General features: G+C 50.0%; 1 protein-coding gene across 7 annotated transcripts; it reads right to left on the reverse strand.

The window, feature by feature from the left end:
* Positions 1–3,118: 3,118 nt before the first annotated feature.
* LPIN1 (lipin 1) lies at positions 3,119–73,600 on the reverse strand. Of its 7 annotated transcripts, none has more exons than XM_034659886.1 (21): positions 73,506–73,600; positions 56,800–57,000; positions 55,784–55,879; positions 52,513–52,820; positions 50,422–50,547; positions 47,813–47,920; positions 44,367–44,496; positions 42,816–43,128; positions 41,673–41,766; positions 40,835–41,025; positions 38,694–38,787; positions 37,675–37,744; positions 34,397–34,489; positions 31,281–31,360; positions 25,613–25,739; positions 24,345–24,493; positions 23,791–23,877; positions 15,032–15,184; positions 9,594–9,708; positions 8,720–8,823; positions 3,119–5,708 (listed from the first exon to the last, which is right to left on the reverse strand). In XM_034659886.1, exons 2-21 carry the CDS (start codon positions 56,989–56,991, stop codon positions 5,549–5,551), a joined length of 2,790 nt encoding a protein of 929 aa, XP_034515777.1. In that variant the 5' UTR covers positions 56,992–57,000; positions 73,506–73,600; the 3' UTR covers positions 3,119–5,548. The 7 variants fall into 7 exon arrangements, with proteins under 7 accessions (XP_034515777.1, XP_034515775.1, XP_019658815.2 ...); XM_034659884.1 differs by having other exon boundaries at positions 42,735–43,128; XM_019803256.2 differs by lacking the exon at positions 73,506–73,600 and adding an exon at positions 73,111–73,361 and having other exon boundaries at positions 42,735–43,128.
* Between the last annotated feature and the right edge of the window lie 55,464 nt (positions 73,601–129,064).

The following is a 129,064-nucleotide window of genomic DNA, read 5'->3' on the forward strand; positions in this document are numbered from 1 at the left end:
TACGGTGCAGCAGCAGCCCCTGGGGACAGGACGTGGGCCCCTGCTGTGCCATCTGGAACCTGAGCTTGCATCAGAATCCCGGGGAGGACATACTAGCCCGGGGCGTGGGACCTGCGCCCCTAGTCTGGGCAGGGGATCTGGGGTTGGGCCCAAGAACCTGCATTTCTTTTTTTTTTTTCTTTATTTGTCAGAGATAGAGACAGCCAGTGAGAGCAGGAACACAAGCAGGGGGAGTGGGAGAGGAAGAAGCAGGTTCCTAGCGGAGGAGCCTGATGTGGGGCTCTATCCCATAACACCGGGATCACGCCCTGAGCCGAAGGCAGGCGCTTAACCGCTGTGCCACCCAGGCGCCCCAGAACCTGCATTTCTAAGGAGCCTCTGGTGCAGGAGCTGCAGGCTCTGGCCCCACGGATATAAGCGGTTCTTCGACCTCCACAACAATCACCCACAAACGGCTCCCTCCTCCTAGCCGGTTAGTGATGTCTGGCCTTGGGCCGTGCCAACCGGAGGCACTTTGGCGCCCAAACAGTCCCCGTAGGGCATTCCTCCCCCTCCCCACCAGCCCTCAACACACCTGGCTGGTCTCCAAGACAAGCACTACGGGGAGGGGCCTTTGTCAAGCCCGGATAAGGTTTTTAAAGGCTGTGCCTCCAAACCAGAATGGATTGTGCCCCCAGGTGGCCATTTGGGGCCTGCTGGCTTCCAGGGCCCACTTTGATTGGGTCATATTCAGATCTCCTTTGGGCACCAAGCCTCCCCAGCCCAGCAGGGATGCCCTGCTGCTTTGGGCTGCAACAGGAGAGAGAAAAGGGGGTCAGAAGCAGGAGGAAGGCGCGAAGGGCATTTTGAGCACTTCTGTTTGGTGCAAAGACGGATGTCCTCCCACCACCCCCAGGCCTATGGAAGCAGGGCAGTCCCACTCCCACCCAGCCCCCGCCCCAGCCAGCCCCCGTCTGAGTCTGAAGACAAAGTACAGACGTACAAAGGGAGGAAGAGGGATGAGTGATGGGTGATATGACACAGCTCTCCTGAACAGCTGGTTAGAACAGCACTCCCGCTACAACCAGGAAATCCAGAATCCAAAGGAGTTTGGCTTTTCATTTTAATGAGGCCTGCTTAACTTTCCTCAACGACTCTGACTATGTCCCAGGGCTGCACCGGAGCCCCACGCCATTCCCTTTTACAGGAAAGGGCACCCTGGGGCCCAAAGCCGGTGGGCACTGGCCCCACTGTCCATGTTCCCCGGGCTCCAGTGAAACTGGCCGGTGAGTCTGGAGACCATTTCGAAGACCAAGATAGAAAGTATTTTAAATATTCAGGTGATTACAGCTGAGACATTGGGGGAAATTCAAGCTGCCGCACTCGCTTTCCCGCACACGTGAGGCTACCTACAGCACCGAATGGAAACAGCATAGCTTAGCAGCACCACTGAGAGGAGAGTGGCCGAGGGTGGGAGCAGGGGGGGGGATCCCCGGGCCAGAGACTCCGGTTCATGCTGATTTTTACTTTACGGATAAAAGAGCCTACAATCTGAAATCAGAGGTGGAATAAATCTGTGAGGTTCAGCTGCGTGAGGGGGCTTGTTTTGTTTTCAAGATACAGAAGCATTAACTCTGAGACGCCCAGATGGCCTGCTCGGCTCTGGCTTCGGGAGCAGCTCAGCCTGGGGCCCCGGATAGCCGTCTTTCATGCATTTAGGGACCCATACTCTTACACACTTATCCCAAAACACTTCGGCTGATGCGGGTAAATCAACAGGACGTCTCGGGCATGCCAGCGATGCGCAAAATCAATAGGAATTATAACCGCTCTCAAGTCATCTGGGCGAACTAGCCAAGGGTTTTGACTGATTCATTCAAAATGTAAAGTGAGTGGGGTGCCTGGGTGGCTCCGTTTGTTAAGCATTCAATTCTTGATTTCCGCTCAGGTAATGGTGTCCTGGGGGGTGAGATCAAGTCCCGCCTCGGGCTCTGTGCTCAGCACAGCCTGCTTGTCCCTCTCTCCCTGCCCCTCCCCCTGCTCTCTTAAACACATAACATTTAAAAGAGAGAGAGAGAGAGAGGGACCCAGCCAGGTGCCCCCCTGACGAAGGAAGGTACTCTCTGCGATGATCGCCTGGGGCCGCAGGTGAGTGTGGAACCCCTAATTGCACCTCTGCAGCTAATACCGCACTGTGTGTTAACCGGAATTCAAATAGAAACTGAAGAAAAATGAGTCAGGAGAATGAGACTCTATGCCATGGAGGAGAGTCCAAAAATTGAGGACAGGGAATGTGAGGTAAGGGAAGCTGCACAGTATACTTTTATTTTCTGTGCATTATTACAGTGTTTGGACATCTTAAAACCCTTTCTGCTGGGGGAGAGATGGGCTAGCCACTTCCAGGGGCAGCCCCTGGAACATGCCAACCGACCCATCCGGACCCAGCCCTCCTCCAGCTGGTCTGTGCGCCCAGAAGGCAACATTCCTCTGCCTTAAACAGCCCAGGGCTGGGCACTGGACCGCCAGGGACCACCCCTCCAGCTTGGAGGCTGCAGAAATAATTCAAGCTGGACACCCTGCCCTGCCCTGCCCCTCCTTTGGAAACCCCAGGAAAGGCTCTGGCCTAGGCTCTCCCCTCCTCTGGCCACTTCTGCTTCCTGACCACCCTGGTGCTTCCCCACCGGCACTGCAAGGCATGACGTGCCTCCCCTGTCAAGGACCTGAGTGCAATGAACTTAGGTTCCTGAGCCTCTCCTGTGTCTCCTCTTGTGGCTGCACCTGACTATCTCACTCGAGAACACAGACCAGAGCCTGCTTGTGTGACACAGCGATCGTGGGCCAAGCCCTGGAGGAACCTGCACGTACCACTTACCTGAGCCCACTCTGCTCTCGAGTCATTTCCACCAGAAGGACGGGCCGGGACACAGCCCCCCTTGCCACCCCCTCCCCCCTCCCCTGTGCTTATGGAGAGTCAGTACTGCACCAAAGGCGTCAGGAAAGACTGGCTCTTTTATTCCAAATATTGAACGGTTCGTAGTCTTAAGGATTTTTTTTGAGTAGAGCATAAAAAATGCTTGGTATCACGCACTAGAAAGCAACGTAATAACTTCCCAAAAAACTTTAAAATTCACACACCTGATTTCCAGAGAAATCGCTTGTCCATCTCCTTTATTACAATGTTTTCTAGCTTTGCAGCCAGCACGACACCGTGGGGCATACAGTGATTGGGGTCATTGCGCCGGCATATACAAGTACAGATCAAGAATTGTAAATAAAATAGAAAGTGGTGATCTCAACCTAAACGCGAAAAGGGGAATTTCCCTTTGAAGGTGTAATCATTTTCCATGTACCAGGTCTGTCTACCTTCCCTCACCACATGGGACGATCATGTGATGACGTCACGCGGAAGGACTCGTTTCCACAGGGCAACTGTGAAACGTGGGGTCCGACACAGCACGCCAGCGCACGACCGCAGGGTCACTGGGTAACGGGTGTGTAAATACGGATAAACCAGCTGATAGATGCACGAGGGCAGCCACACAGCCACGTACAAATCTCATTCTCAGAAGCCTCCAGGCAGGTGTGAATGTTACAGCCCCTCCAGGGGTCACACTCTGGACATGACACACTTCCGAGCGTGTCCCTTCTGGAAGGCATGCTCTGTTTCGGACGGCAGCGGTGTGGAGGTGTGTAAGGGACCTCAAAATCAGGAGTGAGGGTTGCAAGCTCTCCCACGTCCACACGGAGAGTGACTGCAGCTGGCTGTCCCGAGGAAGGGGACGCGGGATGCCACGACGTGGGACACACTACCCCTCCTCAAAGCCGGATCCTCCCCAGTGCAGGGGACATACTAACTAGGTCAGCCTCAGCAGGCACGTGACCTCATGCTTAGTTCACAGCACTTCAAGTTCACCCCGAAATACCCTCACGACAGAATTAACATAGCCACTAAAGGTCACTAATGAACACTCAGCAGTTAAGGCAGAACTATTTTTAATTATTTTGAATGCCTCCAAAAGGGAGTCTGCGCATGCGCGTTCCAAGTCTAGGCAAGTCTGTGATCGACAACACACAACACGCGCGCGTTTGCCTTTCTCTGCAGGGCCAGGCGGACCGCGGGGTAAAGGCAGCCCTTGCTGACACAGCCCACCAGCCACGATGAAGGCAACACCTCTGGATTTTCTTTCACAGAAAGAGTAAAATTTCATTCAACTCTTGCAGGTTCTGACTCTAACAATGCGATTTAAATAGGAAAGCGTTGCAATCATTGGAGTAAAACACTCTTTAAAAAAATAATACTTCAAAAAGTAAAGCAAAATCTTTTACCAAAATAATTCTTTCACTTTTCAAATTGTTCTCTCCAGAAGCCAGTTTTATAAACAAGTAAAGGAATCATCATCTTCTGCCGACTTAAAGAATGTCACTCGAATTATTACTTATCCACTTGCCCTTAATTCGAGCAGGAAAAGCGAAGGAAAATAAAAAGTATTACCCATAAGCTCCAAAAGAAGGTCAGTGTTGTGGGATATACAGAATAAGGCTCTTTGGATAGTCTCACATCTCTACCGTTTTAATGTATCAATGACAGTTGTAATAGAAAGAGTAGGGCTAAAATGCTCACAACAATAACCCAATCAGAGCAAAGTAAGAAATAAGAGCATCTACAAAGAACGTAACGTCTTGAAGCGATTTTCGTAAAACCACCTAGTTTCTTTCGAGAGCTCCCAACAGAAATCGACACCATCACCACGTGGCGCGAGCTCTGTTCGAATCCACGTTTAGAGCACCGCCCGGCTGGAGAAGGGAGCTGGCGGAGTGTCGAGCTCGTTCCAAATACTGCCTAGTGATGCCTCCTATAATCTGAATTTAAGGCATTGCGAAGTTAGAGAGCGCCGGACGAAGCACATTCTAAATAAAATGCCTGCCACAGATGCATTAAGGCATAAACAGTCCAGCCTTGGCCATAAAAATGGGGGGAAATATGCCAACTATATAGGTTATCTTTACTCAGAGGAATTAAATTATTTCTGGCCTAACCATCAGACCCGTCGGCAAATACTGCAGGAAGACACCGCAGGCCGAGCCAGCACGGTGAGGGGAGAGACCCCGCGGAGCAGGTGGCGGGACCCTCAGCCTTCCCGCCGCACACAGAACAGGTGGCACCCATGGCCACAGAGGGAAAAGGGCCCCTCCTCTACCACAGTCCCGCGCGTCCGGCGTGCCTCAACGGAACGGTCACCGGCGGGGCCCCCCTGGTGGCCAGCTCTGCCCAGGAACCGGTGAGGACCCACGAGAGTGGCGGGGCAGGGCAGCGTGGCGACGGGCTTGAAGCCGCCACCGGGGATGGCTTCCGCTCTGAATGCACCTGACGCCTCGCCTTCGTGTTTCACTCGGAAATGTCAACCCCCGGGGGCACGGGGAAGGGACAGAAACGCCCCTCAGATTTCTCTGCTCTTAAGCAAATGACCGCACATCGGGCTCCTGAGCTCCTGCTCTGTGGCTCCCAGAACCTATCCTTTAATCGGGGGTGCCGGCCTTCACATGACGTCAGCGGGTTGCTCGCAACGGTTTACGCTGAGGCGGAATGAACATCCTGGTTTTCAAAAGGTGGCGGCGGCTCTCTCCAGAAGGTGAAATTACTGAACGTGTCTGAGCAGGGGAAGTCCGAAGAATGGCTTCTCTTCAGCAATGGGAAAACGTGGTCAACCACTTCGCAGAGTCTCACGTACCTGGAGGGAGAATGGACAACGTCATTGCCTCAGAGGGACCCCCAGGCAAGCGGGACACCCGCCAGGTCCCCTGTGCTGTCCGTGGAAGCGAGGAGAGATCCACGACCCCGGGGAACAGACTACCCTGCTTAACACGGTGGCAGCTGTTCTCGAATAATTCCTTCCTAATTAACAAGAAATCAACACGCGTGCAAGTAGGAGTCAGAGAAGGCCCCACGGGCGAGGTGGGTGGAATCTGACTTGGCAGGAAAGACAGAAGAAGGGGGACAAGCACGAGTTGGGGGACGGGAGGAAATCCGCACGGCAGTGGACAGCTGCCTGCCTTGGAGCTCCTGTCCGAGCCCGGGGGGGGGGGGCGCGGAGAACCACAGAGAAAGTTGTGTTTGGGGCACCAGAGACTGCTCCGCTGTGCAAGGAAATGACCCTGGGCCTTGGCTAAGGAGACACAGACTCGACCTGCAGCTCTGCCATTTACTGGCTGAGTGACCTTGGGCAAACGGCTTCATCCCCTCTAAGCCACAATCTCCTCAACTGTAAAGGAAAGGAAAAGAAAACTGCCCCCGTGTCCACATGAGAGTTAAATAAAAGAACGTATGCGGCAATAAAATAACGCATATTTGGTGCTCAGTGAATTTATTCAACATCCATCATTAACATTAGCCCTCGCTGATTGTTAGCCTCAGGGAAGGAGCCCTAGCTGGCACGAGGGACAAGAGACCTGGGATCCACTCCCACACCAAGGTTGCTGTGTAACCTTGGGCAAGTGTCTTGCCCTCTCTGGGCCTCAGGCCCTTCATCTTTATGGAATATGGGGTTGGACTAGACGAGTGTTTCTCAACGTTCCCCGCAATATTCTCTCCCTCCATTTTCTGCGTATTCCCAAGAAGACGTCGCATCTTTGTCTCTTTGGCCCATACTACAAAAAGAAAGTTGCTGTATTGAACATGCATTTTCAGACCTCCGGGCGCCTCCAACCAGAAATTCTGACAAGCCCAGGCCTCTCCACACGTCCCCAGAGGCCCCCTGACAGTCATGGGGTCCCTCTCCAGTTCCAATTTGCTAAAAACCAAAAAGCGCTTTCGAAACAAACTCCAGGAATTAGCATGTTCTGAGGCACCAAATACCTTATTAACTAAGGATGAGAGTGTGTATTTAATAAAGGACCCCTGAAGAGCTTATGAGGAACATCGTGCTTGCACAGAATGAGGAAAATCTCCCCTAATAAGCAAGAATTACGTCTTTCCTGGGGATTAAAACAAATTTTTAAAATACCTCCTGGCTTGAAGACCTATTTGTTTGAGTTCTGTGGCTCTGGGAGGCACCCCACCCGGTGGGGAGCCGCTCAGAGCGTGTCATCAGGGTGTGTGGCAGGCACCCGATCCAAACTGCCGCGTGCCCTGGGTGCTGGCCTGGCCCCCTCTGCATCCCTCTCACACACAGGCCCTTGGGAGCAAACAGAGTTCCCACACAGACGGTCACAAACCACGGCAGTGAGCGCTGACACCCCCCGTCCCCGCAGGCCGCTATCCATCTGATTTCTCAGACACAGTGTCCTGGATCTGAAATGACCGTCCCAAGTTTGGCGCCAGACACAGCATGTGCTCCCCGGGGGACGGAGGGGCACTGCCCCCCAGGAGGGGCCTCGTGTCCTGGCGTGGCACGAGATGACAAGGCGCCAAGTTCCTCCCACACGGAGATCCAGCCCAGGCCAAGGCGCCTGAACCCCAGAGTCTCAGCAGATGGGATAAGCCCACAGGCCTCCAGGGTAAACCCTCAAGGGGGCTGGGACCCCTCCTGCCACGTCCCTTGTGACAGACCTGCCGCGGGGCTGCTGCCATTTCGGGGCAGTGTCTCATCAGTTCGGGTGCTTTCTGAACCTAAAAGGAGATCTCTTAGACCTTCTCCAGCCCAGGGGACCCTTTCACATGGGAGACAGGGGCACCCGATGCTGCGGGGCCACTCCGAACGTGGCCGGGGTAAACCTCATTCTGTGCCTGCTGTGCCCGGCGCTGCCCTGGCTTCGGAAGGACGGAGGAGGCTCTTGGCTCCATCCTCCTCTCCCCCCGCGTATCTTGAGAACTGCTTAGGAACACGCAGGCCCCAGCACTCCCTCCCGCCTACAACTGCCCCCCATTTAGGCTAAAGCAAGCTTGAACGGGCATAAGGATCATCTCGGAAGTGACAATGTGCTCTAGGAGGAACCTAAACCTCTCATCTGCCTAAAACCACTAGGGGTGCCTGCGGAGCCGCTGGAACCAAACCCCCAGTTCAACTCCTGCCCGTGAGGCGGGCTCCTGCAGTCCCCCCAGGGTCACTCGGGGCCAGACGGCGCAGCCTCTTAATCAGGCACGGCAGGGGGACAGCCGTGTGCCTGGTGCCACCCGGTGGGCAACGCTCACCAACCCAAGGCCTGAGGAAACGTTCTCCACCCTCCCAAGTTAGGAACCCGGACAGAAGCACACCGAAGTCCAGGGAGACTCCACAGCCAGCCAGGCTGCCTCCTTTCAGACAGGAGCCCGGCTCAGCCCCCTGCCCCAGGGCGACTCGGCTTCCACCACAAGCACGAGAAGAATTCTTACGACTTCTGGTGAGAGCGGCGCCGCAGGTCAGTGTGTGAAGACACACACAAGTTTCTCGTCCGTAAATACAGCTTCACATGATTATTTCAATTTGGTTACATTTCCAATTTGCACGCTAGACTTTCAGTCCTCACTTGGCAAATCTAAACCACTGGTTTTGAAATGTGTTCAATTCCACTCAGGAGCAGACCCTAACCACCAGTTTAAACTGTTGACCCAGAGGGGGCCTGATTTAATGCAGATTGTCCAAAAATTAAGTTTTGGACAAAATACCAAGAGTTAAACTATATTTCCTTTGCAGGAATTAAAGATGGAAATAAAGGCAACAAAGGACAAAAAGGCAGAGTGTAAACCATAAACCATCATATTCCAAGACCAAGACTCTAACCATGTAAGGTCACAGCCGTCCCACAGAATGTGCACGATACTCACGAGGAGATGTTGGTCTTTGCGTGTTCCTGCACAAGTTCTCCTTTGGGATTGACAGTAAATATTCTGTTCAAAGACACTCCTACTTGCTTATACGAATACACATCCTGTGTTTGGGAAAATATAAATTAGGGGGGAAAAAAGAGCATTATAAACACAAATATGGGATATTTCAGATTTGATGCAGATTTATAAAATTTTCACTAACCAGAACTCTATTTCCAAGTAGTGTAGAGAAGAAAGTATCTCTGGACGTGAAATTATTAAATCAGTTTCCCTCTCGGGGCCACTGTGCGCTCATTCGTTCAAGAGCTGAGCTAATGAGTAAGCAACCTACCACATCCCCCTGCAATTCTTACGTCCCTTAAGGCTATTCTCTGACCCATTTTCTCAGGCATGAGTTTCAAAAGGGGAATTCTCTTACTGGGAAGTTAGTATCCAACTATGTTATCCAGAATGCTAAACTCTCCTGCGAATTTGGGCAGGACACATAAAACCTCAAAGCGCCACTTTTACCACATGCAATAATGCTCTGAAAACTTGCGATGCCAAATTTCCCCATGCTGTTAAGGCCTGGCCTTGTGGTTCCCTTCCGGTAGAAAGGGTCTAATCCTATTCTAGGTACTTGTTCTACTAAATTAGCAAGTGGTTTGGAATTTGAAGTTTCTAGTCCCACATTTCAAGCTTCAGACTGAAACCCACTAGCCAATCTTTAAAGAAAACTAGAGGTCATGAGATAATTAGACAATCTCCTTACAGCTATTTCTAGCGGGATGGGAAGCTGGCTCCCCACGGAGTCAAGACCCACCTCTCAGAGGACACCTATCAGAGAAGGCGGTAATTTCAAGAGCTCTTATCTACCCGATCTAGTACTTACAGCCGGTCGGTTTCCAAAAGCAGCATAAAAAGGTTCTGTATTTGGAAAAAACAGGTTTTTGATGTCGGTCAAACACTGGACTTTAAACTTCTCCGGCTTCTTCTCAATCACTTCTCTGTTAAAACAAATAAATAAATAATGGATCAGCTTGAGATGAGAAGCTTCATTAGCATCAAACTATTTTTAAATTCACAGAGGGTGAATCCGTACTTTCAAGTCTCCCCACAAACAAAATGCTAAGGACAAGTGATTTTACTAAAGACCTCCACCAGTCATCCAAGGAACAAAGAATTCCAGATGCAGAAGAGAGAACATTTCCAAACTCGTTTTATGAGGCTAACATAGCCTCAAAAACAAAACTGAAAAGAAGAAAAGCATGAGCAAAGTGTGGGCCAATCTCCTTCATGAATGTCAGGGCAAACATCCTAAATAAATATGCATATGCAAACTGACAGCAGCAAAGCACAAAAATTTTATTCCAGGAATGCAAGAGTAGTTCAATCTGTAAACTAATGAATATAGTCTACGCATTAATAGATTAAAGGAGGAGAAAACATACCATATTCATAGACACAGACAGGGCGTTTGATACAATTCAGAGCCCAAGCAAGATGAAAAATCTTAAACCTGGAATAGCAGGGAATACTCCAAACCCACGGCAAACGTCCCGTTAACGGTGAAAAAACAGGTGGCACTACCACCATTTCAACCCAACACTGCGCGGCAGGTCCTCGCGGGCACGGTGACGGAAGGAAAACATAGTTACGAGGATTGGAAAGGAAAGAAAGGAAACTGTCACTACTCACAAAAAAAAAAAAAATTAAAAAAAAGAGAATCTGCAGATGAATTATCATCATTAATAAGAGATCAATAAGATTGTTGGCTATAAAATCAGTATACAAAAAAACTAATGTATAAAAATCAATTGCACTTTCATGCATCAGAAGAAACAAACAGGTAAAAATGTAATTCTGTAAATAGAAATCAAACATTTTAAATGTCTAGGAATAAGCCTAATAGAAGATTGCCAGACTTTTATGGATAAAATTATAAACTTTATTGAACTATATTAGGGAAGACCTAAATGAAAAAGTACAAGTGAACTAGAAGACTCAAAATTACAAGGAGATACTGACTCTCCTTAAACTGATGTACAGGTTCACTGCAATTTCAACCTCTCGACACGATTTTGTCTGTGTGTTTTTATAAAACTTGATCGTCAAAAATACACAGAACAGCAAAGGCCAGAAACCAAGTCACACATTTATGGACACTCGATTTATGAGCACAATGACAACTCAAAGCAGGAGGAAATGGGCCATCGTTTCAGTAAATGATGCTGGGACAACTGAACATCCCTAGAAGGGAAACAAAAGAAAGAAGGAAAAGGGCCTCCTGCACTCGACAGGCAACAATCAGTTCCTAGTGGATCACACACCAAACGTGAAAGGCAGCACCTTCGGATAAAATAGAGGAGCCTCATTTCATGCCCACAGCCAGGGAAGCCCTTTTTAATACACAAATCGCATGAACTACAGAGGAAATGATATGTTCAAGCACATGAAATGAAGAATTTATGTTCATCACAAACCATAAACTGGGGAAGGCTCTTTGCAACGCTCATAAGAAAGGCTATGGATATAGAATCCATCACGCGCACAAATCAAAAAGAAAATTGGGAAAACACTTGAGCAGGCACTCCACAGAAGATGAAGCCCAAATGGCCCAAAAACGTACGAAGAGAGGCATTTCACACCCACCAGACTAGCAAAAATATAAATGGCTGGGGCGCCTGGGTGGCACAGCGGTTAAGCGTCTGCCTTCGGCTCAGGGCGTGATCCCGGCGTNGGCTGACGACGTGCTGTCAAGAGAGCAGAGCAAGGGGAGCGCTTGTATGCCACTGTTGGAGCCTAAATTGGTTCAACGACTTTGGAAAACGGTTCAGAATGACCTAACAATGCTGAATATGTGTGTCCTCTATGGCCAGCAATGACGAGCCTACGTGTGTACCTTGGAGCAACTCGTGCCCATGCAGACACACAAGAAACACAAGAAACACTGCTTTTAATGGTAAAACACTGGAAACGACCCAAGTATCCATCAGTAGTAGGGTGGATAAGCTGCAGTCATCCTACAACAGGAGACCACACGGAAGTAAGAGCAACGAGTCAGTTCTGCTCAACAGTCATGGGAACATAATGTTGAGCAAGAAAAGCAAGCTGCAGAAGGACATGGGAGACGTTCACCTATCGTCCACACAGGTGCACAATTAAGCATGTTGGTCAGGATCTCAGATATATGCGATAGAACTGTCCCGAAGAGCAGGGAAAGATTAACCCAAGATTCAGGGAGAGTGGCTACCGTCACTACTCAGTGGGGAGGGATGGGAGGGACCAGGGCTTCAAATGGAACGATCTGACCTTTTGCTTTAACTGGATGGTGGGTACCCTGGTGTTCACTATTTGATTATCATTTATACCTCGCATGTATTTTACAAACTCAAAGTATAATTCAGATGATGATGGTGGTGGTGGTGGTGGTGGTAGACTATCAGCCTCAGTGTCATAAGACACCAGGGCTGGTCCTGGCTCTGCACTAACTTCCGTGGCCTCCAGAACCTTCGCTAAACTTAACCAGAAGGGTTTTACGTTCTGTATCTCAGGACGCATGGGTATGATTATGAGTCTCAAACTTCAGTCCATTCAGGGGAAAGCATCCAAATTCAGCTTCCTGCTTCTATTTCAATCTCTCTCTCTCAAACACACACACACGCTCAAGCACACGCCCTGGGCACGAGTGTGTGAGTGTGGCAGGTGGGGAGGAGGGTGTCTGCGTGCACAGACACCAGGAAAGCAGTGCCAGTGAGGAAGCACCCCACGGCCCCATGCCGCCAGGGCTGGGCTCCCCGCGGGCAGTGAGGTACGCCAGGAGGGAGCAGTGAGGACCTCTGCCAGATCGGCCCCTTGGCACAGCCTAGGTCTTCGGTGACCTGCATGTACAAACATTCCCTGTCCTGACTCACCCTTGAGGTAATTCTACTCCAGCAAACAACGAAGCATCATTGATCCGAGTCTCAGAGCAGCTCGGAAAACCCCAAAGGGAGAACGTGGGTCCTGGTGAAACGGCGTCCTCCTTCCCAGAGCTAGAGGCCAGCCTCTGTTGTTGCCAAACTCCAGAACTGCACACCTGCCAGAATACCCAGTGCTGGGACTTGGCAGAGGCAAGCTGCCTGTCATCAGTGAGACGCCCCCCCCAACTGCCACAAGACCGAGCCACACGTATTAGGAACGGGCGCCACACCACAGGGGCTTTGTCACCACGATCTGAAGAGCCCTGCCTCCACAGCAGAAGAGGGCAGGGAACGAAGACTCAAAGCCAGCGTCCACTTTAAAAGGAGAAGCTCCTGAGCCAAAAGGTGAGGTGTGGGAAACAGATGGCCTCAACTTCTCTCAGACATGTTTCCTAGAACCATAGCATTTCGGGCTGAAGGGGGACACCTGAGATCATCTAACCCAGGCCTCGCATTCGGCAGCTGAGGACGCAGACTCAGCAGACAGACGCTCCAGCTCGTCACACCACCAGCCAGTCGCCAGGCAGCATCGGAGCCTGGGGCTCCCCGTCCCCACCTGCCGACTGTGCTCCGCCCACTGGGTTCATTCGCCTTCACTCCAGGCGAGACCCAGGCAGTATCCTCAGAAGTGCCCCCAGTGAGAGCGTCTTGCTAGGGAAGGTCATTCTGGCTCGTGGCAGACGTGCCCGTCAATTCTAGAAGCTCTGCAGGACGACAGCTGACACACAGACGGCTCCGGCTAGAATGTGGTGCTGGAAGGACCAGGCTGTTGGCCAAGGCTGTCAGGAGCCCCTCCAGCTGCTGAGAGGGAACACACACTGGGAGGCGTCCTTGTTTGGTTTAATAATTCCTCACTGTCCAAGATCGGTCACTTCTGATAGATCTTGGAGAGTGGTATTTCAATGAGAAAAAAGTGAAAAAGCTCGCCTTAAACGTGTATTTAGTGGTAGGAGATCAAAGTAATAATGTCTACGTTTTGTCTCACCCTGCAAATCCTCAGTACTTGATACGTGATAATGAGTAGCTTGCTACAAACTGTCGACATATGTCAGGGACCCCATTTCATTAACGTCTGGATTGGGAGGCCAGCTCTCAAAACTTAAAAAACACTATGGCATCCAGAGGTTTGCCTGAATTTCCTCCCCAGAATGTGCAAGTTTCAGTGTGAGATCTTTTACTACAAGAAAAAAATTATAAATCACACAAAACAAAGCTGCGACGGAAAAGGTATCCGCAGAGCTGAAGAAAAATACCCAGGAGGAAACAACATGGCGCTTTGGGCTCATCTGGATTTTTTTGTTGTCTGCACAGTGAGCGGCAGCAAGCAGCTAAGCTGGTCCTCAAACTGAGGCAGAATCCTGCCAGAGCCTCTCGCTGGGTCTTAAAGACAGAATTGCATGATACTTAGGAACCAGCCTTTGGCAGAACCAACACCCTGTTATAACCACACTAGATGATGCTTTGAGAGCAGCCTGAAAAACTGCCCTGGGTCTCAAGGTGCAGAGAAGCCCCGTCTTCTCCTCTCCCACCCCAGGCGTCCAGACTAAGTTTGGCGTGACTTCTCTGGATGTGGCTGTGATGGTGAAAGGAGGAGGGGAAGCGGACATCGGCCAGTGATAGCAGAGGACCAGTAAACCAAACCACGGGGGAACCTGGGGGGCTCAGTCGGTGAAGTGTCTGCCTTCGGGTCAGGTCGTGATCTCGAGGTCCTGGAATCGAGCCCTCTGTCGGGTTCCCTGCTCAGCAGGGAGTCTGCTTCTCCGTCTCCCTCTCCCCTCCACTCCTGCTATCACTCTCTCAAATAAATAAATGAAATCTTTAAAAACAACAACGACAAAACACGTGACCAGAACTCCCAGAAAGGACAACTTTCCTGGGAGACAAGGGCCAGGTAAGTGGTGGTGGCGGGTGGAGGGGCCGCTTGACCCAGCCCAGCTCCCTGATTAGATGGAAAGCAAGTTGATTCTCAGAGTCATTAGGACTCAGCCCGGCCACACCAGCAGGGGCAGCCGCCCTCAAAGGGAGAATAGCAGGTGCACAGGCTTGAAGCAGAGAACACTGTTCTGGAAAAACGAGGACAGGTCAGTGTGACTGAGTTTCAAAAACTGCAAAGAAGGGCAGGGGGAAGTCAGGAAGAGTCACGTGAGCCGAGCTAGTGAATCCGGACTTGATCCTGGGAGCCAGGATGAGCTAATGAATGGTGTGGCCGGGGTGATGGAGCCAGACCTGCTTTTTAGGGTGAACTTTCCGGTGCCCACGGTGGGGCAGGAATAGGGGTTGCAGCAGAGCAGTGGACAGACTCCTCTCACCAACACTTCCCGGGAAGAGGAGGGGGGCCTGGACTGGCCCACAGCTCCAGTGGCCATACCTGTGCAAGGCCGAAAAGAGACTGCTTGGGCTCAGCAGCAGGGGCCCCTGAGGCAGCACCGTGCCCCTCTCGTTGACCCAGTGCAGGTAGCCCCTCGTCATGTCCGCCATCCCGATGGCCCGCGCAGAACAGTAGAGAAACTTGTAGCCGTTTCTGAAAGAGAGACAAAGCATTCGCGTGTCATGGCATCACACCACGGGAAGGTTTTGCATTCACAAGCCCTAACCTGAATGTTTCACCCAGAACGGCACTGCTGCAAGCATCCCTCCCCAGCAGAAGGCTGCATTCTAGAAAATACTCCTTTGCATTGACAATGAAGCCTGAATGCGTTTCACTGTCCCTTACTAAGCACTTTCACTTCCCTCACTTGGTTTAATCCTCATGGGAACTTCGTTCGATAGGTATTTCCCTCCTCTTTACTGCTAGGGAAACTGAGGCTCTGTGCCAACTGGCCAACTTACCTGTACCCACGCCGCTCCCTGCACAGGGCCCCACCACCTGCCAGGTCACAGACCTCACGGCAGGACCGAGCCCACCCCCTTACACACGCCATCAGAGTCTCCACCGGGCTGGATAATTCCTGTAAGCACATAAATACATACTCCACCCTCTCTCATCTCACCTAAAAATAACCACTGCCACCAAAGGTCTTCCCTCTCCCCAGACCAAATCCCATCCCCCCGTACCCTTGTCAGCAAAACTCCTTCAAAGGGCTATGTATCTGCATTGGCTGCACATCTCGCCCCATCGACCCGCTCCAAGCAGACTTGTTCCCTGGCCTGCTGGCCCCGTAGGTCCCTGCGATGCCACAGTTCTCGTGTGACAGACTTCCGGGCAGCACCCCTTCCTCTGGACACCTCCGTCCCTCGGCTTCCCACACAAGTCCCCTGGCTCTGTCTCTACCCAGGCTCTACATGCACAATCCTGGGGTCCAGGGGCTCTGTCCTCCTCAGCACCTAGGTCCCTAGGGGATCGCACCCACTCCCTGAAGGCTCTAAATGCCACATCCGAACCAAAGCGATGTACAATACTGGTGATGTTGTGATACAATACAGATATATGTGGTCTTCACCCCCGGATCCCAGCATAGAGCTTCTAAGCCCTCGGAATTTCCTGAGTGACAGGTCATTTATTATTTGAAACAAGCCCCTCCCTCCAACCTGAGTTTATGCTAATGAAGCAGTCCTTGGAGGGGGCTCGTTGCTATAGGAACCAACCATGCAACCAGAGGGTTAGAAGTTTCAAACCCATGACCACCCCCAGACACACAAATACTGGGAAAGGGGCTGGAGATGGAACCCAAACACCAATGGCCAATGATTTAATCGATCATGCCTACATAACGAACCTCCACAAAAATCCTAAATAATGGGGTTCAAGGTTCAGAGAGGTAGGTGAACGCATCCACGTGCTGGGACACACCCCAACCCCATGGAGTGAGACCCTTTCAGATCTTGCCAATGGGCTGTTCATTTGTATCCTTTAGAATAAACTGGAGTGTTTGCCTAAGTTCCATGAGCCATTACAGCACATTATTAAACCTGACAAGGGGTGGGGGGGACCCCTGATTTGAAGCCAAGTGGGGCAAAAGTGGGGGTAAGCCAGGGACCTCCTACTTGCGGCTGGCGTCTGAAGTGGGAGCTGTCTTGTGGGCCTGAGCCCCGAACCTGTAGGCTCTACCCTACCTCTGGGTAGTTGGGGTCAGACCTGAATTGAATTGTTAAGACACCCAGTTGGTCTCTATAGGGAATTCTGGAATTGCTCCATGTGACAGCCCCATGCTTTGGGTGTCAGTACTATCGGGAATGAAAAACAGATCACAGGATTATTCTTCTGTTAAACACGACTTTCCTACTTTATTAGGATTACATTTCACTTTTTTAAACCGTTGAAATCTTAGTGTCCAAAATGAGATGTGCTATTAATATAAAATACATACCATGTTTCAAAGGCTTACTATAAAAACAGAATAGATCTATCCCATTAATAAATTCTCTATGGATTACCTGTTTAAATGGTAATAGTCTCCATATATTGGAGTAAATAAAATACACTCAACATTTTTAAACACCATCTATACATGGCTGTCTCCTGAATTTATACTTCCAGTCCAGGCCCCTCTCTTAAGCTCCAGGCCAACACATGCAGCTGCAAACCCCCCATTACTCATGGGGAACAGAACAGAACCCCCCACGTGATGCACCCACAGCTAAACACGCACAGGCGCTCCTGCCGCGACCTCCCCACTCAGCAGGGGGCACTCTCGTTGGCCAGGTGTGAGGACAAACCTCAGGACCACCTGGGTTTCTACTTCTCCTCACAACCCCGCCTCCCCAGCCCCATCGCATCAGCAGGTCCCCTCATTCCACCCCAACAAGGACCCAAACCACCCCCCAAGTCCCCTGTCACCACCACAGCCCTCGTCCACACCTCCGGGGCAGGGCCTCCTGCCTCTCCTCCCACGGCTGCCTGAATCAACTCCGGGCCCCCCACACCAAGTCTGCGCACAGAAAGAAGACTCAGAACCCACTCACATCATGCTCAAAACCCTCCAGAACCTTCTTAGGTCCCTCGGGTATACTCCAAATTCTCTGCCATGACCTACAAGGCAGGCAAGACCTGGTCCCCGCCCCTCTCTCCAACCCCATCTGCTCCCTCACTCCCTCTTACCAGCAGGTGCTCCTGCCAGTCCTGTGAGGCACCATGCTCATTCCTGCGCCGGGCACCCACACACGCTGTTCCGCCTGCCTGAAACACTGTTCCCCACACCTCAGGCTCACTCCCTCCCTCCCCTCACCTAGGTCTCTGCTCAGACATCACCTCCCCAGAGGACCCTTCCCTTGCCCCTCTATTAAATATAACACACCCTCTCTTACCCTCCCTCCAGGCACTAAACCCTTGCGGCACTTTATTTTTCCTACGGGCACTCATCACTAATAGGAGAGGATAGTTCCTTGTTTGACTGTATCTCTCATGATTCCATAAGTCCCCCGAAGGCAGGGACTTTGTCTCATTCCTGGCTGTAACCCCAGGGCCAAAAACAGTGCTCGGCAAGTCACTGACACTTAGTAAATATTTGCTGCAAGAGCGAATACAAACTACCCACTTCCAACCCGGCTTACTGGTCCACCACGGATATCTGATGCTGGTCAAGGAACCCGTCTCTACGCTTGCTTAATGAATACGTTCTTCAAAACTAGGAAACGGGAAAGTTTTAAGACAAAGAGAATCCAGAAATGCCTGCTTGTTTGAAATACAGGGATGTATCTGAAAATCAAGCAACCTTTTTAATTAAACATCTTTGTATTTTAGCTGTCTAATTAATGTAATCTTTAAAAAAAAAAAAACCCACTATTTCTGTTTATAGCTCTTCACATCAAAGTTCCTAAAAGCTGCCACCTGCAGGGGCTTGAGATGCTAATTTTATTCAAAACTTGATTTTCAAATACATTTCATGGTCTGATCAGGCCACTGCCTGGTTCTCACCATGCAAGCACTATGCTTCAAAGGCCGTTATTAACCTTGGCTGGAAAATCGGCTTGAAGACATCCTCGGTGGGGCAATGCTTGTTGGTGGCAGAACCTTCGCCCCCATAAAAACCATCTGTGATCCCATCAAATGCTCAAGTGGCACCAAGTCACCAGAGCTGACTGTCAAGGGAGCCGCTCGGGGGTAAGACCCCTCACTCAGAAGGGCAGGATCTGCTCCTCCCGTCAACGCACCCCCGGGGGACACTCCCATCCTGGGCCCGGGCTGGCCTCAGGACACACGTGGGGCTGGCCCAGCCCTGTCCTTCGGGAATAGAATACAGGGGGAAACCTACCCTCGACAGCAAAGGTGGAATGCAACACACACGGACCACGTCTACCCCTCCCGCATCTCAGCAACTGCAACAGGGCTTGGGGAAATACCAGAGCCAAAAAGAAAGAACATTCCATGTCCAGGCTTTGCGCTAACAGTTTCTCCATCTGTCCCAGCCTCTGTATCTCTCTTAAAACAGTTGGCCCAGGCCGATATTAAAAGAGCTTGGAAAGATTATCTTTGGGGCTATTTGCCAAGATAAGCTTCTAGGCTAAAGTTTCTCCACTACTGACACGTTGGTCTGGATAAGTAATTGTTGGGGGGCAGGGCGGAAGCCCTGTAATGCCGCACTGTGGGACATCTAGCAGCATCCCTGGCCTCCACCTGCTAGGTGTCCGTGACACGCACCAGACAGGACAACCAGAAACGTCTCCAGGCATTGCCACAGGCCCCTGGAGGCTAAAGTCGCCCTCAGTTGGGAGCACTATTGTAGAATAAAGGACCTCTGTTGCCCCATTTGCAGGCCTAGGGGAAGGATAATCGCCTGCTCCCTTAAAGATGGAAGGCTCTATGCTAAACTCAGACTTGTGCTCAGCCCGGCCTCCAAGGTCCCCTGCCTGGAGCCTCCCTTTTGTGCGCACCATGCACCAGCTTGGTTCTCCACCCCACTTCCCGTGACAAGCGTGCTTCTCTTGAAACCCTGCTCACCCAACAAGGCTCAGCTCGAGGGCCTCCTTCTCGTTGAAACCATCTTGGATTCCTCAACCCTCCGATCAGAATTAAATTCTCCCTCACGTCCGTATGAGAAATCTGCATCTCACTGCCCGCCCCCTTCGTTGCCTCATTACAGGGGTGCTATCTGCTTCTACAGGACCCCGAGCTCCCTGACAGAGGGGCTCCCACAGCCCGTACAGCACTCACAACAGCCCCAGGTACGCGGCTGGTTTGCGATCAGGGTCTGCTCAATCCTGGGGCTCTCGCGGAGGCCTGGCCTGGAAAAGCTCGCCACGCTATGGCCCACAGCCTGGTGACCACACGCCCACAACCCGCCGCACCGCGCTTCTGGCCTGGCAGGACCTCAGGGATCACCTGGCCTAATTTTCCCGTCTTAGAGATGAGGAGTGGGGGACGAGGTCTGTGCATCCAGGGTGAGCTAAGGGCTGTCACCTTCAGAACCCAGGCCCTCTGACCCCTCAGCCCTACGGGTGGCAGTAATGAGCACAGTCACCTAAGAGGACCTCAGGTGGAGGAGAGAGCAAGCACTGTGGGCAGGAGAGAACAGATCCTACTGAGTCGGCCAATGAGGATTTCCGTTCTCAGCATTCTGGCCTCACACGGCACCCTCCTCAGGCCACAGACGGACTCATCTTCCCAGCACTTGTCATCGCTACATGGTCGTGCACACATCGGTTTTTAGTTACACCAATATAAAAATATGCATCAATCAAGGTGCAAAATCAGAGCAATTTTGTCCAGATTTAGCCCCCAAAGACCCACTGGCTCAATGATCTGGCTATTTTAGGAAACAGTCCTTTACTTTCCTCGTACTTATTGACCATACTCGAATGTGGGGGGGGGGGGGTTCATGTCTTCCAGTTGTATTTGCTATGGTTGGTTTTTGTTTTTTCTAAGAGAGTGCAGGTGAGGAGGTGGGGAGGGGCAGGGGGAGAGAGAATCTCAGGCAGGCTCCACGCTCAGCACGGAGCCCAACGCAGCGCTCGATCTCACAACCCTGAGATCATGACCTGAGCCGAAACCAAGAGTCTGACGTCTAACCGACTGAGCCATCCAGGCACTCCATCCCTTCTTTTTAATCAATAACCAAGCAAGCTATTTTCTACCCTCTCGATGAACAAGGTGACAATCAGCCCTACAGATAATTTCTCACAGCTGACTGTATTCAAACAAGTAATTACATTTGGCAAAAAATAAATAAGTTGCCCTCATTCTCTGCTGTTTTCAGGCAAGAGGCTATCTGCAGGACTGGTCTTTCCATTAGATAAGCACTGCAGGGCCAATTTAAGTGCAGCCTAAATTCAGAAAAAAGCAGAGTGAGGACAGACTGATCGGTCCCCAAATCCTGAAGTAAACGGCATCACGTTCCTAGTACTCCAGCACGCTAAACCTCTCTCTACCTAGGCCTAGGCCTGTGGGCAATCACAGGAGGACATCAAAAGAATGACCTGGACTCGTGACAAGAAGAGGGAGCCCCCACCATGACGAGTCCTGAGTCCCTACCTGTCCCGCAGCGGCCGCCCAGGGCCCTGGAGGAGGAAGCACATGGACTGCTGCCAGGATGGGGGGTTCCCTCGAACCCACAGCCCCAGGAGCGTCACAGCGAGCCCCACCTGCGCTACCACTCCAACGAGCCAGGCCGAGCCCCTGCGTGTCCACAAAGAGGCCCGGGGGTTGCCAACTCTGGCCTGGGAAGGCATCGTGAGGACTATGGCATCTGCACTGGACATCACAAGCCGAACAACGTGGAGGCAAAAATCAGGGGTAGAGGCATGTCAGGCAGAAGCCATCGTCTCAGCGTAGATGGGAAGATGGAAAACGAAGTGTGGAGGGTACAATGCAGCCTGGGTTAGAGCAAGAAGGTCTGGGGAGAAACTCAGAAATAAGGGCAGGGAAAGGAGCCCGCAGCTCCGCCTGGAGGCGCTCAGCACAGGGCCCCGAAGACCACGGCCGAACCGTGTTTGTGCCGATTGCTCTAGAAGCTCTGAACATCCCTGGCCCGTCTGGTGCAGAAAACTCAGCGCTGGACACACACCGAACTCAGTGAATGAATAAACATCAAGCTCCTTCCTTTCAACCAAACTGAAAACACGGGAAGTAGTCAGCACTCGTCACGGACCCTCACCGACAAACCTCTCTCCCTACGCCCGTTAACCAAAGTCAAGAACGCTCAGATGTTCTCCGGTAAGCTACCCTACTTTACTTCCCAAAGAGATAACTTTTCTGGGGAAAAAAAAAAAAAATGCAACCGTGCCCTTTTTTTTTAAACGTACAGTAAGAAAAGGAGATTTATGTTCTAAAGCCCAAAATGATTCAGGCTGTGAGCGTCTCGGTATCCTGACTCATGAGGGCTTCTTCCAACTAAAAATAGATGCAATTTTCAGTGTCGTCCAAGTCCAGGCAGCTCCTCAGTGGATTCACCCTTCTCGACAAGAGGTCAGCCGCGGCGAGGCCGGCGGGGAAGGGACCGGCACACACACCATCTACCAGACCGCGGACGGGGCGTGCTTTTGCAGAGGGCAATCTGGCCCATCGATCAGCCCTTCAAATGCACTCATCCTCAGACCATCAATTCTGCTTCCGGGAATCCACTTTGCAGCAGTCCCTCCCTGCATGCGTGGGCCTTCTTCATTTATTTATAGGCTCATCATACATAATAAACACTCATGTAAGTGCTTAGTTCATCAGTCTTGGAAACAGAGAAACCAGGAAACTCCCTCCTCCACGCATCACAGAGGATGAGCTAAATACAGCACGGTTTATCCACATTATACGACGCGTGCCACACTGGAGAATAAGGTAAATCTCACATGTAATGAAGCAGAAAGACATATTACTAAATAATGTAGGCATGTGCGTGCATGTTGGGGGGCGTGGGGAGAGTGGAAATGGATTTTAAGTACATCGAGACAGAACCAAACCAAACCCAGGGCATCTGGGGGATGGATTAGCTTGGCGGCAGGACCGAGAGGAAGAAGACACAACCTTCCTACTCTCAAATTCCTCTCATTTTCCTTATTTCTCTTCATTTTTTAAAGACACACGTACTACTTTTGTACTTTTTTGAAAAGGAAATCTGGAAACGTAAGGTCAAACCGATGAGCGGGGCATCGAAGAGATCAGAAGCTCTCAGTCCCACCAGGATATGAGGCCCCATCCCAGCCACCCCGCCCCCACTGCCGTGTGAGGTCCAGGAGGCCAGACGCCGTGTCTACTTCTTGACATCCCAAGCTCCTGTCACTGGGCCGAGCACACAGCAGGCACTCAATAAATGCTGGGTAAGTGAATGAATGAGGGGCAGAAAAGTATGCTTCCTTCATCAGTGCTCACAGAGTACGGGCATAGCTCTGTGTGCCCAGCCCCCAGCCCCCACCTACATGGGTCAGAGGTGAGCCCATCAGCTTGGGAATCATGGGCCCGGTTTTCTGGCCTGACATCCACTGACTACGTAATTCCTCACCTTCCTCAGCCAGGGAAAGGTGGGGCTGCCCTGCGTTGGCCTAAGGCACCTTCCAGCCCAAGTGCCTGGAGAACAGAAAGCGCTGGAGGGAGAGGTTTCACGGATGAGGAGACTCTAGTCCACAGAAAGACGGAGAACGTGACGAGCCGCTGTGAGGAGGGAGACACCCCAGTGGGCCCCGACCCCGGAGACAGACCAGAGCGCACGCAACGGCCGTGGGGCCGAAGGTGCCCTGCCTCCTGTGAGCAGCTATGGGAACGTGGACCGACCGCTCCCGAGGGAACTAATGGCAGTAATTCTTACAGTAATGTTGAAAAGCTGGTGAGTAAAGGGACACGTGCCCAGCACGGGACAGCAGGTGAAGGTCTCCTCTCCCACCTGGGCGTACCAGGTGCGGCCCCAGAGCAGGCGCCGTCCTGCGCGGTGGCCACGCCGCGGAGCCCCCCCTCCGGGCCGGCAGGTATCAGAGGACCGTTAGCCCACCTCCCTGAGGAGAGAGTCCTCAGTATGGACTCAATCTCCGTCCTCCCCTGATGCCGCCACCCTTCTCCGGCCAACGATTTGGGAGCCTCCTATCACTTCCTCTCTCGTCTTTCGGCACTGAATTCACACTTGGGTGTTGGCGGGATAGCACTCACCGTGTCCTCAGAACCCTCCACAACCCACTGACCCGCCCGCCGAGGCGCACCCCTCTTTGCAAGTCACATTCAAGGTCACGGTTTCGCAAGTGTGCGGGAGATGGGGGCAGGTGCCCAGTACTTACTGGCTCACTTTATGGTACAGCTTAGCGATGCCCTGGTGGGTCCAATCCTTGCCCAGGGTGGGCAGAATGTGGCCAAGAGTATCTGACCTAAATAAAGATAGAAATGAGAGAAATATGATAGAAAGGGCATGACAACAGGGGAGAAAGCCCACTCCGATTCACTGCGGCAGAAACACCTCATAAGATATGCCAACAAGACCCACGACCTACTTGCTGGAGAGAAAGCCCGAACCCAGAGTAATCAGAGGACAATGCTCACGGAGGGATATGTAAACACACGAAAGGGCACCTTCTCATTGATCACGCATCAAGTTCGTGACTTGTTAAATCAAAGCGAAAGGCCATTTGGAAAGGGTTCCTGGGAAGCATCCACATGAGCAGCGCCGAGGAAACCAGCACCACGCCCCAACTATGGCTGTTTAGGGCAAGGATCGAAGGTTCCATGGCTGCACAAGCCCCACAGCCCCACAGAGAACAGAGACGCTGGCTCCAGGCCTCGGGGGGGCCCCACAGGAAGGTGAACCCGCCCACGCCCCCAAGGCGGCCAGACTGACCTGGTGATGGTCCCGTCGATGTCTGAGATGATGACTTTGTCGTCCCAGTTCCACAGATAGATGGTGCCCTCGCAACGACACGTGCCTTGGTACTGCGTGGTCACGCTGAACGCCACGTCGTTGGGGCCATTCTTCAACTTCAAGCTTTTCTGAAAAACATGAGCCGTGCGTGCCCTTGAGGGGAAGGCCCAGACAGAGGGCTGTTTGGATTCCACTCCATGAGATGCTAGATTAGGATTATTTTTTAAACTCACTGCCCTAGGCCGCTGTGTAATTCTGCCTACAGATGAGGCTGGTTCTTTCCAGGATTTGGGCCACTGGAACCCAGCTGTCCCCACAGGCCCCCCTGCAAGGCGAGCTCACCCGCTTCCTGCAGGGCTGAATGATAGGCTGGAAGGCTTGCCGCAGCCATTCCACCTTCAGCATAGGACACGCTTACTACTCCATGAATAAATACGAAGGGCCACGACGGGGGAAACAAAGCCAAGTGTGGAAACATGTTTCCCGGAATAACCGCGGACCCAAGGAATTCACAGCAGATTCGGAAGCAAAATTACCTTTTGGCAGTTTGGCATCTCGTTGCTGGGACCCTATCATGCATGCCGGCTGGCTGCCTGACTCCAGGTCCCCCCAGCGTCGCTGGCCTGAGCCACATGCCACACAGCTGCACAGAGGCTGCAGGGGCACACTGGTGGCGTTAAGTGGGGGTCTGGGCCTGACCTGTTCCCATGAAACACCATCACAGCTCAGCCTGGCCCCCCACTCATTCTTAGGATAAAAGCAAAACAGGGAGGATACTTGCTCACTGACTGTTCATGGGAAACAAGGTCCAGGGAAAGAAGGCTATGACTAAAACTGGTGGTACACCCCCACAGAAGAGGACACTGTGACCATGATGGCCCCTGCCACCTGAAAGTCTCTAACCCCATCGCAAGTGCTTAATTTCCCCCAATGTAGGAGATGCACTTGAGTTAACAAGCATCTCTCTAAAACCGGAAAGAGCCTGGGAGATTCAGGTCTCTCGGTCATTTACATCTAAGGATGAATTAGCTTCCTCAGGCTGCCCTCCTCCAACACTTGAAAAAAGGAGGCTCCAAGGCTACGTCAGGGAAGACAAAGGGGAAGCAAGACTGTGGGGCCGGCCTGGCCAGGGGCTGAGGTTGGGGCATTGAGCGGGAGGGGCACCCAGACCACCAGGCCGCGGAGTCTGGGTGGCCGCGCCTGGGCCGGCACCCGCGAACACGGTGAGGGAAGGACGGGACACGCACCAGCTGCTCTGAAGTGAGCCGGAGGGTCTTCCTGTAGCTGACACTGGACAACAGGGGGAGGTGGCCTGCACTTGATGGCTTGGCCGCTGCGCGCTCTTCATCACTGGAGGATGATTCATGCTTTATTCTGGAACACACAGTGATGTAATCACCAATTAGGAAATGCATCTGGGTAGCCATTAAAAATGCATTAGGCCGGAATCAATGACAGAGTCAATCGGGTCTCTCCCGAGTACTGTCTCTCGGGTGGTCATTTACCATATGCCATTACATTTATCAATGAACGCTCACTAACTCCCATTCATACGCCTCCTGCATTATTCATCGGGGCTGCCGTTCCTCATTCACTTCCCTATTTACTAGCTAATCATCACTCTATTTTAAACCAAGACGCTCCTTCTTCCTGATAAACAGGGTTAAGCTCCCTTCTGCCCGAGGAGATGCTCGCAAACATTCTCTTCTCCTCCGGGTCTAAGGCTGCAGGCCAAGAAGGAGAAGCCCGAATTTCTACACACCCCACTATCGGTTCCGTGTTTATACCTCTCCAAACACACCTCTCCGAATAACTAGGAAACCGCAGGACTCCCGGACAGGTGAAGACAAGGAACACATCAGTCCCACCCCGGAAGCCCTGAGCAGGCTGTTCCACCAGCAAGGGCCACACACATCATCTGCCTGTGCGGAACCCACGGGGCCAATGCTCCCAACTCTTCCAGACTTCTCTGTTTGGTGCAGGGCTGGGGGTTGCAGGTGGGAAACAGGCTCGTTTTCTTTAAACAGCCCTTATAAAGCCTATCAAGAATTTGTTGTTCCCTCGAATAGATTCCTGCTGTAGCATAACCCCCAACCCAGCGGGATTAGCCCTGCTTCCTGGCACCATTACCTTCAAAAATGTCTTACCAACATACAAAGCTAGTGTTTGTTAAGGCTGAGTGGGAAGGGCTGAGTGGCCCCAAGCAGGCACGCCCCACCCTCGGGTGCACACCTCTCTGCAAAGCCTCCTGCTGGGTCCATCATTTTATGCAAGACTGACATGCCTGGGAGCTGCAGCTTATCTTTTGATCCCAGTGAGCTCTGACCTCTCAATGCTCAAGTCCCCTTGTCCTCTGGCCTCCCGTTCTCCCCCACCTCCCTTCCCCCTCCCGTGCAGCCTTTCTCACCCCCATGTGTTCATTCCAGAGCAGTCCCTACAATCCAGGACCGTCCCAAACTAGGGAGACATGCGGGAGAACACCGTGACACAGCACCCACTTCTCTGCTATTTCTAAGAGGAGACGAGGCTCTTTCCACATCTAGAATGAGGGGCCCTTCCCCAAGCACCTGCTGCCCCGGCCCCACAAGGGGGAGCCTGCGGGCTGCGGGCTGGCAGACTGGAGCTCTTTCACCTGATGCTCGTTGCACTGTGCCAGCCGCCATCCATACGGCAGATAGACCGGCCCCTGCTCTCCCCAGGCTCTTAGTCTGAAGCGTCACCACACAGCAGGGTAAGTGCTCTGATGGGAAAGCAGACGTGGCCATCACCAGGACACAGTGACGGCGGCGAATAAGCCGTGGGGACAGGTCACTGTGGCCACGAAGGACAGAGCGTGACGGCTAGCATCCTGCCTGGTACATGGCAGGGCTGGGCTACGTGTGCATGAATCTAACCCATGACACTGTGTGCGGTTTCTAGGCAGAGTGAAGATGGCACAGGGGCTAGAACCCGAGAAGCCCAGGCTGGAAACCCACGGGAATCAGCCTGTTACCCTCACAGACTGCTTCTCCTTTCAGCCCTGGTTTCCTTCTCTCAAAACATAGAGGAACCAACAGCATCGCCCCCACCAACACACTCAGGACACAGGCTGATAAGAGACAGAAAGAACCGGACTGGGAAACATGAGCCCCACTCACGGAAGGCCTCATGACCGGAGAATTCCTCTCGGGGCCTTCGGCTCATCTGGACAATGACATGGTCCAAAGCAACAGCCCTTTCTGGTTCCATCCCCCGCCCCCGGCTCCTGTGAACAATGCTGGTTCTTCTGAACCTACAACCCACAGATTTCCAGTCAAGGAAGACACAGGCCTGGAGCCAAGCCGGCCGGACACGTGGGAACCCAGGTGGGAACCCAGAGAGAGACCAGGCTGCGGGCCTCTCAGTGAATCAGAAAACAGTTCTGCTCCAACCAACCAGTTTGGAGGGAAATGAGATCCACATGTGAACCAAAGCTCTCATGACACCAGATTGACGTGTGCCTCTGCTCGGAGGGGGGGAAGGAAGGCAGAATCGCTCGCTGTTCGTTTCCATCTGCTGCTTTAAAGGAAGAAAAAAACCACCACCAACTCCGTGCACATGCCATGTTTGAGGGAAAACAGACACAAACACTGCATCGGGAGCCGTACAGTTGGCTGCTGGTAGAGCCGGCTTAGGGCAGGGGTGCGGCATCTGGGGTCTCTGCCACCCCACACGGAACAATGGGCCCCCTGCCCGAGTGCCGGCCCCCACGCTTGCCAGGGCTCATGAGCTGGTGTCCGCTTTACGATGCCGGCAGGAAGCAACCAGCAAAACAAAAGGGCTCATCTCGCTTGAAAGTCTGTGTTCAGAGTAGCTGTGAACAAGATCTAACTTAGCACTTGTCACAGGGCACATTTTTCAAATAGTATTTTAATGATTTGTGTGGTGACAAGCGTTTTGCTCAATTAGGAGACTTCAGGGACCGCTCTGTCAATCAAGCCTGTCAATTAGGAGAGCACGCCAACGCCTTCTCTCGCCAACGCCTTCTCTCCCTCGGCTACACGGATCCAATTGGGAGGCTCAGCGTCTAAGACACCAGTAAAAATTAGCAGATCTCCATTTCTCCAAAGAACTCGACGTTAATATCTTTCGAAATCTCAATTCCTTCTCACAAGAGTCAATGCTTCGTTTTTCAGGTTTAATTAAGAAAGTGTAGTGTGACGAACTCAGAACGGTGAATAGTCTTGGATGATCTCTAGCTAAGAGGGAACAGCATCTGTGCCAACATTCGAAGAGGATCCTATCAGATAGTAAGAAATCCGCAATGCTTCAAAGGAACCTCGCCAGCTGATGCCGCAGCTTGGGAGGAGCCGCCCTGGGGTCTTGCTGCTCGTCCCACCCCAACCCTACCCCAGGGCCCCCCAGCGACCTCCCTAGTCCTCCACGCAGCTGCTGGCAGGGGGAGAGCAACAGGCCACACTGTCAGCAGTTGTCACGTTCTATGCTTTTTTTAAGATTGATTTATTTATTCTAGAAAGAGAGAGAGCGTGCACACAGGGGGAGGGCCAGAAGGAGAGGGAGAGAGAGACTCTCAAGCAGACTTCCCACTGAGCTCAGAGCCCAATGTGGGAAACTCGATCCCAGGACCCTGAGATCATGACCTGAGCTGAAATCAAGAGTCGGCTGCTGAACCGACTGAGCCAGGCAGGCGCCCCACCCCTTCTTTTTAATCAATAACCAAGCAAGCTATTTTCTACCCTCTCGATGAACAAGGTGACAATCAGCCCTACAGATAATTTCTCACAGCTGACTGTTATTCAAACAAGTAATCACATTTGGCAAAAAATAAGTAAGTTGCCCTCATTCTCTGCTGTTTTCAGGCAAGAGGCTATCTGCAGGACTGGTTTTTCCATTAGATAAATACCGCAGGGCCTAAAATTTAAGTGCAGCCTAAATTCAGAAAAAAGCAGAGTGAGGACAGACTGATCGGTCCCCAAATCCTGAAGTAAACGGCATCACGTTCCTAGTACTCCAGCACGCTAAACCTCTCTCTACCTAGGCCTAGGCCTGTGGGCAATCACAGGAGGACATCAAAAGAATGACCTGGACTCGTGACAAGAAGAGGGAGCCCCCACCATGACGAGTCCTGAGTCCCTACCTGTTCCGCAGCAGCCGCCCAGGGCCCTGGAGGAGGAAGCACATGGACTGCTGCCAGGATGGGGGGTTCCCTCGAACCCACAGCCCCAGGAGCGTCACAGCGAGCCCCACCTGCGCTACCACTCCAACGAGCCAGGCCGAGCCCCTGGGTGTCCACAAAGAGCTCGGTAAGGAGGTAAGAGCTGCCCGGGGGTTGCCAACTCTGGCCTGGGAAGGCATCGTGAGGACTATGGCATCTGCACTGGACATCACAAGCCGAACAACGTGCCTCCCCGACTGCTCTGGACATGAATATCACATCTGTTCCTCTGCTTGGATATGGAAACCAGTTTCCCCAAAGCCAGGATTCTCAACCAGGTCCTCCTGACCCCCAAGTCTGCTGTTTTTGGCCTGCTGCTGCCCACTCGTGGGCGTGAACGACGACCCCACTGAAAGTCTGCTGGCTCCTAGCCGGGCTGCTGTGCACATCCCCTCACAGGACAGCACACCCTCAGACTCGGTTCCATCTAGAACACACCTGCCTTCTCCCTCCTGAGCTCACTCAAAGTCATACTCAACATGCCAGGTTGGGAGGGTACCGGAAAATCATGCTTGCGAGCCCTTTCCCAGGGAACGAGCCAGAGACGGAGGGCAGAAAACTGAAAAGTCAACTCCGCTTCCCTCTCCAGTGTAGATGGGCAGAGGGACAGGTGGGAAGCAGCAGGGCCAGGGGGGCCCCCCATGGGAAACAGCAAGGGCGCCCCCAGGAATATTCCAGCCGAGAGCTGGCAAGGCGAGGCCTCTTAGAGTCATCTTCAAAAGGTCTTGCACATTCTTCTCCTCACAGAACAATGACGAAATCAGATTTCTTCCTACTTCTACCTACATGGGTTTCTATTTCCACAGTGGATTCTAGAAATAAAAAGGCTGACGACGCAGAACTATGGCCAGGAGGCTGAGGACGTGCGATCTAAGCCTGCCTCTCCTACGAATCAACAGTGTGTTGGGAAAAACTCGCCGATTCAGTAATAGCCCAACAACACTTGTGAAGAGCCTGCTACATGTCAGGCACTGGTGTAGCCTCTACGATACAGATAGGATTAAGACACGCATCTTGCCTTCCGTCAGTCTGTTAGTATTTTCTGCCTGTCAAATAAGACAGGCCATCCCGGCTGGCTTCAGCACAGGGATACTCCAGCGGAGAGGGGATATGTATGGATAAGGTGATAGGTACTGATATAAGACACAGAATATACACCATCGGCCTCATAACTGGTGCGTGATGGCTTCGCCCTCAGGCCCGAGGTACCCTCAACCCCATACAAACAGACTACCCTGAGGACAAAACATGAATAGGATCCATCCATTGCCAAGTTAATATGAATCCTTATCAACACTTAGAGAAGTATCCACATAAGCCCCAGTAAGTATTTAAACCACAGAGAAAGGGAATTTCCTTCGGAAAGAAACTTATCTCCACGCTGCTGCTAACGCTCCTTTTGCCATCGCCATCATCGCCATCATCACTACTGTTGTATTCTGTACGTCCGGGGCCATCCCACACCAAGACCCTGAGACGCGCACAAGCTGTGTGACCTCACTGAAGCCTCAGGTTTACTTTGCCAGGGAGAGACCTCAGGGGGCAGCTGCCTCCATTCGATCAGGGGGAACCATGTGAGGGAAATGGCTCCAGGTCGTTGAGTAAATACAGAGCCAGATCTGTCTGTACATTCAGTGAACCCCATCAGCACCTGGCAGGCACGTGCCATGCCCTGGGATGCAGAAAGGGGCTGCCACAGCCCACGGAGACGCGCGCCGTACCTGGTGGCCATGCTAAGCGCTGACGGCTGCTCCCCAGTGCTATGGCTCTTCCCAGCCAAGCCCTGCTCTGGCTTACTTTCCTGGAACAGAGGACAAGACAGAGTCATGGGGGTACAAAGAAAAGCACCTGCACGACACTGCCGGGGTTCCACGACGGGCTCCCGTAAGCCCCGGGCAGGGCCCCAAATGCCGTCCCCAACATTACACACCCCAGGCACATCAGGTCCCAGTTATTCCTTTCCTTGAAAGCGTTCAATTAAGCTGAGAAAATTTTTTTGACAGAAATGAGTCTGTTTTCCATAAGTGTTAGTGGCACCAAACCAAACTTTCATAATCGCTGGAGCTTATACAAATGCTCTAGAAAGAGCTGCCTGGACACCCGAGTATTTTCAAAATATTTTCTTATAATTGGTGATGGAAATGCTTGAAAATATTTTCACACCATATTTAGCTTGGGAAAACATGGATGCCTTCTTTCTCAACACCACACACTCTTAATAGAAAATGTTCCTTCGAGGTACCGGAAAGAGCTCTGGTACTCTACGAGATCCGGGCTCAGTTCTGCTTCTCTTGTTTGACAAGCTTGGGCAAGTCCTGGAAACTTCCAGAGCCTTGTCTCCTCTCCGGTAAAAGGGGGGTGACAACACCCATCTGCTAACGCTGCTGTGAGGACCACAGGGATGCTATGCGTGCACACACACACACACACACACACACACACAAACACACAGCCCGGCCCACAGCAGGCTGGGAGGAGAAGACAAGGACAAAGGATGTACAATTAAATCTCATTATTTGGGATCATTTGGCCGGGAGGTAGGTTAATGTTTTCAATGATAATAAAGAAAATGAGCAAAATAGGTTAATACATCAGCGTGACCATCTTAACACAGGATGAGCACAAACTATTTCCAAATATTCTTTAGCTTTTTATAAGCACACAAATAATTGATGTGACAATATACCCAGTAATTTTTAATCTATTTACTGAGGTAACTTAGCCACCACTATCAATAATTCTTTATTAGATTAATTCAAAAATATGTATCTATCTGAAATAAATGTATTTCAGTTTTTTTAAGAAATATTTAATTTTATAACTGTTCCTTCATGCTGGCATTCCCCTTAATTCAACCTGGTGACAACGTGAACACTCTACAATAAAGAGGCCTTTGAAATAGGAAATAGCCCTCTACCTAAGTTCTAGAACATTCTACTCTCTAGTAAGGGAACTAGAAAGGCCCTTTATGTTTTACATCACCTAAAGGAAAGCATATGTTTGCTCTAACTTGTCTATACCTCTTGAAGATAATGGGATAATCAATAAAACTCAGGTATGCTAAGAAAACGTCAAAGAACAATTTTATCTTGATAAAACCCTTCCACCAGACTTTTTCCCTTTGAACTCATAGAATAAATACATTGAGCTCACTGGCGTTTCTATTAGTATTATAATAACCTACTTGACTGCTGTCCTTGGGGTTTCTTTACACTATATTCCAAAAGTAATCAGCATTCCCTCAAATATTTGCCAAACCCCTCTTCTGTGTCCAATATGGGCACCATGGATATCCAGGGATCAGAGCTAGACATGGTCTCCACCTTCCTGGGCTTAGGATGTGGAGGAAAAAGAGATGTTAATCAAACAGTCACGCTACTATGTGTAAGATTACAAACCCTGACAAAATGTATTTAGGCAAAGTCCACAGGTGGGACTATGAGAACAGAGAATGGCAGCCCAGACTAATCTGCTGAGAAAGGGTCTTTTGAGACACTAGTTAATTAAGTGAAGGGGATGGTGAAGGGATCCTAGGAACACCAGGCAGAGGAAACAGCATATGCAAAAGTCCTGGGGTAGAGTGCACGTTCAGCCAGTGAAGCTAAAACAGGGAGGGCAGGGGCAAAAAGGCAAAAAGGGCTAAATAGGGAGGCAGGGGCTAGGATACACAAACACGGTGAACCATGTTGAGGATATTGGTCTTAATTATGAGAGCCCTGGGAACCCAAAAGCTTTTAAGGAAGGAATAACACAAATTGGACCAGTATCCTACATCGACCAATGCAACTACATTATAGAGGCTGAAGAAGAAAGGGCAAGAAGAGACCAGACGACCACAGGAAGCAATCCTGGGACAGATGGTGTTAGCCATATAGGGGGAGTGGAACTGGAGAGCAATGGATCATCTGAGAAATATTTAAGATGGTAAATTGACAGGACGTGATGATGAATTGAATGTGGGAAATGAGGGATAAGGAAGGGTCTAGCCCGTGGAGGGACGCTGGCACCATTTTCTGACCATGGTAATACGAAGGAAGACTTCACAAGAAAACCTTGAGTTCGATCTTAGAAATGACCCAGTCTGAAGTGTCTTGAAGCATTCACATGGAGATGTCCACAGTGCTGGCTACTTGATAAATGGACAGGAAATACGAAAGAATGTCTGGTTTGGAAGTCAAACATGGGTGTGAGTGGGGTTGCCTAGGGAAAGGTAGGCAGTCCAAGCAGAAAAGAAGACCCTACCTAGGACAACGGTCAATGACTCCCTTGTGGGGGCGGAGCCAGAGTGGGGCCAGCCTCAGGAGGAAGAATGCCAGGCAGACACAGGGGCATGGAAGTCAAGCAAGAAAGTGCTTCAAGAAATAGGTGGAGAGACTGAAAGAGATCTGGAAAAAAGTATAGGCATTTATAGAAATGGACACCAAGGTCACGTATATTTAGACACAGCATTTAAGTGAAAGGACTGATGAGAATTAGTCTACCACTCTAAGGATTACCTCATTACGATTATACTCACAAGGGAGCAAGAAGATACTCGAAATAGAAAATTAAACTATCAGATTGAATCCCTTCTTTGGACACATGAAGAAATTCCAGAGGAGCAGTGACTTGGCCACAGGCTCCCAGCCAGGTAACAGGGTCGAGACGTGAACCCACGTCTCCCCCTCCTCTGTACCTTCCCCACATTCTGGGATGCCTTTCCCTGCTTCGTGGCAGTGCTGGCTTGTGAAACCTCGGTATTATGGCTTATGCTTATTTCTCTGACACACAAGCATGAAAACAAAACCCCCAAATTGGATGAGCTAAGTAGAAACACCCTTTTGTTTTCCATGCTTACCTCTTTGATTGTGGTATTTCTTCCTCTCCATGAAAACCACCATCTTCCTCCCTTTCTGGGCATCTTATCCCTCATGATAGATTCCACAGTGGCCTGTTTTAAATGGATGGTAACATAAATAATGGAACCAAAAAAAGATTAACTTAGCACATCCAAACCGAAAGAGACACACATGCAAATTAAAGTAAGATCAAAAAAAAAAAAAATCAGAGAAAACACAACATACTATTTGTGGACTAAAAATTTTCGAGAAGCAAAATCTAATGGCGTCCAAAATCACATGAAGATAACTTAAGCATGAAGACTTAAGAAGATGTTAAAGGAATAAACAAACAACAAATAAAATATAACACGACAACAACAGAAAAAGAAAGCATTGAAGATCATTAGTGATTAGTTAAGACCAGAGGTTTTCAAATTAAAGTGATTTACTGGTTAAGCTACTGTTACTCTCAGTATGATAATTATAAAATAAAGAATGAAATGATTAACATGGAGTACAGGGTAAAACGGTTTTAAACAAAGAATAAAATGCACAGAATCTCTTTAGTAAATGTAAATTGCCAAATTGGGACAAACTGAACCGTAGTAGATGCATTTGGGTTAAAACCTTAAGTATTAAAAAGAAAACTCATACTGTCTCCCTAAAGAAATAAAAGTTTAATGAGAGAAGATTAAATATTAATTAATAATTTTCTAAGTATTGCCAAAGAAGAAAATATCTATCTTGAGGTGAATTCCAGCACCAGGTAAACAGTATCCTCTCTCCCTTCCTTGGTTCACAGAATTATCAGGGAACGGACACCCTCACCAGTAACAAAAGAACAATTTACATCTTTCGACCAAACAGTCTTCAGGTTAAGTGAGAGATAAAACATTCACATTTTTCGCCTGTGGTGTGCTTGTTTTTATCATTTAAAAGTCCCTACCCAATACAAAAGAAACTGAATACACGGAAAAGCAAACCACAAGGACCCTATTCACAAAGAGAAAAATACGTTCAGATGTCGATTCCCCTATTCTTCCTAAATTCATCCAGAAATGTAACAAAACCCCAATTAAAGAAAGAAATGAACAAGATTATTTCCATACCGAGACAAAGCGATTCTAAAGTTCATTTATAAAACAAATAAAAATAGCCAAGAAAACTCACAGAAGAGTATTAAGTAGGTACAAGCCTTACTAGATATTAAAACATACTGAAAAGCTATCGTAATTAAAACAATGCACGCTGGTACATGAGTAAACATATACATGGAACAGAAGACAGAGTCCAGAAATGAATCTAAATTCATAAAGAAATATCATACATGCTGTAGCTATAACTGCCTACTGGAGGGGGAAAGAGTGACGTAAACAAAAGGTGCTGAGATAATTAGGTAGATGTGCCAGACCCAGTTACTTGCCTGCCTGGGCACATCATCCCCTTTCTTTCTTGCCAACACATCGAAACTCTGTTCAAGAATCAGGTGCAATACGTTCTGACCTCCCTTGGTCTATGCCATTCATGTTCATTGCACTGTTTTGCCAGCAACTGGTTTGCAGGTGGTCATGTGGCCAGTGAAATGTGAGAAGTCTGTCTCTATCCTTCCTATTTGGAGTGTGGCTGTTTGAGAGGATGACGTGGGCGACAGTCACCTTGATCATAAAGGGAAAGCCAAGACAATGACGGAGAAGCTAACCCTGAAACTACCAACCTCGACGATTCTTACTGTGTCAGGTAATAAACCCCTATTATCCAAGCTACTTGTCGCCACTGTGGTTCCTACAAAGCATCATGATTCAATAACCAGCCGGCAAAGAACTGATTTGGTTCCTGATCCCTCACTCACTCACAAAATAAAATCTAGACGGATCAGAGATTTAAGGAAGTGCTAGGGGAGGATGCCTGGGTGGCTCAGGTGGTGAAGCATCCAACTCTTAATCTCAGCTCAGGTCTTGATCTCAGGGTTATGAGTTCAAGTCCTGCACTGGGCTCCACACTGGACGTGGAACTTATATAAAAAAAGAAAAAAAAAGTACTAGGGGAAAAGCTGACATATTTTCACAAGTTTCGGAAACAGGGAAGCAGGGCCATTCTCAATGTGATATAAGACCCAACAGCCTTAAAGGAGGGACAAATTCAACATATAAAATGAATTCTACATTAATAAACACCATAAGCAACATCAAAGACGGCTTGTAAAAAGATTTAGGAAACATATCACAAAGCCTCAGCTTAGGAGCCACGCGCACGTCTTTTGTGAGCTAAACCCCTTTAGGTTAAAGGATATTTCTATTGCATTGGTCTTTTTTCTTACTGATTTGTAAGAGCTGAGAAATGTAACCTAAAAATTTATTCTGGGCCATGGATACCATGAGGAACAGGGAACCCGGCAGGGACAAAAAAAACCAGGGAGGAAAACGTGACGTCGGATAAAGTACCACCACGAATGAGGTCACAATCTCCAAACCCCAAGCGCTACCCGCATGGTACGTGCACAGCCACGCGCACGCACCCGCACGTGCACGCACCCACGAGGGAGGGAGCGTGGACCCGACAAAGTCAGCAGACTTTCAAGAACCTCGGATATCACAACCATCTGCTCTGCTACAACATCGAAACTGCACGAAGCTCTCACTAAGCAGACAAGGGAGACAAGGTAAGACGTTGTCTTTGCAGCAAAAATAACGTATAATCTAGTAGGAAGATAGAAGGTTGAAACACTGAACAATTCCAGGCCGAGTGTCCGGGGAGTCCTCAGTGGAGCATGGCAGCATGGGGGGCTACAGCGGCCCACCTGCCCTCTAACTGTGCCTCTTCCCGCGACCACCACCTGCCCTCTCATGCAGCTAGAAGCTGCCAGGCCCTGCACTCTCCCCTCCTTGGCCAGCAGGCCCAGGGCTTGCTTCCCTGCTGACGTCCGTCGTGCTGTCTCCCTGCACCTACACTGCCACCTGCTCCAGCCCTTCTCTCTCGTCCCCTCATCACCCTTGGGCTCTGACATCCGGGCCTCACCCCACTCTGCCCCCACCTATGTCCCTGGCACAGCAAGTGTCGGGAAAAGAACCCCGGAGGAGGCAGGACAGTCTGGAGCTCCCACGATTGGGAGATTTCACCCTGATAAGCAGGAGGGGAAAGGACATTCAGGCTACAAGAGAGGCAGATCCCAAACCCCTGACCTGTACAATCATGAACCTCAAAAGAGTGGTTCTGAAATAAAAGTTAAATTCCAACGGCCCAATGAGTCTACCCGTGATATTTAGGGCCACCCCTTCTGCCTCATGTTCAAGCTCACCTTTGGCAAAGGTTTCTGGAAGGCCTGCATTGCCAGGAGCAGAGGCGCTGCTGTCGTCCAGTTATAGTATCTGACGTGAAAAAATGAAACAGATGTCAAAAGACCAAGGCTCGGACTGAAAAATCTTTCTAATGTCACGAGAAACAGTCAAGGAAAGCTCTGGAACCCCAGCTGGGTCCTTAATGAGCCCTAGACTTTTGCCAACACCCCGGTCCTCCCCCATTTGCCCCTCACTGGCAGGGGCCCCTCGTCCTGCCGACCCCCCAGCAGCCGCTCTCGGGGCCGAGCAGAGACCGGTGGTGGCAGTGGGAGACCCCCGCCGCCGGCTAGAGGTGAGCCCGAGCTCCGTGGCGCATTAGGCCACTGATGTGCGGATGGCATTTCTTGCCACACGTCATGGCAAAGGCAATTAGGTAGCCCACATTCATACCTACACACCCTTGCCTTCCTCTCGGGGAGAGAAGTTTGCTGACAGTCTACAGAAACACCTGCACAGCCCCTGACCTCGGACACTGAAGCTTTCATGGGGCAGATGTGTGGTCTATTCCGTGAATGCCCAGGGACTCTGTCCGTTATAAAGTCTAGTACGGGGGTGCCGGGGTGGTGCAGTCGGTTAAGTGTCAACTCTTGGCTTCAGCTCAGGTTGTGATCTCAGGGTTGTGAGATCGAGCCCCACGTCGCTCTGTGCTCAGCAGGGAGTCTGCTTGAGATCCTCTCTCTCCCCCTCTCCCTCAGCCCCTCCCTGCTCATGCTCGCTCACTCTCTAAAATAAATAAATGAATCTTTGAAAGAAAATCTAGTACAGATGAATATTAAAACCCACAAGATTGACGGTTACACCAACCTATGAACTATGTAACAACACAGTCTTTTACCAAGAGTGAAGAGATGATCGTAAATTTTAACCAAGACGTCGTTTTACATATTTCTCAGGTCTACTGTCTGGGTCTCTGCTTTTGAAAAACTGAGATGCAAACAGTGCCGTGAGACAGACAAAATGACTTCCAAGAGGAACCTACTTATTCCCGATCTTCACCACAAGATTGGGGTCATCGATGAGAGCCGGGTTGTCCACAAACTGTTGATAGGACACGGCTTGTTCCAGAAATGCATCTGCAAAAGCAATCATAGGGAATAAGGAGAAAATAGAAGGAAAATTTTGTTCAAAAAAATAGGCTTATGTTTCGCTCATTCGCAAGTGTTTTCTGAGAGCCTACGCACGCCAGATGTATAGACAATCCTTCAAACGTATTTGTAAAGGGGCTTGAGTTAGTGTGGGGGCAGCGTCTGCGCAGAAACGAAGGGCAGCTGGGGGCAGTCCAAGGACGTGGGGCAAGCGTGTGTCCAGGCAGCTAAGCAGGGAGCAGGTGCGTGGAAAATGCAGTTTCCCTATGCACCTATGGAAGCAGGTGACTGGTAAACACGCTCAGAAACCAGGCCACCCAGTTTCAGTCACATGTACTGGTGTGAGCTGGTGCTGAGCAAGTCCTTAATCTCCCCGAGCCTCGGGTCCCTCCCATGGGGATTAAGAACCATGCCTGCTTCCTCGGTGGCTGTGAGGCTGAGAAGCACGATGCCCTGCCTAACGTGAGGGCTCACTCGATGTTAGTGGGCGAGGTGCTGGTCACTGTCACGTATAGAAGTGCGAAGACACAGTGAGGCCTGGCAGGAAGGCCACAAGGTCAGGAGGCCCTGGGCCTTAGCCCTGACTCTAGCTTCTGTGACGAGCTCTGGCCTAAGGCTCTGGCCTCCACTCGACGTCCTCCATTCAGCTGGCCCCGTCTGGAGCCTTGATGAGGGTTCTGACCACCTCTCTGGCCCTAATTTGTCCCCACTCCTTCCCTAGGGGGGGTCCTCTATACCCTGAACGGAACAAAGACCCAGCAGACCCTGGACACTGGGAGTCACCCCTGTCCAGTGGAAAAAGACCCCTTGGTCAGCATGCCGGCCCAGACTGGCCATGACACGTGCCTTTGGAATCCTAATTCATGCCATAGATACTCTCCTCGGGGGCTCCTGGCCATGGGAATCTGGCCTCGTCTGTGTGGACCCCCGTGAGAGGACACTCGGTGCAAGCGTACCGGAGAGGGGTGCCATCGGACACCAGCCCCCTCACACCTCTTCCCGGCCCACAGAGTGTGCTCGCTCCTCGAGGCCCCAGAGCGGCTGGCACTAGACATCAGAGGGGAGGGGGGCTTACAGAGACCTCCTGTGATGGGCTAAACCAGCTGCCTCACATTAAGCCACACATTTCAATTCAGCACCAGGGTGACGGGTTAGCTGGTTCAGGTTCCAGAACAAGGCGCCCCGGCCTCTGTGTGAGAAGAACATCACAGAACCCCCGCGGGGACTTCGGGACAGAGACAGGAATTGAGGACCGCAGCTCAGGACAGGAAGGGGAGAGGGTGGCTCCTAAGTGGTGAGGGGATGAAGTACACAGCCTCACCCCTTCCCGGCAAGAAAAACAGACCGGGGGGGGGGGTGCGTGATGAAAAAGAGAGAACAGTGGAGGTGGGAGGAATGGTAAAGGGACACTAAAGGGACATTCAGGGCCACTAAGGCCACTCAAAGAATTCATCAGTTGGTGATGGCTGATGCACCCACTGGGGGGTCTTGGGGCCACCTCCCCATGTAGCTGTCATGCAACACTGGGAAACCATCGTTCTGAATTCGACAGACAATATGAATTAATTCGCCACCCATGCCAAGCATATGAACAGCTTCAGATCCAGCCGGCAAGCACCTCTGAGCGTGCTCAAACTCAGATGCCCCCACCAAGACCCCACCGCCGTTCTGCACCCTTCCAGTGCCCTGTGTCTCCATGACACCGACACTCCCATGGGGCTGCACACTCCCGGGGCGCGCACAAGGCAAGGAGACACACAACGGCAAGTGGCCCCAAAGCCGTGTGTGAACAACAGAACCCTCAGGTCAGCCAACTGCAAGCCAGCAGCATTTGGGCCATGAGCTGCAATAAGTCGTTTGTGCTCTCGTGAACCCAGCCAAGGGAAAGGCCACATGTGACAAGCAGCAGAGAAGTCCGAGCTTCCGGACGTTCTGGCCGCTGGCCACGAGAGGGCGCTCAAGGCTCGAAGACCGGCTCCAGGGCCAGGCTGGTTGGGGGGGGGGGGGAAAAAAAAGGTGGGGGGGGGGGGGGTACCTTTGGTTATCTCCCGGTTATCACTGAGGCCCCCGCACAGGGAGATGGCGATGGACGGCAGGTCCCTCAGGCTGTCCGAGGTGCTCTCCACGCCGCTGTCGATGCCAGAGCTGCCCACGGACTGCGGGGACTGGTTGGCTGACCGGGCTCCGTTGTCGCTGGTGTGTTTGGCGAGCCCTGAAGGATCTCCACTGGGAGGAGGAAGAGGGGAGATGTTCTGACATCACAGACGGCAAACTCGCCCACCACATGCTAGCCCTCAGAGTAGCAAAGGAGGTCATCTCAGGACAGTGACAAAGACAAGTGAAATCAACTACCTTGGGAGAGAAACAATTATTTTAGCCTATTGTCCTCCTTGTGTCGCCTTCTAGGCCGATGTGCAATGAACAGCAGAGAAAGCACGCTGTCCTGAGGCCACAGATCTCTGCTACCACCTCCCCGAGGAGCCAGCCCTCCCTGCAAATCACAAAACTGAGCAGGGGTCCCCGAAGGCCGCGGGAGAATCTCTCCTGGGGCGGGAGAGGGCTGGGCAGCTGCCCCCTCTCGGCCACTGATCGGGTTGTGGACCACTGCCCCCCCCCACCCCACGACACGACCACGGTGTCACCATGGGAGCCAGCCTCAGGCTGCATTCCTGTCCAGAAGGTGGGAAGCCGGCCACACAGAGATACCCACACACGTGACTCCAGAGAAAGTCCATTATTTCCTGGTAGCTTCTCACAGTAAAATCCGGGCCTCCCTTTTCTTACTCACTTTCCAATCAAATATACGGGGGGAAGAAACCAGACTCGCACAGATTAACACAGAAAATGATACGAGGAATAAAAAGAAATTTTACTTTTTGGGAAAATACAGGGCTGCCACTTCAGGATCCATATCTGTGAGGTCATCCAAGTAGACGCCGTCAGCACCAAGATGTCTGCTTCGTTTGTCTGAAAGAGCAAATGGGTCAAGTCAGAACCCTGGTCTTCCATGGACTTCTGAGTAGCTCTGGAAAGCATTTAAGAATATGCAAATTTGCTCAAAAACGTCCCCACTGGCCCACGAATACAGGAGCTGGGAGTCAGCTCCGTAGCATGACTCCGGAGGCAGGCTCACCAAGTCTACGTTCAACCCAACCCTGCCACTGCCAAGAGTGTGCCCCTGACCGAGTTACGTGACCTTGCTGAGCTCCATCCCCCTCTGTAAAGTGCCTCACATATGTACTGAACACTCAATCTATTGAAGCAACTGCCACCATCGTCCTCGAACGATGGAAGCTTTCATTATGCACTTCCTGGCATCCATATTCCCAGGCCCAGGGAGCCTACACGGTGCGTCGGCGGTCACTGCGCACCATGACCGCGGACTTCCTGTTTCCTTCTGCCAGAGAATTACGTCACTGGTTCATACAAATCCAGAAAACTGCACCACACCACACGGTTAACAGGGCAGGCTTGACATTAACCCTCCTGACGTGCAACCAGGCGTGTATTAAACCAGCAGTTACGGAGCAACGACGATTCTGAGCATGGAGGAAACAAAGGCAAACCAGACCAAAACGTTCTGGATCTCACAGGGCACACATATTCTAGTAGGGGCATTCCCGGCAAAAAATATATAAACAAGTGATCCCCTGAAATAGGGTTACACAGCACACAGAAATTAAAACCCGGCAATGTGCTAGACAGAAACTCAGGGCAGGGGGCGAGGAGACCAGGATTAGCTCAGCAGTCAACTTCCTCCAGAGCCCCAAGTGGGTGAAAAAGACTTCATCCCTCTGGATCCTAGCACCCCGCTCTAGAAAGTGAGGGGGCTCAGGACACCACCCCAAGGTTCCTTCAGGCTGAGTTTCTATAACAAAATTTTGATAACATCTTCAGCAGAAAGCTGTCCTGGTCCAGATTCCCCCTTGACATACTTGGGACTTCCGAGGGAAAGATCGGGAACGTGCAGAGCACCACATCTGCGCAGAAGGAGCTGCGACATGCCGGCCTCCCACCTTTTTTCCTGGAAGGAGAGTCCGTCTTGCTTGCTGTCGGGGCTACACTGGCAGAGAGGGGTTTGGGTTCTTCGATCGTAGGTAAAGGCGGGGCTGCCGCCCCCAAGGCCTCGACATCTTCTTCGTTCACAAACTGCATCTCCGTGGGAGGCTTGCCCGGCTCTGGAACAGACAGCACGGGAGGCCTGGCCAGGGTTGGCGACTGGTCACTGAACGCATCTGAAGATTCACTCTGAATGGTCTGAAAGTGCATCTTATCACAGATTTTTCTACTGTTTAACGGGCTGCAGTCTTTCATCTTGTGTGGAGATGACTATGTCAAAGGGGCAGAGAGACAGACAGAATGGTCAGAGCGTGGGCAAAGAGGAAAGAGGAGCTAACCGAAGAAAAACAACGCACCCATTTCCAATCTGCACAACAGTCCGCCCCTTTTGCAGAGAGAGTTAAGCCTCGGGAGTCACCTGGTGACTTCCATTCTGCCAAGACTCTACAGAGCACAAGACCAGTTCCAAAGCAAACGAACTTTCACCTAAAACATCAACCGCCAAATAGAACGAAGTGGGATTGGTAAAGGCCAACAAACAGGAGGAGCTCAAGTACTCAGTGTCCTTCCACAGAACGGGAAGTACATTCACAGGATGGGTAGCTCGCAGCAACAACAATAAGGCAGGAGGGCGTTTACCCTTCTGGGGGGTCAGTCTGAGCAGTAACTGCAAAGGGTGGGGCTTCCGAGAGCTGATGAAGCCCTGCTTCTCTCTGGGTTCAAGTCCACGGACACATTCACGGTGTGAAAATGTCCTGCTCTGTGCACTTGTGATCTGGGCATTTCTCTGTACACATGTTATGTGTCAATAAAGTTAACCCCCAAAACTCCGGGAGTAAGTGGTTGGTTCACGTGAGTGGGAAATTAGCATTTCTGATTCTACTTGTCCAAGGAATGTCCAGTTACAGAAAAGATTTATCCCAACAAAAACCAAAATGCGATTTATGGGTTGGAGGGGAGAGGGAGGGTATTCGTTTCTGTATCCGATCTCACAGCTTCCAGTACAATGAGCACAGAGTTACGGCACGTCTGTGGTTGGAAGCGTTTTGCCAGAAGAAGTGACGGGTTAGCACTTTCATGCCATTTCTCCAGCAACAAATGCCGTGAGTTTGTACAGACGGCTGGCTGGGTCAGCACTATAGCTTGTGGGCAGAGGAATCAGCGTTTTCCATGAAAGCGAAATATAACCCAGAAAAGGAAAAGAATCCACAGCCCTACCTCAACAGGGCTTGCCTCCAAAGGGTCGCGCATCTGGATTCGTAATAGGAATGCTTTCAGTGTTCACTCATTCATTCATTCATATTACGAATATTTACTGGGGATACAAGAAGTGGTAGCATCTTCTAGAGGTTTTACAATATTAAAAAGAATTTTATAGTAATATATTCAGATTCCTTTAACAGATTGGAGTATGAAACAAAATGTCCTGAAAGAAAAGACTGCGCCCGCTTCATGTTTTTGGAAACTATCTTCGATATACGGCAGAATTGAGGGGGGAAAACACTTACCTTCGCAGCTTGTGGCAATTCTCCCCAAAGCCAGAGCATTTCTAGGTTATTTTTCTGCGTCGTCCTATCGGTGGCCTTACTGACCAACTCTGAATCGCTTTTAGGTGTTGAAGGTCGAGAACCTGAGGGACTGAAGAAAAACACAAATCCACGATTAAACTGGGAAAAGAAACTTTTTTAGATGTTTTTTGGTCCACAATTCTATGGTTCAAACAGCCCAGAAAATGCACACAAGCTTCATGACATTCCCATCTGTGGCCACCAGGGGTCCACAGCACACACAGCCACGTGGAAGGAGCTCCCGGTTTGGGTAACCCATCCCAACCCTCCCCCAAATTCCAAGTAAAGATGAGAAGAGGCATTTAGAAAGGAAAATTGAGGAAAGGAGAGATGAAAATAGAAAGAGGGAAAAAAAGTTTGTTCTCATCTCAAAACCACCCATCTTTCCCCCATTTCACCACCCTGAGCTCCCCTCTCCTGCATTCTCAACTTCCAAACCTAGTCTGTCAGCTCTCAGTTGCAAAGGGGGTCCTGCCTATCTCAGACACACACACATTATATTCAATTTTTAAAATATTTATGAATCTGCACTGGCTTCAAAAACAGGGAAACTGCATCACGTGCCAATTTTGCCACAAGTTCCAGATGCCAAGAATAAACTCAAACTCGCTAACATGGCAGGAGCCTCTGTGTTGAGATTTCATTAAATACTCCATCTTCCAGGAATACTTCAAAGATCCACCTGTTGGCTAAGGCTTGTTCTGTAACAACCTATCACAAGGCTTAATTCTCAGGCCAGCTTTTTAGTGGTTGTAACTTGTTTCTCGTCTCCACATCTTCTTCCATATTTCTACTCTTTAGACCTGAACGAAGTCTTCCCTCTGTCCAGCCAGAGTGACCGGCCAAGAGTAATCAACTTATCTACAAACTTCTCACAGCATCCTAAACAACGTCTGGATGAGCAAATATATCCATTTAATCACTTCGTGATTTATTCTCCCTCGTCACTTCTCCTGGAGTAAGACGACGGTGTGACATGAAGAGGGAGACAAAGCCACCATGTTTTCCTTTTGCACCGTTTTCCACAGACCTCGCACTCTCCTGAGTCCCCGCTCACCGTCCTGCTTGGCCTCACAGACTGAGTTAGATTTCAACTCCAGCTGAATACAGTTTCCTGTCAGGACAAGGAGCAGCCCTACATGAAACCTAACATACCAAACCAACAGGGACCCTTAATGGCTAAATTAGTCCCAGATCTCTTCAGCTGAGCCATTTGGACCAAAGAGACTGCTCTCTCTCTCTCCTCCATTTCACACCGAGGTGCTCAGAGGCTGGTTCGTCACCCATGGTGCCCACTGCCCACCAAACCATCCACGTGGTACGTGGCTACAGTGCAGCCCTCACGCTGTATTTCAGGAGGACCCCGAGACAGTGCATCGTGGCAGTGTGTACAATGGGACACTCTCCCAACACACACACACACACACACACACACACAGCCTCTTCCACCCTATGGGAAGTGGTCCCACAGGAGGAAGACTGCGAGCCCCATACATCTAGGTGGTTAAGTGTTCATCACCTCCCAACCTCTCTTGCTCCCTCTAGTCCTGTAATTATGCTTTTCTCCAAAGGGTCACTGCTTTTCTGGCACTGCTGTGTCCACAATTATATATTCGATATCAGTGAAATGTGCAAGGGCGGGGGCTGTTGTGGCCTCCAGTGTGCCTACAACCGTGACCTGAATCCATTTTTTCTCCAGAGTCCTCACAGAAAAAGTCCACTGCAATTGGCTTCCTACCCTCAACAGCATTGCACCCAAATCTCAAATCACTGGTTTAAGAAGCTCCTGCTATATTTTACCACATAAAATACAATTTCTATTTTGTGGAACGATGAATTGTCTTACCCCCCGCCCCCCCACACGAAAGTCAGTAAAGCCCTTCAGACAGAGCTTGCTCTGGAGTAGGGGGTCAGCAAACTTTGCCTGTGAAAGGCAGAGATCGAGTACGTCCAGCTTTGCAGGTTATGCGATCTCTGTCAGAAGTGCACAGTTCTGCCACGGGAGCACAAGGGCAGCCACAGACGATACGTGAACAAACTGGCTGTAGTCCCATAAAACCACGAGAACAGATGGGGGGCTGCGGTTGGCCCACTGACTGCAGTTAGCCAACCCTTGCTCTAGGAGAAGGCAGATGCTCAACACAGGTCTCCCGTGGCCCCAACGCCAGATCTCCTGCTATTCCGCTCCTTTGAGAAACACCACAAGCCCTAGGTTTCCACAGACGTATTCAGGTTTGCACACTCACTCATAGAGAAACGAGCCCCGTGTGGAAGTCCTGAGCTAGGAGTCCCACCTCTCAGGCCCGACACGCCACTGTGATAAATGGCGGCACATGGGCAAGACCAGCCTGTGTCCAAAGGATCCTGTACGCAAATACACGCACACGTTCTGCGGAATTCGGACAGACAGAAGGTGAGTCGGGGAAAAGATTCCCGGTGCTGGGTGGGATTCCTGAGAAAGATGGTGGTTCCAAAGTCTCCCATTACCAAACATTAGACTTTTAAGGTCAAGGGTTGTTCAAAAAAGTAAGCTTACAAGGTCCGTGATTGGTTTTCGTAAATAATGCATTTATCAACCACATAATAGTTTTCAGGATTTTGCCAGTCCCACTTAGGCAAGTTTACACAGCTTAGTTCACCTCCTTTCAAAACGGCCCTTCCCCTGTGCCTGTAACCCCCAAATGAAGTACACCCTGAGACTTGGCTCTTTAATCAAAAAGAAAAGCAGTTTCCCGTGTAGAACTCAATCAGAGCCTCATTGTTAAAGTTTACAAATCATGTAGCTCGGAGTGTAGGTAACACGGAGGGAATGGAGGCAGGAACCTCCGACCACGGCATCGGAGGAAAATACAAACCCATGGTCCTAACCCCTAAGATGCACCCTGCACTACGCTGCAAAACTCCATGCCCGAAATGCCGTGGAAATAGGATTCCATTATTCAGATGGTCTAAGAAGCTATTTAAAGAGTTATAACTCCCCTTATACGAAAGATCTTATAAACTTATTTGTTGAACAACCCTAGACACAAAGCAAAGATCATATTACCAATTTTTATTTCATTATTCTGTTTTGCAAAGCACTCCACAAACTTAGGAAGGACTCTATGCTTGGCCATAATTTCCAGGGAATCAAATTTAGTTATGGAAAAAAATCTAATTATCTACAAATGCTTAAAATCAAAGGAAAATAATCATCTCTATGTATTTTCTTCAGAAGTTATTTGGTTAGTCGAGTAGATTTGTAAGAGTTAGATCGAAGGTTTCACTTATACGGTCTCTATGTGTTTTCTGTACAAGTAATTTGGTCAATGGTACACAGACTTGTAAGAGTTAGATCACGATTTTTATTATCGAAGACATCCAAGTGGGGAAAAGAGCCCCTCTACCTTTCCGAAGTATGGAAGTGGGAAGACTGTGGAGGGCAAGAGCTAGAAAGGCCTCCCTCGGCCGCAACTGCCAGGCGGGCAGCAGTCCTTTGGCAATCTATCGGGCTACTGGAAACCACGTGATACACATTAAAAGAAAGAAAAATCAAAGGTCAATTAAATTAAACTTCATATAAATTCTTTGACTACTCTGCCTAATAACATTCGTAAGAAAATGAACGTACTTAGACATCTGATAACAGCAGAACACTCTGTTGAAATCACTCAGAAATCAACATGAGTTTTTTGAACCACAAGAACAGGAAACTGCCAAAAACTCATTTCACTTTCTATTTCATCCATATGGCTATCGAAGATTGTTGTTCTCTGGTCAGAATTTAGTGCTTAATCAAACTACATTCTCTAAAGAGCGGATCGTTTCTGCTGCCAGTTGTCTCTTTAAAGAAAATACATAATTCCAAGTATGGAAATGTATCTATTTATCCTAATTTGTCATTGCATCTGACAACAGTCAGACCCACAAGATCTGACACGGTCGCTGTTCTGGATTCATACAGCAAAACATGAAAGACAGGGGAACATATCCAGGGTTGTGTTTTGTATTTTTTTTTTAAAGATTTTATTTATTTATTTGACAGAGACAGCCAGCGAGAGAGGGAACACAGGCAGGGGGAGTGGGAGAGGAAGAAGCAGGCTCCCAGTGGAGGAGCCTGATGTGGGGCTCGATCCCAGAACGCCAGGATCAGGCACCCCCAGGGTTGTGTTTTAAACATTTATTTGAAACTCTTAAAATTAATGTAGAGTGTTTGAATAGATTTTTCAACCTAATAGTGGTTTCTAACCATCCCCACGTAATTTTCTTCCTAAAGTACCGTCTTTTTCTCACCTTAGGGTGCCTTTCAAAAGACCTAAGGGAGAGGCTGTGGGAGGTTCCAGAAAGGCCTAATATCTGCACTGTCTACGTATAACGTGTCCACCAGCGGCACGTGGCTATCGAGCACATGAAGTGTGACACGTCCAAACCGAGGAGGTCCTTACATGTGACATACACAATGATCTCAAACACTTAGTATGAAAACAAGAACGTGCACTATCTCATTAAGAACTTCGTGAAAACGACTTGATGATATTTTGGATATGCTGGGTCAAAGGAACTCGCTCATCAAAGTTAGCTTTCTCAGTTTTGCTTTTTACCCTCTAAGGATGGCTGCTAGAAGACTGTAAATGTCCTAGGGGGCTAGCATCCTGTTTCTATTACACGGGGCAGGTCTGCAGACAGGCCTCCATGAGGACAGCTCCCAGGCCCCCAGCCCCACCCGGCAGACTAACACTGGCTGTCCTGGTCCCGGCTGGAACCAGGCACGGGGCCTATCTAGTTCTCTCAGACTCCAGTGCACACTGCTCACTGTGCTGTCCCATTGGCGAGATCACTCTGGTGACACTGGAAGGAGGAGTGGTGTTGGGAGGACTCTGGCTTTAGGCGGGGAGCCCTTGCAGCAGGGTTCCCACACTTCCCCTGCAAACAAGTACAGCTAAAACATGAGGAACAAGAATGATCCAAGGTTGGGGAGCCTGGGTGGCTCAGTCGGTGAAGCGTCTGCCTTCGGCTCAGGCCATGATCCCGGGGTCCTGGGATCAAGCCCCACATCGGGCTCCTCGCTCAGCAGGGAGCCTGCTTCTCACTCTGCCTGCTGCTCCCCCTGCTGGTGCTCTCTCACTTGCACTCTCTCTCTCAAATAAATGAATAAAAAAAACTTAAAAAAAAAAAAAAGAAGAAGAAGAATCCAAGGTGTCCCTGTCACTAAGATCGGTGTTTCTCAACCTCTTCACTGTTAGCGCACCCCTGGACAGGTGAGGCTTCCCCGCCGCCATGGTCCTCCCTCTACTGTGAAACTTTCACACCACAGATGGGCTCTGGATCTGCTTATGTGTGAGGCCCCGTGGAGGCCACAAACCTTGATAATATCTAAGAATTCTTTGCTGCCCAAGAACCAATTTTTGTCCCAAAAGGGGTGATACCATCCCTGCTGAGAACACTCAGTTTTCCCCTCCCCAGTTCTTCTAAGAAGTGCTCCAAAGGGCTCACATATTCTCAGAAGTCTCACTGACTAAAAGTTTCTGGGGTCTTCAGGACGCCAATCCGCACACTGAGCAGGTCTGGTTCTCCCAAGTTAATACCCGATTCTAGGGCAATGTCAGAGTTCTTTTCAGGGAAATAAATATTCCTGAATTCAGCAGAAGGGGTTAAGCATGGGGAGAAGGCGTCATTCTAACAGCCCAGAACCACCTTGGGGCTCCCGAGGGAATGGCTGTGTTCCCGAATCGTGCTTGAATGTCAAGAAAGGTTCCGCCACCTATTTTCTCCTGCTGACAATTAGCACTGAGCAACTGGAGTGGTTTTTCTTTCAAGGTCACCTGCGAGAAGCTAGATTTGCAGTTTGATTACGGTATCAGAAGTTTATGGTCTGCACATGTCCTTTTTCAATCCTGATCTGTACCGCCTCCTCTAAACTGCATTTTTTTCCCTTTTTACTTATATTTTGTTAGACGCGCTTCCTGTAACTGACTTTAAATGCTTCAGACCGGGGTGGGCGAACAGACACACTTACCTAGCGCTGGGTGACCACTCTCTATCAGAATTAGGGTACGATGCTGACTGAGGGTAAGTCATGATGGGGGAAGGGCTTTCCTTAGAAACATCTTCTTGGAATGCGGGTATATCACTAGGAAGAGTTCTGGAGGAAAAAAAGAAAAGACTAAAGTCAAAGAATTATTAGTGATAGATTCACAGTAAAGGCAAGTTTCCCTTTTATCTTGATTATGTCTAAGTTCTTTGTAGATGAACGTGGCCTCTTTCTGACCCTACCCTGGCATATTCCAGGCAGTGGAGAGGGAAAACGTGAGACACAGACACACATAAACGTGTTCATGCTTTGGCTGGATTATACACGTAAAATGACTGTACTCAAACACCTGGACTGAGGGACGTGCACGCTGCAGCCCTAAGATGGGGCCCAGGAGGCTGAAAAAGTCTTGCTATGCGCGGGCGGGGCTGCGAAGTATCTGAATGACCAGACACAGATAATGCTTCCTCTGGCAGAATAAACAAAGGATATAAACCAAATGAATCTTATAATGACAAAACGACTGCAGATGTGCCTTGTTTCAGGTAGAATGCATTCATTAGAACAATAAGATGCACTCTTTCAGTCAGACAGAGGCCATCTGTCCGTACTTTGGACGTTCCCTGTAATATCCCTCACTAAGTTCTGGAATTAAAAGCCATGCAGGGATGGCATCTATAATAAGCCCGACCACCCGTTCTGGAGCCTACAGCAGATCAGAGGCTATAGTTAGGAAAAGTGACATTGCCAATTTGCCTGTATTTTTAGCCGGCGGGGGGAGGGGTCCTATTTTGAATAATGAAGCAGACGGTTACTCCTGATGTTCCTTATCCCTTGTTTATGGTTTGTTTTTTTTTTTTAAGATTTTTTATTTATTTATTCAACAGAGATAGAGACAGCCAACGAGAGAGGGAACACAAGCAGGGGGAGTGGGACAAGAAGCAGGCTCATAGCAGAGGAGCCCGATGTGGGGCTCGATCCCATAACTCCAGGATCACGCCCTGAGCCGGAGGCAGACGCTTAACTGCTGTGCCACCCAGGCGCCCCATCCCTTGTTTATGTTAACAAGATACAAAAATAATTACCAAAAATTATACTGAATTTTAGGAGCGCCTGGGTGGCTCAGTCGGTTAAGCTCCTGACTCTTGATTTCACCTCACAGCCTGATCTCAGGGCTGTGGGATCGAGACCCGTGTTGGGCTCTGCGCTCGTCAGGGAGTCTGCTCGAGATTCTCTCTCTCTTCCTCTGCCCCTCCACCTCCCCCCCTCCAAAAATACACTGAATTACATAAAGATCTGAAATACCAAGTATACTTTATACAGGAGTTTTGTCTTTCAAAACGCCATTTTCACTAAAATAGTAATAACGCAGAAACTGAATTTCACCACCCTGTTAAAAGCAAAGGAAAGTTGAGCAAGACGAGCACGAAACCTCGGGCCCAGTCAACACTGCAAAGGAAAAGTCTGCTTGGAGAGAAAACTGGTCACATTCCACATGTACTTGTAACCTGAAGGCTGTCACAGATCAGTCCCCAGCCACACATCAGCCCGATGGCCGGGTCTACAGTCGGGGCCCAAATAAGAGCAAGCAGGCCCTGAAACAACGGTTTTGTGCGTGAAGAAGTAGTTTGCTCACTTCTCTGTCCCTTGGTTCCGTCCTGGATGCTGAAGCGACCAGACGAGGAGGTCGGGTCTACCACCTGCCGTGTAAGGTAAGCTCCCTCACATCGTTACGCTCCTTGAGGCTGGGTCCATGTTCTAAAACTCAGTGTAAAATGCTTTCACGTAAGAATAAGGAATACTGGGGTGCCTGGGGGGCTCAGCCGGTTAAGCGTCTGCCTTCGGCTCAGGTCCCACGTCAGGCTCCCTGCTCAGCAGGGAGTCTGCTTCTCCCTCTCTCTCTCCCTCTGCCCCTCCCCCCTGCTCCTGCTCGCTCGCTCTAATAAATAAATAAAATCTTTAAAAAAAAAATAAAAGAAGAAGGAATACTGGGGGGAAAAACGAGTTTGTAAGAATCATCTCAAAGAATGAACACGCCCGACCCCGACACAGATCCCGCCTTTCACGCGCATTTACCTACTGCCGTCCAGCGGGTCGGCCTGGTCGTCCGAGCTCATCTCGATGGGAAACATGTCCTCATCCTCAGATGTGTTCGTGTTGTCATCTCTTTTCAAGGTGTCCAGCTGGGACTTTCTCCTCCTTTTCCTTCTCTTCTTCACTAAAGAGCTGCTGGAAGAGGCCTCACTGGGAGGTAAGGCCTGGGCTGACGCGTTGGGGTCCAGGTTTCTGATCCTGTCTACAGAGCTCCTTTTCAGCTGGCACTCCATGCGTGAGGCTCCCTCCGACAGGATAGGGGAGGTGGCCAGGTACATGGGGATCACTTCCTAAAGGACAGAAAAGAGTTTTCAAAGAGTCTCGCTAATTTGGGTTTAAGGAGCAGGGCGGTGCCAAAGGCCAGCTGGTGTTCCTTTAAGGAGCACGAGTGCCCCTGGGGAGAGCCACGCGGGGCGGGGGGCACTGACGATCACAGCCACCGCAGGCTGGAGGCCTAGTACCGACCATGAAGTCAACAGTACATTCAGTGCCATTTTCTACTGAATCTTCCATTTTCATAATGGTAACAAAGCAAGGCAATGAGTGATTTCAGGCCACCCAAAGTCAACTGTGTTTGAAATATCCAAAGTAAAGAGGGAAAATACGAGCTTTGAGTCATCACATTACCTGGGACTGGACTCAGTTTTGCATTTCAGTGTGTGCGGGTGGGTGAGTGTGGGCGGGTATGGGTGTGTAGGTGTGAGGATGGTGAGTGTGTGTGGTGGGGTGTGTGTATGTGTGCGTGCGTGCATGTGTTTGCATGTAAAAGAGAATGTGTATGCATTTTTAAATGTGCACTGAATTAAGATGATAGTAATTAAAAACAAAAACACAGCTCACAGCCCCCCAATATTTGCCTGCCTACACCAGAGCCCATCCAGGTATATGGCTGTTGATTAATTAGATACCAACTCTCTTCTTAAAAACAAAAGAAAAAAATACATGGCCTGTCCATTTAAGTTGTTTAATAATGATTTACCAGTTTTTTAAAAACTGTAACAATCATTTTATTAATGACTTATTATGAGACACTGAGTAACAAGAAGTAAAGGACATACACAAAGGAGAAGAGAGAAACAGAAGCCCGCTGCTGACCCTCCACAGTGGATTTGAGAACACCCAAGGTGCTGCAGGTATATAAAGAATGTCTGAGAGACCAAGCCTTAGGCTGGGAGGTGAGAGGTCATCTCACCCAGTGGCTCAACGGGCCAAACGAAGAAGAAAAGCCAACAGTGCTGACATGGGGTTAAGAGCAAAGAAGGGTCCACAGACTGGATAGGGAAGGGGCAGACCTCCACAAGCGGAGGGGGACTGCATCCTGGGGCAATCTGGGGTAGCCAGGGGCATGCGTAAGGGGCAGGACATACTCTGGTCTCCGAAGCCCCGTCCTGCCACCAGGCACCCTTAAGGCCAGCAGAGCAGGCCCGAGATCCTGCAGCTTCCACGGAAGCCTCACCGAAGATGCTCTCCAACTCTGAAAGCGTAAAATCTGTCCACAGCTAAGGGACAACAGAAATTTAAAAGGCAAGTATCCGTTTGAGATGGAAAGAATTAATAATTGCAAGTGAATGATTCTCAGAGCCTTCCCTTTGAATAGGGAAGTAATTACAGAAGGGGTAATTACAGAAGATGGGGGCACAAAGATGTTATGTCACACCTTTGGGGAGACCAAAAAGAAGACAAGCCTGGGACAGTTTTATTCTGAAACTGAAACTATGGGCGTTCATTTTCAGCCTGGAGCTATTCAGAGCTGTTCCCTTTGAATCACGCCATCTTCCCGTAAAGGAGCTAGTCTAAGTGGATTTTCTTGAGGAATCACAACACAGGGTCCCTTCCACGTGGCTTTCTCAAAGAAGGAAAGAGTAAAAAAGTGGTTTATCTTAGAAGAAAACATAGGAGTGAATCTTCATGACCCTGGATTTGGCAAAGGATTCTTAGATATGACGCCAAAAGCAGAAGCCACAAAAGAAAAGAAAAAAAAGCAGATAAACTAGACTTCATCAAAGCGTAAAAAGTTCTGTGCTTCAAAGGACACCATCAAGAACGTGACAAGACATACATAACAAATCAATAATAAAAAGACAAAAACCCAATTACAAAAAGGTCTGAATAGACATTTCTCCGAAGAACAAATACAAACGGCCAGCCAGCCCATGAAAAGACGCTCCACACCGTCAGTCAGCAGGGAGGTCTGCGGGCAAGTGTCGTTGAGGATGTGGGCCAATCAGAAGCTCACGCACCACTGGAGGGACCATCAAACAGAGCGGCCGCTCTGGACGACAGTCCGCCAGTTCCTCCAACACTGAACACAGCCACCACGGGACGCAGCCGTTCTATTCCGGGGTATGCAGCCCAGAGAAATAACAGCAGATGTCCACACGATATCTCGCACGGGACTGCTCACAGCGGCGTGATTCGTAACAGCCAAAAAGGCAGACACAACCCAGATGTCCATGAACCCACGGAAGGGTAAACAAATGTGGTGGGCGGATACAACGGGCGACAACAATCAGCCTTGCACAGGAGTGAAGTCCTGAGCCCGGCTCCTGTGTGGGTGAGCCCTGACGACATCAGAAGTCAAAGCAGCCAGGCCTAAATGACAACACACTTAGGACTACATTTGTGTGAAAGTTCAGAATAGGGAAATCTAGAGAAACGGAAAGTAAAAGAATGGCTACTGAGGGCGCAGGAAGGTGACGGGGTGGGGGCCTGGGGATAGGTAAGTGACAGCTGAAAGACACAGGGTTTCTTTTTGGGGTGATGAAAAGTGTCCTAAAATCGACGTGGTAACATATCTCAAAACCACTGAATTGTATACTTGAAACAGAGAAATTGTATGGTACACAAACTGTATCTTAATAGAACTGTTAAAAGTTTTTTAAATAATGAAAAATCAAAGTGATTTGGTCACTCACTACCCAAAATTCAAACATGGAGCCCTCTGAGATTCGACACGCTGGTATAACCCGTGTGCTCTGGGCAACAGCTCAGATGTGATTCGGTTCCTGTCTCCCTGGAAACAGTGAGCGCGCGGAAGCAGGCCAGGGCTGCTGAGTCTTGGACACGGCACGCCCCCACCCTGTCGGGCTCACAGATCCCTAGTTCAGGTCAACAGCCATGCTGCTCTGCTGGATGGTCTATACCACCCGGCTCCAGCAGTACTTCTCTGCACAAACTTCCGCTGGGTCCTCTAGATAAGCGTTGCTCAAAATTCAAAACTAGGAAGTCACAGTGGCCACCCAGCCTTCCTTACCTGATCGTTATCAGTCTCTTGAACAAAAAATGCTTCTCCGTTATCTCCCAATTTCATGTGCAAATCCACGGATTCCCCGTTGATTTCTATGTCAACCTGAAGGAAAAACAGACTTCGCTAAAACAGGAAACCTCACGGGGGAGGCCATGTCTTTACACAGGCATCCTTTAATCACACGCATCCCAAAATGATCGCACAATTCCACATCTCAATCAACCAACCCATCAGAAATGGTGTCTATTTGCCCCCACCCCCGACCCCGCGCCCAGGAACGCTTGCGATCGCCCAGCCAGCAGAGCGCTGCAGAAATAGCTCTACAGAACTGAAGCAGCCAGGTCAGAAGAACGCGGGTCACCCCCCACCCCGGCTCCTTTCGTCTGTAGAGACTCAGCCTGCATCCAGCTGCCATGTTGTGCGGCCACCCGGGCCACACGGAGAGCCCAGGTGTAGGTGTCCTGGCCGACAGCCTCAGCTGAGAGCCCGGCCAGGAGCCCCGGCCACGTGAGTGAGCGTATCTTTACAGTGGGTCTTCCAGCTGAGCCTCCAGACGGCAGAGGCAGAGAAAAACTAGCCCTGCTGCACTTGGCCTGAATTTGTGACTCACACCACCCACGAGCTTAATAAGTAGTTGATTTCTGCCCCTATATTTTGGAATAATTTAACACAATTTGAGTTAGTACTTGTCAGTTCAGTGGCCAGCCCTTTCCAGCGTGAAGCCACAGCTACAGAGGTCTAAAATTCTGTCTAAAGCCAGAAACACGAGGGGCACCTGGGTGGCTCCGTCGGTGAAGCGTCTGCCTTTGGCTCAGGTCATGATCTCAGGGTCCTGGGATCAAGCCCCACATCAGGCTCCCTGCTCAGTGGGGAGCCTGCTTCTCCCTCTCCTATGCTCCCCCTCAACTCATGTTCACTTGCTCGCTCTCTCTCAAATAAATAAAATCTTCAAAGACAGAAATACGATGATTTTCTCTAAAGAGAGAACCTGCACCCCAGGTCGCCGGGTCCTATGCTCTTACCACTTTCTCTCGGGAACGCAGGACCCCCATCTTCCCAAAGCGCACGTGGAAAGGGGAGCATTGGAGGCTCCCGTTGGGCTGGCGGACAACGATGATATCGATGCATCCGGACAGGGTGGCAGGATTCAGCCCCTTGTAGAGTTCCTTCACGGTGACAAACACCTGGCCCGCCAACTGCCCCACGTAATTCATGGTTTGAGTCTAGAAAACAGAGACAGACCCGCGACCAGTTAATTCAGAGGTCATCTCTCTGAAGCCAGTCCAGATGAAGCCAGTCCACCATGCCAAATAGAGAAGGTATTCAAGAACATCAGTTGAAAAAAAAAAAATGACTATTATTACTTGAGAAGGAAAAAAACTGACTTTTATTTTGAACAATTTCCATCCTGGTCTCGGTCTCCCTAATCAGATTCTGCCCCACGGCGGCTCCAGGGGAAACGTGGGCTCCGCTTCGGTGTGTCTGCCCAGCTAATCAACTGAAGACCACGCAGCAAACATCCGGTGTCTACTCTACGCACACAGCCTGGCGCTGGCGACACCGAAATAAAAAGACCAAGTCCCTATCCCCTGAAGGGACTCAAAGGCTCACGAAGGAACTGAAATGTATGTCAGTGGTGCTCCGTCTGGTTTAAGTCAACAGAAGGGGCCACAGCTGGGGGAGGCGGGGAGGAGGGCAGACGCCAGCAGGGACAGGTGCACAAGAGCCCGGCAGGAGGGACTGGGCCCGCCACAGAGAAGATGCAGGTAAGGATGGAGAGTTCAAGCCACGCTGGGAGGTCCGGACATTTCTCAGTGGCAACGTGAAGCCACTGCAGACTCGGGAACAAGAAAATGATGATTTGATCCAGGATTTCAAAAAAGCATCATTGTAAAAATGTACAGGCTGGCAAGAAAGAGACAGAAGGCCGGAACACTAAGCGGTGGCTGTTGATGATGCCAGCCTGAAACGAGGCAGTAAAGAGGAAATGGAGGTGAAGGGACGGTTGGAGAGATGCTTGGGGCCAGAGGACCCACAGTGAGCGGGCGCCATGCTCTGGCCCTCTTTCCACAGCTCTGGCTCCCACAACCGCCTTGGTGCCCGTCCTCACCTGCCTGACTGCCCACCTCAGCAGAGACCACCCGCCGGTTCCACGGTCTGACCGGGTCATGTGTCCTGATGGGACTTAGACACCTCAGACTGGCCCACGGCCCACAAGGGCCAACCCTGCAGCCCTCCTCCGCCACTCGCTCCTCCTTGCCCTGCCTCACTGGGCCTCCTGCCCTCGGAGGTGCCCGTCCTCAGAGGTGTCTGCCCTCACTCAGGGTACCTGCCTCTGGGTGCAGCTCGCTTGGGGTTCCCTTCTTGCCAGCCCTCAGGTCCCTTCTTCCCCAGCTTAGCTGCACTCACGCGCTGGCCCAGTCGAAGCTGCTCCCCTCTCCTCTCTGTGCACTTAACACCAGTGGCCTCCAGAGGACACCACCTGAGCATGAAAGGTCTGCACGTTGTGACTTCCAATTGCTGGGTCCCAAGACCTCACCTTCTCTCCCAACCATCACCCCTGATTCTTCAAGGCGACTACCTACCCTACATGGGGGTGTGAGGGACCATGTTGACCCCAGCCACCTCGGGCCCCTGACGATGATCCAGCGACCACCACCTTGCGTATGCACACCTGTCCCTGACCCGTCTGCACAGTTTGGTTCTGTGAACTTTCTCGCTCGGCTGGCTCTCTATTTTGCCGTGTGGTTTTCCTGTCACTTGGCGAAGCCAGATTGTCTTTGAGGTCAAGTATCAAGCCTTATCTTTGCAAGTTAAAAACCAAAAACTACCTTTCATAAGCCTCACCTCAACCCCTATGACATAAGCAGAGTGATATTAGCACCCCTGCTTTACAAATAAGGAAACTGAGGCTCACAGGTGATTGGTCAAGAGCCCTGCACGCAGTGGGCAAACACAAACCGCTGATTCAAGGCTGAGTTAGAAGAGGCCAGAGCCCTAAAAGCAATGATAAAGCCTAGAAACAACACAAGAAAGCCCTCAGTGGCTCATTTTACAATTTTAAATGATGCCCTGTGGACTAATGTACCCGACTCCCTGAGACGAGGGACGAGCAGAACCTCCGTGGACACAAGCAGAGATGCGCGCAGGCCAGCCGCCCGTAGACGGAGTCAGCGCCAGGCGGTCCAGCTCCCACTGCTAACGCAAGTCACATGGATGCAAAAACAGAAAATCACGCAATTTCTAAGTCTGTGTGGTCGTGCAAGCTAACTAACTTCATGCAAAACGGCAGGGGAGACAGTTCCTGAAGAGAGGAACAATGCAAAAAAGGATTCTTTGGAACGCTGATACTTATTTTTTTGTTGTTGTGGGGTTTTTTTTAGTAAGCTTTGTGCCCAATGTGAGGCTTGAACTCACAACCCCAAGATCAAGCGTGGCACGCTCTACTGTCTGAGCCAGCCAAGTACCAGGAACCCTGATACTTCTTATAGGGAATCATTTTACAAAAAAAAAAACAAAAAAACAAAAAAAAAAACCCATCACATCAATGTTCGATGTAGATTTTAACCTACGGTGCTTACCAAGAGGGGTAAACCTCCAATTCAGCAGCTACGCACAAGTGGTATGAACAATGTTTTTGTACGATTGCTTCCACATGACCTCGTGCTCCAGTGATTTTCTACAACAACGCTGTAGGTTCGAGGCCGTTCAGACCAGTGAACTAAGGACAAGCAAAAAGTGCAATGAAGCAAACGCCCTAGGTACAGGCCTGGGTTCCACGGCCGCCCTCCTGACTTCACGGCCCTCAGTTGTGGGCCACGCTGGTCCCTGAGTGACAGGTGACCGTCTCCTGCAGCGAGGCTCGAACCCCCGCCCGTGCCCCTGCGTGCCCCTGCGGCTGCTCATGCAGTCCTGGAGGCCTCGCTGGCCAACCTATTGTAGTCACAACAAAGAGAAAGCTTGTAACTGGATGGTGTGACTGCATGTCTGCATCCCAGCCCCTTATCTGTAAGACAAGGACGTCGGCCCGGATGACCCACAAGATCCAATTCCAGCTCCGACTGCCCCAGGATGAAGCCTGAAAGGGCATCTTTAATAATTCACGCTGAACGGTGCTCTGCTCTCTTGTCCTCACAACAGAGCATCCCTCCCCCGTCAGTGAACCAATTCAAGGTTACTGAGCAGAATCTGAAGATTTCGGAGGTGGCAGGACCCGGGGTTGTTATTCCAACAGCCTCATTTGAAAGAAATAAGGCCAGAAATGGGAAGGGACGGGCAGCACTCCCCACCTCGCAGAGATGGAGCCGGACTCTGCCTTCCCAATTCCTGGTCCTGGGATCTTCCTCTGTGCGCACCACGGGATCGGCCTGGGATAGGTTTTCCAGCACAAATAATTGGAAGTTGCTTTGATTATCTTTAGCTTCCCTCTACTGAACAACTTATTTGCAAATCTGAATACGCCTCCTCTTGGAAGCAGGGCATCTGTTCCATAATTCTTAACAAATGATGACAGGGTCATGGCCCCACCTGGCAATACACTCCCGGGAACTCTCAACACGGACAGGGGCTGCTTTAACTGACCGCTGAGCATTTTTTTACAAAGGAGACCACCTGGACGGCTACTCCCTCAAGCACAGGGAGAAGCGAGGGTTGGCAAGGCTGGGAAAAAACTGGAGCACATGTGCACTGTTGGTAGGAATGCAAAATGGTGCAGCGCTATGTATGGAACGGTACGGAACACATCTCCTCCGAAAATCAAAAATAGAATTACCATATGACCCAGCCATTCCACTTCTAAATATATGCCCAAGAAAACCGAAAGCAGGGTCTCAAAGAGATATTTGCACACCCATGCTCACAGAAGCGTTCTCGCAATGGCTAAAAGGTGGAAACCACCCAAGTGTCCATCGATGGATGAATAGATAAATAAAATGTCATACATACACACAATGGGCTACAAGTCAGCCTTAAAAAGGAAGGAAATTCTGATATATGTTATATATACGACATGGATAAACCCAGAGGACATCATGCTAAGTGAAATGGGCCAGTCACAAAAGGACAAATACCGTACGTAGGATTCTCCTTCTATGAAGTACCTAGAGCTCAGAAAGCCCTAGGAACTGGAAGTAGAACGGAGATTACCAGGGACTGCGGGAGGAAGGGAGGGGTTAATGGGTTAGAGCTTCACTTGGGGAGAGGACAAAAGCTGGAGCTGGATGGTGGTGATGGTGGCACAAGCCGTGAACGTGCTTACACGAAGTGGACTGAAATATACACTTAGAGATGATGAAGATAGTAACCATTTATGTCACATGTACTTTACCATCATTGCAAACGGGCTGAGGGAGAATGCTGTACTGACCCGAACTCATTTCAGGAAGGCTACTACCGTTAGCTTGGGCCCAGGAGGCATGGGACAGGCCTTTGGGGGAGGGGGGTGCCCAGTTCAGCCCTGCATCTGCTTGGCTGAGGGGTACAGGCAAGTCGGGGGCAAGCATGGCTCTTCATCTCCGCTCTTCCAGGATGTTTTCTAAAGAAGTGCTGGGCAAATACTGGAAGAATACAAGACTAGACCAGCTGGATGCCAGCTCCCAATTTCACGTGCTCTCTTCTGTTTGAAGGGAAAGGCTCAAGGAAGAAGCTAATCGGATTTACCTAAAGATAAGCCAGACAAACCAGCCTGAGCTGCATGAACCTCCCTGCACCTGCCCGTTAATCTCACGACTGCCCTCGTCTCCCAGGGTTCACCAAGTCACAGGATCCAGCAGGGAGGGGAACACGTGAAGAAGAAAGCATCTTAATTACCTGCAGCGTAACCACAGTACAACCCATAAAGAACAAAACAAAATGCTTCCGTACCCGGTTACACAGCTCGGACGTCCCAGCTCTGCATTCACCCCATACCAAATTACTCTTCAATCTGTTGACTGCAATCGCAACATCTGGCACGAAATGGCTCCTTCCCCTGATGGGGTTTCATTTATCACATGAAACAGGATTCCACAACCTATTCCAGATGTTTTTCAAGGAGAGATAAGCTAACCCTCACAAACACCCTCTGCCTGGCCAAACTAGAGCTCTCTACACTGTGGTGTGGATTTTCAGAGCAATTCTGAGGTTAAGAAACATGTAAATAGATATTTATTTATTGAATATGGTATATTGTAATTATTTATATGTTAGTAATTATTATAATTATTATATAGTATATAATTTATATATCATTATATAATTATATATTACATATTATTTATTGTTTATTGTATTTATTATATGATATATATGATATATTATATTATGATTAATATTAGTATTATGTTACATTATGTCATATATTATAAATATTACACAATATGTGTTATACATTTAATGTTGAATATTATTGATATTTATTAAATATGATTAAGGATATTATAATTATTGTATATAATAATATTACACCATATATACAACATTAATGTATTATATAACACACATAGTAATACAACATATGGTATAATATATGATTATAATTATTAATTAACATGGACTATAAATGTTTTTATATTATAATTAATATTATTAGAATTAATACATAGTCATATGTAGGTTTTTTTAACATGGCATCGTCTAACGTTCCGGAAGATATTTTGAGGCTGATTTTCTGAGGCCATCACATCTCATGGGAATGCCATCTTTTCAGACAGTGCTCCCTGAGTTAGAAACCACTACAGCACTTACCTTAGAGACAGACAAAATACTGAGGAACATAAAAATCCAAAAGCATATGTCCACCTGGGATTCTGCTTACGACATTGATAATAAACAGTGTGTTCGACGTGAATTGCATCGACTATTAAATATGAGGATTCGAATGACTTTAGGCTAAGGCTCTTAACCATCAATTCAGAAATTGCTCGTTCTACTCATTTGATATGCGAGTGGTTAAAAGTGATTTTAATTCCCTTTCCAGTTCTCTCAACTAGAATGTTATCAAAGGCATGTTATCTTGGAAATAACAGTCTCTCCACCTTAATTTTGTGGGTTTGCTCCTGGGAAATGAAATCTGGAAGGCAACCTCTAAACATGGGCTTCTCCTCTCCCCTTCTCGGAGAAGGCCGACAGATCAGGACTCCGGCCTTAGCCAACCGGACGCCAAGCTGCCTCAGTGAATACAAGCCTCGGAAGCACCGCCTTAAACCTCGCCCTGCTTCTCTTTAACAACGGAGTGTCCTGCAGGAGTTCCACAGGCCCTCCTTAAACTGCACTGCACACTGTCTCCTCCACGTCCTCACCTGGCTGTCCCAGATACCTCATCCATAAACACAGCCAAAACAACTCCTGGTTTTGAGAACTGAACCTCCTCCCCGGCCCTCCAGCTCAGTGAATGACCCGACTTCCCATCCAGGGCAGGGGGTGAATGTGGGCCGCCATTTTGTCAGGCGGCTGGACAGACCCCATTGGCCAAGCTGGTCTGTTCCACTGGAGGACAGGGAGGAGGCTGGCTCGTCTCTGGACACCTAGCCCCCCACGAGGTGCCTGGCCCATCCGAGGGGCCCAGGAAATGTTTGCAGTCATACATGGCCATATTTCTTTACTCCTCAGGCCGTACTGGACAACCTTCTTGAACATTTGCCAGGAGCCAAATTTTCTTTTATTTTATTTTTGCAATGAAACTAGGTACCTCTGGGATGATTTATTTGAATTAAATCTATATACCGGTGGTCTTTATTGGTTTGGAACACTTTTCCACTGGTACAATGGAAACAGAGGATGCAGGGTCAAAGCTGCCACTGTCCTGCGTTCCAAACGTATGCCGCAGAGTCAGGGACTGGAGCTCGGAGCCGGGACCTCTGGGGACCACTGCGGGGAGCCGGGATGGAGCAGTAGGCGGCGGGAGGGCTGAGGCAGCTCCACTTCTCCAGGACACAGACAGACAGGTGCTCCAGGCAGTCGTGGCCACACAGGCGCACACAATCCTCTAATGTTTTAATGAGCAATGGCTTGGCAGGTCATCACGTAAAAAGAAATGAGGAGCCGAGAGAGCTAGGAAAAACCACCTCATGACCCCTGAGTTCAAGCAGAAGCTAACCTCTGCTTCCTCTCTGAAAGGACATCCAAAATGAAACAGAATTCCAGGCTCTTGGAGGAAACAAACCTACTGCCTGTACAAGGTTAACTTTTTGTCCCTTGACACAGCCCCAGGGCCGAGCCTGGTTTTCATGAGGCTCTTGGGGGGGCTGCAGGTGCGGCCCAGCTGCGCAAGCCTCTTCCCTGACACCAGGGCTGGGAACCTCGGGGTAAAGAATGGAGGCGAGGAGGACAAAATGATGGTGAAGGGAAAGACTCCAGCGGGCTGGGCACCACAACGGCTGTCCACCACCAACTCTGGAGAGAAAGGAATACTCTAAAGTCATCAGACCAGCGCCGTGTTTACGCTCCAAGCCCTTGACATGTCACTAAGTGACTCCCAGGAACGGGGCCATGCAAACCTCCACGCGACATTAGTACGGCACTTCACACGGCACAGCAAACCTTCGCGTGCGTGAGCTCATGTGCTAAAAATCAAAGCAAATCCGTGCAGCACTCAACACCAACATTACTGCCCCCTCTCCGATGAGGAACCCGGGGTGCCAGGTCTGTGTGATGTTCAGAGTAGCATGACCACTAGCAGAGTGAGGGCAGGAGCCCAGGCTGAACCCCAAGACTCCCCTGTTCTCCCCTGCATAGTGCCGCCTCCCCCATCTCGGGGCATGACACTGGTATGAATGGGTGACGCACAGGGGACCTTCCAGAGTCGGCAGGGAAAGCACAGACCAAGCTTCTACGGAGAGCTGACTCATTAGAGGGAGTGAGCTCACCATTGATGGTGGTCTCATCAAAGCGTCTAAACCACCCTCTGGCAAAAAGGTTGTGGTGGGAATTCAAGAACTCGGTGGTACTCTAACCTCATGATTCTATGACCTGGCCATTGCAACATCATGAAATCTTGCTTCATCCCAAGCAAGAAACCAAGGGTTGGGGGGGGGGGGGCTGGGGAGGTAAGGGGTTTGTTTGTGGGTTTTGCCCCATCACAGAAACAGTCCAGATGTGCACACCACAAGGTGCAGACCCCACCCTGGAAGCAGCTCGGCAACTCCGGGAATGAGGGGGGGGGCAAGTGCTATGATTTAAAAACTAGAAGAAACTAAGAATGGCTATCGTTCCCTCCCAGGAACGGAAGTCTCAAGAAGACAACGTCCCAAACGAAATTCGCTATAGACACAGTTTAAGTAACAGGATCATAAGGTTTTTCTTGCCCAAAACCAGGCCATGAAACGCAAAGGATAAGAGTCTGAAAAACAGAAACTGCACAAAACGTGGGGTCAGACGGTCAGGATGCGACCCTCCTCCTGCAAAAGGAGCTAGCTCCGTGCATGGGACCGAGGCGTGAACAGCACCACTCCGACGGGACCTACCCAGCTGTCGTCGTGAGCGGGAGACACAACACGATGGCCTAGGAAACGTCTCTGCCCTTGGGAAGCTGGGGGCAAACGCTACCAGCGTCCCTACCTCCCGGAGTAAGTGACTAGACCACTCAGACTCAGGGCCCTCAATGTGGTACTTTCACAAGTACTCACCCCCCTTCAGTACCCCACCGCAGGATCCCCGGGAGGTAAATTCGAAACCTCAAGGACTAAAAGGTCAAAACAGCCTCCTTTATGTCGGGAGACGTTTCTGGCACTTTCATCCTCAGAATGATTCATCATTTCCTGGAACCAGCCTGCCTCTCGTCCAGTGCCCGCACGCACGCCGGGCAAACACGCTTTCTGCTCCCTCGACCCTCACGGCAGATGCTTAGGGAACACCTGTGGATCCGGGTTTATGGTACATCCAGGGAGCTCCTTGACTGGAAAACCAACCCCACACCAGCCTGGGGTGAGGCTTCCGGCTTCGGGTCCTGTTAGCAGCAGCAGGAACGCACCTGGGTACACAGCAAGCTGCTCTCAAGGGCCAGCAGACACGGACCAATTTAACTGTCGGGGCCCAGCCTGCCAGCTGCTTTGGTTAAAGGAGCGCATCTGAGAGGCTTCTAAACATCCAGGGTTTTCCGGCTACACTAGGCAAAGATGATCCAGCAGTGAACCAACTGCCCATTTTCACCCCACACAGGACACTGCCCGGGTGGTGACAATAACAGAGTTTAAACTATCTAATTGTTTACCATAATGATGCAAAGGATAGAATTTTCCCATCTTGCAGAGAAGGAAACCGAGCTTTAGAGTTGATGTAACTTGCTCGGGGTCCCGGTGCAGGGAAGGGACAGAACAGCGTTGGAATCCAGGCTAAGTCTATATCCAATACTATGACAATCCTGCAACCCTCCCGTGTGACTTGACGGTCCAATCTGTGTACAGGGAAGCACACACGGACTTCAAATTCCATACGCAGGGAAGTGTAATGCACAGGAAGTGCAAATAGATTCACTTCTCCAGTGATGAGGCCAACGTGACCCAAGAGGCACATTTGTGTCGATTTCTTTCTTTTTTCTAAGCTAGTGTCTGGTTTGGAATTGGGTCAGCTTGCTCCGGAGACAGGCCTGCGCGTGCCAGTCGGTCCCGGAGCGGCCGGCCAGCCTCCCCTTGGCCATCTCCAGGTGGCACACAGGTAAAGCAGGAACCCTGAAAGGGGCTCACTCCTTCGCAGTTGAAGAAGAGAAAGGGCAGAGATTTTGCTAGTAAAGTCTGAATACTCGGGGATAAAACCTTCTATCTTAATTGGTTCAGTTATCAACGACTGAATATCTAGGTCCGTTTATAACTTTCCCAAAAACTGAAGAATTTGCCTTGGAGAATGAGTACCCCATCACTAAAAGTATTTAAACCATTCGGCTTTGAGTCAGGACTGTTCTTCCTCAAGAATACAATAAAGGCTGCCTCCCTGGGGTTCTCCCCACAGGTCCTTGAAGGCCCAGGAGGTCTCATTCTGTATTCTTCTGGTTGTCCTGAGGCCAAGGAGGACAGCAAAGTGACTGCCCCTGGCACCCTGACATGCTAGGAATGCGCTGTCAGCACCCCAGCGGGGCCTCAGAGAGACGAAGGGGGTGGCCTCCACTCACCACCTCCCGCTGTTCTCCTCTGAGCACATTCTGGGTCTCCACGTCTACATCACGTCTACATCACGCTGCTCCTGGGGCTGGCCAAGGTCACACTCACCTGGGAGGTTATGAGGTAAGGGCTGGTATTCAGCCAAAGCATTGAAACAAACAAACAAACAAACAAAAAGACAATTTCTAAGAAATCCCCAAAATGGCCTAATGACTAAGATGACTTGCAAGACAATGAAGTTGGTTTATAAGTAGGTATCTTCCTCTTGTGATTTATATTAACAGCGAAGAAATCTTTTTTCAGAGCACTGGGAGTTGACTTCTCAACTGGTAGGAGTGATCAATTACACATAAATGACAAAAAAGAAGTATGACATGGTTGCAGCACGAGGCAGAGGAAAGAATGCCCACCTGAGAGTCTAAATACCTATGTTTCCTCCCTGGTCTGCCACGCAGGAGGGCACACTTCCTTCCCTCCCTGCCGGTTCTGGACTGAGGAAGCCCACCGGCTGCCCCGGCTGCCCCGAGTAGCTCCACAGCCCTCACCGTGGAGGAATCGGGGACTTCGCTGGCTGGCCAACACACTCCAGGAAACACTCCCTTCCAAAATAAGAAAATTGACTAGAAAAGCCTGAGATGCTTCTAGAAAGCTCTCAAGTCAGACCAATGCTTCCTGCAGAAGTGATGGAGCAGAAAAATCAGCTGGCAGAGCATTCCCCCCACCAAAGCCCTTCCTGAATTAAGCAGCCAGAGAACACAGAGCTCATCACAGCTCAACTTCAGGACCAGGGGAAGGGGCGAGCCAGCTCCAGGAGGATCCCACATGAAGAAGGGTGTGGAGGGGTGGGAAGTGTGCAGAGTGTGTCCCAGGGGAGGGGGCTGTTACCTAGCTGTTGCCTACCATGCAGGACAAAAAGCAAAGGCCTGGGGAGTTTCTCCTCCTTCAAGCCCCCCCCCCAACCACGGGCAGGAGCGCCCCACACTGGAGCTTATCTGTAGGATTCCCAGCACACTGCGGACACACGAAAGCATCAGTTAGCCCAATCTTGTGTGGTTCCAGAAGCGTAGCACTAGGAACGCATTGTCAAGATGAGGGAATGGAGGTCTCATAACTTCTTGCCTCGTTATTACAGCAGAAAAATCAGCTTTTCACCCAAAATCGACAGACTCTCTCTGGACTTCCCAACTTGCCAAGAAACTCTGCTTTCTTGGAAGTTCTGCCAAAATTCAAAACCCCGGCTACAGCATTCATGACCCTGCAGTTCTTGCTACCACCACCCACCTCCAGAATACTGAAGTCAGTTTAAGACGGCCTCACACTCACCCAACAGAAAAAAATGGGTAAAACACAGAGTTCACAGAGAGAGGAGTCCATTTGGTCAGTGATACGTGAGAAGATACTCAACCCCACTCATAATTTAAGATACACAAAAGAGGCCTCTCAGATGGTCTAAACTCAGAGCATCGTGTAAAAACCGCCGGGTTGGTGACGGCAGGAGAAATCAAGTCATCACCCATTGCTAGTGGGTAATAAACGGGGTGAGCACTGGGACACACTCATTTTTGGCATGTACTTCCCCGGCAACCCTACTGCTGTTAAGATCCATGTACAAAACCATAATCATGCATTGACTGTAATAGGGAAAATTAGAAATAATTTAAATATCTATAGGACTCTGGCTAAATAAACCATGTAACAGAGTATCATAAGCCTGCTCAAAAAAAAAAAAAAAAACAGGGAGAGGTAATCCCACAAATACTAAATTCACTAAAGTATATATTGAGTGAAAGGGCTCAAAAATATTAATAAAATGAATCCATTTTTTAAAGAATTACATTTATACGTATTCTAAGATGCACCAAAAAAAAAAAAAAAATTCAAGACTGATTTACATAGCAAACAAGGTCCACAGGCTGAGCCCTAGGGGCCAGGTCTGGGAAACAAGACCTTTGCTTTCACCATGACTATGTCCACAGTGTTGGTTCTGGCTTTTGTTTTTTACATGCATATGTATTACTTGGACAGTAACTTTTAATGACCTGAGAGAACTGGGTGAGGGATGGAGAACTCTGGCCCACTCAGTGTCGGGGTCTCCGGTCAATGACATTGCTGGGACAAGAGGGGGTGACAGGGGGGTTCCTGCTTTGGTCAGAAAGGTCAGAGGGTGACCACTCAGCTCCTTCAGCGCCGGGATTTTGCAATGCTTGGATCTTATAATCCCATGTGATGAGTGTTCCCGGGTCCCTGCCAAGGAGCACAAAAGGCCTGGACAGTAGGGGACAGAGACATCCACACTACAGGACGGCCAACGCACTGGGCCAAACCACTCCAAGTTTAGACCCCGATCCCCTGGCTCTTCACTACTTAACTCACTAAATGAGCACAAGGCTTGCATCCTCTCTCTACACACCTGCAGGCGCCCTCTGTCCATGTTTGTGTCTTGGTCAAAAAGAATGTCCTGCTTCTGTGACTTCCACTTCCGTATGACCCCCACCCACCCCACCCCAGCAATTCACGAAGGGTTAGCTATCACCTGATGTTCGAGAGTGCTGCCTACAGCTCAGGGGATCAGAATGCAGACGCTCCTGGAGGCAGGTGGTTGGCGTTCAGATTCCAGCTCTGCCACCCACTAACCTGTGACAACGAGCCAATTACTAACCTGAGCCTCAGTTTCATATCTGTAAAACGGGATGAACACGGTCCGCCTCACAGGATTGCTGGTGCAGGCAAAGTATGTTTCAAAGTACGTGCATCAAATGCAAGCCACGTGCTAATTCTGGGGTCACAAATGGCTCCCGGACTCTGAATGAAGGCTCTTGCCTTAACTATTTAAATTGCACTCTCCCAAAAAGACAGGGGCCAGGAATATCGTAGGTTAAAATTGATGCAGAAATATTAGAAGCGTATGTTTCTATTACCATAGGATGATAATACATTTGTCCAAAAATCTGAATCCAGAGGCAGCCCCAAGATTGGGCAGCATTCTGCGATTATGCAGAATGCACCAGCAGGAATTTCTTTTGCGAAAGTCGTTGCCAAGAAGAACGTCTTGTTGGGAGGCTGTGCCCTGTTATCCCATGACCTCTGTTGCTTGTATCTTGTCTTTTGTAAACCAAAGGGTATGCCTAGTGAGGCCCGTGAATGCAGAGAAAGATTTTGCCAAAAAGAGAAAGTACATGCATCCAAGGAGACAGAGGGACCTCTGGGAACAAGGCACACAGGTAAACGTGCTCGCGGCGTCCCAGGAGCGGCTACAAACAGGTGTGTCTCCATCACAGGGTCTGTAGTCAGCTTCGGGAGCAACGCAGGGCACATCGCACTAAGGACCAAACAGACAGCTGACACAGAGCCATGACTGTTCTAACTGCCTGCAGCTTTCTTCTGGAAAGCCTCAGCATTCAGTACCAGCAAAAAATTCTAAATTGTTGAAAGAATCACACAAGGGGTCAAGGGGTTAAAGATGTGACCGTGATCACCAGCCTGAAAAGCTCCCTGCTCCTTTCCAACCTGAGCCCTGTCCATTCCCTTCCTCCCGACCTCTCAAGCTGGGCCGTGGACATGGCCCAGCCACCCTGAGCCACACCCCAGCAGGCAGCGGCTGCTGTGGGCCAGGAAGACGCCAGAGCCTGTGGTTGTGCAGCCACTCCCACACCCCCATGCACTCCTCCTCACACACCCACCCTCCTTCCCTCCACCGGAGCAAGCAGTCTCACACACACACACACACCACGACTAAAACACGTTTCACAGAACAATAGCCGATATCTACTTTTCTCTTCTATTTCACTTTTTAAAAATGTCTGTGGACCAGCTAAACTGATTTCATGACCAGGTCGTCACAAACTGCACTGTGACAAATACTGACCTATGCCTGGACCCAGAGCTCTGTGAGCAGCTAAACCCTCCCTCAGGATACCCCAGCCCAGCCCTGGCCACTTACTTCTTACTTCTCAGTTTGTTGAATACACGGGGGGGCACAGGGAAGTGGGGGGGACACAAGAGGAGGGGGGCAGGCGCAAGTCTTCAGGACACTGAGGGTGCCTTCAGGGCCCTGGTGTCCCCCTGAGCCGGACCTCCTGCCAGGTGCAAAAGCAGGTATTAAGCCCCTCACTCACAGCTGAGAAAGTTCCCATTTCAGAAAAGGCCAGCCGACAGCGCTTGGAGAGTCTTCCATCAATGAAGAATTAAGTTGGGCCTGGGCCTTGCCCAACTTTTATTCATAAATTCTATTCCAAGTTTAAGCGAATGGGCTTACCCCATAATTAACTAAGCCAGAATTCAATAAAACGTAAAATGTGACGTCCCCCTTCCCAGGGAGCTCACCCCAGTGCTGACAGCGTGCCATCCATCTGTCTTGACCTCCTGTATCCCCCCTCAGTACCTCCACAGCTCCGAACTCGTTCGCCCCAACCCCCAGTCACACTGAGGGAACTGACGTGCAAACAGGTCAAGGCACTAGCCTCAGTGTCCCAACTGGGTAGTCTCGGTGTTTCTCAAAAATGCTCCAAAAGCCGCTCCAATTGGTGCAACCCCCCCACCCCAGGCCTGGTCCACCAGGCCTCCCCCTGCAAGAAGCCGTCGGCAGCCCTCACCCACACCCATCTGAACACCTGCCCTGATCAGTCTGTCTTGTGCACCCTGAACCCAGAAGAGACAGGATCCAGGAGGACCAACTCACAACAGGAGCGCGGCGGTGGGGAGGGGGAGTCCCTCGGTGATGATTTGCAGCCCAGGGGCCGGCATTGGTCAGAGCTGTCTCCACCCTACAAACAGCCCTCCTCACTGGTACCCTGTGTTCTTCTCCAAAATAACAACCTCCACAGTGAGTCGCTGACCCTGTGTTCTGTCCCAGGGACTCCTGTGCATCTCAGTTAATTTTTACAGTAATCTCCTGAATACATATGATTGTCTCCACATGTCACAGATGAAGGAACCAAGGCTCAGAGAATTTAAGTCTTTCGCCCAAGTCACACAGCGGTTAAGCGGCCAGTGTAACTACAAAGCACTAGCCTCAGCACCCCGCAGGCCCCTGTAGCCTCCTTGAACTATCTCCTGCCCTCCCTTCCCTCTGGTCCAGAGCTCTGAGTGCGGCTCACTGGGCAAGGGCTGGGCCCACAGACCTCCCTCTGGCCAGGCCGGGCGAGCCCAGCCATCCTCACCCCAACCGGGGAGGACTCTCCCCAGCCATTCCCGAGGCCCCCCCAGGACGCAGAGATCCTTCAGCCCCTCCCATGAGCCCTCAAGCTCTGTCCCGCACAGCTAGACTCAGCAGGTAGGTTTGTGCCTTGAAGCATGTTCTTTTCTAGAGTGACGAGATTTGGGTATACGAGACCTGAGATGGGGAGCACAGTTGTACAGGGGACTCCAACACGCTCAGGCAGAGCTAAGTTCAGGTTCAAGGCTCCGGCCAGGCTGGCTCCACAACACTACACAGCCCACATACAAACAGGAAGAAAAGCTCCAAAACACACATCCAGAAACAAATAATGCTGGATAACACAAATGTTGACAAATATGAAGAATTATCAAAATACAGAACTATAAAACAAACTCTTAGATCTTCCAACATTGGGGGGGAGGGGGGAGTGCGTGTTTATTTCTCAATTACTACCCATTCCTCAAACGCTTACATTAATTCATAAGACCCAAATTATAGAACAAATAGTAAATTTCACAATCATGCCATTCCTCAGATTAAAAGAAAAACTGTTACAAGCTCTCACCTTTTCCAAAATACTCCTAATATCCTGGGGATACTACTGGGTGCTAAAAAAACCTCTCTGAGTTAATGTGCCTGGTTTTTTTGATCAAGTTTCCCGTTTGGTGGTCAAACGCTGGGTTGACATCTGTTTTCTCCAGCGACTACTCTCCAAGTAAATAATCCGCCAGTTATCTACACTGCAGCGCTACGGCACTTAAGAGTTATTTCCAAACTACTACTTTTCATCCTACATTTTCCTGGCCTTGCCCAAAATAAAATTCTTTGCAGGGGCATGTGATGGAACTCACCAGGCCTAGCACCCACTGGGCTGCAGAAAGATGCACGGAGGCCCGGCAGAGGAGGAAGCACACGGTAATCTGAGAACCTGACTCCAACCCTGGTCAACCTGCCTCCCAGCAGCTGTGTGACCTTGGGCACGTAGGCCAGCCTCCCATGGCCTCAGTTTCCTCCACTGCAGAGCAAGAATCCTAAGCCCCAGGGCACATTTTTGTAAAAGTTCCCGGCGCACCGCAGGGACTGCCCACTACACAGCCGGAACCCACCCGTCCCCGCTGGATGGAGCCGGTCCCGCCGTCCTGGGGTCCCGCGACCGCCCCCCGGGGTCCGCCGGGCGGGTCAAGGTCAGCCCTGCGTGCGCCCCGAAAGGGAAGGCCCGAGGGATGCTGGCTACGGCGCCCGGGCCCCGGGCCTGCTTCTCCACCTCCCTCTCCGAAGCACTTCCCACGAAAGGGCCGCGCAGACCGAGCTCGGTCCTCCCGCGTCGGGTCGGCCGCGTCCCCCGGCCCCGCTCCGGCCCCGCCGTGCGCCCCCGGCTCTCGGGGCCCTGCCCCGCCGGGCCCTGCCGAGGCTGCGGCCCCTCCCTGGTAGCGGCCGGAGCTCCGCCGCGTCTCGGCCGGGGACTCGGCGAGCAGCGGACGGCGCGGAGGCGTCTACTCACCCTGCGGAGCCGCGCGCGTGGCCGCCTTTGTATGCAAACACTCTCCGTCCGCCGCGCGCTCGCTGTCACCGCCAACTGCCCCCGGCGGCGGGGGCGGGGCGAGGGGCGGGACGGAGGAGGGGCGAGCGGGGCCGCGCGAGGGCCCCCGCGAGGCGCGAGCCTCTCTGCCTCTTTCAGGGCCCTCCTGGCCCCAGGCAGCCGAGCCTCCTTCGGAGGAAGGCTCCAGTCCGGGAGCCCTTTCTTCACCGCCCACCTCAGCCTTCCGGTTGGGCACGGCACCGTAGGCCACGTTTCTGATTATCCTACCCAAAGCCAAAGTCATATATTTAATTCACGAGGCTACACTGACATGTTCCCGGAAGCCTCTGAATTCAGGGGGCTTGCAACATCAGCCGTAGGGCAGCCGGTTAAAGCGCTCCGAAACCCCCCAGGGCCTGGTGGGCTGCCATCTGGGCCCTACTCTTCAAGAGCGGTGGGACCCGGGCAAGTCCCTTAACCTTTCTGACCCAGGGCCTTACTTTCTACAGCCATGTCGTGGCAGTCAGCCTTGTTGGCCAAACTGCAATTTACACTTAGCTTTTCAACATTGGTTCACCTTCATCCTTTATTCGAAAGATCAAGCACTCCTGCTTCATCCATTCATTAAGCAAATACTGGTCAGACTCTGTTCCAGACACTAAGAACAAGGGACGGGAAACCCTGCCCCCTCGGAGCTTCCATTCTCCAGCAAGGAAACAGGCAAGGGAAGAATAATGAAGAAAACAATCTGTGGCTGCCTGATGTAGATCAGATGATCACAGGCGGTCACACTTGAACAGAAATCCTAAATAACAAGAAACACCAAAGTCCTACAAAGATTGAGGGGCAGAGCTTTCTAGAGAGCCAAAACAGCAGGTGCAAAGGTCCTGAGGCAGCCCTCTGAGTGGCTGGAGCCATGGAGTAGTTGGAAGGGTAGCAGGGATCAAATCTTTAGGATCTTGCAGGCCAACTAAGAAGTTTAGATATTCCAAGAAGGGTTTTAAGCCTGAAAATTATATGATCTAATTTACATTTTTTAAAACCACTTCTCTGTTATGGGGAAAGTGGAGCATAGGGGGCCAGAGTAGAAGGGCACACACTATTCCAGGAAACCAAAGGAGATGAAAATGGCTCAGAGTGTTGGGAGGGTAAGGCAGTTGTGAGAAGTGGAAAGACTTCCGAATATATTTTGGAGGTAAAACCCATGGATTGGCTGTCTTATGGGTGGGGTGGGTATGGCGAGGCCGGGGTTAAATCTCCACGTGGAGCTTGTACAGCTGAGGGACAATGGTGCTTTTTACTGAGATCCAGAAGGAAGAAGAAGCAGGTTTGGACGGAAATTCAGGAGTGCGGTTTTGACCAGAGGAGACGTCGGGAAATCATCTTTAGAGAAGTCGGGCTGGCTCTGGATAGAAAACGAGGGTCATCTGCCCAGGGAGCTTTGCCCAGGTGAAGTATCTTCTTCCAGCTGGCCATTGGTGAATGTGTTCAAGCTGGTCTTGGGGTGATTCCCATCTAGGCAGCCTGTCCCCAGGAAANTTAACGACTGGGGTGGCTCAGTCGTTAAGCGTCTGCCTTCGGCTCAGGGCATGATCCCGGCATTATGGGATCGAGCCCCACATCAGGCTCCTCCGCTATGAGCCTGCTTCTTCCTCCCACTCCCCCTGCCTGTGTTCCCTCTCTCACTGGCTGTCTCTCTCTCTCTGTCAAATAAATAAATAAAATCTTTAAAAAAAATAAAAGAGGCAAGGCTATCCTAATGGGAAGGCTTTCTGGAAGAAAGTCCAACTTCAGGCCACTTAAGTGAGGACTTTGCTTAAAATAGATCTTGAATTATTAAAATTTAGAGACTAGAGGTCTAAACACAAAAGAAAATCCAGTCCAAAGCACTCATTCTACAAATGATGAACCCAGGGCAGAGTGGGGTTGAGGTTCACCCCAGGTCACCCCAAGTGAAGTCTGATGGCTGTCAAGCTTAGCCTGCCACCTCAGGGGAGGCACTTCCCCTGCTGTCCCCATTACTGCCACAATATCTAAACAGGGCCAGGTGCTGAAGGGGGAAATTTTTTCAGACAAGCCTCCCTCCAGGAAAGAACAAGCACTAGATTACATTTCACTTTCTGATCCTGCCCTGTCTGGAGTCCCCCTGGGAGGGCCCTTTCTGTCGTAAGCTACTAGGCTGGTGACGGGCTCTGACTCAGCCCTGAGAGCTGAGGTGATCCCCTTGGCCAATCCCTGCACCTGCTGCCTTCAGCCCAACTCGGAAGATGAGAAGGAACCAGAGATGAGTAAACTTGCTCCAGTCTCCAGCAGGAAGAGGAAGGGAGGGCTGAGTGAAGCCAGGGCAAAGCAGCGCACACATCCTTGATTCTAAAGACTCAGTTTTACAATCTGGAAAATGGGGGGCAGATCCACTTTGAGGATGGAAAAGTCCATCGTGTAAAATTCATGGCACGGTGGCCGACTTGAAAGATTTTTAAATTCTAAAAACCCCATACATCAGGGAGTGGCGACTCCCAGAAGGAGCTGTTGGTGTTTAGCCCCGCTGTGATCCAGAGAGACCCCCGGGCTCACTCAGCTCCAGGACACAGCAGGCTGCTGACCTCCCTCCTAAGAGGGACACCCAGAGAGCACCAAACAATGACAACTCCCAACTGCGCAGCTTTTCTGTGCATAAAAAGTGAGGAGAGTTGTAAAACCAGCCCTATTCTGGCTGGAAACCTCCCCCCTCTTAGCCAGGGATAATAACTGCATTATCCTGGGAACTCCAAGCTTTTCCAGATTTGTTATCCACACAATGGAAAGGGCTCTGCACAGGGGAGGGAGGACAGGAGGGGTGAACGCCCCTCTTCACGGGACCCCAGGACACATTGTTGGTAGGTGTAGGATGACTGCTCTCCTGACAGCTCTGTAAATGCCCCTGAGGCAGAAAGGACACTAAAGAAAGAACAGTGAATTTCCCCCCAGAGGACTGCCCTTAATCTCTCACAGGGATGACTTTGGCTCTCAGGAAAGGAGGGGATCTCCTCGGGATCCAAGGCCAGTCCTTGGTCAGGGGTCCCCTGATGAGGTAGGTGACTTCAGCACGGGCATCCCCTTGCTCGGGGCCTCAAGAATCAGGTGGGAACCATGAACCACCTGGTGCCACCTCACCCCCTCAAAGGGTGGGGGACAGAGCAGCATGGAAAGCCGCCAGAGACAGAGTGGGTTCCCTGGGGGCAGGCGGGTGGGCTGACCAAAGCCAGTGTGGCAGGGGGAGGGTGGGAGAAGCAGGTGTGGGAGGCCCTGGGTCCCACAAGGAGAGGGGGAGGCAGATGGTGGGCCTGGGAAACAAATGTCCACAACCAAAGCACCAAGGCCCACCCCCAAACTGGAGTGAGATGCCGATTAGGACTGAGGCACCCAAGACAGCAAAAGAACTCGCAGGGAGATAACAAGGCGGGGGGCTGATGGTGGGCTACAGCTGGGTCGTGGAGGCCACAACCACCCAACTCACACTAACAGATACCTGGATTAGACAGCACCGCATACCCTCCCCGAGCGTGTGTTGAGCATCTGAGGACGCATGGGAGCCATGCTCAGTGCAGCTGAGAGCTTCCTGCCCCGAGGAAACCCCCAGGCTTGGGCACAGGGACATGTGGCTCACCCAGGGGGCCTGCTCTGGGACACTTGCTCTGGAACAGGCACTGCGTGGCGTGCTGGGGGCTCCACCGGGAGCAGACCAGGCATGGCATCTAACTCCGTGAGTGGACCGTTGGGGTCGGAATCACAGCCAATCGCACAAGTACACATACAAAACTGTCCCCCTGACCAGTGTGGCCGTGACCTAAAGGGCTGTACGCGGCCGTCCGCAGGTTTGGCCAGCTCCGGGCCCGAGGAGGAGGGTTCCACTGAGCTTGGTGCCCTCAGCAGGCCCTCATCTGGGCCAATCTAGGCCAGGTGTGGAGGAGCAGAACCGTGGGCATGGGAACCGCCTGTACAGAACATTCTGGTGTGTGCAGGGGTGAAGGAAGGTCCTGGCTGGCCTCCGATGGGGTGAGGGGGAGCACAGTAAGTCCCATGACTGCCCCGGCAGGGCTCCCAGCCTGTGTCCCCTGCGATCAGGAGATGTTGGGACACCCTTTCTCCTCTGGACAAAAGGGGGAAGATTCTTAAGGAGCCAGGCAAGGTAAGAAAGAGGTTTTTGCTGGGACTAAGTACCTTGGTCCCTCTTCCCAGTGCACTCCGGGCCTGCAGGACCCAGGTCTCTGCTGCTAAAATGAAAGCCACCTGCCCAAGGTGGAGGAATCCCTTGCCCCCAGAGCAGCAAACCAAGAGGAAAACTCCTGCAATTTCAGGAGTGGGATTTTAAGCCGATAAATCTGGCATTTTCTGGTCAGCACCGAAGAGCTGATCTACCTATCACACAGACCCTCTCGATCCCCTAAAGCATGAAGAGGTAATCCACCAGTAAGAACTCCTGTCCTCTCTAGGGGAAGGTGACTGTGCCTGAAACAATCCTTTCTTCTCTTTTGCTAATTTCTTGCCCCATTCTCCTTCCCATAAAAACCTTGTATTTTGTACAACTCCTCCGAGCTCCTCTCTCAACTTGCAGATGGGATGCTGCCTGATTCTTGAATGGCTTAATAAAGCCAATTAGATTGTCAAATTTACTCAGTTGAATTTTTTTTTAACTCTGCAAAACAGCCCACACACCTTGGACGTCGTGTCCTGCAATGGGAGCTCCAGATCAGTGTGTCTCAGTTTACTTTACAGGCTTGACCCTTCCCAGCTTGTCCCCAGGCTCACAGTAAACAATTGTCTCTGCCAATCACAGATTGATTATCACCCCATCTGGAATGGCCTGAACATTTGCCTATCAGAATGGACACCAGGCACCGCGGAGCAGGGTCCAGCTGGATTACGGAGGTTAGGAGGGGAAAGGGGGGGACAGATGAGGTGGCAGGAATGAGGTCACTTAGGGAACTTAGGACAATGACCAATAACTAGTATTTCTAAATTTCTAGTATTTCAACCATTGGCAAGGCCGAATTAGTGTATCCTAGCTGAATCTACCCAAGAAGAAAACATATCTGGAGTTAACTGAGAAATGCATTTGCTATGGGCTGCATGGTAATGTTCCCCCTACCATCCCCCAGTTTATATGTTGAAGCCCCAATTCCCAATGTGAAGGTATTTGGAGATGGGGAGGTAGTTAGGCTTAGGTGAAGTCAGGAAGGTAGAGCCCCTCCAGAAACCTGGACCATGAAACAAAGCAGAGCGATTCAACCTCTGACCTTGGAGAAGCTTCAGAATGAAATCAGGTTCCTGCAAAGACACCCGTGGCCTGTTACAGTGCTGTGAGCTCTGGGCCGGCTGCAAGGTAACTGCTCGGCTACTAGGCTTTTCACAATATAACTTCGCTACCAGTTAAGATAAAATCTATGATGCTTTGTAATACAATCCTTTGTCAGCTCTAAAAAAACAATTAGGGAAGCAGGAAAGGACTGGCTCTACTAACAAATTATAATATCTGTTAACATGCAGAACTGAAATGCTGCTTGCCCATAGCCATCTACATTGGCACCTGCTGGTTGCCTGTCTTCAATTATTATTGACCTAGAACCTGGGGCTGGTTGAGGGAAGTAACTATACTCTGAGGACTTCAACTCATCTATCTCATCATGTCTTGTTCTTAGATTAAAAAAGTCATTCTAGAACTGGACATTCTCACCCACCCCTAATATTCTAAAGCAGTGTTTCCCACAAAAAACGGGTCACATATTTGAACCACCTGGGAAACTTAAACTCTCAATGCCCCAGGGGCGCCTGAGTGGCTCAGTCGGTTAAGAGTCCGACTCTTGATTTCAGCTCAGGTCATGATCTCAGGATCCTGGGATGGAGCCCTGAGTTGGGCTCTGCAGTCAGCTGCTTGAGGATCCAGGATTCTTTCTCTCCCTCTCTCTCTGCCCCTCCCCCGGCGTGTGCGTATGCTCGCTCTCTCTCTCAAACAAAACAAAACAAACCAAAACAAAAAAACCTCAACGCCCAGACTATGGTCCACATCCATTAACCACCGTTTCTGGGGGAAGGACCCAGCGCCGGTATATTGCAAAACTCCCCATGAGATTGCAGGGTCCAATCACTTCCAAGAACCAGTGTTCTAAGAACCCCCTTCCCTTCAGCCTGTATCCTGGCCACTGAGGTCTCTCTCAAGGCCCATCTTCCCCTCTCCCAGCCCCCCATGCCAAGGGCCACCCTATAACTTATATTTCTTTTAAGTGTCCATACGATGGAACCCATACAAGCCAGCTCAAGCAGAGGAGTGAGTGTGTGTGTGTGTGTGTGTGTGTGTGTGTGTGTGTGTGTGTGAATGGAACATGATATATTCAAAGGAGCCAGGGATTCTGGACATGGGCCTTGATCTTTGGTGGCTTTCTCTGGTACACTGTCCCTTCCCACCGGGTTAACTACAGCACCTCCCCCCCCAGCCTGCTTTCCCCACCCCAGGTTCTCCTCCTTCATCCGTGTGGCCACCCCCAGCCTGTCATGCACCTCTCCCCTTCACACACCGTCCCCTTCAGATCTTCTATCTCCAATACTCCGAGAGGAAAATCTCATCCACCCAGGTCACCCTCTCACCCTGATGTATGCAGTCTTAGGTCGCTGACATCCTAGGGATGGCCACCATCAGGTCACATGCCCCTCCCTGGCCAGGAGCTCCCTGTTCTGCTCGCATCCCATTCTCCTCCACCTAGTGGACCTGAGACACAGTGCTAAATGCTGGAGCAGACGGGAGCCATGAGCCAGGGACTGCACTTGCCTTCTTCAATCTGCCAGATATCACAGACTTGATGTGAGTGAGTCCCTTTCCAGAAGAGAAGCGAGGTGCGGCGGAAAAGCACTAAGGCAGGGTCCACACGGAGGCCTAGGAGCTACCCAGGGGAGGGGTTCCAGACTGGGCTTCCGATCTGCTTCACCTATTCCTAGTTATGTGATTGAGGGGAAGGCACATTTGACTTCTCTGACCTTCAGTTTCCTTTGCTAGTAAATTGGGGTAAAAATGCCTGTTTCGTGGGGCTATTTGGAGGAATACATGATCTAAGGCACTTGGTGTAAAGTCTGGTACAACGTACACGGTCTGCTCTGTGAGCCTTATACTAATAATGGTAATTACTATTATTTGTATTTACTAAGAACACGGGAGCCCGCTAACAAACACGGTCTCAGGTTTGGGCCTTCCAGAGGGGAGGACTTTGGCAGAGGCAGTGTGGGCAGGCGGAGACATTTCCGGCCGAAGGAACAGCACATGGAAAGACACAATAAAGGCGCGTGGGGGATGGTGAGATCTCAGTGTCATGTGTCGCAAATGTGGGGCCAACTCCCCAATTTACGTGTGAGAATAGACTCGTATTCTTCTCTTTTCTCCAGTGTCCAGTGTGCTGGGCCCACAGGGAGGTCTCAGAAGACATGCTGATGGTGCACTGGGTGTTATACGCAACTAATGAAGCATCAAACTTTACATCGGAAACCGGGGATGTACTGGATGGTGACTAACATAATATAATAAAAAATCATTAAAAAAAAAAAAAAAGAAGACATGCTGAGTCACTGATGAATTGATTGGCTGGGTTCAGTAAGCACAGGAAGGAATCACCCACTTAGGAGAATGAAAGTCAATTTCCTTGGACTTAGGAGAGCTAAACTGAATCTTCCTTTCACCCAAGGCTGAACGTTAATATCTCACATAAGGACAACAACACGCACCTACAAGGAACCAGAGATGGTAGAGCACCGGTATCCCCCTCCTTCGGCGTCTGGGGGAGCCCTTCCTCGGTATCTTCCCGGCCCCTCCCTCCAGGCCTCATGACCCCTCAGTCTTGTGAGAGGCACTGTCCCCCTGCGTCTCGAAGGCTCCTTTCTGGGGTAACGGTCAATCCGATTCGAGAAAAAAAATGCAATCCTCCCTGGAGCAGTAAGGGAGAGAGATCGCCTCTCTTTTCTTAGAGCATTTACCATACCACACCTATCATAAATTCCTTCTCTGCCCTTTTGACCTGTAAGTAAATCTTCTTAAGGGTAAATGGGCCTCTACATGAGCACCTGTACAACTCAGACGTGTTTTGAGGACCTGGAAGCCATCTCTCTGCAATGTAAACATCTCGCGTCTCTCTCCCAGTACTCCTGGGGGGTTAGGCGCCTACCTTCAGCAGGTGCCATGCCTCGCTCCAAGGTGCATAACTAGGTCCTATCATGAAGGATACTAGAAGTTTCATTTTCCCTTTGGATAGAGGGAATGAGCTATAACACAGAAGGCCCCCCCCCAATAGCAGGTAAGCTAGGATGATGTGTGTGTGACAAATGGTGCTGTCCTGTCCCTCCTGCTTGAGAACTAGTTGTCTTTGAACTTAAGAACATTATGCAATGCGTTGTATCAGCCCGACTATAGAAAGGGATGAAATTTCTTTCTGTCATTTCAATCTCTTAGCCAATTGCCTGTGATAGACATCACATTCTGGTTCGATGTTTATTCAATAAACGTTTTCTTTCTCTTCTCCTTTTGTGGAGAGGTTTTCTGGGGTAGGAGATTTTGTTTTTAATGATACATCCCCGACACCAGCCCAGCTGTCCCCGGGATGTAGGCTTTTCCTGACCCTCAGTTCAGTGAGCCCAGACAGGAAGCTTACAGTATGGGGGGGGGACAAATGTTAATTCAAGAGAGAAGCCCTACAGACCTGATTCCGACCACAGGGCAAGTTATTATTACTACCTTCCATCCCTCATCCTGTGAATTCTCTCTCCAAGGGTACTAGTCAGGATTCCAAAGGATCCACGGATAGAAAGCCCCGATCTATGAACTTAATGTAGGAAAAAACTGAATCTTCATTTCACTGACTTCTAACTCAAATTTAGCAGTATCTCCTTCCATCATGAATGCCGGCCACAAAACACAGTAGTAGTAACAGGACTTGTGACCAACACCAACACCGGCAAAGAAATCACAGATATTTTCCTGCCACGTCAAAGTTGCTGCAGATACTGCAAAATATTATAGACACTCGTTATTACTTCAAAACTATGACTGCTGCTAGACCTGCGGCTCGGGGACAGGAGAACTGAGGCAGTCGGCCTTCTAAGAGCCAGAGACAGGGAGCCAGACTCCTCGGAGACTTCGTCACAACCACAGAGATTTCTACCCCCACCACCTCACACCGTCGGGCTAACGAGCACGAGCACCGCAGGGTAAGGAGAACAGCAAGGGGAGGGGAAATAACATGCAAAGGAACCCTCTCTGAGGTTCAGTGCAAGAGGAAGGTCTAACGATGAGAGTCAAGCAGACGTTTCTCTGATAAACCCACCCCCACCTTAAAACACAAAGGGTTCCAACAGGAACTGGACGGGTTTGGTGCACTGAGGGCAACCACACCAAAAGCTCACGCCTCCACACTGCAGGCCAACCAGGAGGAAAAGCAGGTCCCCTTCTGGAGAGAAAAACAAGTCGTCTAAGTTTCTACAGTACCACCAAGATGTCCTCTTTCAAGAAAAAATTGTGATGCGTATGGAAAGGCAAGGAGAAAAACCAACATGCTCCCAAGAGACAGACAGCAATCGTTAAGAGCCAGACTCAGGTATGACATGGATGCTGGAACTATCTGATACGGATTTTTTTTTTTAAAGATTTTATTTATTTATTTGACAGAGATAGACACAGCCAGCGAGAGAGGGAACACAAGCAGGGGGAGTGGGAGAGGAAGAAGCAGGCTCACAGTGGAGGAGCCTGACGTGGGGCTCGATCCAATAACGCCGGGATCACGCCCTGAGCCGAAGGCAGACGCGTAACCGCTGTGCCACCCAGGCGCCCCTGATACGGATTTTTTTTTAAGCTAACTAATAGGTTAAAGTCTCTAACATATAAGGTATACGTTATGCAAGATCTTATGCGTAATTTCACTGGAGAGATGGGAACTGTAAGAATCCAATGAAGATGCTAGAAGCAAAAATACCAATAATGAGGATGAGGAACATCTTGAGAGAGCTCATTGGTCAACTCAGCGTAGTGAGGAAAGACTCAGAGAAGCTGAAGTAAGTTAATTAGGGATTATCCAAACTGAGATACAAAGAGGAAAAAAGAATGAGAGAAGGGGGGAAAAAAAGAACAGGGCATCCAAGAGCTTGGGTCAATATATCAAACGGTCTAATGTTCATCTAAGGGAATCGCAGAAGGAGAAGAGAGGGAGAGAGAAGGGCAGAAGAAATATTTTAAAAAATAATGGCCTAGAATTTTCCAAATTAGTGACAGACAGCAAACCACAGATCCAAGATTCTCAAAGAACACCAAGCAAGCAAGCAAGCAGGATAAATAGCAGCACTAACACACACATACACACACGGGCGCACACACAAGCATGTCGCACTTGAACTGGTGAGAATAAACACAAAGAGAAAATCTCAAAGATGGCCAGAGAAAAGACACATCACCCAGAGGATCAAGGTAAGCGTTACAGCAGACTTCTCATCAGAAACCGCGCACGACAGCCAGAGTAAATACTGTAGACTTTGCTGAGTCACATAATCTCTGTTGCAACTAAATTCTGCCCTTATAGCACAAAAGCAGTCATGGACAATATGTAAACAAAAGGGCATGACTTTGTCCAATAAAACTTCATTTACAAGACAGGTGGTGGACCAGAGCTGGCCCACGTAACATGGCGTATCAGCCCCTGGTCTAACGCAAGCATGGTAGCCGGGTTCTGTGCACTCATGTGAAAGTGAAAGCACAGCGGACAGGAGAGAACACTTGGGGACATGCTGTTGCAAGGTCCTTGCCCAATACACAAAGTGCTATCATATTATTTTAAGGGAAAGTCCAGTTAAAGATGTAAATTGTAGGGGCGCCTGGGTGGCACAGCGGTTGGGCATCTGCCTTCGGCTCAGGGCGTGATCCCGGCGTTATGGGATCGAGCTCCACATCAGGCTCCTCCCCTATGAGCCTGCTTCTTTCCCACTCCCCCTGCTTGCGTTCCCTCTCTCGCTGGCTGTCTCTATCTCTGTCGAATGAATAAAACTAAAATCTTTAAAAAAAAAAGATGTAAATTGTAAACATTTCAGAAATTACTAAAAAAAATGTTTAAGAGATACAAATAACAAGTCAATAAGGAGATAAAAGGGAGTCACAAAAAAAAACGTTCAATGAATGTAAATGAAGGCAGACGAGGGGGAAAAAACAACCAAGGACAGATGGCATAAACAGAAAACAGCTGGTAAGATGGTGGATTTAAATCCAGCCATATCAAAATCATATTAAATACACCAGTTAAAAGATAAGATTATCAGATTGAATACAACAGCATGACCCAGCTATACTCCGTCTACAAGAAATCCAGCAGGCAGGGAACTTTGTTGGTGGACACAGGACTGTGTGCACTGGTCAATACTCATAGAACATTAGGTATAGTGCAAAGAATACCACTCTAGGTAAACTTCAAAAGTCAGACAGGATGTAGGAGTGAAGACAGAATGCAGATGGTGACAAGTGAGTCTAACTGTATTATAAATGCATCACAGAATCACTCTGAAGAGGATGGAGAAGAAAATAACTGACCGAACCCTCGCAGCAAGTGTTTTGACTGGATACCATAAGGCTGAACGCTACACAAACTGCATATAAACTGTCCTCCAGTCAATAAATGAGTTTCTCACAGGGGCATGGATTATCAATTCTGAAACGGCTTTATCTGGGTACCAGGGTTGAAAACATAAGTAAATAAATTATAGGTAATAGGAGTGAGTTTTCTTGCTATTGGACAAAGATTCTACACAAAAGTGATGGGGGGAAATCCTAGAATGTATGTTGTGGTCTGAACTGGAGTCAGATATGAACTCATGTTTGAGATTGATGGATGGATGGATAGATAGATAGATAGATAGATAGATAGATAGATAGATACAAATAGATTAGATAGATGAGTGGGTGGACTGATAGATTAGATTAGATAGGTGGGTGGGTGGATGGATGGATGGACGGATGGATGGATGGACAGACAGATAAGATGGATAGATGGATGGATGGGTGGATGGGTGGATGGATGGATGGATGGACAAATAGAAAGATGGATGGATAGATAGATAGATAGATAGATAGATAGATAGATAGATAGATGATAGATAGATAGATAGATAAGATGGATGGATAGATTAGATAGATGATAGATAGATGGATCAACGTACATGTGTGTCTATGCATAGGCTACTGTAATACATATATGTTTATCTCTTTCCACCGAGAGGGACTAGAAGCAGTGACGCTGCAGTAGCAGTGAACATACAAACTCACCCAGGTCTTGGTTTTTAAATATCATTTTCCAATAAGGGAAACTAAAGTTCACTGGAGAACTGATTTCAGGGACTGAGTAGAGAAGTACCAGATGAACCCGGAGGGTCTTGTGGTACCACAAAGTAAAGAATTGTCAAAAAAAAGAAGAAGAAAAAGAAAAAAGAAGAAGGAGAGAGAGAAAGAGAGGAAGAAAAAGAAAAGAAAGAAAGAAAAAGAAAGAAAGAAAGAAAGAAGAAAGAAAGAAGAAAGAAAGAAAGAAAGAAAGAAAGAAAGAAAGAAAGAAAGAAATCAAGAAAGAGGTAGGGAGGAAGGGAGGAAGGAGGAAGGGCGGAAGGAGATGGGCAAGCATGTTGAGAGTACAGGAGCTGACCTGAAACACCTCTTGATGACCAAAATTGAAACTCATCTAACAAAATAGCATTATTAGATTACAACCCAAATAACTCAAAAAAAATCATGAATCCATATGGAGATAAATAATAATCGAATAAAGAAGTGAATACTGAAGATGCAACTTTTCCTTGAAGAATTCCAATTAAGAAGTATAGAAAGAGGGAGGGAAAGACAAAAATCACCATTGTAATACCAGTAATAATTGTCTTGGGCAGGATCCACTAATGGAAGCTAAGGTTAGTGCACAAAGGTAAAAGCAGAAACATAATATTTCCAAGGTTTCAAAATATTTAGTAATTACAAAGGGAAGTCAGAGTGAAAAGTCTTGGCAGACATGGCCTTAATCAGGCTATGAGGTTAACATCTTGGGGATGCACAGCGACACCACACTCGCCTCTCACCCCCTCCCCACCCCCCATAAGGGGTACTGGAGTGGCACATGGGCTCCGCTGCCTTTTTCTCAATACCATAACAACTTCGATGTGATCATGAGAAAACATTAGACAAACCCAAATCGAGGGACCTTCTAACAAAGTAACTGATGTGTGCTCTTCAACAGTGTTGAGATCGTGAAAGAAAGGGGACTGAAGAACAGTCACAGACTGGAGGAGACTAAGGAGACCGGACGACTCAATGCCGCTGAGGATCGTGGATTCAATCCTTGAACAGGAAAAGGAATTGGTAGAAAAACGGGTGGAGTCTGAATAAATTTTGCAGCTTAGTTTTTTAAAAATGGATCACCGGTTCAACATTGCCACCTACTCTTAATATCAAATGATTAGGAAAGACCCAAAGGCCCAAGGAGTCTGGGAGAAAGAGTACAGTGAGTTCTAGATGGAAAAAGAGAATACAGTGGGGGAGAGGGGATTCTGATCCAGATGTTGAAGGATCATAATACGGCAACAAGTAGAAATGAATAGAGAAGAGATTTGGGGACAAGTCCGGGGGTAGATATGGAATAGCAAGTTTATCAAAGGTTTGTCAGTGGTAAAGTCCAAAATGTGTTCGCTATTCACTGTGCAGGTTACCAAAGAGAAACTGCCGTTATGGGTTTGTTGAGTGGTTAGTATGGAAAGGCAGGCTGAGACCAACACATCATGGCCTCAGATGGCAGCCTAAGAAGTTAGTGCTTTATCCTAAAGGTCCTGGAGAGCCATTAAAAGCTTTTATAAGTAGGGACTAAAACATTATGAAACCTCCATTTTATGAAAATGAACTTGGCCGTGGTGGGCAGACCACATAGGGTGGGCACCAGAGGACAATTTAGGTAGACAACTTCTCTGATGGTCTACATATCCAGTTATAGGGTCAGGCTGCGATCAGGAGCTGACTGCCATGGAGAATTGATGAAGGGGCAGCACATTTCCAAATTCACCCATTTCTAAGTCCGTGTAAATGGAGAGCTCCGGCAATACTACTACCAGTCACCACCCAGGTTCAAGGCGGGATGTAGTGACAGTGCTATGAAATGAGAGTCTTTGTAATTCCCCCTCATTTAAATCCCTTTGGTTGCAGGAAAACTGATTCTTCATTTGTTTCCCCAACTACCCATTAAAGGAGGGCCAGAGATCCAGGAAGAAAAAAGTGCTTCGGGAACCATGGTCACATCGGGCCCTGGTGGGAGCATCTGTGTATAGAGACTGGCCGCTTCGAGAAGTCTGACTCCCACCCAATCCCAATTCAGAAACAAAACAAAGAAAAACAAAGAAAAAAACGATGGTCTTAAAATCCCAATAAAATTGAACTTCCTTAAAATATTTGTTTGCTAATTACTATTGCATGAGTAATGACTGTCATTACTACAAATGCCCCTGCTCTATGGAATAGAAGGGAAAGAGGAGGGAGCTGGTGGGGGTTGGGGTGGGGAGGGAGTGCAGGGGCCAGAGAGGGGAGCCAAAGGCAAACTTCACCTACTTTGAAAGGGTGCTGTGGGCTCCTTGGGTCCTGGTTTGGGAATGGAAATTCCTGTCCCTACTGCCTCTTGTCCTTCTAATGGGAATCAGACTCTGGAGATTCCGGTTAGGCACCAACTTGGAGAATTCCCTGAAAATATGCTGCATGTCAGTTGCTGGTACAGACACCTAAATGGCATTTCCCTTGCATTTTCTGTTAATGAGATAAAATATTGGAAAAAAATCATTTGTATAAATTAGAGCTCTATAATATGGCAATTTATGGCCAGGTTTAGCATTCTTAAAAGGACTCCATGAGAAGGCAATCAATTACACTTAACAGATGAAGAGACTCGTATAAAAACTAAGAGCAAACCAACTAACAGAAGGTAGAATCGAAATTCCAAGAGCCTTGTAATAGGCTTTAGTGTCCCCAAATATCAGTCATTGAATCCATTCTCCAGTGAATTCTGTGCCTGAGAAGCAAATATGGGGAGATTTTGACATATAACATGGGGAATAAAACCTCATTGCGCTCCACCCTCCCTGCCTGCCATTTACCTTAGCCGCTGGAGGAAAGCCTGGTCTCCCCCATTTGGGGGGCATATTGGCAAGAGCCCATTCACCTTCCATTAACTTCACATGGGAGTCCCTGTCCACGGGAGCTTTGGCCTGCTGGTCGACGTTCCTCATTCTCCTGGCTGTCTAGTTCTCAGCTGGCTTGGCCACCACTTACTGGTCGTCATTAGAATAGGCATGGCTGGCTCCTTCCTGGTCTTGCCCTTCTCTCTTCCTCTTGATCTTGCCCCTCAGCACCCCCCTCCCATTTTCTCTCCTTCCTCATCAACCTTTCCTCTGCAGGGGCTCCAGGAAAAGCTCATTGTTGGGTGGCAGCATTGTGACCACCTCCCCAGGCTCGTGATGTCAGCACTTAGTGGTGCCCAGAGAGAGAAGAAAGATGAAGGAGGACGAAGTAAGGCTGCTACGTGGGGCTGGTTTGAGCCCAGCACTGGATTCAGAGGGGAGCGTGGTCCGCCGTGGTGCCGATAGGAAGCTTGGAGCACAGCATGACCAAATCCCTTCACGAAGTCGGGTTTTGCCTTGCTGATTCCTGAATTCACAACAGGATAACTAGAGGGGGCTTTTAATTCAGAAAACTGCCCTCCAACAAATTGAAGAAATGTAGAGGGAGGAAACTGACTTACTCATTTTTTATCAAGCCATAGACATTTGGTGTTAGGTACTATGTCTCTTATTAAGAGATTTCTGTAACTGATGTTATTGCCAAAGAAAGCATCAATTCCAAGAAATTTAAGGCTACATATGAACTCTTAAGTCACATGAGCTTCAGTCACGGGGGAAATGAATAGTTACAAGATACAACTGCTGAATTGCCGTCCAATCAACTAAAAATTGTTTTAAACTGGTGATAAAAATGGAAGATTATTCTATGGTCAGAATGGAATCCTTTAAAATAAGACAGTTACTTCTGTGCAAGCAACTAAAGTCTTTGCTCAGGGGGCGCCTGGGGGGCTCAGTCGGTTCAGCGTCCAACTCTTGGTTTCGGCTCAGGTCATGATCTCAGGGTCATGCAATCGAACCCTGCGTTGGGTTCCACGCTCAGTGGGGAGTCTGCTTGAGATTCTCTCCCTCTCCCTCCCTCTCCCTCCTGCCCTCCCCCTGCTCATGCTCGCTTGCGTACACGTGCACACAATCTCTCTCTCTCTCGCTCAAATAATAAATAAATAAAATCTTTAAAAAAATAATAAAGTCTGATCAGATATGACCCTGGAAGCCCAAGATGGGACCCTGGGCTTGTCTTCTCTCAAGCAGTTTTGGGGCATGGTGAGAATGCTTTCTATAAATGCTATGCATCATGTGAAATTGGAAAATATTCATGAACCATGGGCCACCTCATTCTTTGGGAAAATCCAGACCTGGAGCCAACCCTCAGTCTTCCAGACACATAAAACATGCTAATCTCTTCCCATATCTTTGGATGGTGATTTTTAATCCCCATGGAAAAGGTACATTTGAAAAACAAGTTCTTATAAGGAAGAGATTTTTTTTCTTTCGTCTCTAGCTCATGGTGCCTTGGATAGATTCGTGGTTACTGCAGAGTCCTAAGAAGAATACGCTAATGTCAAAAGGCTCAGTGGTAGGTTCTAGTAACTGCCTGGGATTTGTACATTGCTTTGTTGACTTGTCATTATGCCACACAGCACCGTTCAGTAAATCGTGCAATTGTAGCACGTTCAGCTGTCCTGGATAAGAGAATGCAATTGGAAACAGCAGGACCTAAAATATCTACAAATCCTTTCAACTAAATACTAGTCTTTTCTCTTTTTTTTTTTTATCATTCTATTTTATTTTACTAGTCTTTTCTCTAGTTTCTCCAGATCTTATCAACTCTTCCTTATGAAAATTTGGGGGCTAAAAAATATTCACTTGCTTCTTAAATTGTGATTCTCATCTTCAAAAGGGTACACCGGTGAGCAATATTCTACAGAGACCAGAGGGGGTGTTACCGAAGCCAGCATGTTCAACCGGCCCCGAGACTCCAGCTCATGTAACAACCCACCAGCCTCCATAGAATAAGATCACGTAGCTTTGTATTTTCCCAACCCTGTGATAGCAGGCTGCACGGATATATGTCTGTTAGCCTGAAACAAAGGAAGTAATTTTCTCAGTCTTCTCTGCAGGTCAGACCACACCTGCAAAACCACATCCAGTGCTGGCCATCGGACCTGAGGGCCATAGGGATGGCAGCAGGCCCATTTGGAAGAGGACGATCAGCATGAAAGGGAAGGCCAAGCCACTCTCCAAGTGTTTAATAATCACCGAAGCTGTGTAACCTGCAGGAAAGCCCCGTGTGGGGAGAGGGACATGGAGGCACAGGGACCTGATATCAAGGGGTGACAGGCAAGAACACAGTTATGTTTGTCTGCAGAGTCCAGAGAATCTGTGATGGTAATGAAAAGGACCTAGGGAGACAGGTCAGACCCGTGCAGACAACCTGTGCTGTGTCGGGAGCCCAGGAGTTAGCAGGCCGACCCCCAGTTGGGAAGGGACTGCAAGTTTTCCCAAACACGAGGGAGCAAATTTTTTTTTAAAGATTTTATTTATTTATTTGACAGAGAGAGACAGCTAGCGAGAGAGGGAACACAAGCAGGGGGAGTGGGAGAGGAAGAAGCAGGCTCCCGTTGGAGGAGCCTGATGTGGGGCTTGATCCCAGAACGCCGGGATCACGCCCTGAGCCGAAGGCAGACGCTTAATGACTGAGCCACCCAGGCGCCCTGGGAGCAAACTGAACAAGAATCCGCACTGCTTCTCCCAGCCCTGACTCAACGAATTAGCTCTCTCCTTCTCCCTGACTTCCAGAGAGAACTGCTGTGTCTTTTGCAAAACTAATGGGAAAATTCAAGGTTAGCAAAGAAACACACAAACACTAATTCTGGAGGATACGTGCACCCTCAGTTTCTAGCAGCATTATCTGCATTACTCAAATTATGGAAGCGGCCAAGCGGCCACGGATAGACGAATGGCTAAAGAAGATGTGGTATATATACAATGGAATATTACTCAGCCATAAAAAAGAAGGCAATCCTACCATTTGCAATAACACGGATGGAGCTAGAGAGTAGAGTGCTAAGCAAACAAAGTCAGAGAAAGACAAATATCACATGATTTCATCATACTTGGAATTTAAGAAACACAGGAGCAAAGGAAAAAAAGAGAGAGGGACCCACCAAGAAAAAGACTCCTATTTTTTTTAATTTTTTTTATTATATTATGTTAGTCACCATACAGTACATCCCTGGTTTCCGATGTAAAGTTCGATGATTCATTAGTTGCATATAACACCCAGTGCACCATGCAATACGTGCCCTCCTTACTACCCATCACCACTATAGAGAACAAACCGATGGTTTCCAGAGGGGAGGTGGGTGGAGGGATGGGGGAAGGTGGTAACAGGGATGCAGGAGGGCATGTGTCGCGATGAGTGCTAGAGTAATCTATAGAATTGCTGAATCACTACAGCAAACACCTGAAACTAACATAACACTTTACATTAACTCTACGGGGATCAAAATCAAAAACTTAATAAGGAATAAAATAAAAAATAAAAACACATATCTTAATGAAACAAAGAAAAGAATTCTGGCTTAGGCTTCGCTGTACCGCACCAGAGCAACCCACAGAGGAGTGGTGGTCTGTATGGAGACGGGCAAGTCAAGGTGGGAACACTGCCCTTGGATTCTGCTGCGCTTGGATTGAGGTTAGCTGCTCTCTCGCCTCACACACACACATGCTCCCCTCAGAAGATGACCTGGGTGTTTGGGAGCAGAGAAGGCCTCTGCCCCAAGAGGAGAGAAGAGACGAGGGAACTCTGTCTAAAGGGATCCTGGGGCGCCTGGGTGGCACAGCGGTTGAGCGTCTGCCTTCGGCTCAGGGCGTGATCCTGGCGTTATGGGATCGAGCCCCACATCAGGCTCCTCCGCTATGAGCCTGCTTCTTCCTCTCCCACTCCCCCTGCTTGTGTTCCCTCTCTCACTGGCTGTTTCTATCTCTGTCAAATAAATAAAATCTTTAAAAAAAATTAAAAAATAAAAAATAAAGGGATCCTGAGAGGGGCGCCTGGGTGGCTCAGTCAGTTCAGCATCTGACTCTAGATTTCGGCTCAAGTCGTGATGTCAAGATCGTGAGATCAAGCCCCGCATCAGGCTCCATGCTGGGCATGGAGCCTGTTTAAGATTCTCTCTCTCTCTCTCTTTCTGCCCCTCTCCCAAAAAATAAATAAAGCGATCCTGAGAATAAGCTGGTCTCAAAAGAGTTTCAGATCTGGGGCACCTGGGTGGCACAGCGGTTAAGCGTCTGCCTTCAGCTCAGGGCGTGATCCCGGCATTGTGGGATCAAGCCCCACATCAGGCTCCTCCGCTGTGAGCCTGCTTCTTCCTCTCCCACTCCCCCTGTGTGTTCCCTCTCTCGCTGGCTGTCTCTATCTCTGTCAAATAAATAAATAAAATTAAAAAAAAAAAAAAGAGAGTTTCAGATCTGCCCCTGAGCTAGATCCAGGTTCTCTCTGTAAGATAACCCAAGTCCCCAGAGGGAAATTCTATTTTTTCCTCCCAGAACAGTGAGGATATTAATAATAATAATAATAAAATCCCATAGGTCCCTGTGGAATCTGGGATGTCCTGGGTAGGGCGTGGCTCTGGGGAAGTGAAGGCCTGGACTCCAGTCAGTGCTCTGTCACTTACGAGACCCTGCATGTATCACCTCAAGACCTCAGTGTCCACAATGGAAAGCGAGGAAATGGGGACGGGAGATCATCAGCTCTGACCTGCCTGTGATGTGACTTCATGGGGTTACGGACAATCCTGCATCACCACCCCTGCCCGCCCGTCCCCCCAGACACACACAGGCATCACTGTCAATCCGGGGTCCATGGTACCCCTGGGCATCTCTAATCATTTCAAAGGATACTGAGATAGTTTCAAAAGAAGAAATTGGTGTGAATTCACGTTAATTTTAAAATAGATAACATCCTATCCCATATGGTCTCCTGCCCCTGCTCCCTCCCCTGGGAAACTGTAAGTGAAGGTTTGGGCATCACGAACCTAATCAGAGGAAGTTCTGAGCTTCTTGAATTTCAACTAGGAGGGAGGGGTGGAGGCAAGGAGTCAGGGTGGGCAGACAAGGATCCATCCCTGTGCCAACACTGTTTGGTTTTATCACACCTGCTTTGTTACGTTGAACCCACGGCAGTGTGATCCGGCCCAGGCAAGGCTCTATCGGGCCACAGCGTGCTTGGGAGACTCGGAAACAGACGGATCAGCTAGAGGGCATCAGAATGACGGCACATCATACGCAACTAATGAAGCATCAAACTTTACATCGGAATCCGGGGATGTACTGTATGGTGATTAACATAATATAATAAAAAAATCAAAAAAAATTTAAAAAATTAAAAAAAATTAAAAAAATAAAAATTGGTAATAAAAAAAAAAAGAATGACGGCACATCACCCTAACATATATGCGTGTACCCACACGTGCACACACACGCTCCTCCAGCACCAGCATCAAACATCTGACTACACATCCCGTGTCACCACCACTCTGACTCCACTGTTTCTCCATACAGTCCAAGTTCAAGCCACACTGGATCATTTCCATTTCTTTATACTTGTCCTGTTCTGTTCTACCACAGGGCCTTTGGACATGCTCTTCCCTCTCCTTGGAATCCTATCCCCTCTTTACCTGATTACCTTCCACTCATGCTCCAACCTGAGTTCAACCATCACTATCCTCCCCAACTATATCAATTCTCCCGGCTAGACGTTCTTACTATTCTATATATCTTTTATTTGAAGTATTTATTATTGTTAAAATTTTCCACTTGTGTGTGCGATTACTATAAAATCTCTCTTCGGCGGACAGACTGTGCAGAAAGGAAAAGACCATTGCTGTTTAAGTACCTAGCACGGTGCTTGGCACCTAGTAGGGGCTCAATACACATGTGTAAATGAATGCTTGAATGTCACATCACAGATCATAATGCCTGGCTGCATCTGCTATGATATGCATCATAGCAAAAATGATAAAAACATAATTATCCTAATAAAAATAAATTAACTACACATGTACTAATGTTAAAAATACCAGTGCCCTTATCAAGAATTAAGCAGGAGGGAAGTCAGAAAGCATATACTCATGCAACAAGCCATTCTGAGTGCTTACTATGTGCAAGGTACAATGAGGGGGTAAACGTCTTTTAAAAAAAAGGGGGATGCCTGGGTGACGCCAGCACCTGTTGGAGGTTCTCCTGGGCTGGTGGTCCCTCCCTTGACTGCAATCCCCTTTGCAGGTGTTTCAGGGGACAGCGTGCTCTATGTTATTTCTTTAGGCCACCTTTCCCTTTGTTCTTACCTTCCAAATTTGGTTACATAATCAAATGTAATGTTTTCCATTGTTGGAAGTTACTAAGTTCTGAAGTTTCCTTGCCATTTAATGCAACATCTGGAAGCAAAGGGAAAATAAATGCATGTTTGCCTGGGTAGCAATGGACCTCGTGAGGGCTCCCCAAAGTCACAGCTGTGATGCAGTATGAAAGAGCAAGTGGGAGGAGGGAAGTCTCCCGGAGAGAGGTGTGAAAAGTGCACCTCCACGCAGCTGAGAGTCCGGGACACCGGAGCACAGGTTACAGGTACCGAATGCAAGGAACAAACGACAAGAATTCGAAACCGCTCAACAGAGAAACTTCTTACGGACGCAACATTTTATAGTGCTTAGGAACAGTCTCTGGAGCCAAGAGGTGTGGGTTCAAATCCTAACCCCGGCCCTTACAGGCTGTGTGGCCTTGGGCAAGCAGCTCAACCCCTCAGCCTCAACATCTCTCAAACGGAGTCAGCAACAGGACCACCGCACAGAGCGGCCGGGAGGAGCTAAACGAGTGAGTATGTGTAACACTTTCAGACAAGAACCTGTCACATAAGGACCATATAAAGGTTTGTTAAATACATAGGAAAACCAAAGACCTATATGAAAGTCATGCTCACCCAATTAGAAAAGAGATTCCAATTAAAGCAAGTTCATGTTTTAAACTATGTTAAAGATACGTTTAAAATGGTTTGAAATATTTAAAATAAAATATATTTATGTAAATTTAAATTTTAAATTTAAATACATTTTAAGTACATACTAAATGTACTTTTTAAAGCATACATTAAATATATTTTTAAGCAAGTAAGGGCTTAAAAATAATGAATGTGAAGGTTTCCAAGTGGCAGACTAAGGGAAAAGCTTAAGGACAGTATGTGGGGCGCAGGGGGCAGAGAGTGGGAAGCATATGTTTCTCCCCCTAAGGAGGAAAAGGCACGCAGGAAAATCACACCTCCCCCAGGAAGCACACACGGGGGGAGAAAACTCCACGTATAAGAAAGGCAGAGTCTGGCTACAGAACAAACTAAAGCAGGGTGAGGTTGTACATGAATGGCGGAAGATGAGAAAGAAGAATGCGTTCGTCCCTGCTGCTCCGTGGGAATCAGCTCCTTTCTCCACCATCAGAGTGAAGTCCCAGGATGGCACCCAAAGGGGGAGGGAAATAGACCAGAGGTAGGACCAGGAGGTTGTGCTGTGTGCCATGGCTGACGTTTCCTAACTGATTTTCTAGAAACCAGGCACATGGGGCACTTTGATGAAATGTTTCAAAAATAAGTTTAAACCGAGACAGAAGCACTTCCCCCACCCACCCTCCTGCCAAAATATGTTCCCTCCAAGAAGACTACATTTTCGATCCAGTCCTTTGTCAACTTAAAGACAGCAAGGAAGACAAACTTTTCAAACTGAAAGCAACAAGTTTCAAGCAACTGGACCAGGATCACCCAGAATTCTGAGCATCACTGCTCTTACAAGAAATGTTGCAATCCGAGCACAGAGCACAGGCTGGCCAAGAGGGAGGCGTTTTCAAGGACGTGCTACTCGGCAGAAGCACAGCAGGAGAGATGCTCGAGGCTGGACGTAACAGCCCCACACACTCCCTCCCCTCCCAGAGCAAGATGGGTTAAGCAGCTCGGGTGAACATTTCATTGCTTGGACGTCCCTCCCGAATTCAAGGCCGTTTGTCTTGAACAAATCTCGGTGTGTGCACGCACCTGGGGATGGAGGTGGGAGGCATGCCAGTGAGTGTGTCCTTCTTTGGGTTTCTGTTTCCCAGAGCTACATGATCCAAACCTAGACCTTGTGGGGAAGCCTTCCCTCAGACGTCCCTGAGGTCCACGAAGAATCAGTCACTGGCTTCTCTGTACTAATGAGCCACGTGTAACCCCATGACGGCACATGTCACAAAGCGTGGTCACTGTGCGCTTTGGTATTCCGCTACGTCTTCTAATGGCTGGTGAGCCCTTGAGCGAAAAGCCTAACCATGGCACACTCATCACCGAGCCCCGGGTACCTAGGCCATCTGCGCAGCAAGTAGGACAGAGCCAGAGCCGGAGAGACAGGACAGATGCACAGAGCCTCCCCTTGGAGACGGGCAGCCACGCACAGTTCAGTGTTTCCGGTCCAGACCTTGCCCTCAGCTCCACACCTTACATCCAACCACCTGCTGGGCACCTCCGGACGGTCTGCAAACATGTCGCACTCAACGAGGCCAACACTGGTCTCCCTGCCTCCAAGCCCACCCCATGCCTGGCCTCTAACAGGGCTGCAGATCTGATGGGACATTGCCTGCTTGAGGACTCTCCGTGCCACCCGCCCCCATTTCCATTACCTCTAGGGTAAAGTCCAAGGTCCGAGGGCAGGCAGACACAGCCCCCCAACCCCCGCTATCGGCACCCCCTGCTTCCTGCTGTCCTCTGCTTTCCTCTCCCACTGCTCGCCTGGTCCTACCACAGGCCCCAGGTGCCCAGGCTCACCGCGCTGTTCTCACCTCTATGCCTGGCTAACTTACAGCTCTTTCAAGACTGCATAAGACTCGCTTTGTCTTTTTTCTGAATCGCCTCTAAACTCTCCTCCCACCCCAGCTGAGTTACAAACCCTGCTTCTCTTCTGCACGATGCCTTGTGCTAAATGGCAAACATGTTATGTTTATGATTGAATGAACTCCTCACGTGCACACGAGGCGCTGAACTCAGAGAAGCAATGTGCTCGATGCCACACGTATTCTAAGGGACAGAGCTTAGGGTCCAAGGCCGGGATGTGTCCTCCCAATTCAGTTCCCCTGCCTTAGACGGTAAGACTTTCTGTCACTCCACCCTCGAGACAGAAACTTCCTACGTCGCATCTCCTGTCCATTGCTTCCGATCTCATTACTAGATGGGCCATGTGAAGGGCGGTGCAGGGCCCGAGGGGGAGGCCTGGTGGACCACCTCTCCTTGCCTCCCTCTCCTGTATACCACAGCCGCTGCACTTCACGGGGCCAGAGGCCGGGGCTGGAAACCTGGTGGCCATGGGCTCCCGCCCCCAGGCTACAGAATGGGGACTTGACCCTGGGAAGGAGCCTCAGACTGCCTCATGAATGCCAGCCTGCGAGCCCACCAACAAGGGGAGAGGCTCACTTACCAGGACTTCCTGCCTCCATTCTCTTTGGAGGATGGCTCTCCTCACTCGGGGCTCAACTGCCACTAACTGCCTGGTGGTCAGGATCCCTGGCCTCTGATTGGGCCCTGTCCCTGCCAATCCCCTCGGAAACAGACCTGCTCCTCACTGAGTCCCTGCTGCGAGGCCTCTCTCGGCTGCCTTCATTCATTTAGCGGAAGCCTGTGGATTCAGCTCTCGGGAGAACCTCTCCCCCTGGCCAGCACTACACCGGGCCTTCTGAGTCCCTGGCAAATCCTGTTCCACATTCTGTTTCAGGGTCCCTCTCCAGACTGGGAGCTCTTGGAGAGCAGAAACTATATGCTACCCTTATTCTGATCCCCAAGGCTTAGGACAAGCCAGAGAGGGACAAATGAGTATTCAGGCTTTATCTCTTCCTCCCTGGATCATTCCAAAAGCCTCTCCTTGAGCCTCGCCACCCCCTAACTTATCTCTTCAGGTCCATCCTCCAGAGGAAAAGAGCTCAGGCTTAAGACTCACAGGGGCATACAGCAGGTCGTATGATGCTGTTCCGGGGCAAGGTGAGGGCACTATGAGACAGGAACTGGAGATGAAGGTCGGGCCCACGGCCCAAGAGTTGCAGCCGAGGCTGGCGAGCCAGATCCAGGATGAGTCCAGAAGCCAGATGGGCAAGGGGGCAGAGGATGGGGCTGGCCCTCAGACTACGGGACATGCAATCTTGGGAGATCCTAAAGGAAGGGTCCATGGGCTGCAGAGCACCAAATATAGTCACAGGGACAATCTGCAGGGCCTGGCCTATGGCTTGGGGACCAGGCACAGGGCAGTGGGACTGATGCAGGATGACAAAGGAACCAAAGGGCAAAGGACAGGCCTGGGGCTTTTGTTAGATATGTGTGACCGCACCCACTATAAGAACGGTCTGCCAGGGGCAACCAACAAAGGCTCGGGTACCAATACGAGCCTTTTCCCCAGGGGCACTAGGGAGCCATGGAAGGCTTTTTAAATCAGGCAGGCGACAAAATCATTTCTGTGCCTGGGGGAGGATGGATCCAGGGAGAAGAGGTTAGAAACTAGCCGAATGCTCTTAGCTCCATCCCGGGTTTCTCGAGCCCTCAGAAGGAGCCACGGGCCAACTCTGCAAGCATCGGGGGAGTGGCGGAGTCCTGGTTTGGAGACTGCATATATCCATAGTGGTACGCGACGGTTTGTCAGAGCGTTTGCTCTCACCTCGAAATGTAAAGGACAGCGACATCACTCACATTTATGTTCGAAGGCCACACATTTCTAATCCAGCCAGGGTCTCTCATCATTGGAATCTGAAAAGGAAAAACACGAGAAATTAACGAACGGAAACGTTCTGGAATTAGGCAGTAGTCATTATTGCACAACCTTATGCATATACCAAACCGCACCGCTCGGTACCCTCGAACACGGCGGATTTTACGGTACATATTTATATCTCAAAGAAAAGAAATTAAGAAGAGGACGTGTTGGGGCGCCTGGGTGGCACAGTGGTTAGGCGTCTGCCTTCAGCTCAGGGCGTGATCCCGGCGTTATGGGATCGAGCCCCACATTCGGGCTCCTCTGCTGGGAGTCTGCTTCTTGCTCTCCCAGTCCCCCTGCTTGTGTTCCCTCTCTCGCTGGCTGTCTCTATCTCTGTCAAATAAATAAATAAAATCTTTAAAAAAAAAAAAGAAGAAGAGGACGTGCTGAGTTTTCTCTGGGTGTGTTTGCAGAGACTGTGAGGCCTGGGTTACGCGGGGCACATGATGAGGTCGTGAATCTCCCCCCCGCCCCTGCCCTGTCACCACTTGTCTCCTTCCCAAAGTGCACACCGGGCAACGTGGAAAAACCCTGGGATTTGGAGTCAGAAGCCGTGCCTTCCAGGGCTGCCTCTACGGTTTCAAGGCTTGTTTACTGAGTTGTAAAATGGGTGTATCAGTAACCCCAGAGCTGACAGGCGTGCTGTGAACAGAGTCCATTTGGGCAGAAGGGCAAAGCCTAGCCCGAGGACGAGCTGGTCAGACGGCTGGCGTGGCACCACCTGAGCCAGGGGGCCTGCGCCGTCTGCTTTTCCTACAGGTGCCCCAGGTAGAGCCCCCAAAATGCCACTCCCACACTGGTGGAGCCTGGCCGAAGGACAGGCTGAGTTTTTGTAGGCCTTAAATTTTACTTAAGTTATACTCAAAAATATATATGCTCCAAGTTCAACTACAGCAGCCCAGAATCAACAACCCTTGAAGCCCCTTATGCCTGTTTCCCTTGTCCTGTCACCCCGTCACCTGTCACCCTACCTGCTACACAACGGGCACACGTAGCTTTTCCAGCCCATGTTGTTGATTGGTTGATGTGTTACTTTATATCACGATTTATTGAGTTTCTCTCAGGGGTCGGGTACTTAGGTGGGTAGTGGGAACGAACAGTAGGTAAAATGTAAATCTTGTCCTCGAGTCACTCACAGTCGTGCAGGGGTTGGGCAGGATGACAGGTAGACAAGTTTGTCATTTCCAGGGTGACCATCAAGACAGGCCCAGGGCCCCCTGGGAGCACAGGAAGGAGCCAACAGTTTTCCTGCAGGGAATACGAGGAATTCTGTGCCATCCACAGAAGGTGTCTGAGCTGCTTCTGAAGGATAAGTGGGGCTCTCAGAGAAGAGAGGAGGGAGAAAGGCCTTTCCAAGCAGAGAGGAGAGTATGTTCAAAGAAACAAAGGCTTCCCATGTATATTTGGAGACCAGCATGGAAGATGACCAGGGAACAGTGGGAGGGACCATTGGTAGGGCCATGGTCAGGAGACGGGGGTAAAGTGTGGCCATTTTCTTTTTCAGAAAAATGCCCTCCTCAAACAAGATCTTTTAGGAGGCCATATGTAAAGCGACAGAAGGGGAACTGCTACGGTCACAGCAGGGAAGAGGCCCCGGGTCCTGGTGTTGGTTGCAGAACCCAGAGGCTCCAGAGAGCACAGTCTGAGAACAGCCGCTGGGCACAATGGGAGATACGCAGGAGTGGCGTGAGCAGACCTGTGTTGTACAGGAGCATTCTGCAGCTGGTATGGGGGCAGAGCAGTAAATTTAAAGGCTCTTCCAGCGAAGGATGGCCAGGGGTGAGCCAAGGTGGGAACTGGGCGGGCTGCAGAGGAAGGGGAAGCTGAGGGCACCTCCTTGTGGTGGAATCACCTGGGCGTGGTGAGTGATTTGGACTGGCTGAGGGGTGAAGAGAGAGATGGGGAGGATGACTGAAGTCTGTGGCCTGGGTGACTAGGTAGATGATGGTATCGTGAACTACAGGAGGAAAACCGGAAGGATAAATTCTAGGAGGACTATTCTAGTATCCTGGAACCACAGCCTGGAGTAAGATGGCTAGAGTTTCCTACAACAGGCCCTGGAAAGACAGCAGATGTGAGTCAAGGGATCCCACCCGAGTCTGAACCTTTGTTGGGAAAGTGGGGCAAGAAGATCGGGTCTTGGTCTATAAGCTGCTTGATATGGGCATTAACTCAGTCCTGGTTTCAACTCCGTGATGCATTTGAAACACTTGTTAGAATACAGTCACTGCTCCCGTTTCAGCTCCTGTGGAATATTACAGCATTCTGTAAAAAATCCTGCAGCTTGGATACAGATGTTCTAGACCGTCCAACTCAAATTCCTCCTGGGGCACGAGCACGCGCTGGGCACAATGGTTGTACTCATTTCACACTCACGAGGCAGGCTAGGAAGGTCAGCGGCAGTTTGAATCCACAATACTTGCATTTGATTCTGATTAAAAATAAAGTTTCAAATCAAATACCAAACATGTTATTGCCAGGGGAACTCTGAACCCTCCAAGAGTTTGGTTTGATTTCTGAGATTAAATATAAATACAAGAACACCCAAAATGGCGAACTTGTGTATTGCAACAAGAATTTCTCTCAAAATCAAGCAGAAAATATTCTCATTCCACTCCACAACGGTTTGTCTGTTGTCATTCAAAATTCTTAACAACAGAATTTGAAGCCCAGGTTCACACCAAGCAGGGAGCAGTCATGATGGACGCCGAAAATGAACTTGGGTTGGAACCCCAGTTCTCCCCCGAAGAGCTGTGTGGCCTTCAGCATGCAATTCTACCTTTTAAGTCTCAGTATTCTCATCTATAAAGAGAGGAGAATAGTAAAATGGTTACCCCAGAGCTGATGTAAGAATCAAGACATCATGCCATGTAAGAAGGGCATTAGCGTAGAGCCCTCGTGAAGTGAAAGGGGTTAGTGCCTTCTAAGAAGAGACAGCAGAGAGATGTCTCTCATCTCATCCGGACGGTGGCTGTCTACAAGCCAAGAAATGGGCTCCCAACATAACCCGACCACATTGGCACTCCGATCTTGGACATCCAGCCTCCAGAGCTTTGAGAAATAAATGTCTGTCGTTTAACGCACCCAGCCTATTTTTGTTCTAGCAGCCTGAGCCGACGGACAAAGATCCTGTTATGTTTCGAACCATCCCTTGTCCATGGTTATATGCAGTAAAGGATATGAAGATGACTGACAGGTATATAGATAGACGAATAGATATTTAAAAAATGGGAAAATGCTTGGGAATGACCATAGTAGATGTGGGTGGATGAACAGACGGAAGATAGGAAGACGCTGTCCTGCTGTCTTTTCATTTCATGCTGGCTGGTTTTGCTTGCTCACTGGACCACGCTGATGGGTACGGAGTAAAGAGCGCTCGAAAGAGAACCACAGAGACAGGTCGTGGTCTGGCCAGGGCCTCTGCCACTTAGAAGTGGGATCCTATGGGAAGTTTCCTCTTCTAAAGAGCCAGCATGGGGGCGCCTGGGTGGATCGGTCTGTTGAAAGTCCAACTCTTGGCTTCCACTCAGGTCGTGATCTCAGGTCAGGAGATCGAGTCCCACATCAGGCTCTGTGCTCAGCGTGGAGTCTGCTTCAGATCCTCTCTCCTTCCACCTCGCCCACTCCCTCCAGCTCACACTCTCTTTCTCTCTCTCAAAGAAATAAATAAAATCTTTAAAAGAAAGAAAGAAAGCAGGAGAGCACCGACACAGGGCTACGTCCCCTGGGGCCACTAGGAGAGTCTCCTGAGAGGTGTACCTGGAGGTGACCAGCACATACTATGTACTCAGTGATGCTGAATTTGAATCTCAGTTGCGTCTTTATGAAGATCGAGATCCAGGGCCCTGGCTCACTGCTCCACCCCTAGCCCGCCACTTGCTTGAGTTCCCAAGTATGGGACCCAGGTCCAAGTTCAACTTCAGCTCCTTGTGACCCCAGAGGTCTTGCTGCACTTACACCGACGGACAAACCTGTGGACAATACGTTCCTAAGCACAGAGGGGAAAGTGGGGAACCTTCAGACAGAAATGCTTCTCGATTACCAGGCACAGAGTCCCCAGCGATGGTCCCGGCTGCTCCCAGTTTACACATGGGGCACGCTGAAGTTCATTTGTGAGCTTAGTTTGGGGTAGAGAAGAATAACATTTTCACCCTGAAATGGTTCTCTCAAAGTGAGCTCGCTTTTCCAGGGACGGGCAGGCAGGGGAATCCACAGCACACCTTACAGCTGGAGACTTAAGGGCACTGAGTTCCATGTATAAAGCCTACTTTTATGGGAAAAGTCATTCAAACTCCCACTGAAGTTTCCAGGAACACACGGGCCCCGTCCGGGGTACAATGGAAGGACGATTGCTCTGGGGAGTGGGCATTTCCAGCTTTAATTCTGTTTCTCACTTGCAGGGAGAGGTCGGGGAGGCTTGGGCGAGATACTTCCTTCTCTGGGTCTCAGTTTTTCCAGCAGTCAAAAAATGGAACTAGTGACTCCTACAGTCTTTTTTACCCCCAAAGCTCTGTAAGTCCAAATGTGCACGCCCTCCTACATCATGATTCCAGTGACAAATTCCTCTTTCTTTTCTCGGTCCGTTTGACTTGAAGTAAAAGATGGTTTGTTCTGGGTGGGGGCGGCGAATGGCGTGAAGTGGATGATGCTACAGGTGGGGCCGAAATTAGACCAAGTCGGGCCCTCACCGCGGCCTCCTGAGGGTTCCCCAGACCCCCCAGAAGTGGTAAGAGCGTCTATAGTCAAGGGAATTGGATCTAAGCCCTGGATATAATATTTAATAATGCTTGGTGTTGAGTAGATCATTTCGTGTCTTCAAAATTCCTTTCCTGCAATTACAAAATGAGGGAAAGAATACTTCCTCCACCTTCAAAGTAGCAAGGGCATGTCAAGTGCTTCCAAAGTCCCGGCTCTCTGACCCACTCCCTGAGCTCATGGGATTACACCGGGCCCACTTGGATAATCCAGGATAATCTCCCTATTTTAAGGTCAGTGATGAGTAACCTTAATTCCATCTCCAACCTTAGTTTTTTTCTCCATGTAATTAAAATATTCACAGTTCCAAGGATCAGGACATGAACGTCTTTGAGGGACCACTACTATTCTGCCTGGCACAGCCTCCTAATGGGATCGCGCGCACCCGTTTGCCATCCTGCAGTTCATTCTCCATGTTGCAACCGCGGTCATCTTGTTGATAATCTGATTGTGTCACTTAAAGTCATTCAGGTAAATATATAAAATGAATACAATGGTTTCAACGCCTCCTTAACTTGGTGAACAAAGTTCCCACCCACTTGTCCAGTGTCATCTCCCACCTGCTCCTTGTGATCTCTCTGACCCAGTCACACTGGCCTTTTAACTTCTCTTGTTCAATCTACTCCCTCCAGCCACAGGGCCTTTGCACATGCGATTTCCTCTGCCTGAGACACATTTTAGCTGGTTAGCTACTACTCGCTACAGTCCAGACGACAGCCAAGTGTCACCTCCTCTGAGAGGCTGACCCCCGGCCTCCTCAACTTGATCACATCATAACTGCACCCCCTCACAGCACCCTTATCACTCCTCCATAGCATTTAACACAATTTGCAAAGTTACGTTTGTTTGCCTAACTACTCAGCTAATGACAGCTTCCTCCATAAGGGACAGTGCCTGTGGTCCTTATCATTGTATCCCCAGCAGTGCCTGGCACATAGTAGTTAGCTAGTCAATAAATACTTGCTGAACGGAAGAATAAAAGCGTGATTTTCTCCAGGGACACATAAGGACACCAGAACTCAGAAGGTTGAGGGACTTAGCCAAGATCACAGAGCTAGCAATTGGGGATACGTGACCTGGGATATGACCCAGGTTTGACTAACTTCAAAGCCACGGCATCACTGCATCCACATTTCAGGCTACTGGTGTGGACGGGGGCTATGCATGGCCTGATCTTTGTGCTCTTCCTAAGGGAAAGAGCCTTCCTAAGGAAGGCGGTGTTGGTCCCTGGGGCTCTCTGGTGGCTTCATGTCTTGGACCATTAAGGGGAAGCTTTCACCTGTTCCTGGCATGACCTCCTGGCCATGTGTGTGACAGCTGAGCTCCCCAGGCCTCACCATTGACCAGCAGCGGCTGCCCCATCCCAGGGCCCAGTGTTCACCCAGACATTTGACACAGAAATGCACCTGTCCCTGGAGGGTGCTCAGCCCCTGGGGGCCTGGCCAGAGGAAACTGCATGGATTACAGGCCTGCAATGGGGAGCTGGAGGCTCAGAGGACCCAGGACTGTGGGATCCCAGCTGAGTGACCATGACCAGTTGGCCCCTTCCACTGGCCTCAGTATCCCTGTGTGTACAACGAGGGGGCTTGGAGTGGACAGAATATGTCCCCTTCCTTCTCTGACATTCTGTGTTTTCCTGGGTATCCACAGTATGGTCTGTGACTCCAGACTTCGAACACACCCTGTGCAGTGTCCTGAAAAAGGTACCCGATTTAACTTCCCGGATAGAAATCCCTCCCCAGAAAAAAGTGACCCCGGCACAGGCTCTTCCCCAAGCCTCGCCTTCCATCACACCCCTTAGAAAGCTGCGCGAAGAAGACAGCACGCTGCCCAGCTCTGCGAAGGACATGGCCCTCCCGCTGCCACGGCCTCAGGCCCACATGCCACCCCCAGGAGGGTGCTCAGTAAGGAAGGCTCCAGCCTCTCGTGTGCGCGTGCACGCTCGTGTGTACATTGCATTGCAGACGGTCTCGGATTCTTGCTGCCCCTCCCACCGAGAGGCCGATCCAGCAGCCCCGCCCCTCCAGCTGGGCTGGCCCAGGTGCGTTGCGTGCTAATAACACGCAGGACGAGGGATGCTTTGCATCTCCTGGGGCTGGGTCCTGTGAAACCTTCCCGTGTCCCCCTCAAGCTCCTGCAGTGCTCTTTCTGGGGGATGCGGCTGCCACGTGAAAGGTTAGCCTGCCTGAGATGCCGCGGCCGAGAGGCTCTGCCCGGCTGCTTGTCTGCAGTCCCGCTGAGCCGGGCCTTCCAGCCACGCGAGGGAAGCCACCATCACACTTCCCGACCAGGCCACGCACCAGTCAGGCTCCACTGGCTCGGCTCAGTGGCGCACAGGAGCCAAAGAATCCTCCAAGCAAGCCCTGCCTAATCCTGACCCATGGAACCGCGCACTCTAAGAAAGGAGTTGTCTTAAGGCATTAGGCTTTGAGGCAGCGTGGTTGGAGGAATAAATTGCCAGAACAGGGCATGTATCTGTGGCCAGTGAGGGATTGGGCCTGTTTCTGCAAGTGTGTCTGTGTGTATGTTTGTGCCTACACAGTTTGTGTTTCCGTGTGTTTGATGTGTGGGCGCGGACGTGCGTGGGTGTGTGCCTGTGTGCTTATGAGGTGGACTCCTCCGTGTGAAATCTAATCCCATTGTTTAAGTGCGTCCTTGCTTGTTTATGAAAAGAACCCACACAGACCATAAATGAATGCATACGTGTATGTGTCTATGGAAGGATAGGATTGATTGGAGAACAAGAAAGGAGGCTCTCATTAGAGGATTCTAATGGGAAATCTAACTTCGATTAAATTAATATAGGCAATCATTGAGCACCACTGTTTGCCAGGCACAACACCAGGAGCTAGGCATCCAGACGCGAGGAATAGCTGGGACAACACACTGGGTAGGGCCAGGAGGACAGGAAGACCCCAGGGAGGGTCAGGCCAAGGTTAGATCCCAGGATTCTCAGGGCAATCATGCAAGGCTCCTTAAGCCCCCAAAGCCCTGGCCTCCAAGCCTCATAGATCGGTCACTCTGAGTCTGTGAGTGGGAAGCTCAGGGCCATGCCATCCCCCAGCCGGCAGCAGTCCCCAAAGGCTTCTCAGGGAACGGTAGTGAGTGTTGTACAAAACCAGCTCCATGGTGGAGAGACAGACTTGGAAACATTAGAGAAAATAGAGATAAAGACGGTTTTCCTTCAGAACTTCTCCGTACCCTTACGACATCCCTATCATCACCAGTGTCCACGAGGGAATATAGAATGTAGCATTTCCCCAAACCGCATAATCTTGAAACCCCCTTTTCACTGCACAAATGGTTGGTTTTTGTAAGTCAGGTCACTTATTTTGGAGAAATGATGCTACAGAAATAACAGGTGTTCTGTCCAACCCTAGGGGGTCATTCACCCGCCCTTCCCAACGCCATCAACCCCTCCCCTGCCCCCGGCCAGTGGAGGCTGTGATAGCAGCTTCCAGAAATGCAAGTCTGAATGGGGAGACTCACGGGAGGAGCAAGGGGAGGGCCGGGGGGCGGGGGGGAGATAAAATAAACAGCAAACCAGGAGCGAATGTTTCTGAACTCAGGCCAGAGCAAGAGAGGCTGGCCCGGCCCACCTGCTAACCCCCCAGCACGCTCCTTTTTTAACTTTCATGTCCTTCAAGTTTTTCAGCTGTAAAATGGGGATCAGAATATATTGTAATTATGAGGAAGAAATATGGATGAAGTTAAACCACTTGGCACAGAAACCGTTATATATTATGCATTCAATAAATGCCATGTTTTATTATTATTGTTATTATCACTACTACTGCTGCTGCATGTGAGCGAACGGTGTAACTAAAGGTCTGACGCAGTTACTCATTCTTTTTGACAGTCCACCGTGCGCCACCTGGGCCAGGTGCTGTGGACAAACCTGAATGGAGAGAAACCAGTGAGGGATGGGTTAGTCAAGTCCGCTCCTACATTAAGGAAGCACCTGCTACGTGCCATGCCCCCGTGCTAAGTACTGAGCTCATCACCGGAGCAATTACAGAAATGACTAAGACCTGATCACCTGAGTTTTTCATAGTCCGGCAGGAAAAACAGGTGCAGAAACGCGTCTGAATAATCCCACCTACTGGCCCCTATTGTGGAGGGAGAAACCGAGGGCTGGGGTAGCCCCGAGGGAGGAAAATCTCCTGGGGAAGGATGAGGGAGGGTCAGGAGAGTCATTGCAGAAGAGCTGGGTGCTGATGATCAAGCAGGGATTTGCGGGGCCAACAAGGGCGGGTGTGGCAAGCGGAAACAAAGGCGCAGGCACCACGGCACACAAATGCTGGCGTTGTCAGCCAGCCAGGAGACAAGAACACACAGTGAGCGTGGAGAACGGAGCTAAAAACAGCAAGGACTCTGGAATTCAGGAAGAGGAGCTGAGGACTGAGACGGAAGGAATCACGGTGACACTGAGGCGTTTTCCTGAAGTGACCGTGTGAGACCCGCCGAGGCTACTGAGGATGGGTCCGGACCCCCAGGAATGCGCAGCGGCTCTGAGAGCGGGGAGTCTGCCCCTAAGGACAGCCACCCTGGGTGCGTGTCCACCTTGTGCCGAGCGCCGTGCGGGGCATGCACCTGCGTGTCTCTGGAAGCCTCACCGGCTGCCTGTAAGAGAGTTTCAACAGCATCAACCTAGAAATAAAGAAGCTGAGGGTCCAACCAGCTTTCTGTGACCTGCCCAAGGTCACACGCGGTGGCAGTGGCCTAGGCATGAATGAACACAAGTCTGTCCAACCGCTAAGCCTCTGCCCTTTGCTCCCCACCGAGTGCCTCCAGAGGGGCAGGGGGGCTGCTGCGGGCCCATGGGGAGGGCACGAAGGGGCAGCAGTGGGCCAGGCCAGAGAGAGCACACAACGGAACAGAGGTCAGGAAAGAGGCTAGGAAGGCCACACAAGCGGGGAGAGACCCCCGTGGGCACTGTGCCACCTGACAGGTCAAGCCTAAAGGGACCCTCTGACGCAGCGCAGTATTTCTGCCCTTGGGCTGATGCTGGGAGCCACACTTGGGGGAGAATGAATTGAACAGCAGGTGACTGTGAGCTCTAGACTCCAAGCCCCCCAGCACACAAGTCACACCTGACGCATGGTGACCCTTAGAAGCTACTTAGAGGGACTTCAACCTGTGCATCAAGGTGACAGCCAGCAGCCACACCTTCAGCCCCTTCAGCGTGGAATAAGGACACACACCTGCTGTGTGCCAGGAGCGCCCACACTCAATCCCTATGGCTCTTCTCTCCTCTCTGTGGGTATTACCGTCCTCGTTTGTATTGGGCACGCTGAGTTTCAGAAAGGTGGCATAGTTTTCCCCAAGGCCACACGGCTGACGTGCTCTTTCCACCCTAAACCCTCATTCAGCTGGCCAACTCCTACTCACCCGGCGTCTCCTCCCTGACGCCCGGCCACCTCCCGCGGGTGCGACCAATCACGTCCCCATCAGCATCTTACAGCACCTTGCTCACACCTCAGGGCTGGCACTGGTCACGCTGCCTGGCCGGCCTGTCCCCCACCAGACTAGGGGATCCCCCAAGAGCGGCCACCAGCCTTATTCTTCCTGCTCTCTAGAGCCCGGCACGCCGTGGCCGCTCAGTGACCAGTAGCTGAATGACAGGTGCATGAGTGAGAGACCGGGGAGTAACAAGACTGCCGCGTGGTCCGCCAGCAGGTGGGCTGCACTAAGAGCTTACAGACCATAAACCTGCAGTTTCTCACCGTGCCTGAGAGGGACCACCTGAGGGCTCTGCATTTTACACGAGTCAGAGCTTGAGGAGAAGGTAAGAGGCAGCACCAGGAAGGGCGCGAAGGTCTGGGCTGTTTCCTGCCTATGCTGCCATCTTTCTCCTGAACACCCTCCAGGGACTCCAGACCCCCTTACGTCAGGAAGGTGGCTGAGCCTGCGGTGTGGCCCAACCCTGACAGGACTTCCCCAAAGGCTTGGAAGCCACGTGTGCCATGGAGTCGAACCTTAAGTCACACCAAGTAGAACTTGGTAGAATAACGCACTTCCTTCTTTTCAACCACATATAATGACTTTGGTCTCAGCAAGAAAGTTCTCCCTAAAAAGGTCTTCGCATGGATGCATTTTTAAAAAGAGATACAGGGGCGCCTGGGTAGCAGAGTCGTTAAGCGTCTGCCTTCGGCTCAGGGTGTGATCCTGGCGTTCCGGGATCAAGTCCCACGTCAGGCTCCTCGACTGGGAGCCTGCTTCTTCCTCTCCCACTCCCCCTGCTGTGTTCCCTCTCTCGCTGGCTGTCTCTCTGTCACATAAATAAATAAAATCTTTAAAAAAAAAAAAGAGAGATACAGACAACACAATATTTTGCATGTACACACACACTACTCATGAGTGTGATTTAAAGGAGGCTCAGAGGGGCGCCTGGGTGGCTCAGGTCAGTGAGGCATCTGCCTTCGGCTCAGGTCATGATCTCAGGGTCCTGGGATCGAGCCCCGTGTCGGGCTCCCTGCTCCGCGGGGAGTCTGCTTCTTCCTCTCCCTCTGCTCCTCCTCTCTCTTTCTCAAATAAATAAATAAAACCTTTTTAAAATTAAAAAATAAAAAATAAAGGAGGCTCAGAGAGTGTGGGGAGAGTATGAACTTGGGCCGTGGACACGAGCAACGGCCTCGGGCACGTAGTTAAGGCTCCAAAAGCGGCAGCTCATTGACAGCGTTTAGGACAAAGCCCTGCCCACAAGATGTGCAAAGGCTCGACCGTGTCCGGAATACCACAGGTTTCCAGGGAGAGGGACCCTCATAATCAAGGTTTATTCCCTTTAAAAGGAGCCAGCAGCCATCCCACTGAAGAGCAAGCACTTCGGAACAAGAGGAGAGAGGAATTCCGCCCACGGTCCCAACTTCGGACGGAGAGCATTGGGCACGTGAAGAGCGGGGCCTCAAGCGTGAATATCAGCCCCAAAGTGGGTGGGTTTTGCTGCGGAAACAACTACCTAGAACTTGAGGAAACTGCTGCCTCTGGAGAGATCTGATCCACTCGATAGTGTTCTCACATTTCTCAGAAGAGGAGGGTGTCCGGGAGCCAGTCACAGCAGCCCAGATTCTAGAAGGGACTTTTAAATAAAGAACTGAGGAAGCCCCTGCCCTTGAGTACATCCAGTCCCTTCTACGAAAGCATCTGGTCTCCTGAGAGCTGCCGTGACACTGGAGCCTGGCCAGGTTGGAGATCAGGCAGCAAACAAGAGGCAGTGACCTCAGAGGAATCAGGACTCGGCAGGACACAGCATGCCCCCACTCCTGCAGGCTCACCCCAATGCCCCGGAGCTCAGCTGACCAGGCCACGGCCAGCCACGGCCCCATGGACTCAGGGCTGTAGGGCAGGGCACGAGAGGGACAAGTTCTCTGTTGTTTGGAAGAAAATGACACCGTGGTCAGTGCTGAACCCAGTGACACCCTCTGACCACCACCAGCCTGCCTTCAGCCAGCCAGGACAGCAAGCAAAGCCAGGAGCTCCTGGGTTGGCAAATCACCCAGCGCTGAGGGAAGCCTGACAAGCCGGGCCTGCCCTCTCGTCCCACTGCCTCGTGGTGTGAGGCGGGGCTCGCTCCTGGCCTGGTGAGAGGCGCCTGGGTACCCAGGTCTGCCAGTGCCCACAGCCAGCAAGGCCGACCTGATTAAGAGTGAGTCAGGTTTCCAGCCACCACGACAGCCAATCGAACCCTTCTCTACTCACCCCACCCCTGAACAGTGGCCTTTCCTCATCCCCAGGCCTCAGCAGGCAAGGGAGGAAACAGCAGTTTGCCAAGGTTGAGCAAACACAGCTTGCCGGTACTGGGAAGGCAGGATGAATTCCTGAGTCGTGATACACAGACTCACGCAGGCTGCGGGCTTTCCAGCCAAAGCTGGGAGAAGCAGGACCCAGAGCCTGCACTGGCCCAGAATGGTGAGGGGGTGCCCCCGCCTGCCGCCTGCGTCAGCCACAGGCCTCCAGGGGCTGCTCCAGCCTGGCGGGCGCTCAGAGCTCAGGGCTGCTGCAAACACACAAGCTGGGCGAGCCTTCTGGAAGAGGCAGGAGGCTGGCCTCTGGTTTCAGCATTGCCTGTTTGAATGACAGCACTGCTTAAAAACAAAGAGGGAATAAGCCAGAGCTCCACAGAAATGGGCTTCATCCTTCTCGGGATCCTAGGGGCTTCTGAGGCTGTTCCCACGAGCCGCAGCTCCGTTCTCCGGAGCAAACACCTTCTGTGGGCCAGAGGCTGGAGATGCTGACCTGGAGAACCCTGGGAAAGGGAGAGCAGTGTGGCAGGAGAACAGGGAGGGTGGCCCAGAGGAGCACATCTGAGCTCAGTCGTGAAGGAGAATCAGGATTCTGGAAGCTTCCCAGGGAAGGCAGCCACATCGCTGGAGAGGGGGCACCAGGGTGTCCAAGCTCAGAGCAGCAGCTGCTGGAGGCCTGTAACCCGAGGCAAGGCCCAGAAGAGGCACCCTCGGGCCACTCTGGGCTGACGGTGGTGTGGCTAAAGCTAGAAGCCGGGCTTGGTCCTCCTTCTCCCTCCTTTGGCCGGAAAGCCTCTGGCCTGCTGGAGACTGCATATTGCGACTTAGAAATTCAGCCTGCGTCCCAGCACGAGGCACGGAGCGAAGCACTCTGGCTGTTGATCACAGCCGGCCTCTCCGCACAGCACCGGTTTTCCCATTTCTACTGGACCAATCCAACCAACCACAAGTGCTCTTGCTTTGTTTTGTCTTTGCTGCATTTCCAAGACGCCCCGTGACCTGGCCCCCCGCCTGCCTGTTCGCCTTCCCAGCAATCTCCTCTAGAGGGCCATCCACTCTATGTCATTCCTTCTATCCCACTCTCCTCGCTCCCTCTCCAACCCCCTCAGTCAGGGGTCTGCCCCCAGCCCTGCCACCCCACCACAATGGTCCCCAGCAACGTCACCAACAGATCCATGTTGCTCGATCCAGTAGGAAACCCTCGGCCCGCGACCTTGCTTTCGATCCATCAACAACACTGACACAACCTCTCACTCGGTCTTTCTTGAAGCACTTTCTTCACGTGGCTTCCAGGACATCGGACTCTCCGGGTTTCTGTACTTCTCCACCTATGGGGAGTCCTTGGCGATCTATCCAGTGTCTCGGCTTTACATACCCTCCCAAGCATACACTCCCATGTGTATGATTTCTCTCCGAACTCCAGACTCATACACCCCACGGCCTACCTGACATCTCCATTTATGGTATCTGGCCGGTGTCTCAAACTCAGTAAGTGCAAACCTCAGCTGACCCCCATACTGTTCTAGCTGCAGGGTCCCGCCCGACCTTGGTTGTTGGTAACTATATCCTCCTAGACGCTCAGGCCAAAAACCTTGGGACAAACTTATTCCTTCCCTCACACCAACACCTAATTCCTCAGGAAATCCTGATGGCTCTGTCTTCAAGACATGTCCACAATCTGGCCACTTATCACCACCTCCCCAGCTCTCACCTTAGGCTGACCCCCTTCTCTTCTTCTGGTTTACTGCCGTTTACTCCCAACTGGACTCCCTGCTTCTTGTCTTATAAGCTACTCTCCACAGTGCGGCCAAAGAGCTCAGAAAACATCACTGCTTGGCCCACACTCTGCAAGGGCTCAAAGTATAACCCCAAATCCTCACAATGGCCTGCAGAGCCCCAGACACTCCCTCCACCCCCATCTTCATCCCCTGCTACCCTCCCCTGGCGCTCCTCCCAGCCACACCATGTCTCCTTGCTAGTCCTCAAATGCTCCCCCTCAGGGTCCTTGCACTGCTTGGTTATTCGCTCTACCTGGAACACCTTTGGCTCAAAATCAAATGACCAGCTCCTCAACGCCTTCAAACCTTTGCTCAGATAATATCTTCTTACCAAGGCCATTCCTGACCACAATCTGCCCTCCCACTTCAGAACCCCTGAGCCTTGTACCCAGTTTCATTGCACTTTTAACCTCAACACATTATGTAACTGACATATTTATTAGACTTCCTATTGATGGACTGTCCAGAATGTGAACCCCATGAGGGCAGGGTTTAATTTTTCTTTGCTTTGTTTTGGCCAGATTTATTCGCTGATGCATCCCAAGTTTCCAGCCCTTCCTGGCCATGTAATAGGCTCTCCATAAATACCGAGCGACTGAATTGAACAAGCTTCAGCCTCAGGATTGCCTTGCATGGTGGTTTCAGGTTTCTTATTTCATGGGCAGAAACACCAAACAATGAAAGCCCATGGTGTGATAAACACACTCGCTGGTGTGGAAGTTCAGAGGACCCGGAGATGGCTGTGGTCAGAGGGGCTAGATGACCTTCACAAAGACAGAGAGCTGAGCTCAGCAACGAGGGGAGAATGACTTCAGGGAGAATGGGAGCTGTCATGGGGCGCTGTCTCTGAAACCCCTCCCGTAGGCTCATGTGAGGATAAGAGAGCATCTGACTTTGAAACATCACTCAGCCATAATATCTTCACCCGTTCGCTGAGTGGCTCATTGTAGACAATCTACAAAGTCTTTTCTGCTTCAAGGGTTCTATAATTCTCTGTCCTAAAGTGGCGAATTCATTCAATGCTAGGTGCTGGGCACGCAGAAATTTAAAAACTATATGGCCCTTCCCTCCAAGAATTCGCAATCTATTATGAGAGCTGGGCACGAGTTCCTCAGACAACCTTGAGAAGGAGATACAGCAAAGAGGAGGAAACAGGCTCAGAGAGGTGCTAAGGATCAAACACAACGCCAGCTTCGGGGAGCTCCCGTCCAGGGAGGGCGCCAAGGCGAACGAGAGGCCAGGTTCTCACCATCTCTCACACTCCGAATCGCCTCTGAGTCAGCCGGGGATGCTTGTCGAGAATGCAGATTCCAGGGTACCTGGGTGGCTCAATCGGTTAAGTGTCCAGCTTTTGTTTCCAGCTCAGGTCATGATCTCAGGGTCATGGGATCGAGCCCCATGTTGAACTCCTCACTTAGTGCAGAGTCTGCTTGAGATTCTCTCCCTCTGCCCCTCCCCCTGCTCTCTCTGTCTCTCAAACAAATAAATAAATAAAATCTTTTTAAAAATGCAGATTCCGGTTTGATAGTCTTGGGCGGGGCCTGGAAGTTTGCATTTCTGTTTAGCTCCCAGGTGATGCTGATGCAGATGCCGGTCTGAGGACCACACTTCAACAAGCACAGACTATAGATTCAAACCAGCTCAGAGCGCTGACCAGATCATTCGGCAGAGAGCCTGTCTCACATTTAGATTATTCTAGAATCTCTAGATCAGCGCTTCCCAAACCTGACTGCTCATCAGTCAGATGGGCAACGTGTTAAACGTGACCAAGGCTCAATGCTAGAAATTTTATTTCATAGGAATAGGATCTGGAATTTTGTAATCTTGTTTGTTTGTTTTTTAAACAAATTGCTCAGGGATTCTGGTGCACAGCCCTTTTGGAAGATGACTGCCTACCCGGCCTTCCTGAGACCCCCAGAACGGGCTCTCCTCATTCTCTACTTCTCTGACTCTCTAGCTCCACCTACTGTTCCCATCTTGACTTGATCCACAACTGGACACTAGTCCTGAGAAAGCCTCTGAGGTTGGATTTGAAGTGTATAAGGAAGGCTGGTCCCGACCCAAAATAAGACTTCTCAAAATAAAGTAAAGTAAAGTAGAATAGAATAGAGGAGAGTAGAGTGAAATAAAATATAAATAAGACTTCTCTCTCACGTTAGCCAGACTCGATGCCTTAAATTTCTCAGGCTACAATATAATCCCAGACCCCAAGGGCAGAGCCAGAATCCTATGTCTATGTACCATGGGGCTTCACAAAGAGTACAGAATAGGCACCAAATCAGTGGTGGTGGAATTTAAATGAAAACTTTGAGTTAAGCATTGCCCTTTCCCCTATTTTTATCAAAGGAAAACACCTGGAGGAGAGCAATTTAAACCAATTGTCCTGTGGTTTTCCTCTGGGACACAAACTGGGCAATACCTGAGCGCCATGTGCCCTGGGGGGAGGAGAGGTGGGAATGTGGGAGAAGGGAAGCGACAGGAAGGCCCCTGCAGAGCGCTGGCTGTGCTCCAAGAGCTGTCCACTAAGCACTTGACAAACATTAGGACTCAGGATCTAAGCCTAAGCCTCCTTGCTGATCAGAATTGAACGGGGAGCTCACTAACTTTACTTGGTCCCAGGCCCCACCCGACCCTATGAGTCAGAATCCCTTGGGGCAGAACTCAGGAACTCTTCAAAGCTCCCCGGGGATTAGGGAATTTGGGAAGCCCGGCATTGCTCTCCCAGCAGGCCATTCAGGTACAGAGGGACTTACTGAGTCACATCCCACAGCCAGTAGGCGCCAGAACAAAAGCTAGGAGAAGGAACTGGGACCCAACTTTCCAGTGGCATTTTCATAGGAAGTAAAAATATTCAAAATCCCAGGGGGCGTAATAGCTGACTTTTTGCTTCGAATATGCCAGTGTTTCCTTGGGATACACAGTGAAGCATCGTTCCCATTTAGGGCATGTTCACCATGTGGACTTGACCCTGTTTGCTCCAAATGAGTCACTCTTACTGTTGGGAAGCCAGGGACACTGACAACCTGTAAGACAGTGGCAGCCACCACCAGGATTCCCAGGGAACAATGCTGGTACGGAAAATACATTTTCTTTTCCATAGGATAGATAGGGTGGCAAATCAGGGGAATATCTCACACACACACACACACACACACACACACACACACACACACGGATGTGTAATGGTTTCAACAAGGCATGTGATGAAATCTTTCATGATACCCTAAAGGATAGGTTGGATAACTTGGGTTGGGTAATATTTTAATACATACAGCTACTTACACTAACATTCTGAAGGAACGTGAAAATCAGCTTGGATGGAGTCCTCACATGTCACGCCACTGGCTCTAGTCTCGCCCTTTCCTTCTTAAACATTCTATCAATGTTGGGTTGAGACAGAAAGCCTGTCTGTGGCTTATAGTCAAGATAGTGTGATGAATTTGTACTCTGAATGACCCCCGCACTCCCCCATCCAAATCCAAGTATATAAAAGAATAAATCAAAATCACACAGGAAGGCTCAGAAACAAGGAAAGTGTTTTCATGAATCACAGACAGATTAAAAATGTAAAGCCGTAAGTCCACGAGGCACTGGTCCTGAAGAAGAGGGTGTGGCCAGCACCTGCAAGGGGTCATGTGAGATGGGGTACAGGAGCCACCCTGAAGCCTGTCCTGGGATGCGGTTCCATCTGCTGACCAAAGACATCTGAACATTTCTGCAGCCCAGCTGCTTTGGCTGGAGACCATAGAAGGCAGCGGGAGGGCGAGGACATAACTTTTTAAAGAGGAATCAAACTGAGTGGCTCTCCGGCTCAGCATCTGTCTAAAATGTCCCCAGTAGCACCACAAGAAAGGAGCTCTGCTGGGCTGGTTTCAGGCCTGGCTCTGGACTCTGTCCCGGGGACTTGGGAGAAAACTAGTCGAGGGTTTGTCCAGGGTGCCAGACTGAGGGTGTGCCTCTCAAATCACTCAGGCCTGATGTTGGAAAACAAACTGGGGAGGGTGGCGGGTATTAGAGGAAAGAAAACAATAACAAATTTAAAAAGGTAGTCATTCACGTTGAGCCCCAAACCAAAACTTCTGATACTTATGAAGAAATATAATGTTAAGAAAGATAGCCAAAAATATAGAAACGAACCAAAACCATTAGGAATATGGATTCACACCAAATTCATTTTTCACTGAACAGCCTCACAATGACTTTAAATAAGTATAAGGCTTAAAGATACCAGTTGATGAATAACTTGCTTTAAAAAGAGAAATTATGAAACAGGAAGATACGAAAATTGAACCAAAGCCAGTAGCTAGGACCAGTTAGAAGTTTTGGAAATGAAAAATATGGTCACTGAAATTAACATTAAAAGGGGAGGCTGGGTGGTGTGGTCGGTTAAGCATCAGACTCTTGGTTTCTGCTCAGGTCATGATCTCAGGTCCTGGGATGGAGCTCCGAGTAGGGCTCTGCACTCAGAAGGAAACCAGCTTGAGATTCACTCTCTCCCTCTCCCTCTGCTCCTCCAGCCAACTTGCACTTTCTCATAAATAAATCAAATAAATCTTTTTTTAAGAAGAGAAGAGCCAGTAAAGAAAGAAGAGAAAAAGAAAGAAAGGAGCAGGAAGGGGATGGAGGATACAGTGAGAGGCTACTGTTTATGTCTAAGAAATGTTCCAGAAAACAGAATAAGGAAATCACAGGGGAGAGGCTTTTGAAGAGATGTCTGATATTCTTCCAAAATTGATGAAAGACCTGAGTGACGAGTGACACTAGACTCTGAGCACTGAGAAAGAGAGATAAAAGTCATTCTGCACATGTGGTAGTGACATAGCAGAACATAAGAGGCAAAGGATAAACTTTAAAAGTCTCATGGAAGACTAGAATGTTTTAAATACCAAAAGAAAACAACTGTCGGGGCGCCTGGGTGGCACAGCGGTTAAGCGTCTGCCTTCGGCTCAGGGCATGATCCCGGCGTTATGGGATCGAGCCCCCACATCAGGCTCCTCTGCTGTGAGCCTGCTTCTTCCTCTCCCATTCCCCCTGCTTGTGTTCCCTCTCTCGCTGGCTGTCTCTATCTCTGTCGAATAAATAAATAAATAAAATCTTTAAAAAAAAAAAAAAGAAAAGAAAACAACTGTCAACCTAGTCAACCTAGAATTTTATACTCAGCTAAACTACTATTCAAGCAAGACCCTTCAGGACTCGAAAACTAAAGGAATTTATCTCGTAGAAACCTGCACTAAAAGAACAGTCAAGTGACGGACACCAGCAAAAGGAAAAGCGAATCCAGATGGCAGGTGTGGAATATAAGAAACAGCAGGAAGCACACATATGGTTCCAAGAGGTTGGAAATTTTCATTATTAAATTTTATACTGAAAAATAATTAAAGTTTTTAGGGTTTCTTTTAGGCAAAAACCAAATCTCTGAACAGAAGTAGCAAGAGGGGAGTGCATTCAGTGGTGGTTAACGTGAGCTAAGGTCTAGGTGATGTTTGGCAGAATAGAAATAACAATTTTAGGAGTGCCTGGGTGCAGGCGGTTAAGTGACTACCTTAGGCTCAGGTCATGATCCCAGGGTCCTGGGATTGAGCCTCACGTCCAGCTCCCTGATCAGCAGGGAGCCTGCTTCTCCCTCTCTTTGTGCCCCACCCCCACTGGTACACACACTCGCTCACTCTCTCTCTCAAATAAATAAAATCTTTCAAAAAGAAATAACAAATAATTTTAAACTTCATTTGACAATAAGTTAAGTGGGTATATTCAAAAATTAAGGAGAACCACTAAAAGAATGGGAATTCAATCTATAGTCATGGAATCTCCTGAGGAAAAATGGAAAACAGAACGGAAAAAAAATATATTTTTTTCAATTATCAATTCAATAGAAGTCAGGAAAGGAGAGCAAGGAAGGCAGATTTTCAGATGTAATAAAATCAGTATGTTGGAGAACAAAATTAAAGCAGCAAAGAACTTCTACCGGTCTAAAAATCAGTGAAATAATATTTAAGACAGATACACTGAGACTCAAAAAGGCAATGCTATAACTACTAGATAAGGAAGGCTTAGCCACCAGCAGTTAACCATGAATGCTTTGATCTTAGAAAACAGAAAGAGATGTATGAGATCCAGAACAAGGAAGACCAGAGGCCATTATTCACTGCACTGGTCAGATAAAGCTTTAAGAAGAACCCTGGGCAGCTAGAGACCTCCCAAAGAGTGCAAATGGGAATCAATAGAACCAGAAATCTATCTTATGACAAAGAGCCAGTGGAAGGAACTGGGCATATTTAGTCTGGAGAAGAAAAGACATAGTAGGGTCATGAATATTGTCTGCATATCTTAGAAGGACATAGTCACCTAAAAAATTATATATACATATGCACATATAAATACATATATATGTATACATATACATTTGTTTATTATAAAACAATATAATATATAAGTTACATATAAGTATGTATTACATGTGTTTATGTATTTATTATATTTGCATATAATATTTTACTATATATTCATGTATTTATATTTATTAGGCATATTTATTTTATTAATATGTATTGAATATATTAGAGAGCAGATTCTGGCAAGCATCAGAGGGTCCAGTTAAGATCACGGGGTGACAATGCTCAACCTCCCACTTCCATTTACTGAGCCTCTTCTCACACCCAGAGCCTGCGAGATGCTAGGAGAACAGAGATCTGTATAGCACCATTTCTGTTCTCAAGAAGTTCATACCCCAGGAGAGAAAAAGAAAGCAGTGCTGTAGAACCAGTCAATACCGCGAAGTAAGTAAGCACTTAGACTGATGGACACCAATGACAACAGGCACCAGAGGAAGGTGGGATTTGTTTGGTCTCCAAAGGCAGAAGAGGAAATTGGGTCTTGAAGGACAAGTAAGAACCCTCTGGACAAAGTACTCGGGAGGGAAGATCATGAATAAGGGGCAAAGGTGTGACCTTCTGGTGAAAGCCTGAGAGCCTAATGTGATGGGAATTATGTCTCAGCCCCCAGCACAATTACCAGCAGAACTTCTAAGAAAAACAGAGATGCCTGGACCCAACCCCGTAGGTTCGTACTCTGTATTATTTGGGAGGTCCGTGACTCTAACGCCCGGGACGGAGAGCGACTATAAGACCCTGTGAGGCCAGCTTTGCGCGTGAGGCTACATCAGATGACCAGCTAGCAAGGCCTCTTCTCATCCAACATTCGAGCCTCTTCCTTCATCAAAAAGTTTCCAAGGGCGAGGCCCGTGGCGAGCTGTGTCTCCTGCTACTCCCCACCCCATCCACCGTCACGTTGAAGACGCACCAGGCACTAGGATTCACTGGAAAGTGACCAGCCTTCAAGTGAGATGGTCCCCGCTGGAGACTCAAGCTCCAGGCCAGCATCAGGGCTAAGCAGAGACACGTGGGCTGGGAGAAGAGACCAGGGTCTTTTTAGCAGGAGACCCATGCTGGAATTTCTGTTTCACCGCTGGTTGTAATCTCTCTAAGCTCCCCTGGGTGTAAACTGAGGCTAATAATCCACTGATGTGGTTCTTAGGAGGATGGATAAGACAAAAGAGGAAATGCTTCACAGGTGCCTAGCATATAAAAAGCACTCGGCAACAACGATACACCTGGACACATCACCGTGAAAGCTCTTTCATTTATCTATAAACTGGGAATAACTCCTATGTTTGCAAAATGCTATTATACCAGGCAGCTGCTCAGTGTTCACCATGCAAGACTTACTGTTCTCTCTCTTTCCATCTGGTGACCTCTAACCCATTGGGCATTTCTAATTGGATAAAAACCAGAAACCTGATCCCGTCTTGCTTCACCATTAATTGTGAAGTGTCTATCAAACGGCTATTAATAAACTCAGTTTCTGCCTAGGTCAAATCAGGGGAAGACACCAACTCGTCAAGTCCCCATTGCCTTTATTTTGAATGACTTTGAAATTCAAATCACCGTGTCCTTAGATGAAGAGAATTCACTCAAGAATTTCAACAGAACTCTCCCATTGTTGGCAGAAAATGTTTTATGTAATAACTCATTTCTCATTTGCTCCCCATTTGCACGGGGCAGAGGGGACCTGATCTTTGCCCAAGTGCCTATCCCAGGTCCCTAATGTGACAGCGCCCCCTAGGGAAGGGGGGGGAGTCTTTCCGGACCACCAGCTGACAGCAATTCAATGCTCCCTACAGAAGGCTGCTCTTTTAGGGGATAAAGGAGGAATAAACACGGCCTGAAGGCTGTAACAGGGCATGGAAACAGGGTCCTCCCAGCCGTGGCTATACGGCAAGGCTCAGTCCGCCCATCTGAAACCTGGACACTGATACTCCCTTTTGCTCCAGAAAAAATTCCAGCCTGTGATGGGGCGCCTGGCTGGCTCAGTCGGTTAAGCAACTGACTCTCCATCTCAGGTCATTGTAAGTTCAAGCCTTGCACGCTGGGCGACAGACTGAGGGTATGGAGTTGACTTTAAAAAAAAATTCCAGGGCCCCAGGGTGGCGCAGTCGTTAAGCGTCTGCCTTCGGCTTAGGGCATGATNTTGTTAAGCGTCTGCCTTCGACTTAGGGCATGATCCCAGAGTCCTGGATCGAGCCCCACATCAGGCTCCTACGATGGGAACCTGCTTCTTCCTCTCCCACTCCCCTTGCCTGTGTTCCTTCTCTCGCTGGCTGTCTCTCTGTCAAATAAATAAATAAAATCTTTATTTAAAAATTAAATTAAATTAAACTAAATTAAATTAAATTAAAAAAAAATTCCAGCCTGGGATTCCAGAGTGGTCAAGTGGGCCTCCAGCATTTTCAGACTGCACTGCATGGAGCCCAGGGGTGGCATGGAGGGAGGGCGGGGCTGAGCAGGAGACGGCTGGCGTGGGGCAAGGTCAGGGAGCTTGAGATGGGAGGGCCCCAAGCTCACCATCTCGGCACCAGGGGCCCCATGTTTATTCCAAGTACAGGGAAGGGCCTGCAATATTCTCCTTGCCCGCAAGCGTTCCAGGTGGGGGAGGGCAGGTGCTGGAAATCGTGCTCAGGCCGCTTCAGGCCGCTTCCCGGGTCACAGGTGGCCCCCGAGCCCCTCGGCAGAGCGAACAAGAAGGACCCTTCTGGATGAACAGATTTCACAAAGGTGTCCTTCCTCCTGACGGTGCCAGCCAGCCTCAGTCCCAGAGCCCCGCGGGCTTGGGGAGCAAAGTGTAGGTTGGTTTTCAGCCCCCACGTGCCCCTCAGCCAGGGCCCGGACAGCCCACAGACCTCAGAAGGCTGTGCAGCAGCCCTGCCTTGCCTCGTTTTCCAAAAGAGCCCGATGAAGGCAACCTCCCCCGTGAACGACAGTCAGCAAGGCTACCTTAGGGCGGGCACCCCGTGCCTGCGATTGCACACGCAGAGTCTCGTGTAAGCTGCAGACAGCCCCCCGGGGGGTGGGGTGTCACTGCCCCAGTGAGAGCAGCCCTGCCCAGACCCCCGGACTGTTCAAATTCTCGATGCTCCTCTCCTACTGAATACGATTCTGCTCTGTCTTCACCCTCGTAACAGTCAAGTCCTCGGAAGTTCAGGGGCGAGCCCCTCCTGTCCCGCCTGGCTGGGGCTGCTGCAGGAGACTGCACATCCTTCTGCACCTTCGGAGCCCCGGCTCCAGACCCTCGACCTGACCAGGGACGGCAGCAGTTACGTCCCCATAAGGTCCAGTAACACCCTGCTTTCTTGCCAGTCCTGTCCCAAATTTGAAAAAAATAACAGGTAATTTTATTCCAAACTTTTGGTTATGAACGGCTTACATTTCTTATCAAATCCAAAAAGGATCTCAAGCAGCTTAGAAAGAAAAAAACATCAAGTAATAGAACTGTTTGAAAACAGATCAAAAGCGGTGAAACGGAGCAGGATTTAGAAGGAGGGGAAGGGACAGAGATGATTCCTGAAATCTAGCCTGGGTCATAATCCTGCAGTTGAGCACTAAACGCAGCTCTGCCCCCTGGCAGCCAGGGCCCCAGGGGACATTAAGGAACAAGGCTCTCTGGAGCCATATCAGTTCGTGCCCACAGATGCACCCTGCAACCACACACCCCGTGAGGCACGTATTCGTGGGAGGGAAGGCACAGGAAGACGATGACAGGAGGACGGCCTCTGAGCCCATGGAGCCTCGGGCACAGGTGTCTTCTCGTTCACCCACAGGGGATGGGTCTGCTCTTCCTGGTGGGCATGCGCTATGCTCAGGGCGCCTGGGCCAGGACTGTCCACCCCAATTCTGTGCCTTTAAATCAGACCAGCTCGCCCATAAAACACACCACACAATACTTGTCCTCTGGCCAATACCCACCAGCCTCAGGCATTCGGGAGTGGCTCTTCTGGGCCAGACACTCCGGCACCAGCCTGCCTCTTTCCCAGAGTCCATCCGTCCTAACCTTCTGGTCTTCAGCTCCCATTTGGGACTAACTACAGAGCCACCTCTGGGTCCCTCCTGGGGCCTCTGTGAGCTGTGCTTCCTCGCTCTCCAAGTGCGTCCCACCCACAATGGGCACTGCCTCCCCGGAGGGCAACCTGATGGCTGTGGACGATCTCAGAGCTAAAATGGGATAAGGAGGAGGGGGATCTTGGCACGTAAGTGAAGACCAGACCAGGCAAAAGCTCACCATCAAATGATAAAGACTAGGATGGGCTCACCTTGTCATTTCGCTCATTCACCCTCCTTCCACAAAAGCCAAGCATTTGCGCTGTGACCGGGCCAGGGGCGGGTGGGGGCCAGTCTTGGCATAACTCCGCTGAAAGTTAGTGTGGGCCAAGTTCCAAAAGGAAGCTGATGGTTGAGAATGGAAGCATCACTCCCAGCTGGGGTTTCAAGGCAAAGCTGCATTTGGACAAGACCCTGAAGGGTCAGCAGGCCACTGGCAGTGGCGATCTCTCCCCCAGGTTCTCTATTACTTGAGCGTAAACCATGAACCAAGAAATGGGCTTGGATAAGCACAGGTATGGGGAGAAAGCTCAAGGAACGAAAGGAGTAAGAGACGGGAAACGGGGAAACATCTGGAAAAAGCAACAAGACCAAGTGTCATCCGAATACAGTGCAAAGAGAAAGTTCAAAGTGCATTTATATACTTGTCCTGCACGAAAGCTCAGGAAACTAGGATTTTAGTCTTAGAAAACATGCCACGGACGCTCTGGGGGGCTCTCTCCCCACCTGCGAAATGAGGGGCTACACCTGGTCAGGGGTTCTTAAACTCTCTACTTCGGAGACTGAAATTACATTTCTAGCCTAGACCTTCCCTGGCTTCCACTCCAGACCCTTCTCACCCCTCCCCTGCAACTACCGGAATTAGCCTCTGAACTGGTCCCACCTGCCCGGGGCAGAAGCCTGGTCCCCATCATGTGCCCGGTCCAGGCAGCCCCAAGTCCCCCACGACCTCCTGTCTCATCGGGGCAAGGGCAATGTCCTTATGGTGCTCGGCTCCGATGGGGAAGAGGGGGCTCTGACGTGAGATCCTCCTCTTCCCGTTCTCTCTGCTCCAGACACACTGGCCTCCTCGCAGTTCCTCGAATGGACCTAGAACCATCGGCCTCAGGGCCTGGACACCTACTGTGCGCTCTGCTCACTCCTTCACCTGCTTCCAGGCTGTGCTAAGCGTCACCTTCTGGGGAGGGAGGCTCCTGTGCTGACCTCTCCCTTAAAGCCACATCCTCTCCCATCCTGTCCCCCTCCAGCGGCTCAAGCCCGCATCACCCCCTCTCCCTGTGGTACATCTTTTACTTATTCATTTGCTCATTCTTTTCTCCTCCACCTGGAATGTCAGCTCCAGGAGGGCAGGGATATTGGCTGGTTCTTCCACTGCTCCACCTCCAGGGCCTAGAAGGACGCCTACCACGTGGCAGAAACCTCATGAATATTTATTACCAGAATGAACAAAGGAAGGAGAAGACAATAATCTTTTTCTATGTTTGCTCGGGGGAGCACGGGTGGTAACTGACATAGAGTTGTCAACTTCTTCTCTTAAGAAAGAAGGAAGGAGGGTGCCTGGCTGGCTCTGTCGGTTGAGCATTCGACTTTTGGTTACAGCTCAGGTGTGATCTCAGGGTCATGAGATCGAGCCCCGCATCAGGCTCTGCACTGGGCGGGGAACTTGCTTGGGATTCTCTCTCTCTCTTCCTCTCCCCTCCCCATCCCCCACTCTCACTCGTAAAAAAAAAAAAAAAAGGAAGGAAGGAAAGTGCATATACTATTATAATCGTTTTCATCAAAGAAAGATACCTTAACATCCCCCAAGTGGGATATGCGTTCTCTCACGATAAATAATAATCTTTCCCAGGAAAAAGTCCCATCAGCATATGTGCCACACAACATTGTCTGCTCTTCTTTCACCGAGCCTCACTGAAGGCTTTGGCACCAGCTCACCCGCTCACCCCAGCTCCACCCCAGCACCCCAGCTCTGCGTCACAGTGGCTCCTCCATGAACAAAAAGACAAGATGGTCATGTGCCCCGACCGGACCTTGCTCCCGCAGACGTGCTGCCGACGTCACAGGCATTCTTGGCTCTGGAAAAAGGTGGGAGTTCCAGCTCAGGAAGCCGACTCAGATCCAGCGTCACTGCTCAGGTCCCTGAGCGCCAGCGTGACACCAGCCTGTGCTTCACAAACTGTACCGTCCCCGCTGACTTGTCAGTGCATTGATACTTTCCGCACAGCTCCTTTGAGTACCTTTGCCATGCAGCTGCTGGGAGAAAACTAAGGGATGGTCTAAACCCCGCCCCATCTACTCGCATAACAAGCTAGCCAAGCAGGGTCGAAGGGTAAAGACAAAGACCCTTTTGTTCCCAAAGGTCTTTGCTCACAGCAGGCTTAGGGGTCCCAGTGGCCTCTCCTACCCCTCTGCTCAGGGCTGGAGCTGGGCGGGGGCTCAGGGATGAGCAGGGAGGCTGAGAGCAGCTTCGTCAAGGTGGGAAGGGGCGGTGGGGGCAGGTGCTGGGCATACTTGGAGGGGCGGCCCTGCCTGGCTCTTCCCTCCCCCGCAGAGCCAGACGTGTGCACCTGTGGCTCTCTGAATCACAAGTCAGCCCAGACCTCTTGTTCTCCCCTGCTTTCTTCCCGGCCCCTATTCCCACCCCTGAGGCTCAGCTCCAGGCCCACCTGCCACCACGAGCTGGCGTCCTGAGCCGCTGGTGGCTCCCGGCTCTGCACGGACCAGCCCTCTGGGTCCGGACCTCACCGTGGGGAGCATGCCTGCTCAGCCCCTTCTCTCGGGCTTTCGGTCACATCGTTTCATGTTTTAAAATATCAGAACAATAAAAATAGATGTGATTCACATTACATGATGCACATTATTTCATGTAGTTCTCAGCTCGCTGCCTTTCCTTTAAAATCGACCCCATCTGCTATTCTACAGCGTGCATAGGGCCGAGCGCAAGGCAGACCCCTGAGGTGTAGCCTGCATCTGGAGGGGCTCCACAGTTTGCAAAGTTCTATGACTCACATAACTCAATTGAGCCTCACAGGGCCAGGCAGGGAAACGGAGTCTCTAACGAAGTGACCTTGTCCAAGGTCACATACCTAGTCATTTGGGTTGCTAGGGCTGCACACCAGTTTCCAAATTCTGAGTCTATGACTCTTGGGCTCCCCAGCATATTGCTTCTCAATAGTGCATAAACATGGGCAAAAAAAAAAAATACATTTCTTGTTGACAAAGAGTGGAACCCTCATTATATACATACTTTCAATTTCAATGCATTCAGCTATATATACTGTTGGCAAAATAGGGAGGGAAAGAAAAACAGTAATAATTTCAAGGGTGCATGGCGATTCCTCTTGCCATTTTCACTCCAGGGGGTAATTCCCCAGAAAGGTCTGGAATAGAAAGTAAAGAGCTGCTATTTGCCCAACTGTCTCGCCAACTGTTTCGCTTCCCCAGTGGGTCTCATGGAGTAAACAGCTCACCCTCCAGATGTAAGTATAAGGCTCAAGGAGAGACATCACATTGTGCCACGAAGCCCCTGTGCCAGGCTTTGCGGGAGGAATAGAAATCTGTTCCAAGGCTCCAGAAAACAGGCCCATGTTGCATCTGATAAGAGACAACACCAGTTACGTGCATACCAAGGGCTTCACAGCTTTTAACCTGCTTAGGCGCAGGAAATCCATTTTGCAGATGAAGAAACGAGGCTACAGAAGGTCAGTCACCAGCCAGCAAGCCTGAGAGCTAGGCTGTGAACCCGAACAGGGAGTCAGTTGAACCTCTTCCCCTAAACATCATTGCTGACGTGCCCAGGGATGGTGGCTGCAGGGGACCCACATCCTAACAGACTTGGACCACACAGTTTCTGCCTGTCACACTGACTTGAAATCCTAATTTTTGCATGAAACACGTCGCCACCATAAAAAGCCCCCACCCAGCTCCAGCCCTGATCAGAGGGGTGGGGGAGGGGAACGGGTCCCCTGAGTGACAGCGAGCAAGGACCTTTGGGAACAAGCTGTGGGTTAGGGGACTGCACCAAAGCCAGGCACNGCAGAAACCTCATGAATATTTATTACCAGAATGAACAAAGGAAGGAGAAGACAATAATCTTTTTCTATGTTTGCTCGGGGGAGCACGGGTGGTAACTGACATAGAGTTGTCAACTTCTTCTCTTAAGAAAGAAGGAAGGAGGGTGCCTGGCTGGCTCTGTCGGTTGAGCATTCGACTTTTGGTTACAGCTCAGGTGTGATCTCAGGGTCATGAGATCGAGCCCCGCATCAGGCTCTGCACTGGGCGGGGAACTTGCTTGGGATTCTCTCTCTCTCTTCCTCTCCCCTCCCCATCCCCCACTCTCACTCGTAAAAAAAAAAAAAAAAGGAAGGAAGGAAAGTGCATATACTATTATAATCGTTTTCATCAAAGAAAGATACCTTAACATCCCCCAAGTGGGATATGCGTTCTCTCACGATAAATAATAATCTTTCCCAGGAAAAAGTCCCATCAGCATATGTGCCACACAACATTGTCTGCTCTTCTTTCACCGAGCCTCACTGAAGGCTTTGGCACCAGCTCACCCGCTCACCCCAGCTCCACCCCAGCACCCCAGCTCTGCGTCACAGTGGCTCCTCCATGAACAAAAAGACAAGATGGTCATGTGCCCCGACCGGACCTTGCTCCCGCAGACGTGCTGCCGACGTCACAGGCATTCTTGGCTCTGGAAAAAGGTGGGAGTTCCAGCTCAGGAAGCCGACTCAGATCCAGCGTCACTGCTCAGGTCCCTGAGCGCCAGCGTGACACCAGCCTGTGCTTCACAAACTGTACCGTCCCCGCTGACTTGTCAGTGCATTGATACTTTCCGCACAGCTCCTT

This window comes from Ailuropoda melanoleuca, chromosome 4 (genome assembly GCF_002007445.2).
Source record: "Ailuropoda melanoleuca isolate Jingjing chromosome 4, ASM200744v2, whole genome shotgun sequence".
NCBI classification, from domain to species: Eukaryota; Metazoa; Chordata; class Mammalia; order Carnivora; family Ursidae; genus Ailuropoda; species Ailuropoda melanoleuca.

Bases quoted from the DNA above. Each gene is read 5' to 3' on its own strand.
- LPIN1 (XM_034659884.1), bottom strand. From the start codon at position 56,991: ATGAATTACGTGGGGCAGTTGGCGGGCCAGGTGTTTGTCACCGTGAAG. The intron at 55,880-56,799 runs GTAAGAGCATAG...TTTTTCCTTCAG, and splicing joins TGCGTTCCCGAGAGAAAGTG to GTTGACATAGAAATCAACGG. The intron at 52,821-55,783 runs GTAAGGAAGGCT...TCTGTCCTTTAG, and splicing joins AAGAGACTGATAACGATCAG to GAAGTGATCCCCATGTACCT.